Below are 144,179 nucleotides of genomic sequence, written 5' to 3'. Positions count from 1 at the left end.
GGCTGGCTCAGCAGCTGCTCCACAGCCCTTTGCAGCTCACTGGGGGTGCCCCTGTGTGAGGTGACAGGCACACAGTGTTGGACATGCTCTTCCTCCTCCCACTATGCCTTGTCAGGATCTATAAGAGAAATCAGTAGCCTTCCCAAACCCGTTTCATTCAGAGTCCTGAAAGTTACTCTGTGCTGCTTCTATACTGTTTTACTGCTGCTGTTGCTCAAGTGGTCAGGGCATCATCTTGAGCACATCACTGGGTGAGCTGCTTCCTCCTCTGCTCTGGAGACCTCCCAAAATGGGAGGGAGTCCTGCTTGCAGACACTGGGATATAACCCTAGGGAGAATTAACTTGTGTGTACATCTTTTATGTTCATTTGAGACTCTGTGTCAGGATCAGTAACACAATCAAGGTGGAGTGCTCCTTCTCTTAGGCCCTAATGACAGCTGGACAAAGCTCCCTGCTGAACCTCTGATGCTGTTCAACCACAGCTTTTACTGGCTACTGTGAAATCATTTCTCCACAGGTGTGACCAGAGTAGTGGTCTGGAAAGCTCCACTACACTGCCTGATCCATGAGCAGAATTCATCAGCAATTTCTCCAGGTGCCTTTCAGGCCTTTGAAGAACTGCGGCTATCTGTGGGATTTACATTCTCACATGGCATCCCTACAAAGAGCTCAAATATCTCACCCTCCCTTTATATCAAGCAGGAAGTCAAAGACTGCCATGGAAGGTCAGGAGTGGCTGCCCTGGTATTTGATGCTTGGGTGCCTCAAGATACAATTTCCCCCACATTTTGGAAAATCAGAGATCTTGCTGTGACTTTGTACCAACCATTCTAAGCTCTGAGAGGAAAAACCCACAGAGTGGGATAGCCACAGAGGTCTACTTGCACCTCAATGTTTATGAGGCAGGGGCACAGAGAAGATATATCAGAATGTGATATCTTAGTCAGCCTGGAGTGGAGGATGTATCACCAGGGGAAAACAGGGAGAGTGGGAAGGTCATCTGAGGCATGTGAATGTTTCCCTAACAGGATGGTGCTCTGTAAAAGCAGTGAGCACAGTCTTAGACAGTGTAGTCCTTTACTTCAAAACTCAGTGAATGCCTTTTATTTTTTTTTTTTTTTTTTCATTTGAGTAGCTGAGTGTCACTGTGAAAGTTGCACTTGTTCTCTGACCTATGCAGAGGGGATGCCTGGCAGGTTATGTTTTTGCACTGTTTGTAGATGTCTGTTTGTTCTTGATGCTCATAAATGTGTATGGCTGTGGTTTATCCGTCTCACTCTCTGTTCCTGGCCAGAGCTGTGATGCAGCTTTCTGCCATGCAGACCTGTTGTCTGGAGGCAGAGTCAGGTAAGCTGGTGATGGGAGGCTGCCAGGCACAGAAGCTGTTGTTCCCTTGTGTCACCTGTGCCCTGCTTGTTTCACCCTGCTCCCTGTCATACCTTGTCTGCCCCCAAACACAAGCAGTGCCCCCTGCCCCTTCCCTCCTTGCTCTCTGCCCTCAGTCAGACGTAAGGAAGGCTGAGCATTTGCCACAAAACCTTTCTTGTGATGGCCCCCAAGGTCCTGCTCTGGCCATGTATGCCAGGCTGCTCCAGACCTCTGGCTGGCAGTTGTCATTAATGATCTTATCTTCAGGGACTTCAGAGGTTTGAGTTGATGTGGCTGGCAACGTGTTTTCCCAAGATTTGCTTCAAACACCAGCCCAGGAGTAAACTCTAATGAACGAGAGTGTCAGAGAAGTGGGACCAAAGACTAAAATGAGACATTAGCCAAATTGACAGTGTAGACATGGCTGTAATTTAGAGAATTTTGAAACCAATATTTTGTATCTTCTATGAAAAGCACTTGTTGTAATCTTGTGCCTTCTCACACAGTGCATTTCGCATAACAATAATAGAGATAATTATGGTAATTACAATAAAAATTAATAATACTTGCCCTTTTTTCAGTAGATTTTAAAGTGCTTTTCAACACTGACTAATTAAATCTAACAATGTCTTGCGAGGTGGGTAGCAGGTGTCTGCTCATCTCCCTGGATCCTGTCACCCACCCTAGTAGTACAGCTGCTTCTACTTAAGTCTCATTGACTTCTAAATTATCATCATGGTTTTCAGCAGATAATTTTCCCACATCCTCTCCACAGTGTGTTGAGAAGTGGAAGCCCTTTCTTACATGACTTTGGTTTTGAGAACACTGGAAATAGGCATGGAGAGGACTTATGGCTATATCCAATAGAGTAGGAATGGGAGGCTGTGCAACCATGCCAACTCAGGCATGCTTGACATGCAAAAAGGTAGACAGCATTTTGGAAGGGAAGCATGAAAATCCTCTAGATTATGCAAGAAAATAATTTCAGATCACTCATCTGAGTAATGTTTAGTCATATGATCAAGCATATCCAGGCTTGCCCACTAGGGAGAAAAAATTAATGCAGGCTCTGATGATACTAATTGCATACACAGGGAAAAAAGCATAAGGAGTCATAGCAAAAAGGTTTATAAGTTTTTTAATCTCTCCTTTTCACCTACCCCCTTAAACATATACACACACGGTGCATTTATTATATTTTCAGATGTTAGATGAGAGATTATTCATGTTGAGGCAAACAAAACTGAGATACAACCAGTTCCTCCTAATAATCATGGAATAATCTGGACTCTTTGCAGCAACATAGAGGGTTTTGAGAAGGATATGAAATGACAGATGCTTGATTAAATTTTTAAAGGGTAAAGTGGAGGATGTAGGGTAAATTTTCTGAACAGTGTACAGAAGACAACACAAATCCTGTTATTAGTTTACAAGAAATGTGGGTGTTGAATAATAACAGGATTCCTACGCAGACATTTCTGATATAACTGCTGCACAAATTTACACCCATGCATTCAATGAGTTCATGCACTGAAAACTGGAATGGGTCTTTCAGTTCTAATATGTGATCAAAATTATTATTCTTCATTTTCTCAAGTAAGGTTACAAGATTTTTAAGACTAGCACCACATAAAAAGCCTGATTCTAACTCTGGCCCTCAGGAAATTAATAATGACAGACAATCCATCATGAACTTTGGATATGGACATTATATCAGCCCCATATTATGCCAGATCAGGCAAATATCTTTGACCATGAGGGCACTTATGCATCTATCAAGTCAGAAAGCACCAAAATCAGATATTTTATAAAGGAACACAGCTCTGAACAGGGGAATTAGAGCATGCATGTCAAATTTCTTCTGAATTGAGTGTTTATATAGTCATACGAGATTTTTTTTTTTTTTTCCTCAGTAGAACTGCCGGTTGTAGGAAAAGCAAAGCCCAAATCCTCCCATGAGGCCAATCAAAAGAGCAGGGGTGGTACTAAAAACCTGAATAATTTTGAATCACTTCTTCTGGAGATTAGAGAAGACCAGACCTGGCATTTAAAATGGAGAACAAGTATTATATGATAACCAGGATAAAGATGTAAGGGAATATCAATTAATTAATAAGTGAAAAACAAGTGTGTCTGGCTAATATTAACAAAATTGTACAGATTAGGGATGAATAAATGCAATGTAGATGATCTTTGAAAAATCCTTATAGCTTGTATATATTTCCCAAAAACTCAGAAAAGGCTCAGAGTCCCAATGAATCTAATCTTGATAAATATTGAAGAATACAGTTTTCAAGTACCTTTATTGGATTGTAAACACACAATAAATTATTTAGCCTAATTAAGATGTATTATTCCATTAAAAAAAAAAAAATGGACAGACATAATTCTAAAATTGTATATCTTCTAGCTCTATCAACTGTACTTTTAAAGTCCAGTGCTTAATAGAATAACATAGTAAAATTGAAATTCAACCTGTTTTAGTAGTCATTTAATATTTATCAGAAAAAAAAAAGTGACAGGTGTTTATTCTGCTGATTGCAGAATAAAGTACTGATTCTACACTTACATAACTGTAGTGATATTGTGAATTACTTTGTAAAATTTCCACAACTGAAAACCAACTCCTTTCTTTCAGTGTCACCCTAGTGTAGGGTATCCTAAAAGTCTGCTCCCAGGAACTGTGAGCACAGAGAAGTAATATTTTTTATTTGAAAAACAAAATAACCCGCTGAGTAGTAACTTATGCCCTGGGAATCAGGGGAGTGCCTGAACGTAGCCTTAATTAACCTTGTTGAAATTCACTTTGACTTTGGGAAGAAGAGCCAGCCTGAGAACGGCTCTAATAATGTATTTTGTTAGTCCTTTAACTAGAGGAGTTCCACTTGAACTCTAGCTATATAATTCAACTAAAAAAAAATCCTACTTATTCACATTCAAATAAATTATTTGGTAGCATAGGACCTTTCTGATAGCATCAATAAAAACATTTAATTTGATATTCTTTACTTTATATGAGCTCTTTTCCTTTAGGTTGTTGCTTGCAGAGCGCTGGGAGGCTTCTTTCTAGACATACTGTATTTTTGACTTAATGTGACATGTCTAAGATTTTTCCCTGTAAAATAAATGGCATGGGCACTGACACATGAAAACATTCCCAGCTGGAACAACTCTTAAAGCATTTGCTTAATGTTCTGCATAGGAGTGGATTCAAGCATTGGCTTATGAGCTTTCAGAATCCAAGCTTGGTACCGGGCCAAGTACCTGAGAGAATAAAACTCCATGTGTCATTAACCATCCTATCCTGCTCCCATTAAAAAAAAAAAAAAAAAAAAAAAAACCCAAAAAAACCAAAAATAAAACAACAACAACAAAACAAAACAAAACAAAACAAAACAAAAAAACACAAAACAAAACAAAAACCAACCAAAAAAAAAAAAAAAACCAACCAAAAAACCCCAAAAAAACAAAAACAAACCAAACCATCACCTAGCTGATCAATTTAAATTGTGGTGACTGGCAGAAGATATAAAATAAGAAATGAGGCCAACAATAAGTTTAGTGATAGAAATTCCATGCAAATCATGTGAGGTTTTAGCAGAATTATGATACATAATGTTAGAAGAGATTGTAGCAATCATGTTTTTAATAGAGGACTGAAATGTTATTTTTTAATTAGTTGCTATATCCCCTTTATTAAAAGAAGCAATAGTTGCCATCTCTAATTCTTTAAAATGTGTTAGAATGCAGAATGAGAAATATTGATTTAGAAGGTGACAATTTTAACAACATCAGTTATTTTGGCCTGTGAGAAGTATATAGTCTGCCTGAAACAACTACATAGATCTGGATTAGACCTGTTTGAGCAAGCTGCTATAAAATATGATCTCAGATATCATACAGTGCTGGGGAGATAGTAGTTCTAGAGTTTTAATATCTTTTACCTGCAATAGTATGTCCAAATCAAATGAAGATGTATTTAAAGTGGAAATGTAACTTAACAGTTGCACTTACTGTGTCTTATTGTATCCTTTATAGGGAAAGCAATTAGCCAAAGAAAGAATTTTAATGATATTAATTAACCAGATAGCACTGCTTTCTCAGTGTCAATGAAAATATTCCCTCATACAGCATGATTCTTTGATCATTTTGTTCCTTCTGTTTTGAACTCATAAAAAATGAGGGATATATAGATTTACTGGAGGATTAGTGTAACTGTAGGAAAAAACCATCTGCTTTCATGTAATTAACAAAATATTAGGTTCAATAATTTGTACACAGCAAACCCAGGTTTTCTAGAATGACTTCTATACTTTATGAGAAGTCATCACAACAGGGAAAATCCATAATATTGCAGAGCAGCTTGTTCTGATGGATAACTATTTCAACATCAGTTATATGCGCCTAACCCTAATATCCACAGCTTCTTAGCATGACTCTTTGCTGGAGTAAAAAGCTTATGGCTAGACATCATTTTTCCTCAGTAAATATTTATGATCTGCCACAAGTCTTTCAAAGTTTTCATCACATTATTTCACAAAAATATAAAGCTTTGTAGTGTATGCAAGGCATTTTTTTTTTCACTAGTCATTAGTGTGATACACACTGCATGTTTTAAATGTCCATTTTAAAACCTAGGCAGGTGCAGCTGGATGTCATCTTCCAGCTGGATTGTCACCTTCGCCACCATTATTAATGAAGATAAAATTGTTGGATGAAGTCTGCTCATCGTTGTACTGTTTATGCATTTAAAGAGAGTGTCAGACTATAATTTTTGCTAACCATTTTTTTGCTTGAAATTTAAGTTTTAAAACTGTGTTTCTTGGTTTGCAAAGTATAGCTTCCCAGGCTGCAAACTGTATTTCTTTCCTGAATTAAAATCCATACACTTTCTTGACTAGGTTCACCACACAAACTAATTCACAGTCCATAATAAGTTCTGTTAGGTACAATATATCTCCCATAAAATGTTATAGTACACGAGACTTTTGAAATGTATAATGTTCTTTCACACATATCTCGTATGGATGTTCCAGAAAATGATTTCTCCTAACAGTTATTATAAAAAGATAACTGAGGATTAGCTCCATCTCTTTTCCTGTTCTTTTTTGGAGTTTACTTCTAGTCTCAGATGCGTCTGTGTCTTTAGACAGTGTTACAGAAGTAGAAGTGCTTTTTACATTTCAGTGGTTGTACTAAGATTAGGTCTAATCCCTGCTGCTATTTCCATTTACTGTGCGTAATGAACTTCCATGCAATTACATGTGGAAAAAACTATAGCACTATATCCAAGAAGAATCAGGGCATCTGCTCTGGAATCAGCCACAGATGGGTATGTATGAACCTTGAGTGTGTTTTGTACAATGCTGGAGAAGAAAAGTGTCGTATCCAGACTTGTATTTCAGCCTTGTTGTGACAGATAACAGCTCCGCTACCAGAGAGGAAAGTCTCTTTTGAGAATCATCCTTTATGCTACATGGAACATGAAAATCAACAAACTTTGTATCAGTGTTTGACAATATACTGAAAATAACGCTGTGTTGCTCGGGGAGTTTCTGAAAACAAGGGCTAAATGTGTCCTTGGAGGAAATTTCTTGCATGCTACGTCTCTGCCTGGTAGATCTAAAAGTCTGCATGGAATTGGTGGCTGTGGCTGTGCACAGGGGAGCACCACAGCAAGAGCAGCTTCTCTCTTGTGAAGTGCTGGCAGAGCAGGGCTGTTATAGAATTTTCTAATAGTTCTCACAGAGCAGAATCAAACTTCTCTCACAGCTCAAACTTTGTGCTTGTATGAAGCAGTTTCCTCTCATTCCTTATATTCAGTTCATGTATTTAATTCCTGGAATTTCCGTGCTTTCTGTTTTTAAGTCTGCCAGTCCCCCTTCATCATTCTATCCATCATCTTTATGATGGTAACAGCATCCTATAGCCCAAGATATTTGTATGGACCTGACAAACAAGATTTACATTGCAGAACAGGCTCTGAAGTGAACACAGTATAGAATTACCACTTTTTATTATGCACCAATCCAATTTTCATCTATTTTGGATGCTCAGTTACAATCAGAGCTAAGATAACAATGTACAAAAGTTTGCATTTCACAACCTCCAAATCATATTTAATTTTCAAATTACAGATAATCAAAATTGTGTTTTTCCTTTTCAAGTATATTTGTTAATAACAATGTTGCACTGAACAGTGTCTGTAACATCTTGTTTGTTTTGCTGGGCATTGGTTTTTTGATTGGTTTGTTTGTTTGCTTTCTCTTAAAATATTCTTTTTATTTCAACAATTTCAGTCAGCCACAGTGCCTGTACAATAATTGTTTGGAATGGAAGACAACATGTAGATCTGGTGTTTATGGTATAAATTAGAATGGAACATTTGTTAATATATATTTCCTTTTTAATGTATAATTTTCAATATATTATATATATATAAATATCAATATATTTTTTTCCTATTTCCTTTTCTTGTTGTAGTGCAGGACATATTTGTGCTATGTGAGGTTACAAATATACCTAAATCAAGTAAAGAAAATAAATCAAACAGGGACATAGACAGCCTGTTCAAAGAAATTATTTGGAAAAATGTATTAGAGAGTCAGAGGCTCAACTGTGTGTCCTAACTGAATTCTGGTGTAATCAAAGTAAGAACCTGAAGTTCTTTGGCTATAAATGTAGGACTTACTCACTTATATAAGCTGCAGCAATCACTTGTCAGCTCAGTGAATGGAGAAAAATTCAGTTTTAGAGGAAAATGACCATTCTACCAGAAAATATCAACAGAAAACAATTTTTTTAAAGCCTTAACTATTTTTAACACAAACATTGAGCTATTCCTTGCTAACATTTAATTCCTCAACTCCTCTTTTTTTTTTTTTTTTTTTTTTTTTTTTTTTGGCCCACATTTATTTTATTTCTCTGATATGGAATATAACTCTTGGAGGAAATATGAGGCAAAACCAATTCTGCAACAAATGAGGTCACATGCTATGAGGTCAATGCTAATGAAAATGTTAGTGCAATAGTTTTTAATTTCAGCAAGAAAGCAATGTATGTCCCTTTTTCTTCCAAGGCAGCAAATCAAAGCAATGGACATGTCCAGTGCAATGGCTTCAGTCTAAACAATCCTTGCATGGTTGTCAGCCACAATAATTGCAGCAAGGCTGTACTGAAGTCACTATCAAAAGTCAGATAACTGAGAGAGCCCAGAGTCAGATAATCTGACTGAGCCTGAGCCCAGAAAAAAACCTCTCCTAAATATGAGAGTATATTGCAGTAAATATTTAAGAACTGCTCACCCTTTTAGAGGAGAGCTTTATTTTTAAAGTGTTTCACATGAGTGAAAAAAAATAAACAAGAAACTTTGGCGCACTTGAAAGAGTTTGGTGGCATTTTGTAAAGATGAGCTGCAGACATGGATGCAGGATACATTCTGTTCACAAACATTTAATTTAAATTAATTTAGATCTCCACTTCCTTGCACCCTCTATAGGTGCTTATTCCATTTCATAGGGAGTGTAACAGTACAAGTACAATTACATTTGGTAGTATTCAACACCTGTTTTGCATAAAATACAAGGTTTTTCCAGATGGAAGCAATAGAAAATCAATCTAAGAAGCAAAATGATCCCTTATTGGAATTAATTTATGATGCTGTTTGATTTCACTAGCTAAAATGGTGGCTAACAGCTGCTGGAAGGAGGGATTCTGCTCCTCACTCCTCACCCCTGGCCGTGCAATTGTGCCCCTTCCAGTGCTGTGAGAACAGAGCCTGCTGTCAAGACAGTAAACCAAGAGGAAATATTTCATATGTTTGATTTTTAATTTTTTTTTTATTTTCCTGGATATCTTTCTGTAGATTTTTGGGTGACACATTCTTGCAGTGGCAGCTGTTTGTGAAATTGGCAAGCCAAGTGTCCTTGGTCTGGGCCAGGAATTACTTTTCGGACAGTATCCAAGGGAGTAAGGTGTTTTTGGAACAGTTAGACCAAACCTTAAGAGGAGTCAAAGTGCTTGCCTCATGTAAACACAAATGGAGACCGTAAAGCTCTTATTCCATACCATGAAAACTCCTTGTTCCCCTCAGGTGTGTGCATGTTACACATGGCAACAAGCTCACACAGCTAAGTGCTATGCAAGACATGATGTTTTGACCAACTTTTTCATAAGACTTCTCAAAATTTTATATCAGAATAAAAGACTTCCCTTGGATCTAAAGCAATTTGCTATATAATCAATATTTCTAATGAATTGCCATGCTTGGCGCTTGGGTAACTTCAGCCTATTTAGCCCTCAAAGTATAGAATTACTTAGTAGAAAAAGGAAAGTTGGTTTAATTTGATCCAGGGAAATTATATAGGAATGAATCAGTGTTTCTATATAGAAGTGAAGAGGTACCCTCAACATACTAAAATATTGTGATTATATCAACAAAAACATTATTTGGTATATTCAAAGGTATTAATAGTAATCTGCATGGATGAAAGACTCTGGCAAAATCCTCCACAAAAATCCATTATGGAAACTTAACTTCTTATCCTTCAAAGGCTCTTTTTAATGTTCTGTATCGTGAATATATCACTGTGGCATTAATAGGTGATAAATTATGTAGGTGTGAAATTGGGCCTATATTTTTAAAATAAGAGTTAACTGATGTTTCAAGACCAAAGAAACTAAATATGTAAAGTACTGTAAAAATTGAAGTAACAAAAAAATTGATTTTTTTGGGGGGAAGGGTTTGTGTGTATAATTTTGTTTGTTTTTAATACGGCAGGATGATGGAAAATTGCCCAATATTTAAAATTTGATGTAATTTAATATATTTTACAAGATCTATAATATAAGGACTAGAAAATGTGATAAAAATTTCAATAAGTGAAATTAGAAGAAATTTTGTGTACTGTTGGAAGAATCCCAAACATAACAGAAATGTTTAATAGAAATAATTGTCAATTGAATTTGATACAAGCATGAAAATACCCAACCACAGGAATAATTTAATCTATTCATACAAGATTTTGTATTAGAAAAATAGCTTAGGGACACTGAGTAGGAAAAACCACAAACAGCAAACAGATAAGCAAATGATTGCATTTACTTCAGTAAAAACGTCCCCTTGGTATATGGTGATGCTACCACATAAAACAAATACGTGAAAACATCAGAATATTTTTTAAAAGAGCATAGAAAATAACAGTGTTATAGTTCTATCATGCACTCTTTGCATGTAGACATGATGCTGTATCGTTTCCATTTTCTCTACTTCAAAAATAAAGATGGCTTTGGGATAGATTATTAGAAATCTGGGAACACTTCTTTGCAAGCAGAGGGTGAAAAATTTCTTCACAGGGATGATTAATACAAGAACTGATATAAAAGCATGAATGACTACAAAAAGATGCTGGTTTTTTTTTAGATTGTGTTATCAATTCAATGTGCTTTTTATTAAAAAAAAAAACAGCTCAACATGTGTTACTTTAAAAGTAATGCTGATTTTTTCCCATTGTTTGCTATATTTTCTAACAGCTTTTTTTTTCTCAAAAATGTTTCCTAAAGATGACTTATTTTCCTCTTTACCTTTTTCCAATATAATATATTTACTGTTGGTTTTATTTTTGGGTCTTTACTGCAAAACTAATCTGATTCTATTTATTTACCTTAGGGTATTTTTTTTTATTTACCTTATGTGCATTTATTCTTAGCCATTTTCAGTACCAATTTTATTTTGCTTTTGAACTTTTAAATCTTTAAACAGGGTTTTGTGATAATATTTTGCCATTTCCTGCTTGCTTGCAATTTTTTCCTGGCTTCTTTTTAATGTGTCAGTTAGAGCTTTAAAGTGGCATAGAGTGCGTCCTACAATGATAAACTTCATTTTAATATTAAAAGAATGAAATATGTTTTGAAAGTCATTCTGGTTTTTGCACGTAGTAAATTTCTCACGTTTGTGCTGAGTTACAGTGCAGTAAGATAGAGTTTTAAGGTATGATCATCACCACTGGCTGTCACATATTTTTAACTTGTCCTACAGTAGTTATAATAAATGTCTGTGTTCCCTCTTTTGCTTTTTTCCTGATTCAGGAAAAAAATTTGGGGATGTGGCATTTCAAGCATGGAGACAACTTTAAAAATGTGAAAAATGAATTCTCCTACTTTTTAAAGACTAGCTCACCACACCAAATACATGTAAGTATTAAGGAAAAAATTATGATGAAAATTCTTGATTTGAAAACCTTTTTGATTTTAGGTTTTTTTCTCTTGCATATGAATCCTAGAGAACAGTTACGCACAATTATGTGTGGTAAACACAAACATCAGTTAATACCAGGGGTTTTGAATTTTGGAGTTCATTTGTTTTTGCATGAGAGATTTTTCATGGAATAAACACTAAATGTAGTGTGACCTTTGAAAAACAGGTAATTAAACTTATTTTTCAATAAATTTGTGGTATCCCTATCAGTAATTCCTGATGTTTTTCTACAGAGTGGCAAGCAAGTATTGGGAACTGGGTTGTACATATGTGGGGTGGTTTTTTGTTTGGTTGGTTTTTTGTTTGGTTGGGTGAGGTTTTTTTTTTTTTTTTTTTTTTTTGTTTGGTTTTTTTTGTTTGTTTGTTTGTTTGTTTTTGGGTTTTGTTTTTTTTTTTTTGTTTTGTTTTGTTTTTTGGGTGTTTCTTCTGTAGGTTTTGGGGATTTTTTTTTTTTTTGGTAATATATACTTTGCAATATAATGAATACAGTCTGACTTCTAGAAATTTAAAGTGAAGACAAGTTGGATATTGAACTGAACAGCAGAAATATTCTGGATAAGAGCTGCAGGAAGGGGGTGACCCAGACCCAGTGCAAATGACATTTACAAAGTTAATTTTACCATTTTGGAATCAGCAAACCTTGCTCTTTTACACTAATGAAGGAGCTGAAGACCTTATTCTTTTCAAAAGACTAAGTCTTTGAGCCTTGCACAGCATGAGCTATACTGGGACATGATATAATAAGTAAAGTAAAATCCCAGCTGTGCACTTTACTGAGGCATTGAAAGTAAGTTGTACTTAGAAATACTAATCCAGTTCACCACCACAACACCCAGTTTGTTGAGAACAAGAGATTTTACATATTCTCATCAGGAAAAAGTTAGTGAAGGTATGGTGAAAAGATTTTGCTACTAAAAAATAACATTCCTGTGAAAAGATGCCTCCTATGGGACCCTCCTGGGTGAACTATGGCAGAAGAGCACAAAATAACCCTGTTTCTAATGGTGTAGATCTGACTCTTCTTCAATTTAGAAAGAGCTTGTTGAACTCTTCCTTGAATGATGTCTAGAGTTGCTCTTTTCTAACACTAATTCTGTCTCCTGCAAGCAATATTAAATTCCTTGAACCTTTTTGAAGGATTCCTCTTTGAGAACTGAACAAAATATTGGTGTATTTATGTTTTGTCCTGCAGCAGGAAAAAAATAAGAGCACTGAACAGTAAGTTGCAAAGAGGCTATGGATACATGGTCAAATCCATTACAGTAAAGATTTTTTCCCAAAGGATTTGCTCTGACATTACTAATATGCATGGTCCTAAAATATCAGGAAATACACAGGGCAAAGCACAACATAGTGTCCTTGAGTCACACAGAGGATGGGTCTCAGTATTTTATTCACATTAGATTAGTGTTTGCTGTCTTAGAGAACAATCTAATTGAAGACAAGCAAAATAGCTGTAATGACTTCCAATAAAACCAGGAAAAAGGAGAGCAACAGGGAACACAAGGAATAAATGCTGTTTTCTTCACCAAAGTGTGTGTTTCTCTATCAACATGGATATATCATCTTTAGAGGCAAGAATACATTGAGTATCTCCTTTGTAAATAAATGAAATTTAAAGAAAATTTTTCTCTGAAATCAATATATTCTGTCTTCTTATGCCTCAGACAATTTAGTGCAAGCTCTTCACGGACTAAAGAGCTTTGTTTAATGGTTGGAGAATTCTCTTCAATTTATAAAGAATAGCCTAGAAAATGTATAGTGGACTAGTGAGCCATCTTATCAAGTCCATGTAACCAAATAAAGAATTTAGACCAGTTAATTAAAAGAAGTCATTTAAGGTGTATTCTTGCAACAAACAATTACGGAGTAGAAAATAGCCTTGAAATGCAGTTAAATGTTTCTCTCTGTTTACCAAAATTAATTAATGCCTCCTTGTCAGCATAACCTAACTTGAAGATTTGTAATTTGATACTGTTATGTAAGACACAATTATTGTCCTAAATTTATAATCACAACAGAATTTAGATTTTCTATTGAATTCATTATGTTATAAGAACAAAAGACATTCCTTTTCTTTAGCAATGCTTTAGTAATTTTTGTTTCACTAGGTGGGTGCTCTAGTCCAGGTGATCTTGTTACTGGTGAGAAGTGAAACCTGAAACTTATTTCTTCAGAGCTAATGCTGAATATTAGAGGCATTTTAATTTTGTGAATATTGACCTCATGTGACTACTTATGCAAGTGGTGCTTTTTTGCAGTATTTGTAATTTGCAGTTGTGTAACTTTGGTATTATTCTTAATAAAGGTTTGGATCAGATTTGGGGGTTGTTGCCATTGAGTCCTTGAGACTCTCTTACTGTGTGCAATGCTAGTGCTATTAGGTGGAAAGGATATTAATTTTTGCTTAAAATGGCAGTGCTTTAGTCCAGAAAACCAGTAATGCTCCTCTCCCCTCACCAAACTCAAAAAAAATTACCATTTTAGACCAACCAACATGAAATAAATAAAAGCAGAATCATTTGTTTAATGCATATTTTCAAGGGTCAATAAGAAATTGCTTCAGATTTGGTTTGGAAGGAGAAAGCTATTAGGAAAAAAAAGGAAATGGAAAATGCAATAAAGTGACAGTATGGGCTGTGGTATTAGAAGGGTCAGCTCATTAATAGGCAAATTATCAGTATTCTTTTTATGTTTTATTATTTTGATTCTTTTCTTTTTATTCTTTTTATTTTTCCTTTTGGGGATGAAACTGCAGGAACACCTCTAATATTTACAGTTTGTTTCATAACCTTGGTAGGCACATTTAATGAAGAAACCCTTCAGTATTTGTCAGAACTCAAGAAAATTTTATTAATTTGAAAAGTCTACCTAATCTGAAAATAGACTTTTTGAACTTATAAAACAAGTTATAAACTGCACAGAGTCATTCAGGAAGCCCTTCTTTTCCTTAATAATTTTTAGATCATTGTCTTCTGTTCTTTTTGCTTCTGTACTAAGCTACTTACACATTTCTAAATACCTAATTAACTTCATAATTAAGATAAATGCTTTATACTCAAATGGCTTCTTTAAACTCATAACCAGTTTTATGCAGCCACTGTCCTACATACTGGAATATAAAATATTTTACTGTTTGCATAGGACCAATATTAAGATGTTATTACCAGTTATCTGAATTTACATACAAAATGTTTCTAAGTGTAACACTTGAGAGGTTTACGCTTTGAATATTTAAGTATTTGCATTTTTTCACCATTAAGAAAGAATACAGGATTGCAATAACCTAAATATCTTCCAAAGATAAAAGAATCATTTAATATTAAATAAGTGGATGCTTTCAATGCCTTCATATAAGACATTCTCTGAAATATAATGATTCATATAATTGTTTTAAGATTTTTTTTTAGTTGAAATGTAGGGTGAAAACACTCTGCTTTTACAGTAATGTTTATAGCTTTTGCTAGCATATTCCCCAAATTTTATATTTCTGAATTATCCGTGCTAAAATCTGCTTGAATTTGAACAACTACTTTTACTTAAAATAGAACTACTGAATAAATATGATAAGAAAAAGAATTATTAGTTTTGCAAAAGATAATCTAAGTGGTGCTTCTCTTTTTTTCTCCATAAAAGGCTTTTAGGATTGCATGCTATCATTTATACCATTTACCATTTTCATTTGAAGATTCCATGTAAAATATTCATAAAAATTAACATGATCTTTACATGTATTTCAAAATGCAATAAAATATTTTTATAGCACCATACAGGCTATAAAATGTCTTTTATTTCCTTTATGAACACATTTCCATCAAAGTAAACACAGTTTAATGCCCAAAGGGAGTTTATTTCTCTTTAAAATAAGGAAATAATCCAGGATAAAAGAAAGAATACCCCCAAAATTACTGTAATTAGCTCAATGACTCCTGTTAATCAAATAGCCCCCTCAAAAGATAAGACTATTTTATCCTGAGTAGCCATCTCAGATAGAAAATTGACTGCAATCACTTCTTAACACATGGCAATCACAAACAAATTGGTAATATTTAACAAATATGCTAAAATTATATTAGGGCTCTTAGTGTTACTTATTAAAGTAATTTCTGGTAATTTTCAGAGGGTACATGTAAGAAAAATAACATTTAGGTAATTTTAGCTAATATATTGATCATAAGTCTAAGGATATTAATATTAAAATTAATTTAAAATGTTTTGCCTGTTTGGTCATGTTTATAAGTTTTTCCTCATGGGCAAGGTCTGTTTGTTGAGTATACAGACAAAACTTAGGTCATCAATAGAGTAATTTCTTGAATCTTGAAAATATGAAAAAAACCTTCTGTTTTTATAGAAATAATAAAGACTGAAGTATATATATCTGCCTATATAATTCATAATTCATGTTTAATATATAATATATGTATATAATTAATGTGTAATAGATGCCTGTCATGTATAATAATAATACACCTAAATTATGTTTGGATATTTCAGCAAAATTCCTCAACCACAATCTAGGCAGTAAATCTACCACAAAATTGTTTTGAACACACAGGTGGTGATGCATTATTTTATTGTTGCATTTATTGATTTTATTGTGGCACAGTACAAATCTGCCAGCAATGAAATAGAGTATGATGATGCCAAAATGTATGGAGAGATTTCAGTTCCTGCATAGTGAAGAAAGTTGTCGAACTGATATGTTAGCAATGGAAGACATACAAAAAGAGAATGAATTGTTATTTCATCCTTTCCTGGCCTGTGTGGCTTCAGCTTAAGAAAAACCTCAAGTATTTTAAGTACCATCATTCAGGCCAGCTTTAGCAGCAGATACAGCAGGCATTCTTGTATGAAATAATTTTTTGTGGTTAGTGCAGAGAGAGCTTCAGGGTTTTATTCCCTGTGCTGTAAATGTTCCTACTCAAATATTAAACCAAAAACGTACACTCACTGAAACACCTCAAACGATGGTGACATTGCCTGTTTCCAATGCCTGTTCCTCAAAAAACCCATCCAGCCAGTACAAAAGGTGGGACAGGTTCCTGGTGTAGGAGCTGCTAAACCACCAACCTGCTTCTGCAGCTGGCCAAAGGAGTTGGAGATAGAAGAGGTGGAGAATGGTTTCTATTTCTCATTTCAAAGGAGAGAAGCAGGGTGTGGATGTCTGTGACAATGATCAATGCAGTAGAAATATTACCACTAAGATAACTGTGATGAGGGGACTGCTGTCAAGGACATAGATCCTTAAATTTTTTTTTAATACTTGACCACAGAATAAGATTTCTAAAGTTTCCTAGTGCATCCTAATTATAAATTCATGATCTAGGGAGCCCTCAAAATAAAAACAAAATTTTGTCTATGAAATGTTCTCTCTCTCAGTCACACAGTTTTTAGTCTGACAGTCAAATCTCGGTTCCTGACTTTTCACATGGATTGTTAAACACTGACAAATGGCTGAGTATCTGATATAAAAGTTGATTTTTCCTGGAAGATTTGTATTTTAAAAAAGAAGTTGAAAAAAAAAAAAGTAATGAGTCCATTGGAAGAACTCAGCTTTTTGCTCCAAATTCATGAAATCCACAAGCAGTCTGGGATTTCTGTTTGCAGGACAGGTATGTGTTGGGTGAAAAGACTGAAAATAGTTTGCTGTGTGTTTTATCATTGAAACACAGACTACTGAACTCCCTGGAATTTCATAAAGGACCTTTCTCCTTCAGGAAATATTGTTGCATGATGACAGTCATGATACAAAGGTGGCACTGCACAGCTACACTTCCATGAAACAGGAAGCAAAAGAGAAGAAATGGAAACAATAAAAATATAAGTTTCCTTTATACTTTTCCCCATTCCTCCTTATTCTCCCAGAGAGTGTCATCCTGGAGACTACAGTCCCCTGACTTGCTTTATGCTCTCCTCAACCTCTTCCATACTGCCCTGAAGGAATCAGCACAGTGCAGTTCTTTAATCAAACATCCCCTACACAGCTCCACGTCTCTTTTTGCCTTCCAAGCAAGCTGTCATTTACCCTCTGTGACACAGATATTGGTTGCATTCAATGCATGCTCTTTGTTGCTGCAGTTAATTTATCAAGGTCCCCATCTGGTTTGATGTATTCTGAAGTAGAGGTTCAGTGCTTTGGGCTTTAATCTGCATGGCAGAGCAAGCTCATACTCTCCTCTCTTTGCCTGTGTTGTAAAGATAGCATCTCAGAAATATCTGAGCCTAGGGAATCAAAAGCCCAGCTGAGACAGACTGCTGTCTCACACTCAGTCTCAAGACTCAGCAATGTTGCATTTCCTGCGTGAGCTCCCCCTGAGGGATGGAGTCCTGGAGGTGCAGTCAGAGCATGTAGAACATACCACAACAAGGGCACAGCTCTCACAAAACAGCATGGCAGCTGTCATGTTTGCTGCAAAACATGGCCAGAACAGTATGTGATACTTTTTTTCAACCCTTTCCCTTCATCCTTAATACCAGTGGGATCTCTGGATGTTTTTCCACTCTTTTTTTGAATGCTTGCCCACTTAAATCTCTTATTCTAGCCTGTGTTAATGACCAGGTTAAGATAAGTCTTGCATATGGGAAAACAGTTTCACAGCCTTTCCATGAAATGTCTTCATTTCAAAAAAAAAGATTTAAAGATTCAGAAATAAATGACAGAGGGGAGAAGAACTGGGTAAGGAGCACTGAGATGGCAAGATCAAGTGTTGTTCTTGGATCAGGGAGTGATTTTTAGGGCAGGCTCTGAGAGCAGCTGCTGGCTTACCCATTGTGGGTCAGGACAGCAGGAAAGCACATCTTGCTGGAGCTCTGCTCTGTGCCCCAGAGCACAACAGAGCCAAAAGCACCCTTTTTTTTTTTTTTTTTTTTTTTTTTTTAAATTCTTGGACAAATATAAAATTGAAGATATAAGGATCATTGGACATGATGTCTCTTTGGGTATAGGCAGGAGTTAGTGATCTTGGTAACAGAGATAGTAGCTGCAAATTAGCTGCTCCTTACAGCTCTAGTGATTCCTCTAGCATATGAAACACATAATTTGGTTCCATGCATCAAAAGTATTGTGGATTTTATGCAAAGCAAATAGAACAAAAATAACCTTTGTTTCAAAAGTTAGATCAACCATACTTCATATATGTTTAGCCCTTTTATAAATGTTCTGCTATGTTCTAGGTTTTTTTTTTTTTCTTCATATTTTTTTTTATGGGAAGTGTTATTTAATAAATGTAAAGCTGCTTTTGGGAAAACTGTTTATACAGATCAAATGGGAGTAGTGGCAATTTCTCACATTCAAAGTGGAATTTCTGCTCATAATGATAGAGAAGCAGAGACAGAGGTATTGCAGAACTGAGCAAGTTTGGGATGATGACTTAGTCTTTGAAAGTTCAGGTGGACATTACACTGCCCAGGCTAAGAGGTTTCTAGAGCAGAGCTACCTGAATTATTTTTCTGTGGCCTGTACACCTTAGTAGGTAAATATCATTGATCTGAACTAATTCCAAAGAGTAATTAGTATGCACTGTTACAAGATTTGGCAAAAAAAAAGACAATTTCTTCATTCTAATTCAAAATTGGAACTGACACATCAGGTGGTTTTCATAAGTTGTGTAACGTGGTTGAGAAAACTTTCTTCTAATTCACCATTTTGGGTTGCCATTTTTAAGGCAATAGTTTTTCTTTGGTAAATTTAGTGCTAGCATTTCTATGAAGCTTAAGCATTGATTTTGCTCCCATTGAGTCAGGAAGTGGACTGAAGAAAGATTTTCCACCTGGCCAATAAATATTTTATAGTTCTTGGTTATTGCAGAGTGGGAAATACACCTCTCTATCACCTCAAGATTAAAGAAAAAGTGTTAGAAATTTTCAACATTTGTGTCACAGCAAAAAAAAAAAAAAAAACAACAAAAAAAGAAATTTTGAGTAAGTTAATGGAACAGCAGAGCAATTGCCCTCCTGTATCCATTTATTGTCCTTTTTTATACATGCATATTTATTTCAGATGTATTCTGTTTTCAGATATTCCAATTCTAGCAATACTTGCTAAGCTTCAATTAGGGAGTGACAAGCACTGAGTTAACTTTTTTAGCTCAGCATATGTGGTTATGTACAAACTCATGCATAAACATAAACCAAACTACCCAGTGGGGAAAAAAAAAAGCTAATACCTTTTTTTAGAGCAGAAGTGAAAAATAGCAGCCAATGAAAACCACGGCTGCGCCATCCTAATTGCCGAGAGAGCGACGTGTTTGTCCGTGCCACCCAAGGAGGCAGAAATCTGAGGAGTGGGAAGAGATCTGAGTAACAAAAGAGAACTTTGCAGAGCATCAGCTCTGGGAGTTGGATGTGCTGGTATGAAAGCACGAGCGCGTGGAGGCGTGTGCAGTGACAGGCACGAGCTGTGGCTGTTCTGAAAGAGGAGTAGAGCCAAGCACAGAAAATCAGGATTTTTTTTCCGCCCTTGGTTTTAAACCCCCAGTTTACCTGCACTCACAGAAGTGAATTTTCGATGCATTTAACAACTACTGTTTACAAAGTAACAGAAGCATCCTCTAAAGCAATGTAAATGACCTTAGCGATTGCATTATTTTTGACCTTGTAATGGGTGCTTTTGCCTCACTCACATGCATCCTGACTTCCACAGCAAGGATCTCTTTCTTACTTTGTAATTTTGATTGGTTTAGTTGTGAGAACTTTTACATCTCTTCCACTCTGTCTCCCTTTTTAACATGACAAATACTGTGTTTTGATTCTACTTTCAAGACTCCTTAAGACTCTTTCTTCCTATAAACTTTTTTTCCAGTTCTGAGAAATCACTTTTGGTCCCCAGCTGGTAAGTAATACTATTTGCCATCTCTTCCCTGCTGAGGCTCTGGTCAGACACTTTCCTAGCATTTCTCATGTGCCCCACAGCCGTGGCAGACTCTCTGATAACCTCCCCAATAGTCTCCTCTGCCTTGCTAGCTATGAAAAGCTCTCTGTGTGTTTGCTGCCACCACCGTGAGCACCATTTAAATGTGTTCACTCAGCTTCATTTTACTGATGAAAAGGTTTGTTACAGACCTGTGTTGTGGTTGGATTTGGCTTTAATTAGATGTCACCTACCAATTCTGTTCCACTGTAGCTTTGACATATTGTTGCTTTTTTGACTCTTTAGGCTGAGTGAAAAGGCTGTCTTCCCCTTTTTTGTTGCTTATTAGAAAAATAGGATTAAATCAAGCAACCAAACATCAGTTTGTTATACCCATCTTCCAACATGCAGAAGCCTTTTTTTGTCAGAAGAGATGAAAAGTATTCACTACTTCAGGGTCAAATGTTGCAAAAGAAATGTCAAAGTCTTTTGAAAAGATTTGAAAGAGCTGCAATTCATTAAGATTGTCAAAGAAAAGATTACAGAAGGGAGAATAAGCCTGCCTAACTACTAAATGTAAATAGAATTAGGCCAACTGGAACTAGGTGCAACAGGAACATAGTAAAAATGACTATGTCTAATATCTTAGACAGTACTTTATTGTTAAATAGATCAAAACCCAGGCTGAAAACAGCTGTTCAGAGAATGATGTTTTGGGATCTATACTGCTACTGAAGCAGCAATGAAGGAGCAATTAGTCATGCTGTAACGCCTACAGGAACATCTATTTCTCATTTCCTTTCCTCTGCACCCCAATAGTGTCAGCAGCAGGAATAACACCTTCAGGAACTTAACATCTCCTAGTGAAGAAATTATTTCCCTTATGCCCTTTGTGTTTGGGATTTAATTGGTATCATTGATCAAAGAATGAATAATATTGATATTTTCTTCAGAGGTGGTTCAAAACAGGCATTTTAGGTTATTATGGAAGTCTTTCAATCATAAGTTGAGATCATAGCACTAGTTTTACAAGTACAGTACAAGCTACGCAAGAAATCAAAGATAAAAGGAAAATCAACATCTTTGCTAGGAGCATTCTTAAAAGGGGAAAGTAGGAGCAGAAGAAATGAAGGAGTAAGTTTTCACATGAACTTTGTTTTCAATTTTCTTGCAGTGTACATAACTATAGACCTGTTTCAGTCCTGAAAAAAGAACAACTCCAAACAGAATAACCAAAGCAATGGCATATTTTACAGTTCCAGCTTTGAATACAGTTTAGGGATCCTAAGATTGCTAATTTTCTGTTTTTCCCAATGTGATAAAAATCCTTTGAGTAACATAACAAAGGTAAATTTAGAATAAATACTAGAAATTTTTTCATATTTTGAAATTTCTAATTTTTATATTAAACCGGGAAAAGAGTAAAATTTTGCAACTACAAGCTTTGAGGGTTCTTTTTAGTAAATATATTAATTGATCTTTTAAGAAGCACAATGTGACCATATACACCTTCCCTCATGGGTAATAGTAGAACAAAAGAGCTACAAAACTCTGTTGTGTGATAACCTCGTGAATGTTTAAGATGTTGCAAAGGCCTATGTGCCTGTTCTTTTTCACAAACCAACAGGTTTCTCTTTATTATATACTTGATATATTTATGCATAATATACATCTTTTGAATTTTATATTAATACATAATGCATATAAAATATATAAGTGCATATAAATGTGTGCTTTAACTTCATATAAAAAACTTTGGCCTCAGATTTCTCAAGTATTTTTAAAAAGTCTATGACAGTATTCATAAAAGTAATAAGAGGAATTAAAAAAAGCAGTGGGATAGGAAGGAAACTGACATGTGGAATTTTTGTCTTTGGAGTGTGAGGTTCCCTTTGTCCCGACGTTAATTTTTTACACCTGTGTGTGATTGATTCAGCAAATGAAATGCTGCTATTTAGGAAAAGCTCAGAGGTGACAACTTGTAGCTGTTCTTTTTGGTAGGCAGTGATATAAAAAGTGGAGGCCTTGGAAATGTGAAGAACTTGAATGCTTCATGATTTTAAAATGGTTGGGGTTCAGATCTGTTATAATTAATTTAGATGATAATACCTTAGAACATGATCTTGATAAAATAGAAGACATTTTCCTTCCAATCAGAGGTAGATCTGTTTTTATCTGTAGTACTTCAATAGGTTTGTTTTGATGATGATTTCTGTAATTTTTTGTGGAAAGAGTTACAAATTACATTCTGCTTTTCTTTTTACCTTTTACTTTCCAGTTTAAGTAATAACTTTTCACTTTTTCTAAATGTGAAGTTTTCTCAAACTGGTATGTTTATTTTTGTTGCTAAATACTCTTCTCACTTTTTAGGTTTTTATCTCTTCTTAGTTGTCAAAGCCTGTCAGAAAACAGCTTATATGGGGTTTTTCCTCCCTTCTTTTCTTATTTTTTGAGTGATAAAACTGTTTTTCTATTCATAATGAACAAATGTGTTAAATGTCCTGTCAACTTTTCTGACAGATGTGAAAATCCAAATGATTCCTGGCATGGATGTATTTTACCCTACTGAAGAGTTTTAATTTACTCATTTATTCCCCTTTCCTCAGGGAGCAAAATGATATGAGAGACAGGAGGAGTAGAAAACCTACCACAAATTAAGAAATGTGTAAATATACACTATCCTTCACTCAAGTGTTAAAAGAAAAAAAAATTGAAGACAAGAACAGACTACTTGCTGACATTGCAAATCTCAGCTAAGCATTCATAGAAATCACTGATTTTTAGTGTGGTGCAAAAGTAGAGAAAAAGACTTTAATAAAGTTAAGTGGGGGATAACAGGTTCAGCTGATCTCAGTAGAGGCTCTGTACTCAGAAATGTTAAATATTCTAATGATCTGTACCAGAGCTAGTTAAAAAGCTTTATTATGAAACATCTGGCAATATTTTAAACACACTTTAAGAGAAGGTGTAACAAAATCTCTATCAAATAAAGATATTCTTTATCAGTTCATGAAGTAAAGGAAAAGCAATCATGCAGAGTGAACTGATCAAGGGGTTTTCCATGGTCAGGACAGATCCATTAAAGGAAGTGTCCTTTTGAAATTCTTGTGAAATATTTTAAGCCAAAACTGAGATTGCCTACATAATTAAAATTTGCTTTTCTGGTTCATACGAATTTTGGATACAATTTTTCAGTGCTAATCTCTGTCTTCCAGGATCCCCTTCCCTCTGCAAAATTCTCAGTTCACTTACAGAGCTGGCTGGACAATCTTGGCTAAATTTTCTTTTTGTTTATTCTCTGTTTTAGTCTATGGTGCCTATGCAGCTGTCATTGTGCATATAGGATTTTGGCTAAAACCATCTGTTCAAATAAAAATGAAACAAAGCAAACAAAGCTTTACAATTTGGGCTATAGTAACTGTTTCCTTGCCTCATGACTGGTTGCATTCTGTCATTTTCAGAAATGAGTAGCTTTTTGGAGAGACAGCAAACTTCCTGCAGGATGCAAAAACCTTCCTTTTTTTTGCTATGGTGGGGCCTGACTAAAGTTAGGATGTTTCTTTCTTACCTTTTGAGCATCATTGTCACATCATGGGGAACAGGAAAAGGGTACCTCTCTCCTTTCTTTGGGAAGTTATGTATTTTAGCTTGCTGAAGCTCTAAGGGGAAGAAAACCCATTATGATATTTATTTTCTTCTCTGCAGGTCTCTTACTAGCTCCTGTTACCTTCAGATTTTGTTCTTAGCCAGCTCATGTTGAAAAAAGTCAGCTCATGACTTAGAAAAAGGTCTGTGAATGCTAAAAGCAAACACTTGATTCCGAGTCACTCAGAGCAGGATGGCAGATTTTTTTGGGGAGCTGCACTTAATGACAATTCCATAGATATTTCAGGAATTTTACTTCAAACTAGCTATAGTCAGGATTGTAGATCGAAGGACTATTAGCATTTGGAGCATATCTGATGTATTCCTGGAACACATCTTCAAATTTATTTTTGTCTGTAAGGAATCCAGTTTGTTTACTCCTAGGCCTCTCCACAGAGTGACACGAGGCACAGTACGTGGGTGATAGGGAGAGATGCTTCAGAAACTCGCTCTTGTTCTGGTAAAATATTTTAGTGGATGGATGAAGTGCAAACCACAGTCTTCCGTTCTGGTGCTTTAAACTGTAAAGTCTATTTCTCCAGCATGGAAACACTTCCCACTGAATTTAAGGGGAAAATGAGCAGACAGTGAATTTTTTAACACATGCAGCAGGACTTGGTTTCTTCTTTTGAGGATCTGCCTTACTGGTTTGAGTTATGTTTCCTACAAATCCACAGTCTGAAGCTGTCACTGGCAAAATCAGTTTCAATCCATAGAGTTGAGTTTGGTAAAATTAATGGCAGATGAACTGGTGAAATACTGGAATGCCAAGTGTCTTACAGACACTTTTCAGTTTATCTGCTGGCCAAAATTCCAAGGAAAGGTTGTTTTTTGGAGCTGCATGGTCTTTAACCAGTATGCATATGCAGAATCTGTTTAAGGTGGTGAGTACTGCGGTTGATACAGGTATGATTGACCACAAAATGCAAAGTAACAACTAGTAGAAATAAAAAGTTTATTAGAATCACACAATCATTAAAGTTGGAAAAGACCACTCAGATCTTCAAGTCCACCCCATGTATCCAAGTGCTGTGTTCAGATTTTGAACAGTTATTGTTCATACTTGACAATAAAATAGGTTTAGTTCTAGGCAATGTCAGTGCATAAATTTTTCAACAGCACGAGGGGCACTGTACAGCACCAGAGATGGAAACATCAGGCAAAACAACTGAACAGATTTTGGAGATAAAACTAATTCCTCAGGCCACCTGGACTGATGTGTAATAACAGATCAGGAGAGAGAGTACTGCCATGATTGAAACTTTATGTTTCCATAAATAAAATGGATCTCGTCCATCAGACCAACACCATTCACAGATACTACATGCATAAAACATTTAGGAAAAAAGGTTCTAAAAAGGAAAAAAATGTAGTGACGCTGCAGTGATTTGCCTCCCAGCAGTGTGAATTTATTTGTGCTTCAGTACAATAGAAAAGGGACTGGCTGGCTATCAAGAATATGAAGCGTTTAGAACTTGCCCTGGAATACCCAGAGGATACCTCTGTGTGGGAAAAAAACCTTAAAAGTAAAGATATTTTTCAGTTTAGCCTATGCCCATTTTGTAACATTGATTAGTACAATTAATCTATCTTTGTGTTTGGAGGCTATGGGGAATTGTTTCGATGGCCAAAGGACTGACAACAACCACAAAAAAGCACCAAAAGCCTTGTAGAACAGATATTTGTGGGAAGTGAAAATGTTTGGATTAACAGTGAAATGTATTGTCTTTGAAATATATGCATCTATTAATTATTTATATAAATATATAAAGGCAGATACACTTATTTGCATTTTTGGAGAACGTTCTGTGTGGGTATTTCAGTTCTTCACTATAGTAAATAACAGTCATGTAAGTACCAGCATATTTTTAATGTGTTTATTTTCACAATGCCTAGAGATATCTTGCTATCAACTGAGACACACCCTTGTTCCTTCAAAGGAGGCAAACCTACAGTTCAGCTCTCTGTAAACCCATAACACCATTTGCTTAAGTTCTGTCAAATGCTTGATCAAACTTGCCACCTGTGTAACAGCACTTGAGGTGCTTCACAAAAAATCTCTTGGGGAGAAAGCAGGAGAACTCTTGTTGCAGAAAAAGAATGTTTTCTTCACCTTTTTCTTCTAAAACTCAAATATTCACAAAATATTTTTCCAATAAATAAAATGGACCTTGAAGCATGGAAACTGAACCACAAGCTGCTAATATCTATGGTATTTAATATTTTTCGAAAAGGAATTTTCACTTCACATGGATGTTATGGCACTGTTTTTTCTTCAAGGTATCATTTTCAGGTAACCCTGTCAACAGTGCTCTAGAAAGCCTAAAGTTAGGCCAGTTTAAAGATGCAAAGGGAGAATCCTTCCTAAACAAAGTGTCTAATCTCTTCAGTTTGACTTCTTTCAGCAGTGTATCCAATGGATTTTTTCTGCATTTAATTTTTGCCTGAGTGTACATTTACTCTTCAGAAGCATGGCAAGACAAAGAAATGTAAATGTGTTATGTTTTTATTTGTAATGTCAAGAAAGGATAACAGGCACATGAAGGCCATCTCTAATGCTCACATTTTGTGTTCAAGGTTATTGTTTCTTTAGTGAAACTCTGAAACAGGGGGAACAGACTGTGCTTTTTGAACAAAATTAATTTACATTTAAACATTCTGTTTATCAAAATATTTTTGCTTGTAAAAATTCACATTTTGTATTAAGTGTTGTAAATCTGGTTAACTGTAGATCTCAGACAATAGGTGATTATTTATTACAGAAGATACTACAGTTTGAGATTTGAAAATCTATTGCAGTTACTCCTTTTTGCAAGAAGAAGAAAAATCCTTCTGTGTTAATGTTACTGCACGTCCTGCATATGTCCATAAAATTGACAGAAAAGTGAGGACCTTTGGCTACAAATAAACACTTTGCAATTTCTCACAGTTGTCTATGTTAGTCACGTAAAATGTTATCAAATCAGAGCCTCAATACCATATAGCTGTAGGCCTTTATTGGAAGTCTGACTGTCCTGCTTAATGTATTTCAGCAAAATTTTGATTTCTAATTTTCAGTCTTTATTTTTCATTCATAACCCTGCAAAGAACTTGAAAAAAATGGCAGTTCTGAAAAGGTGGGGTTTGGCACAGACTCCTCGTGACTTTTTTGTTGATTTTAATGAAGCTCATTTTGAGGGGGTGGGTGTCTAACCTGAGGTGCAGCAGTGTTGGTCTCTAATCATTCACACATACTTGGGGCCCACAGTAAACCAGTGCCACAGAAGAGGTGAGACATTTTAAGTAGAGTGATTTTTGGAATTAGATCTTTTAAAATACTTAAAAATAAAAAACCTCTGCATATTGCAAGACATGCAACTCCTCAGACTTTGCTTATTTGCTTTTATCTTCACTGGCTTTGGCTTAAGACAAACTGAGGAAGTACCAGTGCTTGAAATAGAAGACATGGCCTATGCTCACATAATTTAAGAGTTTTGTTTGACTAGTTCATACAAGTTTGTTCAGCATATTGATACTGTGGAAAAACTCAAAGGAATTAGTGACCTAAAGCCCATTTCGCCTTACAATTGGAGTTAGGCACTTTCTCTGTTTTCAGTTAGAACATGGAAGAACAGTAGATGGATTTCCAGTAGGATTTAAACATGACAAACATAATGACTTCAAGGAAACTAAGAATTTTTACAGCCTAAGACTCTGCACTGGTGGGGTGAAACACTGAGCTGTTATCTAACTCTTAAATCAGTCCAGCGTATATGGAGAGGCACACAATGGGTTCTGCAGAGAATCAATGGATCTCTAACTGATTTATGGCTTTTAAACATTAGAGCTTCCTTAGAATTTATTCTGCTTCTTTCTTTTTTCTTTCTTTTCTTCTAACTTTCTTTTATTTTGTCAACTGTATAACATATCAGTATCATTCATACAATGTGAAGACAGAAGATGAATTGCTTCCCCAACTTTTTGAATTTTTTTCTTTTGTGTGAAAGCTAGACTTCTAATTTTCTATTTTTTTCATCTAAGTTTATCTACTAAAGTGTTCAGTAATGGGTGAACTTGTGTAAAGATCTGGAGAAATTTCACTTTGGCAAAAACTGCCTAGTGCCATTTATCCTTACCTGGGATATTTAATTTTTAAATGCATCTTCAGATTCAGTGGGAAATTACTGGTATCCAGAGGGTGAAACAATGTGAAGGCTTACATTTTCAATATTTTTCCTTAAATTACATGTCCCCCTTGCCTCAACCCTTTTTGGTTTTTGTTATTCCTCCCCCCACCCCGCCAAACTATGTTTTGTTGGCTTACAGGGACAAAAGGTTCAGAAATGTAACTTTAAAAAAAAACAAAGTTAAAGTAAGAGTTTCAAGACTTATGCTGGTGGTAATATCAAATGAATTTATAACTGTGGTGATTTCTCTTTCACAGTTCCTATATTTATTGAAATCTTGGAATACATATCACAGGTATGTGATAAGTTGCAAGCATTATTTCTTTTCTTCATTAAGGGAAAGTTTTAGACTGCTTTGCCTTAAAATTCTGTTTATAATAATAGAGATTACTTCTCTTTTACCTCTTCAGTAAGGGGTAGAATCTGAAATGTGTGAAAGTTGAGACAAGTGAACAAATGTGTGCATCATGAGCTAAGTTATTTTCTAGTTAGCACTTCTACAGAGGGTTTTAACACACCAAAGTTATGCATTTTATTTTAACACATTTGATGGATTTGTCCCAACTTTTTTAAACACAGAAAAATCCCCTGATTACAAATGTCCCAGAACAGCTGATTAATAGTCATTAAAATGTCCTGGAGATTTGTTTGAATCAACTCTGGACAAGGAACTCCTAGATGTAAATGTTGTCCCAAAGCAATAAGGAAAGTTTTATCCAGGTTTGTGCCAAATACATTCAAAGCTGTCTTGGACTGATAACTTGGTAAATAATATTAGTTTTGGGTTTATTTCTGAGTTCATGATTTAATAGAGCATTTTATATATGGTTTATACTATAGATGTCTTCTCAATAATTTTTGTTTCTCTTTGTCTTAATACTTATTATTCAGTTTCTTTTGAGCCAGAAGTGTTTACATATTTATAAATGAGAAGGGGGAAAAAAAAAAATCACCATTATTTATGTATGGTATTCATGCCCCCAGTGTCCAGTTTTGGAGATTATATACAATGGTAAGGATAAGGCATGTATTCTGCACAGGAAATTCACTCTGTCTGCCATGTCCCAGTCCTAATTTTCATAAACCTTCATGTGTCACTGAGCTCTGCAAGTCCTTTACTTATTGAAAACCAAGTTAATAGTTGAATGCCCTTTTTTCTGATCAGAACTCTTTTACTAGGTCTAAACTTTGATCTGGCACATGAAATAAAGGCTGGCTGAGGATTGGTGGTTTCCTTGCAGCAGCTGATTCTTGTTCTCCTGATTACTCCTTTTTGACATGCATTTGGGTAGCCACCCCACCTTGTAGATCGGCTATATCAGTTTATAGGCTCTCCCAGTTCTACCTGGACATTGAAAAGTCCATTGTCACCAGCTCAGCCTCTTTGAGAAGTATACTTTGCCATTGCAGATCAGATTTCTTCAAAGTGAAACAAAATAGTTAGAATAAATATTATTAAAAAGTAATCAAGCTGTCATACCCTAACAGTTATCAGACAGCTTGTGCAAGGCAGCATATCCTATGCATTATTTAAAATAGGGAGTCTACTTGGCATGTCATCAGTCTTCTGTGCCATTTGTAGGATTTTGTTGTCATTTTTAAGAGCGTTATCATTTTAAGAGCATGTAATATTCTAGGCCTGGCTGTAAATACAGATTTTTGGAATCCAGTGTGTAGGTGTGGATTTTCTCTTAAAGTATAATATTCCAAATACTTAATGTGGCCATTTTTTCAAATGACTTATTTTGCAGTTGCCTTATTGTACTTGTTTTTAATCTTCCCTTACTTTGTGATCCTGCAAATAATGTATATTATTTCAGGTATAAAATAAAGACCAAATTGTGTAACATTGCTCTAGCAGATGTCAAAGGTTCTAAAGGCTCAAGTAAAGTAATGGATTGGAGATGGTATTATAATATCATTATTTAAATATTGATTAGTTATATGTTATAAAAAGAAACAAAGTTGGAACTTTTGTCCTTGTGGTACAGGGCAAATGTAGCTCCCTTAATTTCTTCATATCTGTGCTTCTAAGATTTCTCTCTTTCTATAATTTTTGTAGACATCCTTGTAAATCTAGAAGTGTCAAACCCATCAGAGGGTTTTTAAGTGTCTACATAATTTAAGAATTCAAACTTCATTCTGAACTTCCTGAAGTGTGTACAAGCATACACAAAATATGTGACAATTATAAATAAATATGCAAGAGTTTTCTTGGATTCTGAAAGAATTTAATAAATATGTGCCTACCAGATTTGCTGAATTAGGGCTGTTTGTTATTTTTATCATCTCTCAACCAAAATATCACCCATGCCTATTGTACTTATCCTCTCTTCACCTTGATTATGAATAATTTAAGTGTTAAAATATCATTCTTTAATTCAGGGTTTTGTATTTGAACGAAAAAGAGGCAGCAGAAGATGTAAACTGATAGTACAAAATGTCCTCAAGAAATGAGAGGAGACCTTGCTGTTTTTTTCTTTTCACTTCTTTTTTTTTCCTTTCTCATCAAGGACTTCCATACCCTCTTTATCACCTCTTCCTGCATGTTGTTTACTTATTGTGAATAAAACCTCTTGAGCTTGCTTTCAACAAAATAATTATGTCTATTCACTTTTGTCTTTTCTATAAACACTTTTCTACAACACTTATTTCCCTTTGTCCTTGCCCATAAATAAACTTCCTTTATTTTTTTTCTCCTCTCAGTATAGCATCTATTGATATATATATTGATTTATATTGATAAAATTCAAAGTTTACTCTCTATCTTTCCTGTGTTAGTTTAGATTCTGTTCTGTAACCAATTTTTTTTATTGACCAGTAGGATACTGCACATTTTTCCAATAGGACTCAGCCACCACAAAATTCCAGTTGGAGTTTTCTGAAAACACTGAAAAAAATTATTTAATCAACTCTAGAGACTCCTCTTATTTTATATGAGGAAGGGATAAATAGTTTCCAGCACACCTGAACAGCTGAACATTGGGTCCTTTTTTCTTTAAAAGAGTTTGTGAATTAATGGTTCCTGTGGTAAATATTATTGCTTCAGTAAATACTGGATGTGTTGAAGGTGGAGAGTCTTGAGGTAACAATGAAAGTGATCAGTTTCTTTTAAATCAGTATTCAGCAAACTTTTGCTTTCATGCCTTTGTTTCCCACTTTTATTTGCATCCCCACAAAACCTTTTGTCTCTCATAGCACCAGTCCAGCTGCCAGTTTTTTCATTATTACAGAAAGCCTCAGCCCTCAGAAGACAGGTTTTGCTTTACTCTCTGTTCATGACTATGACCTTCTCTAAGATTTTTTCATCTATTTCATGTCCTTACCACAGATATGGATGAAAATCTAGTCTGTTTCTATTAGCAGGATGAATGGAATTGTTCTTCTGTTGTACCCAAGAACTTCTATATTAGATCAAATTGCTTGATGGTTAAACAGAATGTCTTTCAATTTTTTCCCCCCTCTATCTCTAGGATGGCAGAAAACTCAGATACTGACAGAAGTTCTACTGAGGCTCCTACATTTTTTTCTAAAATTATTGCTTGTTAACACCTAGGCTAATGAATAACACATTAATTTTTTAGGCGAATTTGTGGCATTCAATTTTAAATATGTCTGCATGGATTTAGATGGGAATTTATCATAGGAGCTATCCTTCAGCAGTTTGATAATGTTCTGACTTAAAAACAGGTCTTCATGTTTTAGGCTTTTTTGCATGATAGTTTTCCTGGGAAGGGGTATTTTTTGAGTGCTTCCTAATGGAACTACAATGTTGATATAAAATCTACATTAAGTACATTATTTCATTAATAATATTAAGTTTTATAATTGTTTACAAGAGGTTGAGCATTAACAGGACTGGTAATCTGAAGTCAGGCAACTTTCTCAGCTCCAATATTATAGCAAGACTATAGTAAAAATGAATAACCCATGTAGGAAGCTCATTTTTTTAATAAGTATTTTATTAATTTAATTTCCAAAGTCAGAGCATAGCTATAATAACATCTTTTAATAAAGGAAATTTGCTAATTTGGCCTACATGACAAGAGACAGCAAAGAGCTTCAGTACTCTAGCATTTTAAAAGATTTAGTGCAGAGAGCCCAACAAAAAAAAAAAAATTCACTGTGTTTACTGTTGTTTGCCTTTCCACTCGGTGGAAAGAAGAGGGAGAAGAGAGGCATGAAAGTACTTCTTGCTTTGAGGTGTGGGATTAATGAAGAGTTAATGCCTAGTCTGTTCCTGTGCAGTCAGTTCTTTACAGCAGCTAAAGTGAGTACATAAGAACAGGGTAGCAGCTGCTGTGAATGGATCACGGTCCTTGTTGAGACTGAATGTTCTTACAAACATGTTTTAAGAGTAGTGCATGTAAACCCAAGACTTCTGCATTCATATTAACTAAAAAGTCCATATGTGTTATTTATATAAAGTGGGTTTTTCCATTGTGTGTTAAATTAATTCTGTCTCTGGGTTGGTTTTTTTTTTCCCTCTGTGGAGATTCCCTCAGTTTTCACTCTGTTAGAACTTGTTATAACTTATATATTTATCTATATGATTATAGAGTCCAGGAGCTCATGGAAATTCCTACAGGCTTGTTGCTTCTAAGATATTTGTTCCACTTGCTCCATGGCAATCATTCAAAAAAATAAATATTTCAAAGTTTTCCAATGTTTAATACTGATAGAAAAACTCTTGCAATAATTTTAAATATCATGAAGCTTCTCTTATTTTGGTCTTTGTGGCAAAAAAAAAAAAAAGGGGAGGAAAACTGTGTTTTTTGAGACTTTTAGTATTGTATTTTTTTTTAATTGTATAATGAAATTTATACTTTCAATTATGGGGAATTCTGAATATACTGGGAATTTTACCTATTTTTTTTTTTTTTTTACTAGTTGACTGACGCACTCCAGCTTTCTGTTTCTTAAAATTCTAGTTGAATTTACCTCCTCTAACCTTAATACAAAGGCTAAAATGAGCCATAGATCGTTTGAACCATGATTTACTCACAGAAAGTTCTTGTTGCTTTATACACCTGAAGTATCTTGGGCATTTACTGCCTGCATTAGCCAGGGAATATCACTCAATGTGTTCCTCCAGAGCTAGCAATAAGTGACTCCCTCACTCATGAAACTATAAAGCCATAATGGCTTGGATAATGAATGGGAAAGCAGCCTTAGCAAGGCGTACATCTCTATATCAAATTTTTCTAGGTTGCATAATATGTGATTAGCTATGCTATCAGGCTTTCTTCCCTTTATTTAATGGAAGAATAAATAAATAATAATAATAAATAATAAATTCTTTACTTCCAAGAAGGTGAATATCCTGAATTCCAGGTGTATCTTTAACATCCAATTCTCCTTTCCCCAGAGCAGTGCAAGAATATTTAAGTATGGATGTCATTGGAAAGAGTTTCAGTCATAAAAAATAGATGTGGTCATGCTGTTGTGGATTTTTTGGGGTGAAGTACAGCAAAATAATATTTCTGTATTTAGTGCCCACTCTTTTCAGTGATCTTGAATTCAGAGAATTAGAACCTCTTGTCTACACCAACCTTGCCTTCTTTGAAAATGAGCTTAAATCTTCAAAGAGAAATGTTTTGCTTAAAATAAAAACCAAAACAAAATCCGCTTGAAATCAGAATGTATTTTGATGATTTTGACTGTAAAAAGTGGACACCTTTTGAGATTTACATATTTTTTTGAAAAATTGGTAGGTGTGGAAGACTTTGCTATTGCTGTTTAGTTTTCTCATAACTATTTCGCTCTTTTTATCTCAAGATATCTTGGAAACAAGTTATAAAATCCAGCTAGAGAATAATAGGATTATGAATTCTTTCATAAAAAATGATACTACGAAACTCAGATTAACATAAAAAGTTGTTTGTTGGTGTTTTTTTTTTTTAATAGTAAATCAGTAGAGGAAATATAAATTTATCTTTTTAATTAAGAAAACCTGACAAGCAGCGTTACTTATGGGAAATCACATCTGCCCTAGCATGGGATAGTAAAATATGTGTCCATTTATATTTTTTTGTGGAAAAATATGCAGTTTAACATTAAACAGCTTAAGATTTCTGTTGCCCTTTCATTTCTTTTCTATTACTTATAACTGATTGGGGGACATAAATGATATCGCATAGAACTGCATTGTTTTAGCATAGCATTTTTAGTGGATTTTTCAAATTACTTTTGTGGGGCTTTGCACAATGGTGCGTGGATATGTGACAGGTATTTGGGGTGGAGATTTGTCTTTTAAGATGAAGGAAATTAAATCCTCAAAATTAGCAGTATTTTTGTTATTGTCCTTGTAGGATTCGCCTTTCATGGCATGTGTGAAAACACCCCTTAGGCTAATCACATAGAAGTGCTAAAAAAAAAAAAAAAAAGCATACTTGGAATAAAATTACAGTATCATGATTTCTTTCATATTATCCCTTTTGGGGAAGGACAGAGAGGGGAAGGTAGGAAAATTGGCCCACAGAGGAAAAAAGATCACTGTTATGAAAAAGGCTGACATGGTCCTTGTTTTTGTTTGCCTTTTTTTATTTTAATGTACTACAGGCCAGTAATAAGGTTATGGAATAATACCAAGGACAGATTATCATCCATCTTCTACTTTTTATTTAACTAAACACATGTTCAAAGGCAAATAATATGTGCTAGCTAAAAGTCTTGTTCACAGAAGTGCTATCCCTTCACATTTATTCCAGGCCAAGTAAATATGCCCTACAATTTTGTTAACGGTCACCTTTTTAAAAACAAATAATAACTACCCCCCAAAAAATTGTCACCACCACTCCCTCCCCTTCCCAAACCTTATTGATAGTCAATCAACCATGCAGAGAAAACTTCCAATTTCAGTGTCTCCTGATATGTTCTGTATTAGAAGCCTTAGGTGCTGAGCCTCAAAGTTGCTTTAAGGGAGACTGGACAAGAGAAAACATTTTTTTAGAGAGAAAATGGTCAAACACTGGAACAGGCTCTCAGGAGAGAGAGAGAGGTGGCCAATGCCTCGAACCTGTCTGTTTTTTAATAACCTGTGGTTATTTTTTCCAGTTATGACAATTATACCAGTGAATCTGTTAAGCTGAAAAGCTAAGTATTTTAAAATGAAAAACAAGCTGTGTCTAAATCTTCTCTTACTCAGTATTTCTTGTATATGAGATATTTTCTGGTCACACTAAAAAGTTGTCTCTACTGACATGGAGGAAGAAATGGTCAACGAAGAACAAATAATAAGCCTTAGTTAAAAGGGTTATAGCTATAATAAAAAACTATAAAGGCTGTGCCAGTTTAGTGCTAATGCTTACTTGGAAGAAAAGTGGTTTATTGATTGGAAATTTGTTGTAGGATTATTATTGTAGCATTACTTTTATTGTTTTCTTGAAACATGGCTTTGCACATCCATGGTCATTTCATTGTCAATTAATTTAGGAAAAAGAAAAATGTTTGAAACAATGCTAAAGAATTTCTATAGTGGTTGAAGCATCCAGAAAATGTTATAAATATGAGATAAGCTGGATAGATATCTGAAAACTAAAACTAAACTGGAATGCAGGGATGGTCTCAAGAAATGGGCAAATTTAATTCCCCAGACCTGTATATAATATCAGTCTATGATTATAATTTCAAAGATTTCAAAGCAATGAATGAAAACTCCATTTTCTGGCTAACATGACAAGTCTTGGCTTATTAATGGAAAAATGGAGAGTGAGAATTGAAGATGTGTATAAAAATGAGGATCCAGTAGCACAGTCCATACTTACAGGGAGAATTATTGATTCCTCTGGCTTATCTGAGAGGTACAGAAACAATGTTTTCAGATATATTATTTTTTATGACATATAAAGCCAGGTTTACAGTAATTAAAATTTGAGGGATGTCTCTGAAATTCATGATGAGGAAAAAATGTCAATAAGGAATCTTGAGAAGTGAAACTTATGGAATAACTAAAATGTGTTAATTTGAGTTTCTTTTTTAATCAGAGGAGAAAGGTATTTCTTCAGTTCTGAAGGATGGGGAGAATTGTGCAAATACAGTCTTTCTGCTGAAAACCTGAATTTTGGCCAAGTAGCTTAAACTGTATGTTTTATATTGATTGTTAGAGTAAGGAAAAATGAACACCACTGTTTCAGTACACGCGGTTTTGGTGATATGCTAAATTTGAAATTAATTTAGGATGGGATTTTCTGCAAATTTTCTTTGTGAAAATGTCTTGACTTTAGCCTGGTAAGGAATAAGATTTGTTTTTTTTTAAACTGTGAAAATATATGAAGAACAAGTAAAACAATTAAACCAATTTATAACAAATTGGAACATTATACATTTACACACATTTTGTGTATATAGCTAGATTACATGCCATTTACACGTAAAATTATATTTTATCGGTCATATTCTTTGTTTTGCAACAGCAGATTGCCAGTCACATTCATTTTCTGTTTATTCTCTTCATTTAGTGCAATTTTGTTGTTTCCCATTTAGAATAATTCATTAGACAAATTGCTTTTAAGTTGGAAAGTCAAAGGCACTCTCTCCTTGTTCACGGCAGTGTAGCCGGTTGTCCTTCCTGTAAGTGGCCCTTCTGGAAACCACAGTGCTTGAGCAGTTGCTGATAGCACTGCAAAAGCACCTCATGTAAAATGAAACTCACTGTGTTCTTATTGATTTTACTACAAATGCCACTTATCCACAGGAGAGTCAAGCTCCACTTTGTTATGATGATGGTCTGTTCAGAGTAATTCACGCGTCAGTACTCCGAAAGTTCAATTGTGATCTAGTGGTACCCGATGCCTCACAGCTTCATTCACACCTGGCAGTAAAACTCTGCTGATTTTGCAAATTCTGCCTCGTGCCTTCCCAATAGAGTCCATCTTTGTTTCACTTCAACACTCAGAAGCTGAATCACAGAATAGTTGGGGTTGGAAGGGACCTCTGGAGATCATCCAGCCCAACCCTGTTGCCAAGAGGGTCACCTCAAGCAGGAATGTGAGAGAACCCATGACTTCCCTGGGCAGCGTTCCAGAGCTCTGTAACTCTCATGATAAAGAAGTTCTTCCTCATGTTGACATGAAACATCTTGAGTTCTGTTTTATGGCTGTTGCCCCCTGTCTTGTCACTGGGCATCACTGAGAAATCTTGCTCCATTCTCTTGCTCCATCCTCTTGGCTCCTGCCATTGAGATATTTATGTGCATGGATGAGATCTTCTCTCAGCCTTCTCTTCTCCAGACTGAACAGACCCAGCTTCCAGAGTCTCTCCGCATTAGAGAGGTGCCCCAGTCCTTTAATCATTTTGTGGCCTCTGCTGGACCCACGCCAGGAGCTTCTTGTCTTTCTTGAACTGTGGAGACCAGAATTGGACACAATATTTGAGGTGTGACCTCACTAGGACTAAGTAGAGCGGGAGAATCAGCTCCCTGAATCTCCCCTTCAGTAACACAATAAACCTTTCTGCTTGCTTTGTGCATATCATTAAGAGATTTAATTGAAAAATAACCTGGCTATTCAGGATTCTCTAATTATATTATAGTAGAGAGTACATAACCTCTATACCATAAAATAAATACAATTGTATAGAAGAAGACTGTGTTTGTACAAATATACATATACTTATGCATGAAAGTGCAAATGAGTGTGATATTTTCATCTACTTGCATTTTCTTGTTTGGACTATTGCATATGTATAAATTAGATATTGATAGATTTTTTAAAATGTTTGTAATGCTATTTAAGGGACATCAGACATACATCTTGATGGAAGGGAAATAAATGTGACTAAATCTCCTCAGCAGATATGAAAATCTTAATCGTGACTGATAAATTCTGCAATATCTAATTCCTGAATCAGCAAAAGTATATGAGAAGCTAAACTGCAGGGTGCCAATATATTTCAATAGAAGTAAATACTATTCTGTATTAATCTAATTGCCAAACTAAGATTTTTTTTTTGTACTTCTATGAAATTACATAACTCTAGTTGGTTTAACTTGTAAGGATAAAGAAAAAAACTTAGTTTGAAAATGTAATCTGTCATTACAGCACTACCTAGAGTGTCTGACACATTTGAGGGTTTACATTTTCAGCCTGTGATCCTTTATGAATTTCAGCAAGACAATTTTCAAGTGAGACTATAAACACAGAACAGCTGAAGTCTTCAGAGGTGCATCCACGTTCCCTCTTTGTTAATTTTCTGCTATTGAATGACTGAAACTCTTTGCAAATAAATTTAAACTTTGCTTTGAAATAAAATATTCCCATTTGTGGCTACTTTAACAGACAATGAATTGTTGCTTAATTAATTTTAATTTTCTTCCTTTCTTTTTACCTTGGCATTGTCTAATTTCATCTGTCTCCTGTAGTACTTTGAACAAGTGAAAATGTTTAACTAGAAAGGAAAGTAGTGGAAGGACTAGCATGTGCACCTAAAATTCAGGTTTCAAGTTTTATATCAACTATTTCTAAAGCCATAACCAACAAAAGAAATAAAGTTTATATATACTTTCAATAAAATGCCTCTACTGCATAGATAAAATACAATGTACTACTAAAATACATTTATATTTTGTAACACAAGATACAGGGAATAAACATTACGCTAACAAAACAATATAAAACAAGCTATATTTTTGTGTATTGATACTTAGAAATAATAAATAATAAAAATGTTTTAATGAAGGGCTATAATGGCTGTTTATTGTGCTTACAGTTATAGGAAAGATAAGTCTACTTGCTTCAAACAATTCAGTTTCTACTTTTCACCTTCTTGTTCATAGAAATAGAGTACACCAAACTGTGCTTTGAGGGTCATTAAGTAAAGAATTTTAAACTAAATTTATTGTGACTGATGCCTAAATGTAGGGATAGGAAGCACATCCATAACTTTTCTCATTAAGTTTTACTTATTACTAGCAGTCTTTCTCCAAGATCTACCCCTTATTAACTGTTAGTGATATCATTCACTCACAAGAGATTTAAATGTCATTGGTTACAAACTTATTCTTCATAAATTCTAGCTTGCAATGTTTTTCCTTTGCTGTTACTGAAAGCAAAACTGTCTTAGCCATTAAAGCATATTTGATTCTAATGATTTTTTAGACCTTTAAACACCCAACCAGCAACTGCAAAAAAACCCTTAAAACTGAAAATTGCATTTTTAGCTCCTTTCAGTAAAATATGATCTCCTTTAACTGTTTGATTTGAACCAGAGTCCCAGTTCAGTAAGATATGATGCAGATCCCATACCACAAATCTTCAATTGAATAGGAAATAGTACTCCACTGGAAGAGGCAATGAGCTCTGAAGTACAAAATTCTGAACTAGAATGATTATATTTAGTTGCTTCTCCTCCCAAGCTATGGGAGATGTTTTGTATATCCTTCCTATGCCATCCCACATTTTTCTCACTTCTAGAAAGGCAATGATGTTTTGAACTCCATGAGTGAAACCCAGGGCATATTAATTAGGTATTTCAGAATAATTTTTTAAAACATCCAAATGTTGAACTGCTTTACAAATTTGATTTCAAGAAATGCAAACATATGCTATTTGATGTTTCCTCAAAATTATTGCATCTGCTTTAGAACTTGTAATTGGGTCCTTTGCAAGCAATTATTTCACTGTGATAGTCTTGCAAAGGTGTGGAAAAGAAGCAAACCACAATATTATCAATATTTGATACTTATTAATGATAATTATTAAAAATATTTGTTCATTAATCAGATACTAATTTAACAGCAATTAATGATTAATAAAAGAATTATAATGCTAATATTTATAACTTACACTTTAGAAATGCAAGAGCTCTTAATGTTGTAGAGATTGAATTTTTCCCAAGTTCTTTTCTCAGATGTTTTCAATACGTATATGTATATGTTTCTCATATACAAATGTTTACACATTTGTTTAACAGTTAAAAAAAAGAAAAAGAAAAGAAAAGTGTAGCTGTTTCATAATTATATGTCCCTCTAAAATTAATAGTTCTGTATCCTGGTTACATAAGCAGTGGCACGAGGCTGTGTCTGGGGAGGATTAGGTTGGATATTGGGAAAAGGTTCTTCACCCAGTGGGTGGCTGGGCACTGGAACAGCTCCCCAGGGCAGTGGTCACAGCACCAGGCCTGACAGAGTTCAAGAAGTGTCTGGACAAGTCTCTCAGGCACGTGGTGTCACTCCTGGGGTGTCCTGTGCAGAGCCAGCACCTGGACTCAATGATCCTGATCGGTTCCTTCCAACTCAGGATAATCTAGAAGTCAAATGTGTTGGTCAATCAAAGGCCACTGAAAAGGCAGCTTATATGTAACAGGCTGTTAATTGTACTGTTTGATTCTACTGGTTTAAATACAAGGACCCTCTGTAGAAAATTTGACTTGTGCAAAGTTGTTAAATGTAGTTTATTGCCTAAATTTTATTTAAAAGAAATAGCTTTCCTGTTTTTTTTCCTAGACAGCCTTGCACATGATCTGGTCCTGTTCTTCAGTCTTCTCAAAAGCATCTTATGAGAGGATGACTTCTCTTAGCTTTAATTCTCCTAGCCTAAGTATTGTTTACAGAAATAGCATAAATTAATATCTTATGACCTCAAATGACATGGTGGAGAAAGTGTGTTGTAGTCAGAATATGTTTGAACCCTTTAATGAGAGTAAGCAATGGTTTAACAATGATTCAGCAAGGATAGTTATAAAAAACTTAAGTTACTAAATTTCTTGTAGTTTTAGAGCAGACTCTGTAAGGAGGATGATGTGGCTACATATTTTTATTGTTGCATAGAGGTCAAATTATTTAATTTCATGTCTATGTTCTCATGAGAAATGAATCTGTGATTAATATATGTCTTACAAAAATATCTGTCAAGTTGTGATGGACTCCAAATTATCTACTACTATTTTTCCCATGATTATATTTTGTAAAATTGTTGCTAAATATAAGCCCGTGTTGATGATTCAGAAGATAATTATGATCAAAGGATATTTTTTATGGGCAGAAAACTTGTGATACCATTTCTTCACTGACTTCTTCAGTTTTGCAACCCTGTAGTGACTTTTGTATTATTTTTAACATTTGTGCTGTTTTTCAAGGGGGCCAGAAATGTTTTGTTTTGACAAAATTTATAAATACAGATTACCAGAGAGTGGTTAGCAGGTGTCTTTGGGATATTCTCACTACAGAAGAGTTAAGTCACCCAGATTTCCTCCTCATCTTGGATTATTTGACCCGTGTCTACTTTCCCCACACCCCAGTATATTTCTTCCTAGGCAATCTCTTTTTCTGGAGATCTGGCACATTGCCCCTAAAGGGCTGAAGAGCTTTTAGATGTAGAACTGTTTGCCCCCAGTGCTGTGGAACAAGCTGTGCTGCAAGCACACAGCACAAGCTGTACTGCTCTGAAATACTATTGTCTGTCTTTTCCCATCTGCTGCTAAAAGCATCATCACTTCCCTTCAGTCAGATTAGAAAGACCTACTATTAAAAATAAAAAAGGAACAATGTCCACCAGTATTCTTATAACAACTTCATTTTTTCATAGCTCCTTCCATTTGAAAATTTCAGTGTCATAAACATGAGTTAATTCTAGTTTTCCCATTTATGAGTAATTTTATTTTTTTCCCACTGATAAGAAGTACAAAGGGCTGGTCCCTAAAACCTAGACAGCTATCAGTGACAAAATGAAGGATTCTTACTCAGAAAATCTTACTCTGTTGTGAGCACAAGCATCTTTTATAGTCTAATTACAGGTTACACATGAATTAACTTTTGGACACTCTTAATGAAAGGAGATGTCTATTTCAGTAACTGCCTTCCAGTCAAACCAAGCTGATAGAATGAAGTGTTTAAGTTTAACAGATCTTTTTTTGGTTTATTAGTTATGTCATTGTTTAAAATCAAAAAATAATACCCTTCAAATGCCCAAAACCCAAAAGTTTTACTTTTTACATTTCTTTAGTGTATTATGTGTACATATAATGCTGGTACTGACATAAGATAATTCACAGTGTAGGTTAAATAAAGTAAGAAAATTAATTAATGGTATTGAATATATCTCACTTGGAGAGTTATAAAATTGAATATTTCTGTTTCTGAATGCTACAAATAATTATGAATTAAATATTAATAATGAAGTCTTTTTACACCATATGCAAACCATTTAAACTTATTAGATTTGAGAGTCAAATAGTAGCAAGCTGAGAAGAAGAGAAAATCTGCAAGGAGAACCGTACTCAAAGAGGTTTAGCATTTAAAGGAAAAATATATGTAACTCAAGTGGAAGTTCACAGGTGTAACTATCTTACTACAGAGTATTTTCCAGTCAAACTAGAAATCAAGTATCTGGACTAGAATTCTACCAGGAGAAAAATGTATTTTCCGTGTGATGCTAAGTAGATAATATGAGAATAAAAAGAGTAAAAACCCCACTTTTTATTTTTTAGAATTATCTTTTAAAATTCTGAACATTCTGATTTGCTATTTTAATTTAAATAACATAATTCTTAGGTCAATGCCATAATATTTCTTGCACATAGTAATTTTGTGCTTTGCAAATATATTTTGTGCAAAATGAAAAGTTTCTGCATTTGAAATCATAACACTTTTGGTTGCAGACTTGTATTAAAAAAAAAAAAAAAAACCACAACAAAACAAACCCTCATAGTCCAATTTTGAGTGTTGCTTTGTCTTATTGTTGGATAGTGCTGTGACTGATGTTATTTATTCCAGAATTATGTCTGAATAAGTGTGTGTTTTCAGAACATGTTTTTGAGAATTATGAAAGATATTCTAGAAGATTTATGTCTATATAGTCATCTAAAACAGTCACTGAATACTTCAATGAAAAGTAAAGACTGCAGAGAACAGTAAAACTGAATGCAGGATCCTAAAACTAAAAGGAATTGTGAGAACAAGCGGGACAAAGAGTGTTTTCAGTTTCCTCTACATGTATGAAAAAAACCTCTTTGTTAAGTACAGTGAGTACAGCATAGAAATATTTAGCTTATTTTTTCTGACTTGAATAGGAAGGTTGACTGTCTGTGCAAAGAAAACCTTAAAGAAGGAAACCTCTTCTACTTGAGCTTAGTGTCACCCTTCTCTGACTGCAGCTTGTTTGGCACAAGACACATTCTGGGACAAAACACATCATGGATGAGCTGCAACCACTCCATCAGTCTTTAATTCCAAAATGTTAAAATTCTCTGCAAGCCTTAGGCAATATTTAGGAATTAATCCCTTGTCAGCCTCATGGTTTAACAGCTTGGGTTTTTGTAATGATATTCTCTATCCCCATGATTCGTAGTAGGCAGATTGTTTACTAAACAGATTAAAAACCAAGACAGAAAAAATTGTGCCAAACCTCTAGTCTTTGTGATTGCACATAATTTTCTAAAAGGTAATGCTAAATGTTTTCATGGATTCAAAATGAACTTGGACAAATCTGGGTGAAAAAAAAAAAATCAAATTAAGCATGCTAAGTACAAAGGGACCACCTTAGCGTTGGAAATCCTTTGTGGTGAGGAGGTTGTAAGAGTATCCTAGAAAATTATCACTCTGGTTTTGGCCTTTTATTCTGGAGGAATACACTGCTGTGAAGAGAAATCTGGGCAGGATTGTCTATTTTCTTTTTATTCCTACAATTTCTCTTATATATGTTCTCACACAAATTCTAACATGATTCTAACATGATTCAAAGTAATCTTTCCAATTCCACTCCACTGTTGGGTCAGAAACTTTAAGTCAATACATAGATTTTTAGTTGCTTTAATGTTGTGAGAATTCTGAACGTTCTGATTTCCAGTACTAGTGTTGCTCTTAAAAGAAAATTACATTAATGCTGAATTGAAAGATCCTGTTCTTTAAATAATCCCAATGTTTAAACTCATTAGTAGGCTTAGATTTTCAAATAATTTGAACCACAGAAAAAAAAATATATACATACTGTAAGTTGTTGTGAAGAGAAGGACATCTCCTGTATTAATAACATTAAAAGTGTTTGATTAGTCTATGTTGATGATACCAGACAATGTTAATGTGAGAAAAATGAAGAATATATTAATTTGTTAAGATGTTCCATGTTTTAGCATGTTTTAGAGAGCATTTCAGACATAGGGGAAGAGTTATTGCCCATCTAAATGTGAATTCTATTTCATGGCTGAAGACAGACTGGATCATTAAATACATTCTCAAAAATCACTGTGATGAACTTTCAAATCCAATGTTGAGTATTTGTATTTTTTAAAGATGACTTCACAAAAGAATGTGATACTAAGAATATCTTTGGTAAAGAGTAGCTTTGAGATTTGAAAACTCTAAAATTTGTATGGCTCTAAAAGCCACCTGAACAATCTGGAAAAGTAAACAAAATCTTTAAAAGACACTTTGCACACAGTACTGTGAAGAGTGGCACTCATATATTGAGTCAAACAAATAATCTTTTTAAAGTTCTTTTTTAACATAATCTGAAGAGAACACCTGTAAATGACATTATGTCTAGTTCTGGTTTTGCCCTTACATTGAAATTAAGCAGTTTTATGTTACCAAGCATGTTGTAAAACTGTATCAAAGTCAATAATGTGAACAGGTATATCTGGGCACTTTTCTTTAAATGTCTTGGATCTAGAATTACCATTTGTACTTCACTGCCTCCTATACTTAGCCATTAGACCACCAAATTGCAGATGTTGAGTGTTGAGTGTTGAGCATTGGTGTACATCTGAAAAAAAAAAAATTGGGTAACTCAGTACAAGGTTGCTCAGCACAGGTGTTTATGTAATTATGATGTATTAGAAAACCCCTTTGTTCAATAGCCTTCCAGCTGCCTAGAGAGTAAATTCCAGAAGTTTTTAGCAGAGTTGAATGCCTGTCAATAAGGCTGCAGCAATCACCTTTTAGAGGGAACATGGACATCTTACTTTCACAGGTCAAGGCACTACTCCCTTGAAAATGGTGCTCGCATGCCAAGTAATAGACACAATAGCTTCTTTCTCCACCTCCTTCATTAGCAGGCAAGTTAGAAAAGAACTCACCAGGCAGATATTTGAGCAATTGCTGTAAAAAAGAAGAAAAAATGCTTCAGCTGAGAGAGTGTTTTTAGGATCTACCACCTCTGTGCCAAGGACAGGGGAAACAAGAGTCTGAAAAAAGCTTGAGTTAAAGTGTCCTGGGAATAGCAGAATGCTTGCCAGTTATTTATACCAAAATGCAGTCTAATTGTGATTTTATAGATTTCTGCATATGTAGGCAGAGGCTGGCCCAAAGAGAACATTAACAGCCCTCACCTCAATAAACACAAATGATGGAGTGTAGAATGAGCATGCCAATACAATTTCTACTCAAAGTCATTTCTCCTTAGAAGTCACTATAACTAGATGAAGCTGTCTCCGAGCTATTTAGAAGACGTTTAAAATAATTTAATCGCAAGCAAATGTCAGAGTATTTTTGCAATCAAACAAAATCTACCACTTCTGTACCTTATGCACCTTTAAGGACATCACAGAAAATCTCAAATCTTAACACGCTTCCAAAATAAGAGTAGTAAGTACTTTTAGCCCCATTTCACAGACAGGAAGCAGACATGCTGTAATTAGAAAGAAACCACCCAAGATAATAAAACCACTTTGACTGAAATTTTCATCTGGCCAATCTTCTTGCTTCTGATGCATGAGGAAGGACATAGTGGGACCTCTCCAGATCTTTCCTATGCCTTTCCTCACCCTGCATTTGAGCTGGAGGCTGTAATTGTAAGAGTAGCCTGCCAGGGCCCCTTTTCCATGATGCAGATTTTAAGCCCATTGCAGATCCCAAGCATTGCAAAGAATGGCTACAAACTCCACAATTATGCTGAAAAAGTATTTTGATATTAATGCTTCTGTCTACTAACTTTGGGTTTCTTAATTTTGACATGAAAAAATATAAATATTCATTCTTTATTCATTATTTTAAACATCTAAGAGCTCACTTTGCCAAACTGGTATGCCAGGGTTTATGTAGTACTGAGAGCAATCCATACTTTTGGGGTTTTTTTAGCCCTGCCTTGATATACATATATATATATATATATATATATATATATATATATACAGGCAAATAGTTTATCGTATTCAAACTACATATTTTTGCAGGAAAGTGCATTGAAAAAATAAGACAATTGAAATATTTAGCTTCTACTTAATTGACAGTCCTGGCTTTTAGCTGAGGAGACTGAAATGAATCTGTAATTCAGGATATGACTGTGCCATGACTGTACATGATGCCATAATGGTGGTCTCTTTTACTCTTTTCTCTTTCCCTTAGCTGATTTTTTTTCTTATTCTTCTTAGCCTTTGCCTGTCACTGAGTGTCAGGCTATTAATGTTTTCCTAGGATTATGCACAATGACAATTAAATATCTCTTCAGAATGATAACAGCTTGGCTAGTGACCATCACTCTTATTTATAATAAAGAGATTTGCCCTCTTTCATGTACATTATCTTACTTCTATCCACAGTGATGTTCATTTGCTCTTTGTCCCATAGTTGATCTTTGTCCCTTGAAATCCACTGCAACTCCTGGCAGTCAGTTTTCATCACTATTATCTTAAAGAATTTTATATCACCAGAACACTTAGTCACCTCATTATTCCTGTTTTTTTCTAGATCATTTATGCTGAGCAGTAGATAGCCCAGCAGAGCTCCCTGAGGGACTCTGCTGTTAAACCTCTACTTTTGTTGAAGCTGATCACTTAATCCTACTATTTAAGCTATTTATTAATTCATGAGAAGACCTCCCCTCTTGTCCCACGACAGCTGAATTTCCCATGAGTTGAGATATTATCCTAGTGTTTTTAAATTCTTTACAGCAACTCTAACAAAACAATTTAGTACTTAATATCAAAATTCTCAGTCTATATATTACAATATTAATGTAACAATAAAAGGCGACCACCTCCCTCCCCAAAACTCCAGCTGATAACACCAGAAAAACATTTATAATGTAAACCTTGAAAGAGTTAGCATTTTAAATTATGTGGCAAAGGTTCAAAATGGAATTTAAGTTAGTTACCTATATCATGAAGGGTGGTCTTGCATGTACTCCTTGGTTATTTTTGGTTTACCAATGGGATATTTTTCTGTAAATTAGAGATGAATTAAAGTAAGACAGGAAGTTACCAGGCTGCAATATTAATGGTTGGTTCTGTGGAACTTAGTTCATTTTGGAAAACAAAATTTACAGTTCCTAAAAGCTAGTAATAAGATAATTGATGCAAAGCTGTAATATCATTTGGTCTCACTGGAGAGAGAAAACTCAATATTAAAATATTTTTGACTGACAACATTGCCATTTATCTTCCTAGCCAGAGTCAAGTGAGAACAATAAAGTGAGAAAAGCTCTCTGTGCTCCATCCGTATCCACTGCCATCATACTTAAAACAAATGATATGAACAACCCCAATAAGATTCTGTTTCTCAGATTTTTTTGGATTTCTATACCTGTAGTGGAACTTCAATACATTGATAGGATTTGAGAAGTTCTCTGGGTATGACACTTTGTGGACTTTTAGAAAGAAAAAACCCAAAAGCTTAGCAATCCCAGGTGTCATCAATTCAATCGCCAAAATTAGATGGCTGTTATGTAAATTATGCAAATATGAGACTCAACCTCTTCTTTCATATTTGAGAAACGAAATATTTAATGATGTTGACATTTTTAATTATCGTCAGGCCTCTGAGTTAACTCCTAAGTGGGGTTAATGTTATTACAGGATCTCTGCAGACTCTGGTGGACATTTCTTCATCACATCAGACTTTATTGAACAGGTATGTGCTATCTGTGTTTGAAAGTCTGAAACAATGGACAATAAAGAAATAGATTTTCAGAGTCACCAAACAGATAAATTAATAAGGAACTTTTAAAAAGGTCTGTTCTTTCGTAGTAGTCAGAATCTGACCATATTATGATGAACATTTTTCCTATATCCTTTCCCATACCCCAACATTACTTCTGATATAAGTTTCAAAAAAATATCACAAAAGTGCACTATTGGGATGAAAATTTTATAAGAAAAGAGATATCATAACTCTAAACTTTTTAATTTAAATTTATTTATCTGTCTCACATCGCTAAACTATATTGTTCCTTACATTTACTTAGCAGGCAGAAAATAAGAGTCAACTGATAGGCCATTCCAAAAATTTAATTTCAGCTCTCTCATTGGCATGCCTCACAGAAATTTTCTGATAGCTAAACCTCAGCTTTTCCATCAGCAAAAGAGGGATAACAGTGCTTAACTGAATCACAAAGCCAGTGATATTATTGCTGTTGTTTGTCCTATTTTGTAAGTAGATGTAATCATCTGTGTTACACAGAACTTTCTGAGAGGAATCTACCTATCTAAATAGAGATCTTAAAATCCTGAGGATTAATTAATTTATGTTTGCATAGTTCTTTGAAGCTGTGTAACACTATATAAATGTTAAATATTGTCTATTCCTAGCCATCGACTATGACTTTTGATAGGTACTGCATATCTCAGTGCACACTATCACTGCAGCCCAAGTCCTCTAAAACTCATAAAATTATTAGTTTTCCTGTTAATATTCTTTCTGTCCTCTAACCTTCATACTCTTTGCCTAGCCTGCTAAAAGAACTAAGTAACTACTCATAAAACCATTTCAGCCATTTTACTCTGTTACTTTTACTGCATAAAAATGCTCCATCTTACATCAAAGTTCAACAAACCCCAAATCAGCACAGAATGACCTGCCTCTGACTTGCTGGGGAAAGGACACAGTGTGTGGCAGTGAGCTCCTGTGGGGAACAAATAATGATTCATATGGGACATATTTTAGGGAGAATCAACAGGGTGACATTGGATTCTTGGTACTGAGAAGGCTAATATTGTGATTTTAATAAATACACTCTGACTAGGTGTCAACTCTCTGTCCTACATTTCCTCATCAACAAAGAGAAGAAATAGCTACCTTTGGTACATATTTGTGTGTGTGTGTACACACACACACAAACACACAGACACACAGAGACACACACACACACAAATATTCAGTTTATCTTATTCAAACTACATATTTTTGTAGGAAAGTGCATAGCAAAATAAGACAATTGAAATCTTTAGCTTCTATTTCATTAGTAGCAATAATTGATTTCACAAACTCTCCAATATATTTTTAAAAAATTGTAATTTCTGGTTGTACTGAGCATGGAGAATGGACAGAAAGGGCATTTATGATCCATTAATATATGACTATGAAAATATCACATTTTTATCCTATTTTTAAGGATTAAGTGGTTTACAATGCTCAGGTCACTATCCTACAGACTGTGGGACTATATCTTAGCTGTCCACCTCTGTGTTTCTGAGCCTTCAGGTCCAAACTCATGCCCTAACTACATCCTGACTCCTTCTTGAACTGGATCTGAGAATGCTTCAACCCTTTCCTCTCCTAATCAGCAGCTGGAAGCTGAATTCTGGAAGGAATTTTGGGCACAGCTGGGACTTGAGAGCACATTTTCAACAGCACAGTCTGGCTGATTAGGAACGAGGGGCTTTCTGTGACACACACCTAACACTGGGGATGGCTTTGGCCTTCCATGGTGTTACCTGCTTAAAAACAAGGAGTAAGAAAGAAGCCAAGTCATCACCTAGTGGCCTTGAAACAAGGACTATCTGAAAATAATTCTGTTACCCACAGAAAGCTCAGGCTGGGATTGAAAAATTTGCAAGATTTCCAAGGAAAGTAAAATCCAAGAGTCCTTTTTATTTTCAGTGGAAAGAATGTGCATCCAAACGTGGTTCCCTTTGCTGCAACTTGAGCAATTCACAGAAACTCTGCTGCTAATTGTGACATGAGTTTTTGACTCAGGTTTCTTCACAGGAGTATGAAATTGTCCTCTAGCAATGCTACTTGTATATATCTATGAAACTAAGGCAGAGTTTTTTCTTGTAATACTTTTCCCCCTTGGGATCACCCTCTGACACATTGCAAAGACAGATTTCTTGGTTCATCATTTTCTTCCTCTGACAGGGAGAAAATGTCTGTTTAAAGCTTTACTCTATATAAGCCTAAAATACCAGTGCCTCATACCCTGGCTGTACAGTGTGTTTCTATCACATCCTTTCAGAAATATCCTAAAGTGTGGTTTAATCTCATGAAAACAGTTAATTTGGCCATTGGTGATACAGTGTGAAGGGTATCCTGAAAATTTTGATTGCTCCCCTTTTTATTTATCTTGGTGGGGCAGATTAGAGGTTTCACAGATGGCAATCATTCCTCACATTAGTTGTCTAGCAAGGAAGGAATGAAATCTGCTCTATAAATTTGAAGGCCTCCTTATCTGTTGCTGTAACTCAACTTTCTTTTCCCTCTACAAAGTTAAGTGGAACCTAGTGAAATTGCTGAAAGCCAAGTAAAAGATGAAAGACCTTGTTGTGTTCTGTAATAATTCTCAGGGAGATACTTATCACAGTATTATGCAACTCCACTAATGTTTTCAGCACTAGGGTTTAGTTTAACAACATAAAACTCTTGAATGATCCTGTTTAAGTAACTACTAATAAACAGACTCAGACAGAAAAAAAGTAAGCATTTTCTAAAATATATTGCCCTTATTTAAAAGCAGGATCTTTCTTTTAATTAGGGATTTCATTACTTGTTAAATTTAGTAATTTAGTTAACGAATACATAAAGGAATAGTAATGATCAATAACTAGGAAAAAAATATTAATTTTTTTTCTAGTAAACTGGAGGGAGAGTGTGACAAATCAGTAAAAGGCAAGTAGATGTCTGTTCCTTCATTGATATTTGTCCTCATATAGCCATAACTAGATAAACTATCCATTTATTTATTGAAATTAATGACAGATTTTATAGAATTGGGATTTTTATCTTGGTTGTGGTTTTTTTTCCCCCTAGATATCCTATTAGTATACCTTTCTCAAAATAATCTACACCCACATTTACCAAATCTACTGTCACTTTACATAAATCTAGCTAGTAAATCCTAGTGTAATAAACACCAATGTAATAAAACATGTGGTCCATAGATCTCTTCTCTATTTAAATCCCTTTGACACTTTCTTAGTTATCTGGTTTTGCAAGTGAACACCTTATCTACCTTTCTTGTTTTCCTAATATCTGTTGTTGTGAAAGCGAACACTTGCAAATTCCAATTTTGAACAGCAATTTTAACACAGCTTTTATCTGTCCTTCTGGAATTTTTCCTTTCATTTCTTTTTGAATCTGTATTGCACTGTTAAAAAAAATCATCTTTTTCAGAAAGAACAGTACTGAGTTGATATATCTGCATTCTTGTAACATTCATAGCTTGTAAAATACTGGCCTTGTGATTACTAACTCCTTGAATAACCACATTCAAGTCCAAGGCATTGGAAAGAAACACGAATCATATATATCTGACTGCAGCATTTCAGTGAAAGGCTGACTGGTTTATGCCCTGAAGCCCATGGATTCAATAGATGTCTTTCATTTAAATGAGTTTTAGGTCAGATCTACTATGGCTGCACAAACACTGAAAAATCAACAACATTTTTTTTTTCTGGAGTGAGTAGCCTGCTTAACATGATGAATATCATATACTATGTAACTAAATCTGTAAGAAATGCCTGAGTTCTGTTGCCCGTTTAAACAAAATCAAAGGTACTTTGAAAGAACTCAAGTGGACAGAAAGATGCCTCAAACAGGAAAACTGAAAACATCAGTGTCGCTTTTATCACTGAAGCAGAAATTACAGGGTTTGGGAAGAGATTTTGAACACTTTATCTATATCTCAAGAACATAAACATTATTGAAAGACTTTTCTGCTTGGTCACAGATATTCTTTATGAAAGATTCATGTATATTTTGTTACCACATTCTATTTTGTAGCATTAAGGAAAAGCATGGGTGGGAGGTGCAGGGATAAAATCTTTCCAAAAATATCCCTTCTTTTACTTCACCTGCTTTATCTGCAGGCCTTGACTGTTTTGGACATAATTTTTTTTCCCAGCAATTCCTTTCTCCTTGTTCCTTAGCAATGCCTCTGTCCTTGACTGCATTTCTGTCTTGGGATCTGTACTTTTTTTATTTTTTTGTGGTCTAAATGTCTGCTTTGTTCATATTACTTGCAGGTTTAGAATTTTTCTGGGTCAGCAAACCTAGAAGAAATGATAAAACTTTGTCTTTGGGGAAAGCTCTGAGTTCTTAGATCTGACCCTACAATGAGAATATCAAAGTCAGTGACAGACCAAAGGAGTAAAGAAGATATTGTGAAATTGACTTGCTTTGATGGTATAATATAAAAAAGAAAATAGACATTGAACCAACCACAAAACTTGCCAAAAACTTAGAAAAATCCAGAACTCAATTCTCTGGAACATTACTGAACTCATCTTTCATATTACTTTATACTTTTGTAAACTTTCCAATTTTTGCTGCTAATTTTCAAGAATGAGGTGGTCTGGAATATTCCTCTTTGCTACCTAACGGAATTAGGTATGGCCCCATGGGAAATCAGTTGAATTTTATGACTGCTGGTGTTATTTTCTACACTTAAAATTTCTAAGTCTGTGGACAACACTGAAAAAATCTGGAGTTGAAAAGGACTCTAAAACTTTTTGAGGGTTCTACAAAGATGGTGTCAGAGACAACAGAATAGCCCAAAGAGCAATACCTCACAATTCTTTGCAACAATTCCCATGAAAAGCCCATCTCTGCAAGGTGAGAAAGATGGGATAAACGCACCCAAGATAAAAAGGAGCACTAAAGAATAATCTGTCAGGAAGAGAAACCTGTTTTCCTAACAGAGTGGCCATCCTTACCCAATTCCTTCCAGAAGCAGCAGGGCCCTCTCTCTCTCCTCAGGCAGCAGCAGTGAGGCTCCAGGTCAGCTTGCAGAGGCAGAAATGAAGGAGAACAATGGTCAGATCATTAAAGAAATTAATTAAATGCCAGAAAGCTGGCAGCATGGAAGTGAGACAATGGGGCTGCCTTTTCTGCAGGAGTGGATTCCAGCTCCCCAGACTGAATTACAGCCTGAGATCCCAACATGACCTGTGGAAACAGTAGCTGGGAAAAGCTCACTGAAGAAGCAAAGCACTTACAGCAAAAGGGAAGGATCAAGAGAAAAGATGTTCAGATCAAATCCACACTTTTGCTGGAGCAAAGGCAACCAGGACTGACATGATTTCCCCACCAGTGATGGGGAAAAAAAAAAAACTTGCTGGGAAAAGAAGCACCTCTGAGCCCTGCTGTAAGAGAAAAGGCAGCCGGAACTGCCAGCCAGATCAGGTGTGTTGCTCATAAATTGTTGAGTTATATTTTTGAGGGAATTGTTGAGGGAATAACAGATTGAGGAATTGTCTAAACATTGTAATTGCTAATGGGTAAACAGCACAGCTCAGTGTTTCAGCTCGTGGCGTGAGAAGTAGGAAAACTTCTCCAGGTTGACTTCAGCCTCTTCCATGAATTTCTTATATGCCCTATTTTAATCCTCCTTGCTATCTAGGAAATGGGGACAGGTAATAGCTTGCCACATGTCCTTTAGGTATAATAAACTCTGTAAACTCTATAAATAAACTTTAGGTATAATAAACTCTATAAACTCTATAAATAAAAAATATGTCCTTTAGGTATAATAAACTCTTCAGAAAATAGGGCAGTGATAAAAGTCATGAACTGCATGTCATGAGAATTTTTTTGTAATATGGTGTAAGGAACATTCATATCCAAATTCTAAAGAGTGAACATTATGGTTTTTTCCTGGAAAAAAAAAAGCAGATTTTCTTGACATCAGAATTTAAAATTTTCCCTCTAGCATATACAGATCCCCTAGATTCCCTCTAGATCATACACAGAAACTTTTAGGGAATGAACATCCAATAATGGGCATAAAAAGACCCAAAAACATTATTCTGAGTCATCTGTCTATTTTTTTCTTCTCTTAAAGCTGTGAAAGGGAGATATACTTAGGACTGTGTGCCTTTTACATCCCATCTATATTTTTCCAATTAAAGGAAAGCAAATCTGCTTTTAAGCTATCACAGGGAAAATAATTTCCCTCCACAAGATGGCTCCCACAGTGAGAAACTCCAGGCTCTGAAGATTTCTTTTCTTAGTTCTTCAGAAACTAATCCTAAATCATATGGTTTAATCTGTCTACTTCTAGCTCCTGAGGATTGATGTTTATTAAATATTAAAAAAAAAAAAAAAAGAAAAAGGAAAAAAAAAATTGTTTTCTTTTATGCTGTAATTATTCCATGGTGCAGGATAGATAACTTTGTTATTGTTATTGTGAGCGATTGCTCACAATATGGGACAAATTTTTTAATGCCTGTTTTGATTATTTTTGCCAACTGTGTAATTTTTTTCTAAAAAATCTAATACAAGTGGCCATTTCATGCCAGGGATGCCTAATAAGAGCTCCCCACTGATATCAGTGAGAAACTGTGACTAAAAATCAATGGTTACATATGATCCAAGTTGTTTTATTCTAGAATATTCTATGACAGTCTTTGGGGATACAGTAGCAAAAAACGATTCTGGATATTAGCTTCACAGACACACTGTTTTTATGATTTTTCAGTGACAGAGTTTCATGGAGTTTAGCAGATTAAAGGGAAAAGAGACATCTAAGAAAATATATAAAACCAAATCTGTGGAATGAAAGAGTTTTATGACTGTAAGACTGTTTACAATCACCCTACCTGGAAAGTTAATACCCCTTGCTCTTGATGCTCCAAAATAGTTATGTACATACTCAAATTAAAACATCTCTACAAGCTTGAAACTGTGAGAGAAGACTGAGCCACGTGGTTTTGTCTTGTTTTGCTGTTGGTAAAGAGCACACACAAAGGAAACAGAAATGTACCTTGATGTAAGTGAGCCCTGACATTCTGGTTTTGAGCCTTGAGCAGCACAAACAGATACAACCAAGTTTTGTGTACTTGTAGCTAATTAGTTTTTTTGCATGCCAGCAGTACCTGGGGCTTTCCATCACTGTACACAGAAATTGCACTTGCAATTGTGTCAACATCTGTCTCCAAAGGAGCTGAGAGGCTGAGGATGAAATGTTTGCTTTGTTTACCTGCATCTCACCTAGGCTAAAAGTACATTGAAGTACCCAGTGCTGGTGCATTTGCACATCAGCCAATGGACTACGTGGTAAGCAGATATTTTGTTTTTAATCTGAGGAGAGTGTTTTATTTTTCCTTCTCATACTTCATGAATGGTCACTGTGCCAAATACTTTCTTCCTTTGAGCTTATTGACAGTCGCTACACAGGATTCTGGAAAAGTCCCATGTAAAACAAAAAGAAAAAGATTTCTTTTTTTGCTTTGGTTTTGAAAAAAAATGAATATGCAGGTATCTGTACCTTTCAAGAGGCAGATATTGAAAGTGGTTGAAGGTAATTTATAAGTTCAGAAGGATTTATGATAAAATGTGTGCTGATGTTTCCTCTGACTCAAGTTACCTTCTATTTAAGTGGCATATAAATGAGCTTTAATTAACCTGTTTGAAAATGATAGAGAAATAGAGAAAGACCCAGTGCCAAGTTAATAACTAATGTTCCTATTATACATGCCTGCAGGAAAGCCTGTGGGAGAAAGAAAAAATCACTGGGCATTTTGTAATGTTCACCTTGCAAAGCTGTGTTCCTCCAAGCCTTATGTATTCAAAAATCTGTCATGCAAAAATGATGCAAATCTGTAGTTTACATAGGATGTATAACCATGGTGTTTGGTAAAGCTTGGGGAACTTCCAGCAAAACACAGTTTAATTGGAAAATGCCATTTCATTGAACCTACAATCTTTTGCTCCAGATTTCTACAGCTGAGCAAATATCCAGTGCTCTAAACAATGAATCTGACAAGGACATCAGTTTTACTGAAAACTGGAAGGCTTGGGAAGGTTTGTGAAAAATCATCAACTTTTTATGTTATTTTATTTTGTATTTTTATTTTTCTGTGAGTAGGAATTGTGCATTTTCTCAATTTGGACATTGGCAGAGGTATCATCTATCACATGCCTAGCATGGGCCCACATTTGTAAGTATCTGTTTCCCACACAGTAGGGAAAAGTCACAAAAACCCAAATAACTGGAGTGATATATAATTAATGGGGGGCTGGATGGAGTGGAGGAAAAGACATATTCTGTTCTTCCACTTTTGTACGTGTCAGAGACATATCAGCTTTTTTAGTATCCCAAAAGCTGAGGATGTACAGGGCAACAAAGAAGTGGGCCCAATGTCCTGAATCAGACTCTGATTATCAGAAATATTGATTAGATGGAGCAAGTAAGGAAATAAACTTTTAGTATGATTTTTTTTCAAGGAGTGTCACTGAAGAAATCCTTTCATAATTTTTTCCCTAGTATCTAATGATGCTGTCAATTAGAAGCCTTTACAAAGCTAAATCTGACAGGTGTGGAAATTTGCTTTCTGTAATGGATCTGTCCAGCCATTGGATTCAAATCTAGAGGGAAATTATATGAGGGTTACACTCTGAGGTGAAAGTGCTATGGGGGAATGAGAGGAAAAAGCTATGGCAAGGGAAAAGAAAATAAGAGGCAGTTGAAAGAGTTAAAGTATATGACTATTATGTCATAAGGCACTGGCTTATGTTAAGCAGTTTATATTTTTTCCCTGAATCTGTGATACTATTTCAAACTATAAAAAACCTCAGAAAATTAATTCCTGTAAAAAGAAAGCTTTTTTTTTTTAGTTATAAAACAGTTTCATATTAAAAAAAAAAAATCCAAACTAATGGAAATTGTAATTCATACACAAATGAAGAAAACAGAACATGACAGTTGAGAGAGCTACACTAAAAAAATTAATTGTAGTTTATGTTTTTTACCAACACCTCCTTGGACACCTCAGGCTTCATTACACTCAGACTCCAGGGAAAAGAAGTTCCTCGGTATTCTAGAAAGCACTTAATGAAAAATAGAGGTCTATTCCAAGTGTAAAGGCAGGGTTTGTTTTTTTTTAAATCAGTATCTCAGTGATCTGTGTTTTGCTCGGGAATATGTATCTGAGGTCTTCCAGCTCCTTTTGAAGCACTGTCATCTCAAATACCTAACCCTCCCAAAAAGGAAATCTACTAATATGTAGGAAGAGCTTACTGAACTGTAGTTGCATATATTTCTAAATAAAAGAGTAGATCTCCTAAAGCCATGCAGCAACTCTATCCTTATACGTGTTAATGACAGTTTTATTCACTCACTTGGGATTACAGTTCTTCTACTAAAATTTTTAGAGATGGATTAAACACTTATCTGAGATATTGTGCTGGTTTTGAGTGGGGTAGGGCTAATTTTCTTCACAGTAGCTGATAACTGGATGTATTTTGGATTTCTGCTGGAAACAATGTTGGTAATTCAGGGATGTTTTCATTGCTGCTGAGCAGCAATTACACATTGCCAAGGCCTTTGCTGCTTCCCACCTCATCAGCAAGTGGGCTCAGGGAGGGGCACAAGGAGATGGGAGAGAGCACAGCCAGGACAGGCGACCTCAGGGGATATCACAGACCACGTAGCACCACGCTCAGCACACAAAGCTGGGGGAAGAAGAAGGAGCAGAGTGATCTTCAGAGTGATTTGGGACTCTAAGTCACCACTAGACACAAAGGAACCCTGCTCTCCTTGGGAGGGCTGAACACCTGCCTGCCTGTGGGAAGTGGGGAGTGAATTCCTTGCCTTGCTTTGCTTGTATGCAGAACTTTTTTGCTTTCCCTATTAAACTGTCTTTATCCCAACCCATGAGTTTTCCAGCTCTTTCACTTCTGATTCTCTCCTCACCCTGCTGATGTGGTGAGGCTGAACTGCTGACTGGGATTAAACCATGAGAGCACTTTTGAGCACCCAGTGTGGGACAAAGGGCTCAAGGCAATGACAGATCCGATTGGGATGTGCTGGATAGAATCCGTAGCTGTTTTTGCTGTTCAGCTGTTAATGGACAGCTCCTGTGCTTGCCATGGGGCTCCCTTGCCTGACTGTGAGAGTCTGGTGCTCCTTAGGGACTGATTTTTCCTTTCACTGCTTGCTGCAGTGCTGTGCTGCTGATCACCCCACTCTGCTGGGACCGGGAATGTTTTGGTGACAGCAATGGGGGCACATGGCCAGTCTTTGCTGTACTGGGCAGGCAGGAACTCCAGTGTGAGCTCCAAATGTGTGTCCTTTAATAGGACTTTTATGGAGTAGTGTTGAGTTAGTGACCTACACAGAGTACAGGAGATGCCAGCAGTATCTGTTGCAGATTGAGTTCATCAGTTAATTGAGACGTCTACGTCTGCACAAACAGGTTCTGATGATGCCCTGAGAAGAGTGAGCTCTTGGAGAGATTCAGAGGTCCTTTATCTGTGGTGGTGGCCCTTTGAGACAAGGAACCGAGTGTGAGAGAGGAAAAGTGTTTTCTCTCAATTTGTGCTCAATTAGAATAAGTTGAAATATATGGGAAGGATAAAACAATTTACTCTGTATTCTCCTGAGATCAATTAACTAGAAATCTTGAAAACTTTTATTAAAAAGAAGTATAACAAAGATATCCTCTCACATCACTCTTTCCTTTTCTTGTGAATCCTCTGTACCAAAGACTTAACATGTCCATAATTCCTTTATGAATTTTATGATCTTTTTCATCACACAGAATGTTACCGCATCATACTTTGTTGTTATTGGCCCACTGTGTGCATCTTTATTTATACAGCTGTACACAGATATGCATGTCTATTACATTTATATATTTATATATTACACACAAATGTCCTCTTTCCTCAGAATACCTCCCACAGTGCATTTGTTATAGCTGAATTTATGTGGAGGGAAAAAGAATCACCACCAAATTAAAATACCTTCATTTTGACCTTTAAGTCTCAGCTAGATCTACAGAAAGACTTCTATTTACCTGAAAATATTCTGCTTACCATGTGTTTAATGTTGTCATTCTTCTTATGGAATGCATGAAAGAATTTGAGAGATATTAAGGTTAAAAATTTTACAAAACTCTTATTAGTTGGTTGCTTCCATTTAAGAATAATTATTCAAAATATATCCAGCTTTGCAGACAAATAATTCAACACCCAAAATTAGAAAATAAGTTAGAAGATTCATCAATGGATCTGTGCAAAAATATGCAATTATTTTGTTGTTTGTTGAAAGCTAGCACCCTTTTAGTCCAATGTAATAAACATTCATAGTTAACAGCTGACTAAGATAATGCTAACAATATACTGTTCCAGTTTATCAATTTTTCTATTTCTTTATCTTTTATTCCATATTTTTTTCAGGAATGAAGTTTCAAAAATGGAAAACATTTCAAAAATCATTTTAGAAAAAACCTGCAATTTCCCCTTAGCCATCTTCTTTATTTCCAATTTTGATGTATGCAGAAAAGCTAATAGAAGACAATTGCTGGCAAAGAAAGGACTAGGTAAATAGAGTTCAGAGTTGTAATAATTTGCCAAAGCCACCCCATACTGTATTGTCAACAAAGAAAAAAAATTGTATCTGAAGACAACTGGGGAAAAAATTAAAAAACTTTAGAAATGGCTCTTGCTCCATTTATTTGTTTATTTACATATTAATTTACATCAACCTAAGACATAAACACATACATTCATAGAATAAAAGGACCTCAGGAAGTTTTTGTCCAACCTTGTGCTTATGCCTGAGCAGCTTTGTGGTCAGTTTATGCTGCTCAGGGTTTGACTCAGACATTTTCAGATTTTGAAAACCTCCAGAGAAGCTGCCTGCAGCATCTCAGGGCAGTTGCTCCAACATCTTATTGTCCTTAGAAGGAGGAAGAAAAAAATTCTCCTTATATCCGGTTGGAAAAAAAATCTTTTTGAATTTTATATAGTTTTCCATGTTTCAGAACACGTTATTATTTTTCACTGACCACTGACTGACCACAAAAGCAATGAACATGCAAGCTGATTCTGTATCAGAACAGTTATTTTGCCTAGATAAATTTTTAATTGTTTGTTTGTGATTGTACCTGTGTATCCAGCATTCTATGCTTCATGTCTTAATTTTTGAGAAAGCACATCTAGAGATGGCCATAAAATTGTATTTTTCTTACTCCACATCAATGAAAACTGAAGTACAGAAGGAAGTAGATAACTCCTGAGGACACCTTTTCTTGGAGTTACAGCTTAAGACCATACAGTATCAGGAGTACAAAGATATTGTTATTTTTTTATTCATCATGAGAAAATGGATTGCAGCAATTAAAAGCTACTCCAGTGTTGGAACTCCTAATTAAAGACAGCAACCTGGGCAACGTCAAGCAGTTTTTCTCTCAAAGAATTTGCTGTTAATAGGAAGAAAAATATTCAGAAGGCTGTTATTTATTACATTGTCTGTTTTTGAAGAATTTGAATTTTTCATGAATTTGAAGAATTTTTCAGGGAAGCCAGGCAGAGATGATTGCTGATGAAATAGTTGCAAAGGAGCACTGGGAATGCTGAGTTGTGCTAGATTCCACATGAGGATGGAACCTATGAGAAATTTGGCATTAATTGTAAATGTTACATGTGGAAACTGAAAAACTTTCAATCCATCACAGGAAGCAAAGCCAGAGTTTAACATTTGTTGTGGAGAAGAGGACTCGAGCAGCAACTCTGTTGGGTTATTGCAGACTAAGAGTTCATATGACTTTGTCCAAGACCAAATGCCAAGGGCAGTCTGTGAGAGCAAGACACCCCTATAGCATTAAACCTAAGAACTTTTTCTCAGCCTCCAAAAATTTTTGACTCTGGGACTTTCTCAGCCAGTATTCTGATTGGACTTTTTTGTCTTTTTGTTCTAACACCCTATGTTGAATCCTCAGCATTCAAAACATCAAATTCCAAAGGACATTTATTGACATACCATGTGAAAACCTGACATCTAGTTTGACTTTTAGTGGTCTGTAGAAGGATTACTGTGGTTTTCCAAAGGCAACCTTTAGAACTGGGCCTTGGGTTTGAGAAAATCTCTGTCCAAAAGCCAAATGGGATTGCTATACTTGAAGCAAACAACACTACATTTTTTTTTTTGTTACATTTTAATGATGCTTTTTTAGGTTGGGGTGTAGAATGTGTATTTATCTTGCTCAAAAGTGCCATGTAACTGATTACTATGCTGTCACGTTTTTGGCTTTAAGGATCAATTTGCTCTACCATCATATTAGAAATTGGCCAAAAGACTTTCAATAGGATTTGTATGTGTCTTATTTCTATCTGTATCTGATCTTAACAAATTACAAATAAATCCTCTACTTGGAATATATTGTTGTAAAGAGGAGCTGAGATTACCCTGACATGTTTTCTGTTCAGAAGTGTAAATCAAATCAACTACTCAGCACTAGGAATTTCAGAAATTGACACACTGTCATCTCCGGGGAAATACATTTTATGGCAGGTTCTCTGACACATGTAAACGTTTTGGCTTAATGCCATTATCTAAATAAAGGCATCTTCTGCTGTATTAGATCCCCTGTGATATCTAAGAAATCCACAGGCGGCTGGCAAATATCCACATTGGAACTGTGGAGACCCTTTAGGAGAGGAAAATCTTGAGTCCAGAGGCCACACCAGAGGGCATCCCGAAGACACTAGGTTCTTATGCTTTGGCAAGTAGGGATATTCAGCAGGAGATCACAATAAACCACATTTTTGAGTATCTGTCCTTTAAGCAATGACATTGGGATTCCTGTCCTAGGAGGCTGTGGAGGTGGACAGCATCATTAAGTCAAAAAATTAATAATAGAAATTTGAAGGATTACACTGAACATTCTTTTACCTCTAGAAACTTTGATTTACACATTTTTTAAGAGCCAGATTTCCCCTTCTGTTTTTTTTCCCCCATGACACAACTTTTCATCTGTGGGCTCTCTGAGCTGTTCCATACAATCCTTCATTTTAAAACAGATTACCTGCAGTCTTACAGCAAAAAAAAAAAAATTTCTCCTGTTACTAAAGCTCCTCCCTGTTCAGTTAGCTCACATGGGATGTGGACATATTATTGGCATGTAAGTGAAAAATCTGTTTAATAAAAGTATATTCATTCCATGATATTCAGTGGCTAAGTTAGCCAAATGATTCCAATTAATTTGCCCCTTAATTTGCAATGAAATTCTATAAATAAAGAGCTATGCACATAGACAGAAGAAATATTTCCCACTTTCATTCAATATGAAGAAGAAAAGTATTAAAAATATATGACCAAATTGATGTTAACTTAAGCATGGTTAAACAATTTGTGCTGGCCAAACCACAGCTTTAAAAGAAAGGAATTGCTGAGAACCACTAGGCAACAGCATAATTGACTTTTGGTGGCTTCAAAAGACCATGAACACCCCTAATAGTTTTTGGCAGTTCCAAAGGCATTTATCATGATCAATGTGCAATATTAAATAAGTCTCCTTCAAAATGAATATAAATTCAAACTGTATTTCCATCTCAGCCTTCTGGTGACATGAGGAAACCACTTGAGTTTCACTCTCATGGTTTATGACATCCCTGGAAGGTTTCGATGGAATTATAGCCTTATTAAGTACAGTTGGGGTACATTATTCCTTAAATTATTGCAACTACAAGTCATTATTCCCCCTAGAAATTAGAACTTGCTGTACTTTCATCAACCATGTAATCTTGAAGTAAGTTGGGGGGAATTTCAACGTGGGAGGACATCTGCTTTATAATTTCTGTCACTACTATACGTTCACAGCTTGGAAGAGTTGTTAGCATCTAATATTAACAGCCCTCAAACTTCTTTGTTTTGCTGTAAAGAACACTATTCACAACAATTTATTTGAGTAATCACTGATGTTTATACAGATTTTAATGGAAATTGCAAATCAATTTTTAACCTTTTTTTTTTAAAAAATATATTTATATCAGTTTCAGGACTAGTGCATGTAGTGCAAGTTGAATATTTCTGTCATGAGCAAGTCTGACTAGGAGGAAGAGCAAGGAGCAAGGTATGTACTATTTTCTGGTTAAAAGGAATGAACTCATCTGGAAAAGAATGCATGGTGTTTATAAAGCATGCTGCTTTTCCTCTCTATTGATACTTTCAGTCATCACAGCCTTATCAGCTTAGTTAGCTTTGTGTATTTTCTTCTTTCAACAGTTTTCACACTGCTTAGTCTTTTAAATAGTGGAAAGTATTATTCAGTGCTGCATACTGAAAAGAAAATATGTTAAAGAAAACATATTAAAGAAAAGTCCTTAGTGTAGCACATATATCATTAAGCCTGACAGAGTTGAAGGCTTTTATTCTCTCTCTCTTATTGTTCTTTTTTTTTTTTTCTTATTTTATATGCAACTTTGAGAACTATATCAGGTAGGAAAATTTCTGCACCCTGTTCTCCCATAACTTTTCATACTGTAAAATATATCTAGTTAAAACAAAGAAAAAAAAAATTTGTCACCACATTGAATGACTAATACAAAATTTTGTGGGATTATGGAGAAGATAGAGTCCCTCTTTTAAGTGAGTCTTAGAGAAAGAAGAATCCTTGGTTACTCAGAGAAATTACAAAACATTCATTTGCATCTCCAGCAATGGGTTAGAGAGGGTACTAAAGACACACCTTGAAGGACATATTTAAATTCTAAGGTGTTATAAGTATTTTGGGAGAGGGTATATTTTTATGAGTATAGCAATCTTGTTACATCCATGTGAATAGTTCTGTCTTAAAAGCATATTTGCTATCTTTTATTAATCAATGCTACTATTTATAATGATTTTGATAATATATTTTAAATTTAAAATTTTAAGAGACGGGCACAAATCTCTGAAGGATTACAGTAAAAATGATAATATTTATCAAAGATGAGATCTTAAAAATGCAACATATTGGTTTAGCTTAGCTAGATTAAATATTTAATATTCAAGTGCTTACAAATAATGCAAACAGTATCAGTGGAGAGGGGGGTTGAGTTTGAATTCTTTTTTAAATGAAATACTATTTTAATTCACCTTGAGGGCTTGTCCTTAAATAAATGGTGGCACGAAATGTTATGAAGCAATACACACAAATGGGCTGCTGTTTAAAATCCATGAATGGTTTGCAGATGTTTCCACACTGGAGATGGTTGGCTCAATAAAAATGATGTGTTGTGCCTGATATTAGAATGATATTGAAAGACAAATAAGTACAGTAGAGAAATGAATGCATTGCTATGGTGATGTAAAACTTTGTCTTCTTCTATTAAGGTAAGACAAATGTGATGAAAAGAATTTTTCTAATATGTACAACTCAAAAATATTTTACATCAAGAAGTACTGGGGTAATGCCATAACCACAGCTAATGTATAAAATCCAGAGAAAGTAATGATCCATATTAAATTCCATGTGCCAGCTATAAATATCAACAACACAGAAAGTAGACATGTTTTATCAGTTGCATTCTTTAAATCTAATTATTCACTGCTTAGTATTATGAATGCACATAAATTTGCCTTTCAAGACTTACACGTTTTAGATCTAAAGCCCACTACAAAAGCATGCTGAGAGTCATGGGGAAAGATGAGAGATAACAGGAAGTATTTAAAATAAACTTTTCTGGTTATGGTAGACTTTTTATTTTTTAATTCAATTAATATGTCAGAAAAATTAGACATATAAATGCTGCCAGATGCTCATAATATTTCTTCAATAACAACACATAAATGAATTATATGTGGCCAGGCAGAAAACATCCTGAAGGCAATACTCACAGGACTGTCATGGTGAGAGCTGTAATGGATAACATTTTCAGAATAGATTACTATGATTTTATGTTTTCCACAGCTCTATTTGTCAGTTTAAGTTTAGCCTCTCTGAAATTCCATTGAACTAACTGGTAAGGATGGGTAACATGTATTTGTAATTAAAAAAAAAAATCAAAAAAACAAAAAACCCATCTAATAGAGATTTCACTTTCTGAAGCTAATTCTAGTAAGTCAGCAAAAGAGGGAGACAAAGGTCACCATGACATAAATATTATGAGAGGTGTCAAGGACCCAAGTCCAATACCTTTTTTCCATAACTCAACACAAGAAATGAAACTTGGTCTTGATCTTAAATATGTGGCCAAGCTATGATGTTATTTGCTTTTCAAACTCTTTCTCTTATTCTCCCACGGTACTTTGAGAGTATTTAATTAAAGGAATCTTCATTAATAAGTTTTCTGTGCATGCCAGCCTCTAAACATGGAATTTTTTGTAAGGTACAGTCTCAGAGAAGTATTTCCTTTGCTTGTTGGGGAGCTGTAGTAAGACATCAATTTACTTTTACTGAAGTCTGGGAGAATTTGTGAGATTATTGCTAAGTAACTTGCTTAGGGAGGGGATTTAAAGGATGGATGGATGGGTGGATGGATGGGTGGATGGATGGATGGATAGGTTTGAGTAACAGCAATTCTCAAGGGCTGCCTTGCCAACTTTCCCTGTTATCTAAATGTTCAGCTTTCACTAAAACCTATCTCACTTTGTGATTCTGAAATACAGGCAACTTCTATCATTGGCAATCTCCTTCTGCCAGGCACCAACGTGAAAGCTCATGCAGGCTTTTTAGTTCCTGCCCATGCTCTTGCAGGCTTTTTACTTCCTTTTGTGCCATTAACAATAAAGAGATTTGCTGGTTTTTAATTACCGAGAATTGCATATTTTGGCAATGCAGAGGAAGAGGTCCCTTAGTTTTATGTTCCTGGAGTGTTATAGGGTTCCTAAAGAGCTGCAACTTTCCAGGAGTACTTATAGTAGGATTCATACATTTACAGGGAGAAATTACAGCTTTTCAATTTCTAAGTGTCCCTTTCATCATTAAAGTTTCATCACAGGCCTGTATTCTCCAACTGAACTCATTTTGCAAAGCAAACACACAAAAAAAACTCCCACTTTTGATTCCAAGCTGTGGTTTGCTTGCATATGTGGGTAATGCATTGCAGAATTTCTCCTATTGCTTTGTTCTAAGGTATAAATATGAAAATAATGTATTTAAACATTTCAGTGCTAATGTACAGGGTATGAGTTTAACATCCTGCACATTAAAAAAGTGAATTTGAAACATTTGGTGAATCTCAGACATAGTGATGCAATTATACATTTTATTTCTTTTTTAGTTTAGCATATGGTTCCGTTATGAACACTGTTAGTAGTTTTCAGCTTTCTTCACTAAATTAAAATAAAATAAACCCCCTAGAAACTGCATACATAGAGTTGAAATTGCCTTTTGATCCAGGAAAAAGCTATATTTTACAATAGTAGGATTCTAAAAGCTTCTCTGGTGGTCTCCTGTTTCTGCCCTTGGCTGTGTGAGGGGTCCTCAGCAGAGAAGCTGAACAGAAACCCAACTCTTGTCCACTGTGACCAGGAATGAGCTCAGCCTGTTTGAAGCAAGTACTGAAAGAATCTGATTTCTCTGGAAATTGATTTCAAGTATTTTCTGTCTAAGTACATATTGATATTCTTAAAAATGTGTACTAATGGTCAGTTTAGGCTACTGTATCATTAAGATATATAGCTTCAGTGGGCCTGCTGTAAGATTTTATATATGTAATACACATATATGTGGGTAAATACAGAATATCACTTCACTATTTAGAATTTAGTCTTCAGCTGCCAATTTTGAGCCATGTCTGTATCTATTCAGCAGGTTGTGACAATGCTAAAGAAAACTGTAGACTAGAAATTGAAAATATTTGTAGAAACTTACAACTTTTTAGAGTTTAGGGATTTTTCAAGGTGATGAACTAATGTCAATATTGATATGATGTTAACATTTTCATTTAATTATATTATTATTATATTTATGTTATTATTTATTATTATATTATTATTTATTTAATTTTGTAACTCAGTTCTGTTTAGCATTTTCCTGTATTAGACACATCATTGAAATAGGATTCACAAAAATAACTCAACATTGGTGCATCACCATTTGCTTTAAGATGCATTTAGGCACTTAGACTATGTACATTTAAGCCATAGAATCCTCTGGATTTGTAAGCCAAAGTGTAATTATGAGCATATAGTGAATACAGGTTCACTTTATATGGCTTTTTTGTTCTGTGAATATCTACCTCTTATCAACTTTACAGAAAACTGAGGGTAAAAACCAGGCAGAGAAGTCTGGTAGGTTGAATGTAAGCAAAATTAAATACTTAAACAGTGGCTATCTACAAAACTCCTGACAGTTTTTATTTTTAAGTTACCTGTTATGTTTGTAAAACCTTATGATTCTGAAAATAAAGAACAAAAGTGCTAAATCCAAGTAACTAGGGAAAATACAAAAGATGCTACTGATACCATAGCTAAAGAGGGAATAAAATCTGTGTAAAAATATCCATATTAATGAATTAATGTGAAGAAGTAGCAGAATAGGAGAAATCTTTATGTGGTTCTACACCACAAAAAGATGTGGTTCCTTCCAAATCTGTAGATCTTGGCAAATTTTCATTGAAGTGAAACTACTGTAGATGGGCTGATCCATCTCCTGAAAATCTCTCCACAGTATCTTTTTGATTTAAAAAACATTACAAGGACTGTTCTACTAATGGCATCACTTTGGTAGCTGTCATAGTTAAATTAGGTTTGCGGGGGGGGGGGGGGGGGCATTGCTCGTTGGTTGGTTGTTTTTTTTTTTTTGGTTTTTTAATGTGAGTTCTAATTCTGACCTACTTCCCACAGGTGTCTGGAATCTGTCATCAAGTTTTGTGCTGAGTTAGCATTGTTAACTTCAGTGAAAATGTAGCTCCTAAAAGATCGAGAAATCACAGCTGTGCAGTGCTTTGGAAGGGCATCACGGGCCTCCTTGTACATGAATAATGCAAAGTCTAGTCCTGGAAGTAGGATTGTTTTCCAAATGCCATAATAATATATTAATGTCTTCCTTTATTTATGTAAAGTAGGGGAGGGGGAGAAATAGAGTTAAAAAAATAGAACAATTGGTAATGGGTTAGAAGACTGCACTTTTCAGTAGTCTGTTTATCCCCCCAGTTGGAAATTTTCCTGTGCCAAATTAATGCTGAGCTCTTTCTTCTCTTATTAGGCTGAAATTCCTACATTACAAAGAGAGAAATTAAGCTGAGAATTCCACTCAGTATATTTGAGAAAAGATATATGTGTGATTGTTTTTGAGATTAAAACAGGAAAAAGTATGTATTTTACATAATGGGAATGATTAGGACAGTTCCAAAAGAGCATGGCTATTGCCTGGCATAACATCATGTTACATATCTCATGTTTTGAACATCTAGAGTTCTATTTTATGGATCCTGTCAGCAGGGAATACAATGTTAAGCAATATGTTTTAATGGAGTTGCTGTTGTGCTTCTCTAATGGGGAGATTATGAAATTATAATTAGTGTAATCCTGCTTGTGTTACATAAAATGACAAAACTGCCATTTACTTCAGGAGGAACTATATTAATTATGCTGTTGTAATTAACCTTCTCTATCCCTCTTTTAAACTTGCTATTCTCAAATAACCGTGGAACACTTTACAGCTGGCAACAGAGGCTGGGGACAGATTAAACCAAGTACAAGAAGCAGACAAAGCTGATATCAGTTAAGAGAGCAACTCTGACAGAGGATCCTTAGAAAGAGAAGTTAGAAAACAGGCTAAAATGAAGAGAACATGAAGGGGGCGTATCCCCTTTCTCACAGCCTTTGCAACATCTCCTAGGGATTGTACTGATGAATTGTGCACAAATGTGTGTCTTGCTAGAGTCAGCAAACAATATTTGTGAAAAATGTAATGGATGGGGAGTGACGCTGCTGAATGATAATAAAAAAAAAAAGGAATAAAAAGAAGCGAGACACCATAATTGATCAATATGGCAATGTTACTGACCCTGCTGCTAAAGTTAACTTGCTATTCAGAAATCTCTATTCTGAAGAGAATAAAAGCAAAGTTGTAACTTGCTTTCTCAGTACTTGTATAGGGGAAAATGGTTTATAAATTAAAAAAAAAGTCAGGAATTTTTACTTTAATTTTGCTTCAAGTATAACCAGATTTTTTTTTTCTTGCAATTTGCAAAATGAACTCTGTACTATGGAAAATAGATGAAATGCAACATATACTTGGTGACTGTGAACACTCTGATTTGGTCTTCATCTCACTCACAGGAATATGCTTTCTCTGATGTGCCTTCTTTTTCTTTATTTGGATCTCTCTTAAAATTTGATCCATACCTTTAAATACCCAGTGTACTGTAGGATCAATAGAGTATTGGAAATACAATATCCCTCTAGGATGGAATAGCTAAAGACATATTAAGGAAGAGGGTACATGTAAATCTGTGTTCATTTTCTCTTTTGACAAAGCCCAATTTAAATGAGCAGTGAACTGAAGAGTTGCCAAAGCACTGACCTCTCCCACCTCATCACCAGAGAAACCATGAGGTCAAATCACACACTGACAAGAAAATCGAGCATGGCTTTCACCTGAGCATGAGAACACTCATCTGCAAGGAGAGAGAGTCTCAACCCTATGAATATTTATGCATTTTGTACAATTATTGTTGAATATAGAACACGAACATTCATTAGTGCAGGAACTGAAACCCCACTTTTCCTCATCCTGGGTAACTGCACAAGTCATTAGACTCCAAGGTTACATCCAGCCCTCAGTGAAATATTTGTTTCACTATACCATCCTCATTTTGGATGGTATAGTGAAATGAATATTTTACTATACCATCTAAAATGTAACAACATCTGCAACAGCAAAAAGGAGCCTGCACTATTTTGAATCTAAAATCCTTGAAATTCATGTATTTATTGGGTATTTTTCAGGTTATTTTTTTAACAAAAACGTTTGACCATATCTATTTTATGCTCCTAAATTGATTATTGTAAAATGTATGTGCTTCAATTACCCGTAGCTTTTATATTTTCTTTAATTATCAGTGTCATTATTTAAATCTGAAAGTGTATCACCCATCAATATCAAACATTTATATATAGCATCTGATTATATATATATATATATATGAACAATATATAATCTTGGCAACACAGCTCCATTAGGACTGTAAATTCATAAAAAAGTAAATTATTTGCCTCAGAAGCTGCATTCTTTCTGAATAAAAAGTGCAGGGCCAAACAAACTTGATTATGGGACCATTTTAGTTGCACACTGAATCTTGTCTTTATTCACAAAAATTAGCTGTGACCTTATGCATATCACCACTACTTTTCATTAACCTTGGCTTCCTTTGAAATATTTTATTACTGTATTTTAAGATCTGAACTTGAGGTTACTTCAGGTACAATGTTCCATACTTTGGGGGATTTGATTAACATTTCAGCTTTAGTATATTTAAAAGAAGCAATAATCATGCAATACGTCCCTTCCATTTAATAACCATGTGTTAACAGTGGATTAAATATGGAAATGCAGACTAAATTTCTCTTATAACTTTGTCTCTTCCTTTTACAAACAGGTTAGGAATCCCTGTTTTTTATTGCTTCATTCGAAAATCAATTGTCCACATTACTTTTAGACATTGTAATTATCCTTGAGAAAAAGTTACCACCAAAAGTACATTTAAGAAAATATATACACACAGCTTCATTCATGTATGTTTGTATCAATGCTTCTATTTAGAAATTAACTTAAAGTAGAATAAAATTAGTGAATATATTTCAGTTTCCCATCTGCACTCCTAAAACTTCATATTAATACTTCTTCTGAGTCAGAGTTTGATAAAGGTTACATAGGGATGAAACCTTTTTGAGACAAGAATAATTTGAGAAACTTCTAACCATGGTTCCTTCTCTCATTTGAAAGTAGCTTAGATAATTTAAAATGCCAAGTGTACATGCACCTTCTCTTTCACTACTATCTGAAATACAGCAAAAAGTTTTTGTTTCATTATTTCTAACCTAGGAGAACTGGAAATTTTTGTCTTTCATTAAATTAATCTCCCTTTTCTATTATAACCCAAAGGTTTGCTTTTCAGATCTGGCACCTAATATCATTTATTCCAAAACTGATGAGTGTTGTCCAATTACCTATTCTTCCACTTGAACAGTAATTGAGTTCTGCTTAAGAACTCTTATGCATTGTTTGAATAAGCCTGATGAAGCTCTAAAACATTCCTCAAGGACAGTAAGGAGGCCTTGTGTTTGTGAGACTGACTCACAGGTAAAAAGAGAATTATGAGCTACATTTTATCCAAGTGCCAGGGACAGCTGGAAAGTAAGGAATTGATTCTCCTTAAACCTATTTTGCATCAGTGGAGTTACTTGCAACTTATATATCTAAAGAGAATCAGGGCCTTTGTGTTTGGGAGAGCAAAGTCTTCAGAAATTTACAGGTGAAATCAAATCCCTTCACTCCAAACCCATAGAAAGTGAAATAAAGAAGGACAGGGTGTGGTTCATTACAGTACTATGTGTTGCTCACATTTATTCCTTTCCCTTCCAGATGGCCAATGTAAACTACTCTGACAGCCACAGATTTTCTTCTTGCCTGTCAATAGCTACACTGAAAGCTTCAGGACTAAACTGGGTACAGAAAGCAACCCTGTCCATTTTCTTTGAGAGGGTTATTGGCACAGTTAATTACAAGGGGCTTATAAATAGGGGCTATAAATATGTGATTAAATGTTTCAGGTACCATTTTTCATGCAAGTTGGACATGACTTGACTTTGCTCTTGGCTCTAAAATCTAAAATAAAGCTAAAACTGCTTTACTGTCAACTGGTCTTCTGACACCAGACACGATGTCCAACAGCATGTGTGCTGTCAGTCAGTCTTACACAGAAATTGTCATCTTTCTTCCACAGTGGATCACTGACCTTTCACTGCACGAAGGGGACTGACATGACAACATACCTTCTATAATTTCTCACAATATATACTTTCTTGCTGCTACAGACATATTGACCTTCTAATCACACAGGCTTGACACTTCTGGCAGTGTATCATGGTCACTACTTTTGTTTCCTATTGCTCCTTTTAAAAACATATTCCTTTCAGGCTTCACATATATATATATTTACTCATCCAATTGTTTGATAGGTGGCTGTACATTTATTTCTTAAAATAACATATATAATCATGTAAACATTAATATTAATAACATTAATATTTATTAATTAATAAAATTGTGATTCTTCCCACCCTCCCCAGACTAGGGAGGGGTCTCTGCAGCTGCCCACTGTTTTATGCTGAATACTGGTGCTGGTGTTGAGATGATCTGTTTTCAGGAAGGGTTCTTCAGCCTGGCAAAAGGGCAATCTTAACGGCAAGGTGCATGGAAGAAAAAGCAGTGCTCTTTGCACAAATCTCTCTCCTGCAAATTTTTAATCTGTATCCCACAAAACACAACAGAGGAAAAAATGTATCTTCTGTAACACATAACAGGATGATTAAAAAGGAAAACTACAGAAAAGCTTTCTATCACTTTGAAATGGTATGGATTTTCAGAGTTCCTATTTTGTTCCTTTTTAAAATCTGCAGACTCTTACCAGAAGACATTCTGAGAAAGGGAAAGAGATTGAGCTATTTGGCAAAGACGTACTATTAAATTATTATGCTCTAGCCATTTACATTATCTCATCTAATGTTTGTTGATTTCTTTCTAATCCTATTTATTATCTTTATTGAGACCCTGACTCAGGAGTTTTCATAAATGAATATAAAACTGCCAGCTGGGCAGCTCATGTTCATGACAACCACTGAGGTGCCCCAAAACTTTAACTGGATAATCCTGATACCTGTTTTTCACTTGCCTGAGGATTTTTTTTTTTCATCTGAAGCCTTTGAAGCCATTCATATTTATGCCAAGTTTTGCTAGAGCCAGCAAAGTTTCCGAATGCTATTGTTTCCATCCGAGCTGTCGCATTTCGAGATAAACAGGAAATGCACGTATGTGTTCTCAAGGATCTGTCATATGTGAGATGTAAACTATGTCCTCTTTTCTGGTGTGTAAACATCCCTTATGAAATAAAACACTTTATCAGGTTTTATTTTGTTTGAATGGGTTTTCAGAGAAGTTGGATGGGCAAGCATCTTCCCTGCATTTTCTCAGTCATCAGCTATTTCTTAAAAAGCTTTATCCTTATTAGAACTAAAGCTTCTTTATTCCTTCACAGCTCTACAGAGGTTTCTTAGCATAAGAGACAGTCCTATTTTCAATTTATTATTGTTCCTCTACTATCTGGGATTGATTTTTCTCTTTTTTTTAAGTTTTTTTTTTTCCCCCATGCAAAGTAATTTTGCAGCATCAGGGGAGCAGTAGCAGTATAGCCAAACATTTTGATGGTGGGTAATTCCAAGCATAGCATAAGGCCTTTTTGATGAACTTGTACATACCATATTTTTTAAATTTGCCTTTATTTCTTCCACAATCTTCTTACTTTATTATTTCAGTACACCTTGTGCTTCCTTTTAAGAATACTTATTTGGCTAATCATGATTTCTTTCTAGTCCTATTTATTATCCTTAATGAGACCCTGATTCAGGAGTTTTCATAAATGAATATCAAACTCAAACTAAACTATACTGCTAAATTATTTTGATTTTACAGACTAGATATTTATGAATCAAGTCTGCAGTTTTAAAATTTCTCATTTAGAAGCTGCCTTTCATAATTTCATTTTTCACAATCTTCTATCCAACGGCTAATGTGGATATCAAATTTTGTTGCCTTTTCTTTCCTCTGTGCTTCTTTCTTTTGTGCTTTCTTTTACTCCTTCTTCCAACTTAAAAAAAAAAAAAATCTTGGATACATTTAAAAAATGTTTTGGATTATTATATTAGCACTGTACCTAGGATTATGAAGGTTCCAGTGTCCATGATTGAATAATAGCTAATACTTGCCTTTGCTCAATTTCCTTCAGCTGTGGATATTTGCACAATAAGATTATTCTGTATCTAACATACTCTGATCTTATTGTATTCTTTTTTTTTTCTCTCCTTGTTTTAAAAGATGGAATCTTTGAGGCATACATGATCTATCCACTGCTAGTTGTCTTTAATAGCATAATTATAGACCTATGATTCATCTAGTTTTGGCACATTAATGAAGTGAACTGCCGCATTAAGAGTAGATATTGTTGGGTTATGTTCATTGTAGGTATCCTCCTACTAGAAATAATCTCTATGAGTTTTGATTAGTAATTAAAAGATGGTTCAATTCAGCATTATTCATACTTTTTTTGTAACGGTAGAAAAACTATAGCATTAATTCCAATAAATGTATGGAATATTCATAAATATTGATAGTATCTCAAAATCTCTAAAAATATATATGCATGTGTGTGCATAGAACATTTGAAATAAAAAATACTGAGTTTTGAATTGCTTGGTTGTTTAACTCCAACATATTCTTTATGGATACAATATAAAATTTTCTAAATTTAAAAGTAAGCCTAACAAAGCTCCTCCTTCACATGTAAAATGCTCTATCATTTGGCTCAAAACCAGTAAAATGTTTTTTTCAGTGCTGGAGTTTCAGCACTACCTTCATTACAGACTTCTGAGAGGCAATCCTACATAATTGTCTATGAGGAGACTAAGTAGAAGCAATTAATTCACTAATAATGTCAGCAGTCAGGGTCTTTTAAGATAGATCCCAAACCACCAGAGGAATAAATGCCAATATCTAATACCCCTTCATCCTACACTCATGAATTTTCTGTAACAAAAAGTGGAGGACTATTGAATTACTCTGTGGGTCAAATCCAGACCAGCAATCTAATGCAAATCTGTCATTAAGCACATGACTACCAGCTCTCAGGACTGGGACATTGTAATAATTTCATTTGGGGTGGTAGGTTCAAATAACTTTTTTCAGTTACAAGATTTTTGTCTTCCAATTCTGTGAATAATCTACTTTCTTCTGTAATAGGGGCTTGGTGATTTTCCTGCTAAATGGATGTAAAAACCCAAAAGTAAAAAGATTCATTTTTTGAATACTTCTTCTAAGCTCCACAGTGAAAGTAACACTATTTATAAGTTTAAATTATTATCCAGTGACTAAAAAAACAGGGCTTTACTATCACCTGTATATTGCTTGGAAAGGTTAAAACCTCTCAGGTATTAAACTTAGGCAGAGTTGTGCTACAGTGTAAAAATCTCTGTTACTACAAAAATTATATACACTGTTTGTACATGAGTTTACAATAGAAATTAATTTCACAAAACAGATTTTTTTTAAAAGAGAAAAGAGCAAAGAAATCTTTTTTTTTATAGGACTTAAATGATGAATAAATTATTTTATTGGTATATTCAAAATCCTTAGATTGGTTTAAGATTCTGCTAATTTATGGACCAATAACTATTTGAGAGAAAAGGAAAGGGAAAGGGAAAGGGAAAGGGAAAGGGAAAGGGAAAGGGAAAGGGAAAGGGAAAGGGAAAGGGAAAGGGAAAGGGAAAGGGAAAGGGAAAGGGAAAGGGAAAGGGAAAGGGAAAGGGAAAGGGAAAGGGAAGGAAAGGAAAGGAAAGGAAAGGAAAGGAAAGGAAAGGAAAGGAAAGGAAAGGAAAGGAAAGGAAAGGAAAGGAAAGGAAAGGAAAGGAAAGGAAAGGAAAGGAAAGGAAAGGAAAGGAAAGGAGTCCCATGAGATAAAGACCAAAGTGAGAAATGAAACCATGGGGGTTTAGGGGTAAATATCATTATCTCAAAGACAAAGGGAGTGCTAATGATTATTCAGGTAAAGAAGATTTCAAAATTAACAAAATCCTCTGGATGGGATGATAAGGAACCATATGATGGATTATTTAGTATCTAGGGAGACAATTAATCACTCTATCCTCCCTAAATGCACATATGAGGGATTGAGGCATAAAGGGTAAAAGGGCCTATTACCCTTCCTCACACGTCAGCTGTCATTTTGGGCTGCCATTGCATCCATTTACCATATTTCACTTTAATGAGTGCACAAAGATGAGTGACACTAACAACTGAACTGAAGCAACAGTGTTCTTGATAAACAACAAGTGTACTGGAACTGGGCAATATTTATTTCTGCTTCTAAATAAATAAATAGTAGTAGCTCTGAGTGTGTTGGTTTTGGTCTGGTTTTTTTTTCCCCTTTTCAGCTCAGTCACCATTTCCTCTGTAAAACAGGTGAAGAAACTCTACTTAATAGGTGGGGAAAGTGATTGACACTGGTAAGTGACTAAACCAGTGCAATATGAGGCGAGCTGTGCTGTAGCAAGAGACAACCTCAAATGCAATGCATCAGAAAGTTTCTTTGTTGGGTTTAGATGCTAAAAGGAATTTAAAAACTGCTAGGAAAAAGCAGCCTAGGGTGCTTCTATGGCTCTTTTCTACTTCTTTTCCTGTTCATGTCTTTGAAGAGAATTTCACCACCACACACCTGGAGCCATTTTCAGTCTTGCTTCTCTGCTCCCAGAGCTGCGTGTGAAATAGCTGGGCAGGCAGGGAAAGGGAGGAGCACTTATCCCACCTGCAGCTCCCTGTCAGCTGGGGGCTTGCTTACACATCCCTTTTGTGCATCTCAGGAGCTGGATTATGGAAAGGTAAGAGTGATAAAGGGTTGCTTGCTTTTGCAAAATATTGGCCATGAGGGTTTATAAAGACTCATTTCTACATTCCAAGGCATTTGAATTCTGAAATTATTGTATTTTTAGTGTGTCCCTCTATTGCTTCAGACCCAGAGCAGATTTATTATTCAAAGTTAAAGTAGCTTAGAAGCAGATAGGATTTGCAAAATGCCATTGGAACAGATTCCTTGGACATTCAGTATTGAGAGGCTGAAGCACTGATGCTCCTACCTGTTTTCTGAGCTATGAGCTCTTCTTTCTATCCAATGTCTGTTAGAGCTTTTGTACCACCTCCTGCTATAGTTTGGAATACAATAGCTTCAGCTGAAACAAAATAAAAAAGGGAGCACCAGAGTTGAAATAAAACAGGACAGAAGATTTTTATTCTGCTGTAGGTGGCATCAAATGTTTAAGCTTGTACAATGTACTTAAAGAAGGGTTCATAGAGACTCATTACTTTCCTAGATATTATAAAATAAATACATCTTAGAAATACTCAGATACTGAACAAGGACAACCACCAGCTACCTTGAATGGACTGGAAATACCTGCCTAAATAATTCTTCAAATCCAGCTAGTATAAAAACACCCATTTGTTAGCAGGAGAAAATGCTTACACCTGCTTATTCGACATCTACAAGTGTTTGAGAATTTCATTTCTAGTTCCTGGTCTCTGTGGCTGCAAGTTAAAAACAGCCCAGCAAACAAGGACATGACAAAATAGGAGCATTCAGGCTGTGTGGTGTAGAATAATGAAAGCAATTTAGATACATCTGAGATAAGACCACATTAACTGCATTAGTGAAGCATTTTCTCCCATAACATAATCTGCTAATGGTGCTCTGTAACTGACAGAATAAAACTTCTTGTCAATTTTATTTTTGCATATACATATTTTCTCTAACAATATGTTCTTTTCTTTGTAAATTTATGTATTACATCACAGCCTGCACTCTTAATGCTCCCATTCACATGCATTTAATCTGTGCTCTTTCACCATGCATATTCAGAGAGCTCTTCCATACATAGTTCTACAACCTGCTTTGAGACAATCAGTGCTCCTCTGGCAGGAGAAAACCTGAGATTTGTAGATGTACATATATGAGGATATCTGACCACTGGAAGGAGGTGAAACCATGCCATAGCTTTGCCTGCCTTGTACCCAGGTTGTCTGAAAGGCCAGAAACCTATATCATGGTTTACCTGGTTTACATGTTAAACCTCTGGCTAGACTCTAAAGCAATGGCTGAAAAGAGTTAACATAAATCTGCTTGGAATCAGGGAGTCAAGATCTCCTGACTTGAAGCAAGGAACTGTCTTTGCAGAAAAAAAAGACTGGGAGAAGAGTCAATCTGGGACCAGGCTGAGGGGTGCTGCTTCTTTACAATCACTGAAGATCTGCCCTCAAGCTCCTCAAATACTATGAATTCTTTGACAGAAATCACCGAAGACCAGATTCTCACATTCCCCCCTCTGCTTCATCTTAGGGCTTTGGAAAAGACCGGCAGATTACTATAAAAATAGCAGGCTGGATAATTCTTAAAAGTTCTTCTGCCCCTATCAATGATGCTTCACTGTAAAGGCAGCATTGGCAATTCCAGTAAATCACTTAGACAGGAATTATCTGTAATACCCTTCTCATACCTCTTCTTGACCCTTAGGACATGTATGCCCATTGTAATAAATAAAAAAGAGTGATGCAACTGGTAAAGTCTTATAGAAATATTAGCCAAAATTGGGATGTGCCAATTAGTTAATCCTATAACATGTTTGCAATACAACTGGTGTGAGGCATGCCCTGAAAAAGAGCCTAAGATGCTGTGCATCAAGGAAATGCCATTGGGAAAGATCTGCAGCTGTGAGCAGTAATTGGTAAAGTGCTATCATCAAAGCCCACATGGTCACATATGCAGAGGGAGATTCATAGCACATCAAGTGTAAAATGAGAGCTGTGATATAGCAAACATGAAGCCAAAGAAATATTGGTCAATATGCTGAGGCTGCTGGCTGAAGCAGTCCCCAAACTGTGTGTAACTCTGAAAATAACAGGAGAAAACTGGAAACACAACCCCCAAACAGTTGTTCTAGTTAGTGGAAAAAGCTGATGTAGAGAAATATTCCACAGAAATGAGGTGCAGATGCTGGATCATTATCAATGAGTAATATCACAGTGTCAGTGCTCTCACAGGCATGAAAGTGATATACATCATCTCTAATCCCTATGGATTTATTATGTCACATGGTCAGTCTACATTCCTCCATCTCCATCAGGCAAAAGCTGTGGATGCTAAACAATAAAACTGATGTCCTTCAGTCACAGTGAATGCATGAATGAGGAACACAGATCAGTAGCATCACAGAGTATAATAGTGGATTAGTAGGCTAAGACACATGAAATATGTCCTGGTATAAAATATTAAACTAATTATGAAGAGTGGTTCTGCACAGCCAACACCAGATGCTTTGATTCTGGCTACTAATCTGTTTGAAACACAAGGCTATGTCACATATAAGTGTGGTCCTGCACACTGGCAAGGTGCCCAGAGACTGTGAACCTGTGATAGAGTGGCGAGAGTGAGAATTTCTCACTCTTTTTTTTATCTTGCTTTAAATGGTAGCCAGATAGTTCCCTCCCTCTTAATTTATTCTGCTACATGTTGAACAAAATTAAGGGTGTGTCCCTAAAAGAAAAGAGTTCTTCAGATTTTTGGAAAGAAAGAAAAATATCATCGATATCAACCTGTCTACTGGCATTTCAAGCACCTTTCTCCCCATCAGCAGAGAGGGAGCTAAGATTTGGAGCATGTGTGGAGATCCCTAAGAGGCTACAGGTAGGACCCCTTTTTCCTTTGTAGTTCCTTTGATAAGTTAAGGAATGAGGAATAACTGTCCTGAAAATTTCTGCTTCAGTTGGACCGAGTGGAGTTTTCCTGCCTGTGTATTCTTTTGGTCAGGGAATTAATACTTGGTAATTTTTGTATTTAGGAATAAATCAGCATGATGTGACTTTTGGAAACAACACAGAGAGAACAAAAGAATCCAGTTACTTCAAAGTTCAGAAGCTTTGATTCATAATGGTTACTCCTTGGTGATATATCATACCATACATATTTAAGGTTGCCTAGTCAAACTCAGTGAAATTTGCACGGTTTTGTAGGCAAAAGCTGGAATATCATTATTAATATCACGTAAATGATTTTAGATGCTCAGCTGTAGTGATAAGAGGTGAAGACTTCTCAAGTGATTTATTCTTTTCACCTCTTGTTCCAAGACTACACTCTGCAGGAAATCACCCACCACTGCCCAGAAATAAAGCAATAGTTTTATCTTCATAGACTCAAGTGAAACACAGTGAGAGCAATACTGGATCATATTCCAGGAAGGCTCATGCTTTGATAAGATCTAGCTTCCAGGATGATTAAAAAAATATTGCATTGGTATTGGAATGCATCATCTTTTTTCTTTCTTCTTTATCCCCTTTCTTTGGCTACTTCTCCAATTTTTATATCTTAGTTTTCTTACCTCCTGGATTATATACAGATATAACTAAGAAGACTGATTTTCTGCCTGTGATATTTTATCAGATGAAGTGGTGCATTTTAGTGCATTTAATGTCTTGGAATGCCTGGGGTTCACCCTTTTGCAGGTGACAGAACGGGGATTATACATTATGTTTTGATGATTTACTTAAAAAGCAGCTTGGCTTTGTATTTGGGTGAATGTCAACCTTTCCATCTCACCTTGATAGTTCTTTATGCTTGTGTGGCATGCAACCAGAGGAACAAAAAAATTGGAGAGATTTGACCTATATCTCTGAAAAGTGTCTGAACCTACAAAGAAGAACCTTATGACTCTGTCCTAGAGGATTTCTTCCACTAGCTCACTTCAATCCAATTAAAAAAAAAAAAAAATGAGTACTCTACAATTTGTTTGAATTAAGCTCATTGTCTGATCAGAAGCTCTGACTAAGCAGTTGTAGGAATACAGTGTGTATTTAAGTAAAAAAGCTTTCTCTGGTTGATTAATCAAGGGAAAGTTTCATGGTTCAACTACTCTGCACCGGTTTTGCTGTGATTTGCAAAGAGAGGAGATTACAGAACAGTTGGTTTTTTCATAATGTTTTTGTTTTTTTTTTCCCTCTAAAGAACATGCCCACTACATTGTATTGCAATTTTATTTGACCACCATTCATCACCATTTATTCTCAGGTCACACCATGACAAGAGTTGTAATTCAAACAGCACATTTCCTGTTAAGTTTGCTATGATGCATTGATGAGGTCTATCTTTCTTTTGGAGAAGTTCAACTGTATGGGATCTTTTCTATGTTATCTATCAGCACTTTGGTTTCATTTTAAGGTGAGAGGGTTATTAATGCTTTCAGAGTAAATTTTGATATAGGCTTCTAGTCTCCATTTTTCATTCCCTCATTTTAATTTCATTACCCTCCAAATTTTTCTCCAGTGCTCTTAATATAACTGTGTGATAGCCTCAACCATTTCTCTTGATATTCTCCAAACTACAAGGAAGGCTTCCCTACATTTGCTTCACTTCCATGCATTTTATTTTTCTTCTCTTTGAATGCTGTTACTTATTGCCAGCCACAACATTTAAAATGTGTAATCCCTTTAAAACTACTTTATTTTATACAACATCTCTGGTGATTTGAGTGGCCTGGTACTTGCCAGTTTTTTCAGGTTTAGGTTGCACCTTGTACTGCAGGAGGGGAGGGACTGCAGGGTTTGCTGGAAGAGTGGGAAGTCTGTGTAAGTCTGAGGTGAAAGGGCAAGGCAAGTGAGTTGTTTTAGAGGAACAGATTCTTGACTTATTTCTCGTGCCTAGCTATGATGACCCTGACAAAAGTCAATGATCACATCCAGCTTTTTTCCTCAGGATCTCATCCCAGCCAGTGCTCAGGGCAGAACTGCTCTATGGGTTAATCAGGGTGAGAAGGCCATTATGCATCTTGGGACCTGTGTTGAATTGTTACTGGGGAATTTGAGGCAAGCGATTGAAGTGAAGGAAGGTCTGACAATGAAAGCAGCTGGATCTTTTTGAGAAACTGGAGTTTATTCCTATCTAGGACATGGAATGTTATTTTGCGTTATCAAATAACTTTGACCTGACTTTTCCCACTTGTTTACAAGATTCTCTATTTCCCTGGTGTCTTATTTGCAAAAGTGTTGTCATATTTTAGGAACTGTATTCTCCAATTAAGTATTCCCACTAAAACCATGAGCCACTCACCCCTCCTGGACTGAGATGAGAACAGCTTGCTGGAAACAGCAGTGAGATAAGAAAACAAACATGAACAGCAAGCAAACTTAGTGACAAAAGTGTACAAAATGGTGCACATACCAAAATGTTCACCATGGAGCCCATGACCCGACTGCAGCCTCTCCAACAGCAAGAGAGACCTTCCTCTGGAAAGACTCCCTTCCCCACGCCCCTGGCAATGGTATGAGCTGGTACAGAACAACCTCCAGGTCCTTCCTGGCCTGGGACAAGTGTTTATAAATCAGAACTAAAACTGTAGTCAATAAATCCATACACATAAAAAGTGCTGTCTAACATTAAGAATGTTGAAAAATCAGTTTCTAACCACTTCTCAGACTTCACATGCAAAATTACTTGATGCTTTTGACCTTAAACTCCCTGGGATGTAGAAACCCTCTTTAAAATGTATATAATAATGAATACATCCCCATCATTTTAGAGGGGTGAGGGGTTGGGGAAATAAATTGGTATTTGGGAAGCCATCACATAATAGAAACGTGTGAATTAAGTTTCTGTTTTTAGAACAGTGTTTTAAGAGTGTTCCACTAATAATAGCTGGAACTGCACATAAAAAATGAAGAGAAATAAAAAATAGAGAAGCTTTTAATAAATGAGTTCCATCCAAGCTGTGCATTGCATGAGGAGTTAGGGGATTCATCAGCTTTTCATGCTTGTGATCTTATGTCTAAAGAGTACCACATGCAGGAGGACTAAATTTCAATGGCTCACATGTTGTCAAATAATTTGCAGTGTAATCCGATAATACTTTTAACATTGTTTTATGGGTATGTACATATGCATTCATGCCTATGCATATATACTGACAGATGCAGTTACAAATCATATTCATTGATCAGTTAATACTTTTTTTGGACTCTAAGACAGTGTTACATGTTTCAGAGATATCTTGATGTTTTCAGGCTTTGGCTTTTACTGCATTTGGATCTTTCTTCCTCTTCATTTTTGGCTTTAATCACATAGTTGATAGTACAGTTTCATCTGTAATGTAATTTACATCAATTGTGCAAAATTGTTGTCAAATGACCTTGCTAATATGGCAAATCACATATAAGAGAGGGTATTTAAATGAGATCTAAATGTTTAAATAGCTTAAAATCTTAGGATTAATAACATTCAAAATGTTGACTGTGCTACTTGAGCCTTATAACCTTTCTCAAATGGATCCTTAGTTAATTATCTCTAAACCCAGCCTTTTAAAACATTATTCTGTGTCTAGAGATTGATATTTAACTTTTTTCTATTAATCATATTTAGTTTTAAGATTTGGAAAGGTAGTCCTCTAAGGTTCAGCTGACATGTAGACAATTATGTTGAGACTTAGCATTGATATATTTTGGTTGCTTAACCCTTCATGTCAGCAGTTTTGTATTTTATGCAGACCTTGCTGGTGTGACACTGGCATTTGTAGAAGAGTGAATTAATTTTAATAAAACAATTCCTGTCCGTATAGTTATTGCATTTATGACTATTATCCGAAAACAAAGCAGTATGAAGCTGTAATCAATCTATAAGAAACAGTTTCACATGAAGATAAATTCATATCCCTGGTGAAAACTGATGCTGATGCTTTTTAATCTGTAGGCCTTTTATTGCAGACCTTTTATTCTTTTATTTTAACCATTATATGTGCTTCCCAATATATATATTTAAAAAAAAAAAAAAAAGTGAAAAAATCCAACACCACCAAAAGAAAACCGGAAAAACCAACCCAACCCTAAAGTCAAAACCTTATTTTTCAGTGGTTAAACTTGATAGGTTTATGAAAACTGTATAGGTTACTCCATGACTCTGTCTGTTGAAGGCTATAGGGAAAAAAATCTTCATGCTATGGATTAAGGAAACTAAGGGTGTTTCAGCTGTAGCAAGGTCTCTGTCATTCTGTTGTTTATTACTTCCAGAATTGAAGAGCTCTTATTCTGGCTGCATCCTAACTCACTGTTTCTTAAAGGAATACTTTTTAGGGGTTGTGGGAAGATAATGTCAAATGATATGACCAGAAATATGGTACCTGGATTTCAGTATCTCTAAACAAGCTGGTATTTGATTGTAAGGCTGGAGTGTTGAGTGCTGTCAATGTGTCACTGCCATTTAGGCAGCAATCCATGTCCCTTCTCTATTTCTAGGCAGTAGAAAAAGTATTTCATGGATGTGTCATGCACTGGAACTAAACTGCATAATATAAAGTAGAAATAGTAAAATTAAAGTTGTCAATAAATTGGTGATGGACAGAGGGAGAGTGAATTACTTGCTTGGTATAAACACTAATTTCAATTCATCAATTCTACTTTTTTTTTTTTTTTTTTTAAAGAGGTCAGAAATGGACTGAAAAATGATTGTTTATATTTAAAACTATCCTGAGATTAATGAACATTTTAATGCCCCTGAAGTTTTGAAAATAATAATCAGTAGATAACATATAGAACAAGTTAATTATCTTCCTAAGATTACTTACTTTTCCATAGTCCTCTGAATTTTTGAATTATGGCATCTGAAGGTCATTTATGAACAATTAATATGACAATTCAGAGCTAATAAACAGCCTAGTGTACTATGAATTACCACCTGCTCCCTTTTTGCAAAAAAGGATCTTTCAATATCCATCTCACACTACTGTTTATCACATTTCAGATTGATGTCTACTTTCTGCAGGAGAACCTTAAAAACAGGGTTTGAGAATTAGTATCTTGTTTGTGTTCTGCTGTCAGAAGCTTTTCCCTCAGTGCTCCTGATGTCTAATCTGTTTTTTCATAAACATTTCTGTAAGTACCATCACCAGATACTGTTCTTGTCTAGGGCACAGGGCAGAACAATCTGTTTCAGTCATAGTGTCCTGGTTTTGATGGAATAGAGTTAATTTTCTCCAGGGTAGCTGGTGCAGTGCTGAGTTTTGGATTTAATATCAGAACAGCGTTGGAAACACATGGATCTTTTGGTGGTGAACAGTATAGTGCTGAATAGTATTACTATTATTTTGTTTCAATTTTTATACAGTTCTTATCTCAATGCAAAAGGTTTGCTTTTTTCCTTCAGTTCTCCTCCCAGCTGGCGGAGTAAGGGGTTGTTTGAACAAGTGGCCATGTGGGGCTGAGCTGATGGCTGGGGTTAAACCGTGACAGGTAGGAAGAACCAAATGAAATCCTGTTGTCCTAGAGGACTTGTGTGAGAGCACAGATTGATATAAAGCTCAGTAGGCCCAGAGGGAAACCCTACAATGCATCCAACAGAGTGAAATGTGTGTATAAAGAGTGGCTGCACAGGCACAGGTGGGGTTTGTTTGCTGTGGCTGCCACTGCTGGTGGGAAGCCCGAGCTGGGCAGAGCAGTACATGCTCAGCTCAGTGATAGCCTTGTCTTCCACTCAGCCTAGAATCTTCCACTCCAAACAGAAGAACATTCCTTATACTGCCAATTCTTTTCCCTGCTGGTGCCCAGCACAGCAGCCAGAGTGAGCTGTGCCTGTCCTCTCCTGCTTCACCTCTTCTCCAGGAGGGCAGCACTCCAGAGACAGGATAGAGTTAGGGGGTGGGTGGGTGTGTGAAGGGAGGCTGCTCCACGGGTGGGACTGCTGCCCACATGGAGAGAACACGTGTGTGTGCAGGCTGCAGCCTCCCACAAGGACGGGAGAGGGGATGCTGAAATCTGTATTCAGTTCCTACAGGCACTGCTCCCAGGCTGCCTTTTTTAAGGGAAATATTTAGAATAGCTGATGCTTCTGTGCCTTGAAGTCTGATGTGAGGTGGGATTCAGAGTTGTGACAGCACACCAGGTTGTGTTCAGGGCACCAGAGAAGAACCTGGCCTTTTGTTTATGTTGCTCACACAATTCAGTAGTTAGTATGTACTGCACTATATATATATCTTGTTGATATATACTTTTGAAAATAGTAAATTCCTGAATTTATGCAACAGCTAGTCAAACAATAAAGGATGTAGAGAGCTGAAATATAGAATAGGTGCCAGGATTACTCATCCTCCTCCCACTCTCTGTTGGTAATACTTTCCCTTAAAAGTAGAAGGCAATGGTAAATTTTAATGACTTTTTCCTTCCAAGTTTCTATTTTTAGATTTATAGGTAGAAGAGGCTAGCAAATATTTTTAAGTTTTAGTGCTCACAGAAAGTTCCAAATGAACAGTCCTTGAGAATAAAACCTCTAGCTCTGGCAGAACACAGGAAAGGCAGAATGTGTATAAGCTTCAGGCCTCTCTGTGACGTGCTTCAGCGCTGGAAGTGTTCCCATTGTGTGACCTTTCAGCTGAGACTACACGTAAAAGTATCAATTAATGTTAGCAGTTTTATGGTGTGGGTTCTGGCACTTTGAGAACTATGCTAAGACCATTTATTAACCTTATCTGATGTTCAGAATAGTCAAATGAACTGGTTTTTGTTGCTTTTAGCACTCACTAATCCCCTCAATCACTCAGTCCTTCAGCATCAAAAATGACCTTTATTCCTACAGTCTGAGAACTAATTCTTGTGATATATTAATGCATTTTTATTCACCATATTCAAATAATATGTACAAGATTGATAGATGGTCATGTTTGTGAGATTCTACATTTCCAAATTTCCGGATTGTTCGATTCTCCCTTTCTGTACCACTCTGAACTGCATGAGATACGTACTTTGTTTGTACATGGTGAAATGCAAAGCAAGTTGGCTGCAGCTACTCAAACAATTCCATCTGAGCTTGTTTTAAGTCAGTGATTGCTATTTTAATGGAAATTTGGTGAGGAAAAAAAATCTTCTACTTTCACCTGAGTTGAGCGAATATTTTGTGAGTAAAGGTTTCTATCAAAATCTGATTTTATTTTTTTTTAAGTTTTACTTTGAATTTTTTGTATGAGTTTTCAGATGACCTTTACTGAGAATGGTTGTTGCTTTCATTTTCATTTCCTCAACCTTTTGTGCTATGCAAACCGAATTTATAGGTAGTGACCCACCTGCCCAGTCAGCATTAGAAATTTCTCATGGGACATGCTGTACAATCATGTAGGGAAAACCTATTACTGCTAGCAAGGACTGGTACTGAAAGATAAAACAAGTCTACAAGTGTGACAAACTATGAGAGGGAAAGCATGGATAGCCATAGTGAAAACGTAGTGTTACAAGCTCAGATTAATAGCTTTGAATAATTTAAATGTATAGGGTTTGTTCATGTGTCTGACCTTGTTGTGATTAATGCTCAGGTCTAGAGCTACAAATAATATTCCCCTCTGCTCCACAGGAGGCTTCTTCAGCTTCAGTTTTGGAGGGCATGTGCTAACCACTGCATAATTTCTGAGGGGGTGTTGCTTGATCAAGTGACTTGGCCACACTTGTGGCGTTGAGGTCCATCTGCTATTCAGGGAGCATAGGAAACGAGGCAGGAGGCCAGATGTCACAGATGTCACGTACTAAAGACCTTGTCTCACTGTGGATGGCAGCTCTGGAACGCAGCGCTCAGCACACTCCTTGCATCACTAAAAGGGTAAGAGGAGAACAGTGTGATCTTCCTGTAGTTCCTATTGCATATTGCATTTTGGGAGGATGCTGAGCAGGTCAAGGTGTTAACAACTTTCCTTTTTTTTTTTTTTTTTTTTTTTTTTTTTTTTTTTTTTTTTTTTTTTTTTTGTTTTTTTTTGTTTTTTTTGGTCAAGTGGTTTATTTTGAAGTCATAAGGGAAACAGTGAATGTTACTAATTATGCTTATTGTTCAACAAGTACCTGAATCAGTTTCTAAGTCCTTGGAGATGATATATACTTTTGTAAGTACATAATTTAAATACAGGTAAGAATTGCTTCTAGATTTGCTAGAAATAAAACTAATTTCCTCTAGATTTCAGATTCTGAGTTCCATATAATTTGTAATAATTAACCTTACAACCATAACACGTTAAGTAAGGGTACATTCATAACTGAGTAACCTTTCTTCATAGTGCCCAAGTTCTTTGCACAATCTAGGCTGAATTTGTGACATGCTCAGATGAACATACAAAAAACCCCACCACCCCCAAACAAAAACAACCCTCTCTTATCCTGGATCAACAGCTCACAAGAACAGATGTCTTTCCAGTTACATTTTTCATACTGTTTTACCATACCCAGAAACAGTGTCTCTGCTTTCTTTAGAGGTTTATTTTTCTCCTGAGTCTGAGTTTCTCCATCAGAAAGGTGAATATCCATTTTCTAAATCCTCTGAGCCAAAAACATGCTGTGCACCTTTATGCTTTGTGCTCTAGCCATAAGAATTTCCCAAAGGCAAGTCAAATGGTGGGAAAAATTAGAGAAGAGAATGGACAGCAGTTTTCTTCCCTAAGCTACAGCCTGTTGGATGTCTCACAGCCAGAAGCTTGGCACTACTGCAATGTATTGTAAACAGCTGAATTTTAAATTTTTATTTTGGAAATTACCTTCATAATTAATTTTCTGTCCTAAACACGTTTTGTTTAATCATTATGGGACAGATTCATCGTTCAATTATCCAGATTGCTACAGCAAAAAGATAAAAAGATGAGGCAACTATCCAAAGCTTTAGGTAGTAATATAGTATTTTTAAGTAGCATAAATCTTTGGAAATACTGTTCATGGTAGACAAAACTATTAAAGCCTAAAAGACAACTCCTCCTATAAATAGTTAAAATTAAAAAAAAAAAAAATCTATATCCAAAATTCCAGCAGTCATATGTGATTAATTTTATAGCACTTTTTCAAATTAGGTCTCCTAGCTATCCAAGCATTTTAGTATAAGAGCTGAGGCTTTAATAAAAGAATATAATTTATCTGACTTGCATTTTCCAATTTTTAAACTCTATGTCAAAGTACAACTAACTGTGCCTGTCCTTTAGTAACTGCCCATATATTGTTGGTACCATGACACCTAAAAAGTTTTTTGAATAACTGACATTGTGTCTCCATTCTTTGAATATTTTTTGTCAAATAATTATTCTATTTACTTTAGGGATGAGGGAAGGAGTAGAGAAAATAGGTTCAAGTTGCCAACTCTTTAGCTACTTTTGCTGCCACTCATATATTTTATATATATTTAACATAATGTAATACTTTTTGTTTGTTTGTTTGTTTGTTTTGTTTTTTTGTTTTGTTTTGTTTTGTTTTGTTTTGTTTTTGGTTTTGTTTAATACTGCTGAGATATACTGAGGTTTTTACTGTTTTATGCCAGCATGGTCCTTTCTTAAAATGATATCAGGTTGATAAGAGATTTTGATAATTTTGCCTATTTATAAATAGCTATTTCCCCCTCTTTTAGAATTGCAAATACTTTATTTGGATTCCATGCTTTTGGGAAAGTTTCAAATTAGAAATAAATGGCAAAAATGCTCTCTGTGTAATTACCCAACCTTATTATAATTGCAAAACACAAAATAAGTGCAAGTTATTTAAAACCCTTGCTAGTTATAGACTGTAAAATGTGAAGTTAGTCTGAAATTAAATGGAAAACTATGTAAGCTCTAGTAAAATGCTGTTCTGTGTGTTTTATGTGATATGCATTTCTATTAGGAAAACCAGACTGCCCTTTACTCCTCTAGTGCTTATAGGACATGTGATTCCACTCTATGGTGGGGTTATCTCTCCCTCTGCTTTGCTTGTTCTCATAGCAGTAATATCACATGGTATTGGCATTAGAATAAAATTCCTTATTACAAAAAAGAAAAATCCTGAAGTTCTACATGCCTGAACTCTGTTGAAATTGGTGGAAATACCAAGGTATAAATTTAGCTTGGGTGATATGTAGAAGAAACATTAATTATCAGGAAACGATGAGAAAAATGTTTTTATCGCTGTTATTTTTTTCTAACATGTTTAACAAATTAACACAGGCTGGCTTTTGCAACCATTATTGCAGAGTACCAGATTTATGTCTATTATGGATGAGTCAACAATGGAAATAAATTGGTAATGGATTATGCTTTAGTTCTGTTTGTCATAATCTTTTAACCTTACTCAAGAATACTTGCACTCAGAATGGCTGTTCTTCATTTTAACATGATTCAATCAAAGAAGTAAATTGTAGTGAAATGCTGAGAGTGAGAGAGTCATATTTGGGTGATCACACATAGCTCATTTGCATTTTGTAGTTATGCTACTTCAGTGCTACTCTTAGAATATTTTGTGTGTGTGATTATGGAAATTTTAAAGAACAGTCATTTATTCTTTGAACATTTCCATTGCTGTTAACACTAATTAATCCTTTAGTGTCTTTGGAGGTCACTAAACATCTGTATTTGGCAAGTCTTCTGTTTAACTAGAACCACTGTCTAAAACATATAATCCATCCACTATTTCAGCTACTGTTGACTTCTTAATCAAACCACTCAAAATAATTATTTTCACTTGTCTCTTTCTCTAAAATTCTGCTGTTTGACTTCTTGGTCAAAACAAAGGTTTAGCCTTGAAAATAGAAAAGGCTACACTGCTTTATATAGTTTTTTCTTGAATCCATTCCCTAGGAACACTCACCTTCAAATAAAGGTAGATGTTCATATTTCTTAATATCACACCAGATGTGTTTCATCCAAGTTTGTTCATTAAAATCTTCCCCAAAACAGACCTTACGGAAAATGATGATTTGGCAAAAGTAAAAAATTTCAAAGAAATATACACATTTTGGAAGAGTTTTTATTCATATATTTTTTAACATCCCTAAGGCAAAAACACTCAATTTGAACTTTTCAGAATGGATTTTTTTTCCTGGAAGAACAACTTGTTTGTAATTATTTTCATTCTACAATAGCTTTAAAATGCTCTACTAATATCTGTGAAATCTGTATCACAAAAAAAAAAATTGCTGTTTATTTGTTTTCTGAGAAGTATAATATCAGAATTAAGCACTGAAGTAATCTTATTCTTACTTTTTGAATAAGATAGTTTTAATTTTTATGAGTGGTAGTAAACATCCTAAAGTCCAATATTTGTCAAACAGATAATTGGATTCCAAGACAGCATGGTAAAATTTACTTTTATGAAGATAGCTGACTTAGAACAATTCCAAATTGGAAGATTCTGCCTGCAAAATTGATGGTATCTGTGAAGGGCAAGCATTTTGCCATTTGTGGAAAGCAGTTGTCCAGGTCACTTCATGGTTCAACAGGGCAAAGCAAAAGTGCAAGCCAGTGGGAGTAAAAGGATATTGAAGATCAGGAAACATACTGTCCCAAACATATTGAGTAATTTTCTAACAAGAATCTCCTCACAGGTAAACATTTCAGTGAGGGACATGGCTTGTTTTATGTAGAGCTGAGCACTTGTTTGCTAAATGCCACTTGATTGCTAAATGCTGTGGACAAATTAGTAGCATGCTTGAGAGAAGAAAATAATTAGGATTCCCATTGCTGTGTTCATGGAGGTCTTAAAGTGAAGCATCCGAGTCCTTATAATCATAGCACACTTTCCTGCACTCATTTTCTGCTTTGGCATTTTCTTGTATCCCAGTGTTCTATGCAATCATCTACACTTTCAGCTCATTCTTTTGAGGGATACAGCTTCCTCTTTTACATCTCTAATTTCCATATAAGTTAAGAGAACTTAGCATCTGTCAGGATGAAGACATGATAGTTTTCCTGCTTTTTATGCAGATGACAAACGCTGATATCCAGTGGGGTAATTCTGTGTGGTTCTTTCACTGGATGCTGGGATGGAGCCCTGTGGGATCCCCTTAATTTGGAGGTGAGATACTGACTAAGAAAGATTACATCTTCTGGAAGATTTTGGTTGCTAAGTTATTTTAAGCATAAAAGCTCCTTCTCCTTTTCCAGTAGGAAAAGCGCATAATGGCTAATTAGGCCCTCAGGGATCAATTTTCAAAACAGTGTGCAGGAAGTGTGAGCACAAATCTTATTTGTTAATGGGCTTTGTGAACATACCTCCTGTGATTTTTCAAAATTTAGAACGACAAAACAGCAACCTCATTGGAGAAGCAGGTTTAAATATATAGCATATGATGTCTTTTTCTTGGAGGCATTAGGCAGATGACATACATTACGGCCACAGAGTGTTTTTGTGGTCATTATGCTTTATTTCCTCAAAACTTCAAACAGAACAAAATAATAAAATAATCTCTGCAGGTCCATTGATGTAATCAATCCCACAGTTCTTACCTACCTCCTCTTTACTTAAAGGAGGAAAAGCAACAAAAGACTAATTTTCGTAAGGAAAAACAATATTAAAAAGTAAACATTATCAAACACTTAATTGTATAGATTATTCAAGAATGAAATAACAAGACAGCATATGGAAAGACTCCATAGTAATATTGCATCTAATTCTCTCTTTAAGCTGCAGGGAAAAGGTTCCTTTCTGTTGCACAGAAAATGCAATAAATGCATGTTATTTTTTTAATAATGTCAAACAGAAGGGGAAAAATGTGATTCATGAAGTATGTGAATATTATAGCATGCTAATGGAATTGATTATTATAATTTATAGTAATACTGCATGTTATGACTACAAGAAATAATTTAGAGGTAGGTGGATGTGTTTGGAGACAGGGTGAAGCTGACTCATGGGACATGCAGCTGTAAACTGAACACATTTGTGCAGTTTGGATAATTTGTTCGGGTGTGCTCAGGCAGTTTTCTGCTATGGACCTCATTTCTGGCCTGGTCTGTAGGCAGATCACCCCACATTTTAGTAGGTTTTAAAAGTTAAAGTGAGGATCTGGATCCATGTGACTGGATACTGATAACACAACTGTGCATCGATGAGTAGACACATCAAAACCTGCAAATGTTGCATATGCAGCCTATATCTTTATTAACTAAACACTATATACATATATCTGTTCTAACAAGTGTACAAATCAGAAAGGTAAAAGGACTAAAGTAAAAAAATTACATTTAAAATCCTTAAGATTGCACTGTGTCCAAAAGACAGTCCATGCATAAAGGTTCTTACAATTTAAATAGGGAATAGAAAGGGTGTGACATCCTCTTCTGATTTTGATAACAAAAATCAAACAGCAAATGTAAATGGAGCTTGGACTTCAGTAGGTCAATGAGGGTTTGTCATTGATTTCAGTGGAGTCAGGATTCTGCCCTAATTTATTTTTTCATGAATGCAAAAGAAAATTGTAGTAGAAAATACAAGTTTACCAAACACCAAGCTGGTGTCTTATCAGCATAAGTTCTTCATTCAGTTTTAGGCAGTTTTTACTGATTATAAGATGATCTAAAGAAATCAATTCCTTCTGTATTTTTCCAACTCCAAATGTATAATTGTGTTCACAAATAATGAACAAGCACAAAATTCCAACTCACACTTGTTAATAAAAGCTTTTGATTTCAAGTACTTGAAGCTTCTCTAAATGACAACAATTTCTGTCCTGAGCAGAAAAGGATTTGCTGTCTTAAATATTTCATTGCTCAAGTGGCATATTATCTAGAAAACATTAGATTTCCCAGAGAAAATAAAAGATATTTTAAAATATGTGAGCACAGATAATCACTATAAATTGGTGATTTTATTTCTTAATGTTACTGGACAGTAGCCTAAAGTGGCAAGTTTTATTCCACTAGATACTGTTTTGACCTAAGTGTAATTTTTTCTTTCAGTGCACATTTCATGGAATAGTACAATAGTGTGAGAATATTTGTTGTGGTACATGATTTAAAAGCTCAGAATGTGTATTTGTTGCAGTTCCATTGTTTTACTACTGAATATCTAAATTCTGCCTTTCAGAACGAAATTTTTAGTGTTTTGTTATATATGTTTACATTTAGTATAACAGATTACAAAAGTGAAAGGATCATTAGAATGCTAACTAGAAATTATGTGGTTAAGTGTTTAATTTTAAACACTTTGCTTTCAAAGGCAAATTTGTACCTCACAGATCTCCTATATTTCTAATAAAGGCTAGCTAGAATGTTAGTTATGATACTGACACACTAAAATCATCCTGTAAGTCAGTACTCCAGTTTGAGGGAGATTCTAATAGAACTAATGATTACTGAAACTTTTAAATCACCTGGCATGTGAGTGAATACATTTAATTTTTAGCTACATGTTTGTATACTTCAATAAATTTAATATATAATTTTTAAATTAATCTTTTTTTAGCTCTTTTCTGCTTTGACATCTTGACTGCCAGGACTGAAAAACAATCCCCTCTCTTAGGTACTGCATGCACAGACTATAATTGTTGATCTATGTATGATTATGGAAACGGTCTACATGGAATAATTATTCAATAATATGTCTTTCATCTGGATATTCCTATTCCAGAATGGGAATATTTTTTTTTCCTAATATAACTACCAGATTTATAAGTATGTTAAGTCTAGCTAGTCTCCTTCATAAAAATTCTTATGGGGTCATTGTTGCAGCAAAGATATTTCAATTTATGTGTTTTTCATATCTTTTTTGGGAAGAGTTGCCCCACAGATAACCTCTGAAAAGAGAGTCCTTCCCCCTCCTACCTGGGCTTCTGTTAGATAGAGGTGCACACCAAGTTTCTGCTTTTTACACACAAATCATTATAGCTTGCAAATGCATACTTAAATTTAATAGAAACAAAAATATCTCAAGGTTTGAAGCACTTTGCCAGTAGATTATATGGTCTTAGTTTCCATCACTGCAAAATTGAGGTGACTGTTTCTTCTGCATGTCACCCATACTCTATGCACATTTTTTGCTCTCTCTCTCTTACCAACTGTTTACAGGGCCCAGAAATATCAACCCTTCATGTTCCTAGTAACTTGAAATAATCCTTTTCTGTAGTCTATAGATTTTTAAAATTTAATTTAGTCAAGGGTTGAATGGATAAAATATCTCAACTTTCCAAAATATCCCAACTTGTTCCCTTATGAGTTCTTAAGACATTTTAAGCATCCTGTCATAGATACACAAAGTTGTTGAGGTTGGAAAAGGCCTCTAAGATCCTGCAATCCAACCATTAACCCAGCACTGCCAAGTCCACTACCCTAAGCACCACATCTACATGTATTTTGAATACCTCTAGGGTTGGTGATTCAACCATTTGCTTAGGCACTCTGTTCCACTGTTTGACCACTCTTCCCATGGAGAATTTTTTCCTAATATTGAATCTGAACCTTCTCTGGCACAACTTGGGGCCATTTCTTCTCATCCTATCACTTGCTACCTGGGAGAAAAAGCTGACCTCCAGCTTGTTACAACCTACTTTCAGAGAGTTATTGAGAAGAATAAGGTCTCTCCTGAGTCTCATTTTCTCCAGACTCCAGCTCCCTCAGCAATTTGTGCTCCAAACCCTTCCCCAGCTCCATTGCCCTCCTCTGGACATGCTCCAGCACCTCAATGTCTGTGTTGGAGTGTTGTACCAGTGCTGAGTACAGGGGGACAATCTCTGCCCTGCTCTTGCTGGCCATACCATTGCTGATCCAGGCCGGGTGCCACTGGTCTTCTTGGCCACCTGGGCACACTCTGGCTCTTGTTCAGCTACTGTCCACCAGCACCCCCAGCTTTTTTCCACTGAGCAGCTTTCCAGCCAGTCTGCAGCACTGCATGGGTTTGTTGTCACTCAGGTGCACGACCTGGCACTTCACCTTGTTGAACCTCATACAGTTGACCTTGACCCACCAATCCAGCCTGTCCACATCCCTCTGAAGAGCCTTCCTACCCTCCAGCGGATCAGCACTCCCACCCAACTTGGTGTTATCTCCAAACTGGCTGAGGGCACGCTTGCTCCCCTAGTTCAGACCGTTGGTAAAGCTATTGAACATGACTGACCCCTGAACTGAGCCCTGGGAGCATCACTTATATCCAGCAGCCAGCTGGATGTAAGTTCATTTTCCACAACTCTGCCCTGGCCACCCACACAGTGTTTTAGACGGGGAGCAGCGCACTTATCCAAGTCATAAAAAGCCAATTTCTCCAGAGAATGTTGTGGAAAATGGTGTCAAAGGCTTTACTAAAGTCCAGAGAGGTGACATCCACAGCCATTCTGCCATCTACTGAGTGGGTCACTGTCGCAATACAACACGAAATAACTCACGCATTCACTCAAGATGTAAAAGAAGGAAAAGAGGAAGTTTTATTTCTGACCTCACAATATATAGAATTCCAAAAGTGACAGTGGCTTGGAGGGTGAAATTGCCACCTCTCCAACCACACTGGTCAAACCACCAGTCCATCAATTCTCTCCTCCTACAAAGAAGAATGCAAAACAATTATTTACGTGAATAGTGCGTGAGAAACTCCAGTAGAAATATGTAAACATCAGAAGGTATAGAAAATGTTTAAAAGAACTTTAAAACTTTTAAAAGAACAGGGAGGCAGGTCACCTTGTTGGTCTTACTGTGCATGGGAGACATTATCTGTATTCTTTGGTCCGTATCTGACAACCCCACAAAACATCTTTCCAAGATAATGATTATTTTCTTTTCTAACAATTAAAAACACAATTTATGTTCTTCCCCCTTGAGTCAGTACTACTTTACTTCTAAACTTCTGAAAGTTAGCTGCCAAATCTACTACTTTACTGAGACCTTCCACCACTGAGAGTTTTTTGCCCTCCTGCTGTTCCCGTGAGCACATTCTAGTTTTCTAACACTTATCTCTGACAGTTTATCTGCTTTCTATCTTGCCTAAGGTGCCCAAATCTCCTCTACTACCTTTCCCAAAAGTTTTTTCTCCCTCACCCTGTATGCCAGAAGAGCCCTTCAGCAAAAGTCTTTTCCGACCACCTTGCCATCTGCCAGAGCTGAGCTGGGTTTTGTACTGTGCTTGTTAAGAACTAACTGATTAGTATTAATGCAGTATAACCAGGTTTTTAAAGACTTTTGCTAGCACTGAAGAATTTATTACTGTGTATTCTAAAGATATCTTAATTTCCTAAAGTGACAATTGAGCTTCCTGTACCTCTTTGAAGCACCCTTTACAGTGATTCTTCAAGTTCCTACTTTGTCTTAAAAACATAAGTGCCTTAGGAAATGCTGATAAGTGCACTCAGGTACTTGCCTAAAGGCACCAGCCTGTAAATGCTGGGACCCTGTGTGACAAGAGCAGCTGCAGGGAGTGGCTTCCTGAGCTGCTGCTATCACTGGAACCTCACTATCTGTCAAGGGAATAAATGCAATAAAATGAACATTAGGACATAACAAATGCTAGTTGGGGCCATGAATTTTGACAGGATGAACAGCTGAAAGTCAGATTCGAATTTATCTTCTTAAATAAGGTTTGTTTATTATAGGCACATTGTAAGATTTGACCTAATGTTTATGCATTGCTGAAGTCTGGGACAAACAGGACCCAGAAGCATTAATTTGTAATGTATTGTAGTGAATGCAACACCTTGGTGCTGAAGTGTATTGATTATTTTGCCTTTCCAGGAAAACATCTTTGATCAATTAATTACCTTGCTTAGATATTATTCCATAAATTACAATTACGTTTGAATGAAACCTGGTACTTACCATAGATGAAAACTGATCTTTTTCTCATGACCTTAGATATCCAATTTCTAGGAATAGTACTAGTGCATTTCTCCCACTAGAGGCTTCTACAATATATAAAACCAACAATAAATTCAAGCAAATATGAATAAAAATAAGTGAAAATTAGATTAAAAACTTTCCTATGTCAATCCCTCAGGTTTCTCAGACAACAGATTGTGGATTCTGAATCTCAATCTTCTGTCTCCAATTACATTTACCAGAAATAAAATTATTACTTAGTTGATAAACTGGAGAGTGTACTTGGAAACAAATCTTAGATTTTATATCTTTGGAAGTAGGGGCAATTTTGGGACTTGAATGTTAAAGTTTCTGGATCTTTCAGAATTTTTTAAACTATTCTTATGCAACCAATGTATTTTTCTTTCAGTATATCTGTTAATAGCTATATTTGACACTGAAATACTGTGTGGTTCTTAAAGAACCACTTACTTTTAGAGATCAGTATATATAGAGAAAAAAAAGAGTGGAGTAGAGATTACTATCTGTTCTTTCAGGGAAATAAACTTCTAAAAATATTCCCCTCTAATTTTCTTTTAAAGCAGCCTCAAGGAAGAAAATGTATATTGCGTTTGTCATATCACAAGATGTCTAAGGCATAGTTTGCACCCAAGCTATGCAAAATGTGAGGTGGATCACCTGAGTCACTGATCTTCTAAAGTTTAAGCTCTGTCTCTTAAGATAACATCAGGATCTTTTAAATTAGAAAACATAATCAATGCACAAACTTTTTTAGCATTTCTCTGTGTAAAATCTTGTAAATATGTCATTATGTACATGGTAAGATAGCTTTTACTGGCTGTTTCTAATATAGTGGCTAAAACCTTACCATCCTGAAGTGGTTTTTTTTTTTGTTTTTTTTTTTTTTTTTTTTTTTTTTGTTTGTTTGTTTGTTTGTTTTTTTATTTTTTTATTTTAAATAAGTAGTGAGTGCAACTGAAATTTGGGCCATTGGGTTTGTTGATTCAGCTCTTTCATATGTCAGCTTCTGTTAGCATATCCCAAGGCATAGAGCTCTGGTATCATCAACATCAAAGGCTTGAAGAAAGTTGTCTTCACAAAATATGCTGTCTCATTCTCCACTTATTTGATTTTGAGCAGGAATGTCTGCTTCTCAGATTATTTTTGCCTCCTGGAGGCCACCTTGAGGGAAATACAGCAAAAGCACAAAGGTGTTTTTCAGAGGAAGACATTCCATCTTCATTTGTGTAGTCTTTAAATAAAAGTGAAAGTGATATGGGGCTGCATGACTTCGACAAATGTGCACAGATCAAAACTTAGGTCATTCTGGTTCATATCTAAAACAAGTCATGGTATAAAAGGATTAGTCCATTTTCTAAAAGTTCATCTCCAAGAGGGCAAATTTTTCTTGATGCAGTAGAGCAGCTGCCATATTGGTTGCCAGAGGGGTGGGAAGTTTAATAGACATTTAAAATTTTAGATTGCTCTGGTTCCATGTAGAAGTTTGAGCTGTAAAATAGTGAAATGACAAAAATTGCATAAAGTCCTGATGTCGCCACCTGGAAGGATGCAGATAATTGAGTTGGACTGAGTTGCTGGAAGCTTATCATCTCAGTGCACTTTACAGCAAAATTAATATGCAGCCAGAAATCCTTGCATCCTAACAAAACTGTGCACTTTTATAATACAATGAATCTCAGCATTTCCAAGGAAGCTTTCAAGCAGGATGTAACTTTTATGTAAGAAAGATGTTCTGTGGGCTGGAACATCATACAACAGGTACACACACAAACACACATACACACATATATATACATACACCTGTTCAAAGATAAAAAAGTGTTTTATTAAGCAAATTATTATAAATTTTAAGCTGGTGTAAAATATTTCAGAAAGTCTGTGACTGAATAAAAGCTCTTGGTGTGGGAGCAGGAGTCACCTTTAAACCCTGTTCACCTTTAGAGGAAACAGTTTAGGACAGAGCAGCAAAAGGAAATTTTGCATTAAGCGCTTTGTCCTGATTTTTAAGGTAGAGACACATCCTTCCTACTCCATAGACAACAACAATATTTTAATAATTATATCAAATTATATAATCTAATTCAGATGTCTTTCATTACACCAGGCATAACTAAGTGACATGCATTTTTTAAAAAATAAACCCTCACCAGAAATAAGGACATTCCCACCAGCACCTAAGGAAGGGTTTGAAAGAAACAGATTGACTTCCAGACACATGATGAAAAGCTCAATTGATTTTAGTAGGGTTGCTCTAAAAACTTCTATCTTAAACCAGGTCAGAATCCAGCCCTTTTTTCAGCTATACATTCAACAGAAAAATAGAGGCAAAAATTTCACAGCAGTGATTGAAGGTGGGATGTTGGTTACTGAGGAAAAAAACATATCTGGGAAAGCTACAAAAAGGGAAACTATTTTCATACTGGCTGCATTTGAAAAATCATTCCTAAAAATTTAATATCTTGCAGTATTTTTACTAAGATTTGCCACGTAGGAAAAATCCTCTGAGGAATTCCTTATGACTTTGCAATCCACATCAGCATATAATTTCCTTTTCAATCTATTTAGGGATGCATTCATCAAAGATTTAGGTGTTGAGATTTTGTGCAGCCTGGAGAACTCAGTGAAAAAACTGTTGAGGTATATATGTAGCATAATGCATGTGGAGGAAAAGGTATGGGGAAAAAGCATGAACCCCTGTGTTTCAGCAACAACAAAATTCTACTTAAGTAGTTATGAAAATCTTGTGGTTCGAAACAATATAGTAGAGAGAAAGAAATGTCACATGATGGATTTGCATTTGATATTTGCAGATTACAATGCCAGATCATCCTTTGATTTTTACAGAAAAGAAAAATGTAGACACAATTAAGTATATGCATGGTACCAGCATTAATTTAAGAACAAGTTAAGTGGTTCTGGATCAGGAAATTAGATTATAATGAACTCAATGTGATTTCATTGAGGTAAGAGAAATTTAAACTTGATAACTATTTGAAAGAAGAATAGGCAATAAGTTAGCATTCTGTTTCCCTGGAGGCAAAAGAGCCTTGACAGGACTGTTTCTCTCATTAAAAGCTGACATGTCTTTGTCCTAGATTATTTGCTGGCTTCACTAGAGAATTTGCAGTTATCTGACACACACGTTCTTCATATTCCTAATGGATGAAAAGTCTAATTAAGTATGTATGTATACAATTCAACCTCTCCATGGCTCTGTTGGAGTGGAAGTTTACTAAACCGTTTTTAAACCAGATTTAATTCAGAACTAATAGTTGGACATAGGACCTTATAATTCAAGCCACCTATTTGTAAAGGAAAGTGTCAAAATACCCCATCAGTTTGGAAAAAGGAGCAGCCATACAATAATCACATGTATTGGGCCAGATCTGAATGCAATATAATCCTACCAAGTCCCTTTTTTATATTTCAAGTTCTAAATTTTTTGACAAAGTTGTTGCAAATTGGAAGCTAGACTTGAAAGTTAAATACATTTCTAATTATATAATTCATTTTTACTCATCTTTTCAAGACCTATATTGACCTTAAAAACGGAGGTAGTAAAATATGGATTGGATTTGCACTTAGACCTGTGGACAACTATTACTGTATCTACAATTAATTAATTTGGAGTGCTGATCAGTAAAATGAATGTGGAGTTTAAAATTAACTATCAGAACGTTTGATTTTAGTTTGTCTCTATGCACAAAATTCTTTCAACCTTAAAGTATATGTTAAAAGTCAATATTAGAGTTAATATAAAGTCCAGTAATTTCCTTACTAATTTATATTTCTGTACTCCCATAGATGACATTTCCATGACTCAAAGCAATTTCTTGAGAGGATGTTGTCTGAAATTCACAACATAAAAATGCTTTCTAGATGATTACCTATTCTAAACAAACAAGCAAGGAAAAAAAAGATGCAAGCATTTTGACAGAAGATTTGAGGAACATTTGGAGACAAGATATAATTAGAAGGATCTGACCTTCCACAAACTGTGAACACTTTCCAAGTATGTAACTCTTATGAAGTCTTATATAGTCGGATTTATTTAGAATTTTCCACTATTATTAATCATCTATCAAATCCCCAAGGGCATGATAGAAGAGTTGCTGAGTTTTGGGCTTTCAGGCTTTTCCAGGGCCTCTTCTTTGCACCCTTTTCCCTGTGTTCCCACACTCATTGCTCTTGCTGTCTTTCTGGCATGGGATTCCCAAGGAAATGCAGCAAGCTGGCAGCAGGGGAAAGAGATACAGGCATTTGTAAGGCACTGCCAAATCTGACTGGTTCCATGAGCTGTCTTAAAATATAGATACAGCACAGGGTGAATTTTGTCTCTAGAGCCTTACACTGAAAGCCTGAACTGAACATAGACTTATATTTTGATTCCACAAATGCACAGTACAAGGAGCACTGCATATTTGCAGTTTATATAATTATATAACCAAGTCTCTGAGAGAGAGCTATAATCTTCCTAAACATTAATACTTATACAGAGCTCTAAGTTACCATAGAATTTGGATGAGGCAAACAATCCCAGAAGCTGTAGGGAAGAAAAACACCTATTTTCTAAATGTTGTTTAAGAATTGAATCAATTTTTGATTTCTCCTCTCCATTTGCCTGCCTCTTCTCTTCTTAATGTTAATGTTATTTAGCACTTCTGTGGAAAACTGACTTCAAAGCACTAACTCCTGACCTTCTCACAGTTTCCTTTTCTTCATCTCTTCTGTTTTTATTGTTTTTCTTCAATTCTGCCTTAATTAGAAAGACATTTTACTATCTGGGTGTACTTGCGTTAGCAGTGCCTATGACAATGTGTTCTTTTGGACATCGTTAAGGAATAGCTCAAATGCTTTTCTCTGGTGATGGCTAAAGGTTCAGTCCAGTTCATGGAAGTAATTGGTTCTTTTTCTCATTAGTATCAGTCCACTTAAGTCATTTGCCTCCCAGCAGATGACGTAGAACATCAATTCAGGGAGAAAAGAACACAGGAAGGAAAATGGATTTGCTGTTTATGATTTTTGAATTCTTTTCTGTTGTAGATGTCGGCGAACCCAATGGAAAGAATGATGATGTCTAACTCCATTTCAGAAGGCTGAATGATTGCTTTATTATAATTATGCTATAATACATTAATATGCTATATAAAAGAGGATACTAAATACTACATGCTACTTTCTCTAACTATCATATCTAACTAACTCACAACTCATGACCCTGTTCGCCAGAGCCCAGCCACAGGTGGATCCGATTGGCCGTCAGGCCCAAACAATCCACCATGATCCAACCAAGCACTCACTCTGGGTAAACAATTCTCCAAACACATTCCACAAGAGAAAAACAAGGAGCAGAAATAGAAATTGGTTTCTCTTTCATTTCTCTCTGTGCACCTCAATAAAAAATCCTGAGAGAGAGAGAGAGAGAAATGTGCTTGCCACACTTTTCAGTGCTTCCCTGAATGTGGCAGAAAGCTGAATCAGATCTTGTGTTTCCTCTGAGGAATCTTGAGGAACCACAAGATCACACTGCATTTTATAATATGAAAATTCTCCTGTTAGTGGAGATGCACTCTGTCCTTTAAGGAAGGCAGAAGACAATTACATTATCCAGAAATGTACATTTTAGGTCATGCTTAGACCTAATCCATAACAGAACTAACAATTTTATGTTCTTTGCTTAGAATTAATTGATTATGTGGGTGTCATTTGTTGGTTGACTTTTGCTTTTGTTTGGTTGGGTTTTTTTTGTTTTGTTTTTTAGTCCAAGGGGCACTGGTATATAAATTCTCTCTAAAAAGTTATTCAGAAATTTCTAAGTCATTTATTAATTGACAGCTAGGTACTGTGTGAACATTGCTCTAAACTTATGTAAGACATAAAACCTATTTTATTGTAGGTTGAAAGAAACTAACTTTTCTGTTTAAGATTAATATTTTCAGAAATATCATTTTGGGTATGCTTTCCAAACTGTCTTGACAAACACATGAAAGATTCTAACAAAAGACAAGTTAAGTTTGCAATTAATGCTGAATATAATATTTGCAAGACCACTGTACTTTGAAAGTTTATTTGTAGTCCTTTGACATTGTTGAGCATGTTTCCTCCTAAGGGCAGCAAGAAAGCCAACTCCACTCCACCACATTTATCTGGGCAAATCCTTCCTGCCAAGAGAAACACCAGTCTATATGCACTCATGCACTTCAAATTATAGTTTAAATTGTTCATTAATGAATTAGCTTTTCTCATGGCACCTAATACATTTTTTTCCTTTATTATCAGAATTTTAGGCCTTACACATGTACTTCAAGATAAGTGAAGATTTTGTGCAGTAGCACATAGGTCAAACTGGTGCTTAATCCATGACTATGTTTCCACTGGGGCTCTCATGTCAAACTTCAAACAAGTCTGAAGAAGAGAATCAATTAAAGGAAGGTAGAACACAATAATTTAGAAGCTAACCTCTCATTTTTTAATATTTCGTAAAGTAAAACTTACCCTTTTGATGTCTTTCCAAACTAGATCTCAGAGGCCTCTAAGAAAAGAAGAAACATGTTCTCCTCATTAACATTCATTAAGCATGAGTTATTAAAAAAAAAACAAGCATTAGTTATTAAAAAAAAATAGCTTGATAATAATTCCTGGCAATTGACAGTACTGCTGCAAAATCTTTCATTTATGGAGTTTCACTATAGCAGACTCAGATTCTGTGGCCAGTATATTCTCTCAGTATCCTTATAGAGATTTCTAGAGGAATAGCATAAATTATTTCCTTACAGTCATTTTATATCTCAATTTTTTTTCAGTAAGAAATGACACAGCTATATCCTAAAGGATGCTTAAGTCCCTACTGGTTTCATTAGATACTCAGGGAGCTACAGTGCTTGCACGATGGAATACGTATGTACCCTACCTTCAAACCATGGGGCTCATATCTTCCAGGATGATGAATGTAACCCATAAAGTTAAAAAACAAAACAAAACAAAACAAAACAAAAAAAAAAAAAAAAAAAAAAAAAACAAAAAAAAAAAAGAATGGGATCACAAAGTAGAATTTGCAGCAGATTCCTTGGCAGTGGCATGGAACAAAATGAATTATCAAGGAGTTTCTACTAAATATGTGACTTCTTAGATGGCTAAGGACAAGGAACATGGTGAACTGTAACAGTATCAATGTCACTGTACCCTGGCACAGCTCCTGACTTCTTTTTTTTTTTTTTTTTTCCTGGTGACATATCCGTCATTGATAGAATGGTCAGTCCAGCTTCACACTGTGTCTGACAGCCTTGATGCTGCTGCATCTTTTTCGTGTGCCTGCTCTGATCTCCAAGCTTCTGCCTTGTCATGTCTCATGATAGGCCTGAGCCCTTGCATAAGGAAAGGGATTTTCTAGAGAAAAATGTGTTTAAAGCTGTCCTTCCTTATAAAACTGTGCATGTCTTTACAGCCTGGAGGTAACTGCAGACCTGATTCAGCTCTCAAAGCCAGGGAAGTCCTTGCTGTGACTTTAGCAGGAGTTGAGGAAGTATCTACAGATGATGATAAATGTATATTGCATAATAACAGTGTCAGCTACTCTACTTTGACTTCCTTTGTACACAAACTGGTGGTGCACAGGTTGTGCCCTTCACAGCAGGAAAATGGGCAGTGGGATGCACCCAGGAGCTGGGCTTTGGGAGCGTAGCAAAAAAAGATATTGGGAACAAGCTGTTAGAGTACTTGCCACTAATAGGTTTCTCTGGCTGTCAAGTGGCAATTTTAATCATTTTGAAATTTGCACATAAATACACTTGTCTGTTAGAGGCAATATTTGAAAAGTGGAAAAGAAATATCATTTCTAAAAATGCAGAAATGTAGTGGGGGGGTGGGGGGGGGGAAAGATCTATTTCCAGAAATGTTTTCAGCATAATGGGCCTGTTGGAATCTTTCAGCCATAACGTGTTATCCATTTAATAATCATGTCTGGTTATACCAACTTCCTCTATAATAGTGACTATGATTTTCAAACTATTAAAATTATGCATTTTATAGGTTTTTAGCTCACTGATTTTAAATTAAGTATATTCATATTGAGGAGTTTTTGAATATCTGTCACTAAGGAAGTCATCAAAATAGATTGTCAGGTAAATTAAAGCAGCAGTAAAGCATCTCACCAAGGAGATATTTCTCTTTTATGAGTGGCTGCTTTTGAAGTATGTTGAGGAGGGGAGAGTTCTGAGAGTGTCTTGTCTTATGTGTTCTTTAAATTAGAATATATCTGGAGTCAACTGTCCTGGTGTTCTACTAAGGCAGAGATGATGGCCATGTACAAAGACTTCAGGGCAGTCTGTGGCTGAGAGAGATGAGGAACTTCACCTCCTTCACTTTGTTCAGTCAATAAAAAACACATATCACATTTTACATGTGTTGTTTGCTCTCATACACAAAGAAGGGATGCATACTTGCAAAAAAAAAAATATATATATATATATGCACACATATGTGCATTCATATATAAACAAGATGTGTGGGTGCCTATAGAAAGGGAGACCCCATGTGTGTACATATGCTTTCTGTACATTTTGAGTACTATTTCCTTTAAGTGCAGGTCATGCATAGTTAAACATATGACAAGTCTGAACATAAGAAACACCCTACATATATTATTTGCAATTTGTGATATGAAAAATGATGTTTTTCTATATTGCTGAGAGACAAATATTTTTGACATTAACAACTGAAACAGAAAAAAAAATTTTAAGTTTAGATTCTGCATATCTGTACGATTTTTTTAGGGGATGAGAGATCAGAAGATTTTTATGGAATTTTGTGGTTTTGCTGAAGAGTGGAAATATTTTAAATTAGAACCAATCTTTCAATAATGGTAAGTTGTTTGATTGTTATGCTGTGCTTCTTAACACAGAACTTTTCTGCAGCAAAAGGTTAATTAGCTGGGAAATGAAATACAGAAAACTATCATGAATGAGACAGTGTAAAGTCTTCCTTTTTCTGCCTGTCTCCCAGTCTTTTTTCTAGAATAGACACTCAAAGAGGGTAAAGTTTCCTGTGTAATTGGACATTCCTTAGTGAACTGTACTGTCTTGATTCATATGCACAGAGGGAAATAAATGAATTTCATTTTCCTATAGAATATTACTGGCTTCAATAGTCTTTAGTTTGGGTTTTGTTGTTTTGGGTTTTTTTAAGAGAAAAGTCCAATCCTCTCTTGGTAAATTTTCCTAAAGTTATTTGGTAGGAAGGCATGCCAACATATCATGAACTTTTCTATGAAGTGTATATATATATTTTCAAGAGGTATTTATATATATTTTCAGGAGGTATTTATATATATTCTCAAGTGGTATTACTGAGCAGGTACTTTCTTACTGAACAAACTCCATCACAGAAACTGGGGAAAGAGAAGCAGGTAATCCATGTGCCACTAACCTGGGACACATCTGTGTCAAACAAAATGGAAATGATGAAAATATGAAAGTGTTTAGGGCCTCAAAGCACTTATAAAACAGTAAAAAAAAAAAAAAAATAAAGACTACAGAGCTAATACTTGATCAAATTTACGTCTTCAGCTATGTGTTTCATGTAAAGATGTATAGAAAGACAAATATATAAAGCAGACAATTTGCACACACACACTTCTCCATGTATTTGATTTTTGGTCTTTAAATCTCTCACCTCCACCTGCACTCCTTATACAACTCTTTTCAGTTCTTTCCAAATTTCTTAAGGTTTTGCCCTCTGCCAGCAGTATTTCTTAGCTGTAAGATGTTAAACAAGAAGAAACTGAACTTTAGGTAAATATTAGGCATTTTCACACTTTTTAAGTGTTAGACGTGTATTTTTAATACTCTGAAATCGCTTATTCCAAGTGTTATTTTCATCCAGCAGAGAAGCAGAAATAGGACTACATTTAATCACAATTCAGCTTGAATTTTGAATATTAAATGTTCATAATTAAAGCTTCTAAACAATTTACAGAGCTAGTAATGATTACAGGAATTAATTTGTAAATTAATTAAAAATAATTTTGGCAAATTATAACTTGCTCCTGAGAAGTTTAAGAATAGAATTTGAAGCAAGGTTTTATACAACTTTGTTAAATGCCTCAAACCCTCCAGTTTCTTTGGGGTATACATGACAGCTAAATTTTAATTGTAGTAAGATAATTTTTAGTTTAACACATGTCTGTCCTGTACCGTCATATATATTTAAATTTAGGGGGAAATGGGCAGGTCTACTAAGACATGTCTTATCATCATCTCTTTGTGATGTGTTTGAAGCAAAGCAGTCTAATAGCAGCTTTGGAAAAGGGTTTTTAACCTTTTGCATGTTTGCTGGGCAGAAATATATACTGAAGGAAACGTTCAAAGCATGGCATTCATGTGGTACATCTTGGACTAGCCAAGGCACATGGCATTCCTGTTAGGAAGGAAATATAACCCCTAATTTGACATTATTTCCTTCTATTTTGCAAGAAAAGACCTTTAAGTCTGGAACATAATGAATTTGAAAAATTAGCCCAAACCCATTCAAACTCTCTGCAGTGTAATTCTGATATGTGTGTGTACAGGAAAGCAGGAAATGTTCTTGAGCTTCTTATCAAGTGAGACAAGGTTAATTAGTGACTAGAATAGCTTTAGCATTTATTTTGCTCCATTATATTTTACCACCTGTCCTTCTTACTTCCAGTGTAAAATTTCCCAGTTTTCATATGAGAAAGGAGTCACTGTTGCTTTTCACATTTGAAGTAACTAATGAATGTATATTTAATATGCAGAGTGGTTGTTCTGTGGGTTTTGGTGTTTGTTTTTTTTTTTTTTTTTTTTATTAAGTGTTTAGATTATTTAGATTTATATTTTTGGAAAGGAACATTGACTGATTTTTCAGAGGTTCAGTACCCAAAATTACAGCTGGATTTTCCAGGGTTCTGTGTTTGTGCTGAGCAGCCTTCAGTATGGCCAGGATTTTCAAGGTCTCAAAATACAATGTGTCAATACTTTGAAAATAAACTTGTTTCTTTGATGAGAAGTATACAGTGCTGCTTGAACAAGTACTTGCTTGAAGGTGATGTGTATAGAAACACTACTATCCATACAGAACAAAAGAAAAAGCATAATTGCTAATTAATATCCAGCTGAGAGTTAAATTTGAACATATTTATAACTCTTCAGGTATACACAAGACTATGTGAGTTTCATGTTCTTCATTATTGCTTTGTAGTCCAGAATAATGTGATGTCATTTAATTTTTTATTTTTTTTCACCTAACTGTATATGTAGGGAACTGAGCTCCACTTGCCACTGGGGTTCCCACACAAATTCAGATTCTCTCTTTGACTTCTGTCACTATTATGTATTCAGGAAATACTCTCCTCATAGACTTCAAAGGACTATTTATCACTAAATCTTAAAGACTAAAGTCTTTAAAATTCAAGCTAAATTGAAGATTTCAGCTAAAAGCAGGAGTGCAAAATGCTTAAAGTGAGTCAATATTTCAATATTCCTTTCTATGTTTTCTACTTGGTATTTATATATAATACTATGTTACTTCATGCTCTTCAAAATTATAAATGAACAAATTTTTTTCAAAATTAAAATACAGTACAGCTTGAATTACTTGTCAATGGTCAATATTTGAAAACATTCAGATAAATACAGATCAAAATGCTACCATATGACAAAAAAAGTGTAAGAGACAAGCTTGTGAAATATAGTGTGTGTTTTCCTTTTGCTTTTCTTCACTCTCCTTCTGCTCTGAAGAAAAGGGATTTCATATTGCTTTTGCAAGAAAGTTTCTTTTGGTTTTGAACACTGAACCCTATGGATTGGTGTACACTGTAAACCATTAGAGTAGACTGTCCTGTCCAAACTGAACAGAAAATTCCCAGTTAGAGAGGGAAGGGGAGCTCAGCAGCAGAACAGAGAGAATGTTTGGCAGTCCAGTGAACAGTGTTGTATTTTCAATTGTCATGTCAACATAAAGAAACAACCTTAGCTGTCTAATGAACTGCATTACATCTTTGTTCATGTTCTATTGTCCTGAGGAAGATCTATTCATCTAAACTTCTGCAGTCACCTGCTGTCAATTAGTAAAATCCAACCTTTAAGGAGAAGTTTAGGGTGTTTCATTTTTTGGTGACTCATTGGATTAGATAATCATGGACATCCTGTCTATTGGAGCAGAGCCAGGCTGATATTCCCAGCAGTGCTGTTGCACACACTCTGTTCCTTCAAGGTTCTTGGCTAATGAACACTTCTAAGCAAGGGAACACTCTTGCTCCGTTGGTCAATTAAGAGACTTGTAATGATTAAGAGATGGCTCCCTACCATCTTCTTTAGTTCAGTGAAAAATCAGTGAGATTTCCAGACTTCAACTTTTATTTTACTTTATTTGGTTTAAGGGAAGAAGGAAGACTCTGAATCTCATATGACAAATGTATGGGATAAGTAAATGTAAACTGTTCTCTTGAAGTCTTTTATCTTTGTCACAGTGGTCTGATATGAACTTACAGAGCTTTCTGTCTTTATTTTGCATAGGAAAGGAAGACTTAATCCCTCACATATAATATTTGAGTAAATCCAGTTTTCTATACAAAATTTGGTGCAAATTTGGACTCCCAAATGAAGAATTTATTTTGAAATTAAAAATCACCCTCTGTATTGTAATTTGAATTTCCAATATTTCAAAATGTAAAGCAAATAACTGTATAATATTGTGTCTACATCTATGAGTACACTTTCCCAGACTAGCTAGTGTTAAATGTCTTATTTAATGCCTGCAGTATGTCTTATTTAATAATAATAATAATTTGGGTTGAAGGGGGTCTCAAGGTCATGTAATTGTCCAACTTCCAGCATTACATGAATCCAGCTTCTTGTTTTGACTCCGAAGAATTCTTAGATTAATGCTTGAGTTTATGGTTTGCTGCAGCAATTGAACAGTTGTCCTCCATCCATGCTGGAACAGATGTTCTAACCAAAATCCAGAAAAGGAGTACTTTCTCTGAATTTGGAACTTGTCCTATTCTACAATCTGTTTAAAAAAAATGAAATCTAAACCAAGATGTTTATGTAGAAACCTCATTTAGATATTTTCAAATAAAAGCGATTTACTTGAGACTCCTGAGGTCATTAACTAACTTACATTGGATTTTGCAGCTCAACTTCTCTGTTTTTTTCCAGTCTGATTTCCTTCTTCTGGTACATTCTTAGTAAATATTACATATACTATTCAACAATTCAGGTAAGTGGCTTTCCTTGTAAAGAAAATAAATAAATAAAAATAAAACTGAAGTATTCAATCTTTCATAGGATGTCCTTTGCAAGTTGGGAGCAGCAACAGTTCTGTCTACACTTTCCTCACAGCCTGATCCACTAAGAACTGTTAGCATAACATTCCTCAAAATTCAATCCAAAGTAGAATACTGCAGTCAAACTCCATTATGAAGATTTCCATACATTAAGTTACCACAGAAAGGTCAGAGTATGCAACAGTTTATGTCACTCATTTCCTGTCTGTTGACAGTCATGAAGTGTAACCAATAGAGAGATGCTGAACTGAGCCTCCAGAGTTGAGGCAGTAGATACTGAGGTAGTGTTGATGCTTTGTTTATGCCTGGCATTTAAGCAGCTCTGTTACTCCTCATCAGTGAAAGGAGAGATCAGCTGCAGCCCTGGCACTGTCAGCTCATCTCATTGCTATGGATGACAACTGCAAATTACTAATATTTTTTTCTCCATTTCATCTCCTACACAGTTCTGTCTTCCAACTAGTCTTTTCTTCTTCAGTCAATCAAAAGCTAAACCCTTTTTGCAGCTTGGGGTCCCCTATGAGGTCTCACATGAGTTCTCACAAGGACAAGAAATACCCTGAGAGCATTCCCATTCATGTTTTGCATGCTGCAGAGTGTGTGACAGTAACTAGAAACTGTCTGAAGCAGTTCATGCTGCAACAGCTTCACATAATAATATTACCTATTCCCATAATTGTTTTAACCTCCTCCCCATATTTCAGTACCTGGTCAGGAATATCTATGGCAAATTATTAGTTCATTAAGTTAAAAACACTGCCAGTTACAGGAATATGCTCAAAAGAACTGTTGGTAAGTTTTGGAATATTTACCTCATACTGAAAGACTTCAGTAGTTTCTGCTTTGTGCAGAGAAGGTTAAGTCAGGATTTGATTGTGTATTGCAGATATCCACCATGGAATAAGATATTGACCAGTGGAAGCTACATAAACTGACATAGTAAAAACACAGACACATAGTTGAAAAACTTAAGTTTGAAAACAATCAAATTTGAGATAATATTCAGGTATATAAAACAAGAGTTATATTCCACTGAAGCAACTAACTAAGGGAGCAATTAATCTGTTGGCTTACAATTAAAATCACATATGCATATGAAAAGACACACTTTATTTTACCTGCAAATTATTGAACTTTGTGCCATCATTACATGGAGAGAAGAACCATTAATTCTCAGTAATATCTTTTGAAAAATCTGTGGCCTGCTTTATGGTCAGTCCTGACTTTAAAATCATTGTGGTGCCAAGTAGCCAAGAGTAACTAAATATATATTAAAAACATTACAAAATGCATAAGCCACATTCATTTTGCCTGAACAATGCTTTCATTTGTCATAGAATCATGGAAGAGTTTGGGTCAGATGAGTCTAACTCAGAATGTTCTGTGCATGAGTTCTTAAATATCAGCTAATTCCAACCTCTCTGCCATGGGCAGGGTCAATTTTCCACCTTCCACTAAACCAAGTTGCTCAGAGCCCCGTCCAGTCTGGCCTTGAACACCTCCATATGTCATATGGCAGTGTCAGAATAATCTTTGTTCAAAAGAATTTTGACCCACAGGCTTAGAGAGGGAGATGAAACCTAACATGAGAATAAAATCTATCCACCAGCTCATTGCTTCTTTGTTATTTGGTAATATCTTTATACATGGCATTATTTAATTTGCTTTCCTAAAATATATAGATTACAATGAAATATTTGAATGCTACCCACAACTTTAAAATGAGGTTCCAATTCTTACATTTTGTGTTGATTCTGTATTTCACTATTACAGGGTACTCATTTCATTACATTGAATTATCTTTGTGATATAATGAAAACCATTAATTTTTTAAAATCAGTATGAGTATAAACAAAAAGAAAAAAAAAACATGTCATGCCATTCAAATTTGATTGCTTCTTTGATAGACTTACAAAATTAGTAAGGATAGTACAAAATTAGATGAAGGATATGAAGCAGATATATTTGCATTTTAGTAAAATGTGATCATGCCTTTGAAAATCTTACAAAAAAAAAATCCACATTCACTTGAATATGATTGCTATTACATGGAGGAAAATCTAGATGAAAGACAATGAACAAAGTGAACTTTAATGTGAGGTGAAGTGTAGATGGATACTCAAACCATAGACATTAAAATTCAATTTATTCAATGCATTCCAGCCTGATCTGGAAGATGGAGTAAATAGCATTAAAAAAATTTTATAAATCATGGTGTGCTGGAAAGCCAATTTTAATGAGCATTGGGTGGATCAATAGGGAAGTCTGCCTCTTGCCCCAGTGTGTCTTCCCTTTACTGTGACATCCTAAACAAAATCCAGTAAATATACTTTGGCTGAACAAGTATTAGAAAATTTGCTTACTCGATTTTTCTTTTTTAAAGGTCTAAATGATTCCATGTTTTCTCTTGCTTGAAATAAGTAGGTCTAATGTGTATTTTCCTTCCCTTTTGGAGAAACTGCCAGTATGGACATGGTAATCCTTCTAGTAAGGACCTCTGGATGCTGCTGGTACACGTTGTATCTGTATGCTGTTCTGTGTGCCTGCCTTTCCCAGTGTCATTGAGCAAGACTGAAGCTTTTCCAAAGAAAAACAGGTTTACCACCAAAAAAAAAAGGGTAAATATGAGGAACTTTCACATGCCAGTTTTATTACCAAAGAGGGTTTTTTTTTAAATATTAGTTAATTATTTGGACCATTAGACTGTTGAAATGTTAATTGGAATAACAATAAATCATTATTGCCACATATGTGTTATGTTTTGTCCAAAAAAGATTTTGAGTAGAACTCTTTTTGCAATGTTTGGCAGTTATGAAAGGGAGTTTATTCATGCATAAAAAAGAAAAAAGTAATGTAATATGTTTTACTTAACATTAGATTTGTATGATATCACTTATGAAAGAATATTTAAAGCTTTATATAACTGATTCTTAGGCAAACTCATAAAGTTAGAAATAACAGATATAGAACTCTTTATTTTATGTCTAAATCCTTTCAGGAACACTTTTTTTGTCAGTTTTAGCCTGGCATGATTTTAAAAGTATTACCTCAATTTCTTGGAAAAGTCTTATCACAAAAAAAGAAAAAAAAAAAAAAAAGCCAACCAAAACCCCCAAAACAAATAAAACAAATAATCTAACAATAAGAAATTGTTGTTTGTTTTTTTTTTTCCCTCCAGTTTTTGGGGATTTATGCTTTTAATCCTTTGAACTGTGAAGCTCTACATGCGACAGTCTCTTAAGAAATACAAAGATACTGAAAATAGGTAATACAGATATAGGTGTGCAGATTGATAGTGGGATCTTACCCCATCCTTTCAATATATCAGTGAAAAAATAAATCCAAATAAACCATATTTTTTATTATTTTCATCATCACTATCATTAGTAACCCATTGAAGACTCTAGAACTTTTCTCAAAGATACTTCTCTGATTAGAAATGTTTGATAAACATATCTGATATTTTGATTTTCCTTCTGGTAGATTTAAGAGATGTATTCAGTTTCAGGATTGTCTTAAGGTCAGATTCACTGCTCTGATTCCCACTGAGTGTCTTATTCCCTAGGTTATTCACAGGTAATTGTATTTCTCAGTATGATTACACGACACGGGATCTACCTTCCTTTACTTTTTCTTTATCCAGAAATTCCTGAGGAAAGGCTGTGCTGGTGCTTCTACAGGGCTGAAGCGTGTGTGGAAATGAATCACTCAGTCTGAATGACTCAGCTTCAAATGCTATCTCTTTCCCAAACTCCAGTTTTGCCTCTTGCTTGCTATTGCCTACATGCTCCAAGTCCTCCAAGGCATTCAGTTTTGTTTGTATGGTGCTTACCAGATGGTTTTCTCCAGCTAAGAACTTCCAGCCTAGACTCACTAATGGCTGTCAGGCAGCAGGCTCACTCAGCTATCTCAAAGTTAAGTGGAACCTATTAATTTTGCCATCTTGCAGTGACGTGCATTTTCCATCTAAAGATAGTTAAAAATTTACTTCCCATCTTTCTTTTTCCCTGCTACTCCCTAATGCGTATTGCTATTTTTATTGCAACCTGCAATTGTTTTAGAAACACGAATTTCCTAAGTGATTTACATTGTCACAGGAAAAGTCACAAAGTACTGAACTTTATGGCAAAATAAAAACGAAAACCTACTGACAAGTACTCCTTTCATTTCCACCTTATTTCTAAATTGTAGGGCTAATGGACCAAAAACATTTTTCATGTTTTTTTCTGCCCACAAGTTTTGTCTGCATAGGAAAAGGGAAATATATGCGAACTTTTTGTGACTTACAGAATCTTTCTGACTGCAGTGACCTGGTGGGGCCACCTCCTACTACTCTGATAACGAGACCTACTGATTCCAAATATCTCAAAGTCTTCACAAATAATTTCTGCCTGTGAAATGTAAGACAAAAGTTCACCAGCCGTATTACTGCAACCCTGACAGAGCTTTCACTCAGTTAATGCTATGATAAAATTAAAAAGACAGGAGGGGTGGTGGTGGGGGAAGACCTGCCATACAGAGAGAGAAAGTAATTGCAGCACTGTTCACTAAGGAATAATAGATCACCTTTTTACACTACTAATTTGCCTTGCTGCCTCTACTAAGAGCCTCTGGATCCCACCTAATTGTACCCCTCTGCTCCTCTGCCAGAGCACATTGTCACGTCTGCTGCTTTGGCTGTCTCTTGCTCTCTCCTTATTGTGTTCACTGACAAATGATGAGACACTGAAGTATGAAGAAATGCAAACTGCATTATAGGAACTCTTCAGATCACATGAGTTAGGCAATTGGCTGTGGAAACCTTTCATTCTAAGTGTTTATTTCATCACTGAGAAAAAAAAGGGCTTGTACAGAGCAGGTCAAACTTCATATTTATGACCAACAGTTTTTGCATCCATTAGTTTTTACACAAGGAAACACTGATTTTTTTTTTTTTTTCTAATTCTGTTATTTAAAAATCTCTTTTTCAGGTAAGAAAATATTAATTATAGGTATGAAATTTTTCGGGTACATAATTTTTGATACATAATTCCCTTTCCAGATTTTAATTTACCAAGCACTCGGTACTTTCGTTGCTTGGACCCTAAGATACGAACTTTGGGAAGGTACAATTCTCTCTCTAGATGAAGTTCTCAGTTCTCAAGATCCAGTCAATTATATTATTTTGTACATTAACTTGTCGTCTGCAGCCTGGATATCTGGGTATGAGCAAAACCTAGGGGTAGCATTTACTCTGGTGTTTTCAGCAGATCATTAATGGAGTTATTTCCCATTGTCTTTCTTACTCTATGAAAAAAAAAATATCCAAATAATAGAAAATTTTAATACAGACAGAACAGGAAAATTATTTTTCTTTCCACCTCTACCTTTTGGGAACTTTGTGCATATCCTATGCATGATGCTTTTTAGTATTAATAACTGATCTGCTGATCATGCTATCAGCATGTTCAACAAACAATTCTTTATTTGCTTATTGTCTTCCAACACGGTCTGTATTTCAGCTTATCAGCAGATCCAAGCCATAAGAGATAACAAACATTCACATAGGATTTTCTCAGATCTATATTTTGCGCTAACTACTTATCAGGTATCTGAATCAAGGTTATCACACATTTTTATACAACTTGACCCACATAGTAGGAATAAAATAAATATTCTCTGCACAAATTATTCTGTACTCTGAAACAAGAATCTGCATATAATTCAGTAAACCTAGAATGTAGCTTATTTTTCATTTGTATGTACATAAATATTTATGTTGATCCTCTGCCCAAAAGTTTTCAGTTTGCTTGTTGTGAATTGCCTATCATTTATTTGTCATCAATATAATGTTTTAGGAATTGATTTCCAATTCCTTAGCTGAAGCTGGATGGTAATTTGGAGTCAAAGTGTTGCACAAAGGAAGTACTTTTATGCTGAAATGAGCATGGACGAAAACCAATATGATAAAAATAGAGTGGCAAAATTATTTTATAATTTTTCATGCAGGAAACTGTCTAATTTGATGACATTCAACTACTCTATTAGAAGCCTGAAAGTTAAGGCTCAGAGTGCTGTGTATTCAAGGATTGCAGACTGAAATGCTTTCTGTGCCCCAAACACACAGTGCTCCAGAGCCACTCCAGGGCACAGCTGAGTCCTGCAGCCACAACAGTGGGGCAAAGTCACACAGGGCAAATTGTGAGGAAGGACAAAGTGCTGCCCATCAGTGAGAACTGAGGGGAAAGTGTGAGAAACAGCTCTCTGAGCTCTGTGGTGAGAGAATGAGCAGGGCCAGGAGGTGCTGCAGGTGCCCATGCAGCCTTTCAGAACCTTCTGACAGAGCAGTTACTCCCTGCAGCCAGTGGACAGTAGATGAGAGCTCACGGAGGACCAGTAAGTTCCTGGCAGAAGAGGAGCCCCCACAGGACCTGGTTTTCTGGCAGAAACTGCAGCCTGTGGAGGAACCATGCTGAAAGTGTCTCTGCCTGATGGACTTTACCCCTTGGAGAGGATCCATGCTGAAGCAGCTCTTGAAGGACTCACCTTGGAGCAATTTGTGAAGGTCTGGTTCCAGTGGGAAGGACCCCATGCTGGAGCATGAGAACTGTATGAGGAAAAAGGAGCAGTAAAGTCAAATTGTTATGAACTAACCACAGCTCCCCTTGTCCCATCTCCCTGCACCACTCAGGGAGAGGAGGAGGAGATAGAAGATTCCACAAAGGAATGACGCTGAGCCAAGGAAGAAGGAAGGGAGATCGGTAAGGTGATGTGGTTTTGAGTTTATTTCTGCTACTTCATTTGTAATCCCATAAGTGATACATTAAATTAATTTCCTCCAAATGAAGTCTGTTTTGCTCATGGTGATAACTCATAAGCAATCTCCCTATTTGAATTTTTCTGTATTTTCTCCTCCTGTGCTGTTGAGGAATGGGAGTGAGAGAGTGGCTGGATGGGCATTTGCCAACCAGACAAGGTCAGCTCACCACGCACTCTCAAAGAAAGTTAAAATTGACTGTTACTGAGAATCTGCTCTCTCCTTCTGAGGCCATAAACTCAATGCTGTTGTCATGAAATTAATACAAAGTACACCTTCACTTTCCAAAACTGTGGCAATGTTACTGAAGCTGGATTCGAGTCTTCTCTGTGCATACTCCAGCTAAATGTTTATATGAATGACAACATTGGATTTTGAGGAGTGTTTACAATACTTGGATATCAGAATATTCATGACTGATTTATGTAGAAGCTTTTTTTCAAGTATAAGAATAAGATTACAATATTTTACTAAATTTTTCCAACAATGGAGCTAGAAGAGTAATTAAAATTAATTTTGTAAAAAGTTGATTTTTAAATTTATTTGTTCTTTAAGGGAAGATGTTCATGAGCTAGCCTGCTCATTTTAATTCAGTGATCTTTTAGTATATTTTTTGTAGTTAGGAAAAACTTTCTAATATACAAGTTCCTAAGTTTTCAGATATATTATTAAGTTGGTGAGGTAGAAATAAGTTTTAAAGAAGTTCTATTTTTTATAAAATATATTAGTTAAAATTTTTAAAAGTAACTTCAGGTTATGCTCAAATTAGTAGTGCTATAAACTTCAAGGTTTTTCACATTATTATTAAAAGAACTGACAACAATGACTCAGTATTTTTGTATTTCGTTTATTACATACTACAACACTTTGTGATTAAAGTTAAAATGAAAATGTTTTTGATTGATTTACAGTAAATTTAATATTTGATTAACATTTCAGAAGGGGGAAAAACAAATGAACATGCTATAAAATATGCTAATGATGATCATGATAATTGAGAATGTTCTTAGAATAGATAATGCCTTAATGAAGACATCAAAATTTCATGTAAATATTTCCCCCTGCAGGTTTTATAACAGGCAGAAGAATCTTTGAAAGAATCAACAATTTTTGAAAAACTGTACTGGATTTAAACCCTTCCTGCCATTAAAAAGAAAAAAAAAGTATTTCCTTGCCATGTTTTAATTATTATGCTCACCTCTTTCTATATGTATTCTTCCATTTCCTGTCCACTAGGTTTTGCATTTACTAATATTAAATCTCCCCTGTTAGCTGAAAATGTTGCAGGCCAAACCACTCTTTTTCATTTCACTTTAGCCTCTGTTATTTTATTTCTTACTTCTTTGTAAGTTGTGGTCAAAGCTGAATAATCACTCTAAAGTTACCAGCAACAGATGTGGAGCTGCTATTCCAAGCACAGGAAAAAAGAAACTGTACAGGGATTTGAGATTAATTGGTCATGAAATCACCTAAAAACTTCTAAAAGTCATTATGAAGTATGACTCCTAAAAAACCTCACTATGTACAGAACAATGATTTCCTTGAAAAAACAAAGAACTACTCTCTGTGCCTCCAATGAGCTGCAAATGAAAGCTTGAGAACTACATCCTAAAGGAAATGGACAGGATGTAGATAAACCTTTCTTTTCTAGATCATTGATAGGAATATGAGAATATAAAATGGTGAGTAATGGTTCATTATGAGATGAATATCAGACATAATAAAGTAATTCCAATTCAGATTGTTCATCTGGGCCCAATCACAATTTGGCCAGAAGATCTGTTCTGAGGTAGGAAAGGGAAAAAAAAAGGACATAAGGGAGTTAGGCACTTAACATCAGGATTTTAAGAGTATTTAGCTTCTGTCTGTCATGACAGTTTATATGACTGAGCCATCTAGCAGCCCATGAAAAATGTTCACTGCATTTCACAGAGCTATCACTCCTTTCTCCAAAAGCTGAAACCTACTCTCATTTTTTCTCTTGGATCACCTGCCACATACCAAAGTCTATTCGCTACAGCTATTCTTTATCAGCACCCACTGTTCCTGTTCTGAAACTTCAAATGTAACAACCCCCCCATAATTCATCCTTGAGCACCTACAGTTTTGTTAAATGTTCAGGTCTATGTATCCTAGAGGCCTTACCAGGTTTCCACATGTAAAGCCTTTTTTTTTTTTTTTAACTTATCACGTCCTCTCTTTTCTTAACATCCCTGCATGAGCCTTCCCCGCTTGCAGTTTGAGTTTCTTATGTTCAATTAATTTTAACTCATTTAACCTTGAAAGGGCAGCTGCTCCCCACTAGGCCATGTAGTCCTCAGCTTCTGGTACAGCTGTATTAATCAGAGAGTGTGAATTAAAACTCAGGGGAAGGGTGGAGTACTTTCACAGGCAGCCTTCTCCAGAAAAGTCTTTGACTCCATCTCGCTGGGATTGGTTAATGGGCAAGTGCTATAGAGCAAAGACTGGAGGTTGAGCTTTAGCTCTCTTTACTTGGTGCTCTTGCTGGGATTAAAGCATGTGGAGTTCTGCTACTAGTGGCTTGCAGCACTGCTTCATCTTGATGTGTTTATGTCCTTTCTAAGTGCATGGAATCTCTGGCTTGTTGATAGAGTAGGATTCTCCTTTTGCTTTCAAAACAATTTTAAAAGGAGTGTTGCTGTGGGTTCTTTTTATCTGCAGGTTTCTTATGTGAAACACTTCATCCGGGAGATGGGATAACTAGCCTAAAGCTTGGAGTGTGAATTAGGGTTTATGGCTCTCATTGTGTAGGTGACTACATTAAGCATAAAACTGTACGCTTACTTGAGGGAAAAGAGAACCTTTTATATGTTTTCTTTCTCTTATCCTCTTCCAATGCCTTAAGAAGTTCTATGAGGTTTGGATCTGCAGGTGGGTGAGCATGGAATGTATGTCCTTTGAAGAGAGGAAAGGAATGAGTTTTAACCTTTCATTTTGGGAGTATTTGTGCTTTTGACTAATGACTGAGGACTGGCCTTTAGGGGTAGTCACAACAGTTAAGGTGAGGCAGTGACTTCACTCCTAGGAAGTGTTTAATATTTACCACCTCCCTGTCCTAGCTGAATTGCACTTTCTGTCCTTGCAGTTTTTGTCCATCTCTGTACCTTTTATACTTGATATAAAGTGACAACTGATACCAAATGATATTGACAGGCCTTTATTGAACTTAATTACTCTTCAGAGACTGGCATGAATCAATCCTCATAAAAGTCATCTGTCACTTTGTGATGTGCCAGCTTTACCATGGAGGAGATGAAGGGAAAACTCTCTGAGAAAGGAGCCTATGTTAACAGCAAGTTATTTCTTCTTTAATTATTGATGGACTCTGTTCAAGTGAAAATTGTCATAAACATTTATCACTCAACATAGTGAAAATAAAGATGAGAAAATTCAGTGGTGCCATTCAGTTTGGTTGTTTTCTGCAGTGTAGTAAATACATGAACCTCCAATAAAATTAATAAATTCCCTGAAAATGCACTCACTACTATAGCAGACAAAATTTTTCTACCAGTATGATGTTCAGCACTTAGTGATGTATCAAATATCTTAAACAATTTTGTGTGGCTTTTCTTGTTGCTTTGTGTGTTTTGTTTTGTTGTGGTTGTTTGTTTATTACAAAGCTATGGTTACACAAAGCTGTGGAATTATACTTTTATAACAGAAATATCATGGTTGAATCTGAAAATGATAAGTTATGACCTTCACTGGAAAAAAAGTTAACATGTTCTATGCTAATGAAGAGGTGTCTGGTTTTTCAAGAGGTGTCTGGTTTGTAGTGTTTCTTATGAACTCAACCAAAAATTTTCCAGTAGCTTAGGGAAAATAGTATGGATATAAGCCATTGGTAACTTTAGCCATAATTAGAATCTATTCAGATTGCTTAGTGTTTCTCAAGCTGAGGATGTTAATTGGAGGCAGATTCTTATTTTTCTTCTTAGTTTAATGTAGTGTTCTCTCCATCTGAAGTGGTGATATTTGTCTAAACTTTCTTTTCTCATCTTTATCACCACATCTTTCTGTGATGGAGGAGTTAAACCACTGGTTCTCAATGTGAAGGGAGGTAGGAGTAAGACTGGAATTAAAAGTAATTTGTTTATTTTTCTGATACTAAAATAATGGAAGTTTTATACAGGCTGAGCACTTAGGAAGTGTGGCCACTACAATTTCAATTACCCTGTAGGCCTTTCAGCCTGTTTTGTATGAAGTAGGTAGAGGGTAGCTCAAAACTGCATCTAAGAATTCAAAGAAAATTTAAGAAAAAAGAAGCATTTTTGGGACTCATTGCTGCTTGGCCTAGCCAAGTAAAGGTGTCAGCTGGCATGTAGTCAGCATTAAAGCTACTAATTTGGAGTAGTCTTCTAAAATGGCTAATATTTTTATCTGCTCCCCTCCATTCTTACCGAAAGGCTGTTCTAATTCTCATTCCAGTCTTCTAAATACAGTTAAACTTGTGACCTTTTCACAGGCAATATGCTCCCAGTTTTTTCTTTTGTCTGTCCTCTTCTTTTGTCCCCTGTTGGTTGTGTTGGGTGTTTTTTTGAGTTTTTTTTGTAATTAGTCCTCCTACAATTTCCATGCTAAAGGGAAGTATCCTTTCTTGTTTCCTGTTGCTAGGCTACACGACTCATGTTCATTTAAGACACATTTCTATGGCATAAAATTGTACCATGTAGAAATGCCCAGGTTTGATTGCTGTGAGGTATTTTGGGGTATTGGAAGCACTGTTTGCCACAGCACTGTAATGTTCTATCCATGCTGAATTACCCCACTGAGTAACAATTTCTTTTAGCTAATGTAACTACCTTTATGAGTCTTAACAGTTCATATCTAAAGATAACCTTGTTGGTCTGTATCTGTAGATACTCTGCACATCTTTGAGTAGACCTTCTTGCAACTTGTTCTAATTTGATAACTTTTTTTTGTCTTGAACTTAATTAACAACTTTCAGTATACTGGGAGCTACTCCTTAGTCTATTATCCTGCTAGAGATTAAAGCTCCAGACAGACATTCTTTCAACCAGAGGTTAAAGCACTTAAACTTTTCATGTGTTTGGCTTCCTTGAGGTGAGGTCCCTTTTCAGAGTTAGTCCTTTTTATGAAAATAAGAGTATAATTTCCTCCAATGTGGCAGCAGCTCTCTGGCCACAGAGAGCAACGCACAACTTTCCCAGGCATTGTCCTGGGGAAGGCTGTGAGAAGATCAGAGAAAAGAACAATTCTTATCTTCACTTGCTGCACCTGTTGCTGTGAACACATGGAATGTGTTATGGAGATTTGTTTACCAAAGGGTGGTTTCTTGATTGTCCAGTGGCGATGGTGTTTGGATTGAAGGACCAATTGGGTCCAGCTGTATCATGACTGTCGGTAAGGGCGATGGGTTTCTTAATAAGTATAATATAATAAAGTGTTTGATCAGCCTTCTGAGAATCATGGAGTCAGTGCTAATTATTACCCGGCTGGGGGCCTGTGGAGACACTCCAAGATTTTTTTTTTTTTCCAGGAATTTTGAGTATACGTGGATGGATTAATCCCTTTTGAGTCTTTTCAATAATGCATCCAATAGAAAAATCGTGGCCAGGATTTTAAAAAATTGTTTACGTTCCCCAGCTTGATTAGCTACTATCTATTACTGCTTTTTCAAGCAATGCATAAGCAGCACAAGTATTTGGAATTGTGTAATTTGGCCATTCTCTTCACAGCTGGAAAAGATGAAAAGTGTCTCTTCAGTAATATTTTAGGTTATTACTTTTTAAAATGTATTAATACTGATTTATGTACTTAATTACAAAGTGAGGAGATGAAGTTTGCACTTGAAGAACAGTGGGATTTGTGATGTTCTGTTTTCTCAAGGAAGGTTTATATTGCTTTTTCAAATTTGCTCCTGAGAAAACTGTCTACTAGTTCAGGCAATGAAGAACTATGAAAATAAAAACAGGTTTTGAAATAATTCTAGATTTTCTGTGCAGAATACCTATGAGAAGATAATAAAAGTAGTAAGGAATGTTAGGCAAGCCCTAATTGAGTTCTGTTTGTGATCCAGTGTGGCACAATGTTACTTTCATATGTGATGCAATTACTTCTATCTATATGATTACAAACAAACTCAACAAAATCCCATCCAGCTGAGTACATGGAACATATATTAGTTGATTTGAATTAAATTGCTGTATAAGTGAGGATTAGTGGCCTGAAATGGGCCTTATGTGCTTTGACAAAAAACACGTTCAAGTGCTGTAAACACAGCAAGTCCACATCTACAGCTGGACAATGCTGTCCATAAATTCAAGCTTTTAAATCTTGTACTACTGCAGAACTCTCAAAGGATTTTTCCACTAATAGTGCTGACTTGCCAGCAAACTTCTGGAATCTCAGCATGGCAGGACCTGAGTCAATTGCTAGTTTCTCATCTGGATAACAGCAAAAACCTGTCGTGCATTCAAGCAGGCAGCTTGCTGGGGTCTGAGAAGGCCAGATAGGAAAGGATCTTAGCAGAAATCCTGTAAAATAAGCTTGGAAGAAATTTTGAAGAGGTCATTTTTCACTTTCAGCCCCAAGGTAGAATTGGATCTTCCTATGTTATTCCTGATGCATATTTATCTACTTTGTTCTAAATATAATAATGGAAATTTGGCTGCCTCCCTAGGCACTTTCTTCCAGTACTTAGCCATCTGTAGTGCTATGCACTTCACCTGAAAGTCTCTTGCTGCTGTTAAACCCACTACTGCTTTCCTTATATTCATCAGATGTGAAGAAATGTTTATTCTCCAGTAATTAATAATTTAAAGTGTAAAAGATAAAAAAGTTGTTACACACATCTTCCTTCAATCTTTGTTAGACCAAATTATATAATTTCTTTTCAACCTTGATCATGCTTGTTACTTCTCTTAAAATTCTTTCCCCCTCCGATCCCAACTGGTTTGTATTTTCCTTGAATAATGGTGCCCAAAAACAGAATAGTGATTGCTTTGGAGCTTTACCAATAAGTAATGCCACTAAAAAATTTCTTCATGTATCTTACAGCCTATAACTGTACTTTATATTTTGCAGCATAGCAATTGAAAAGAGGAGAGAGATTTGATTACCTTGGACTACTAAGTAGTAAAGTTTCCTCTGTTTTCTGGGACATCATTCAGACAATATTAAAGGGAAGATTTTACTTCCAATTAACTTGAGGCAATGCTTTCTGAATAATAGGCTATTCCAGATTGTTGCTAAATTTAGACTAAACTTTTGGACACTTGTGATGGACAGAATGTATCTGTTTAATTTATGACGCTGCTGATATGCTGCTTGATTCATCTTGAGCAAAAGTACTTTAGAAGAGATCACAGACCACAACCTTACAATTTTTTTTCTTGAAGGGGTTTTCTGGTTAGTTTAAATTGCCATATCTCTGAAAGGCATATATGATGTTTGGAAAATGGGCTCCCCTATAACTACATAGGGAGCACAGATGCCCTATAAAAATTCCCAAAGCAGTGTCATGTGGCATGATTAGCTTCACCACATGATAAGCTATACTGTGCATTATCATCACGAAATAGCTAAATTCCACAGAACCTGCAGTATTCCAGGTTGAAAAACTGGGGTACTTCACAAATTGACATCTTGACTGAGCCCTTCATGTGCCTTCTTTCTTGCTGCACTGGTCTTTTGAGTTGGTGATTAACAAGATGTAGGGAGGAAAAAACCCAATAGGATGGAGGTAGCAAAAACTCCATGGTAATTCACTTGCAAGATGCTTTGTGCTGGAAATAAAATTCTGCTTCTGTAAACAGTATCTCAGAGTAAAAGCCTACATTACTCTCCTCTTCCCTTTAGCCCTCCTCACCCCTTCTAGTGGAATGACAGAAATAATGACTTGATGTTTGGCTTTGGTGAATCATGGCCTTGGTAGCAGAAGTGCTATAATTATCTCATTGCTGCTATCACAGCATTGTAAATATTAAATGCAAAAAACAATGTTTCAATAGCTTTGAGGTTTTGACACTTATTGAGAAAAGCCATGGAGTTCACAGCTAATATTGCCTCTCTTTCAGTTAATCTCTTGAGTATTTTTAGTACAGTCCTGCTTTACAAGCCACAGATTGTCATTATTAGCAGAACAAGTTTCTGGATGCCCATCTCTATGCTGCTGATTTCACTCTATTGTCAAGCCAGGATTCACTTAGCAGAAAGGATCCTCTGATTAGCTTTCCCTGCATGCCACCTATGTAATCAGGCTTCCAAGAACTGGAATAAGCCTCTCCATCTGCTTGGGTAATGAGATAAGGCACACACACCCCTCAGCTTCAGCAGCAATGGGAGGAGAGATGGCATTTTGGTTGAGCCCCTATTATCTGTTTCTTGGAAAGGTGGATCTCCATGGCTGTATTAATACAAGGAAATTGGAAAATGAAATGAGAAGTCAAGAAAAGAGGAAACTTTCAGACATATCTGAATTTATTCTGTGGATGTTTGGAAAGAAAGGTTATATTCATAATTGTCTTAGAATACCTTTGTGGTACCACTATTTGATGCTTGGCTTTTGTTTTGTGCTTACTTAAGAAACCTTGTTTCTGGCCCACTCTGAAAAAAACCCCTACCTAATCTGTGCCACTTTAATCACTTCTTCCTCCCAATTTAAGTGGCTTCAGAACCTGTTCCCTCTAAACATGATTATTTCCATTCAGAAATATTCATTGTGATTACTAAAGTCAGGCACGGAGACATCTGTGGTGGTATATTAGGAACAACTTTTGGCACCTAGGGTTTTTAGGGCACACATCTCTGCTTCCTATGTTTTTAAGCTGAAGAATGGGGGCTACTCCCTGGTATGTTTTTAGAAGAAGAGCTTGGAATAGGATGCGTCTTGGAGTCTAAAGTAAATTTTAAAAAATCTGCTAAATAATACCCTAAGGCAAGGAAAATGAGCTGAGAAAGAGCTACTCCTTTTTTACTGAGTACTTGTATTTGATCTGAAGGTTAATTCTGAAGGATTATGTTGTCTTTGTGTGTTTATTTAGAATAAGATTAGGACAAATGTTTAGTTTATTATTAAAATGTTCTACACAGAATTTTCCAAAGAACACTTCATACTTGACCTCCTAAATATTTGTAAAGCAAGTGCTGCTTCTGACTGAGGCAAAATTGCTAAAATTAACAACAGCATAAGGTTCTAAATGTGTTTATTGGTCTATCAAAATGTTTTCATCTGTGGTGTTCTGACATTTGCTGTTAGTCTTAGTCCTAAACTACATTTTCTATTCAAGACTAACCAGATGATTCATATTTTGCAGTTCAGCATAGTGCAAGTAAGCTTAGGTTTTTTTATGGATGTTCCTCCTTCCTTTTATGTTGTGCATATTTATTTACTTTTTGCTATTACTCTGGTCTTTAAAATCCAGCAGGAGCATACTCAGACATTCCCCCTTTGCAACATGCAACAACATACAGAATGGGAGTTTGATTGAAGAATCTAGCTGACAAAATGACAATGATGTGTCATGTTGCCTGCCCATACCTGCAGGACACCTTTTAAAACATTAGATTAATTAAAAAGATGTATATTTGTGAATGCTCTTTACAAACATCCCCCCCAAAAATATTTAGTAATGACTTTATAGAATCCAAAAAATTCACAGGTCTCAGAAGAAAAACATCTTTATTCCTCTTTTCAGGGCCTGTTCTGTAATCTGTATGAGAAATTTTTTTTCCCACCCCTATATTTTCTTAGTTGAAGCTTAATAGATTTGCTTTCATTCTGCAGCCTAAGAAAAGGACAAATATCAGAGCATGGGCAGAGGGAGTGGAGGGAAACACCAAACCAAACTCATCAAACTTACTTAGCACTTAATGACAGAACTGTGGTTTCAGAGGGGCTCAGGCTATTAAGCAGCTGAAAGCAGTGGGCAGGTAAGAATATCAAAGTTTTAACAATATTTGAAATGTATGAAACTTCTGTTTAGAGCTAAGTTAAAGATGGTTGTTCATGAAAAAGCTAGGTAATCTGCTAGGCATGTAGAATCAAGAGGTAGCATACTTTGAAAATAAATGTTCATAACATACTGATTAATTTCTTAGTTCTTTCAGAATAATTCTGCAGAAAAACAGAGTAATAAACCATTAAATATAAAGAAGAGGACAAATGTGAAAGCCATTTCAGGTTGCTGGGTTTGGGAATGTCTAATTTGAAGTGGGGCTTCCATACATCTTGAAACATAAAGGAGTACCGTATTGTTCCTTTTGGTTGTGAATCTGTATGGCTATATTATTTATTGAAAAAAAAAAATGGAATTGACATTCCAAATTAATGCATAATATTTAATAGAAAGAAAAAAATCTCTAACCGAGTCTGCTAAAGAATATCAGAACTGGTCAGGTCACTGTGGGTTTTAAGGGAATCTGCCTTCCAATGCCTTTAGTGTGGCAGGAGCAGGTAGTGGAGGAAAACTCCCTGCCAGGCTGAGAACTGCATGGATGAGGCTGAAGCATGGAGCTCTAGCAGCTGCCAGGGTTGGATCTCCTTGGTGATAGTCACATAAGAACTTGAGAGAATTGTAAATGTTGTGCTCAGACACAGTTTAGTGGTGGGCATGGCACTGTTAGGTTAATGGCTGGTCTCAATGACTGTATAGGTCTTTTCCAACATTAATGATTCTTTGATTCCTGACCTAGAGGTGTGAATGTGGGTGTGTTACTTCTCTGCAGTTAATAGGTAAATCAAGTGGGAGCTCATAATTTAGAGAGTGGGCCTGCAAGACTCCTGTACCTCAATGGCCAAAAAGGTCCTGCCTAAATTTCCCTGCCCTACTGCTCCCTGTTCCCCCATTCTCCTCCAGCTGCTTCTTCAAAGTACTTGGCTAGAATTGCTGATGTGCAAACTTCATTTTTTCTGGCCTTGGATACAACCTATTTTGGTAATGACTGGGGCCTTGCCCAGTTATATAACATGATGTTTGAAGGGGAAAGAACAGAAAAATTATGGGAGATGCCGGAGAAGGAATGCTTGTTCCTCTTTATTCTCCACAGGTTTAGTGTAAGAGAAATCTTTATCTAACCTGCATTTTCAGTTTAGTTACTCTAAAAATGGAATTTTGTTTCATATTTGGTCTGTATTTTTCCTTTGGCAAGTCAATATGCTTAAGTCCATTTGTGTTTTCCTCCCACTTACTTCCTTTGCATACACACTACAAAAATAGCATGCAGAAATCATCCTTCTGTTGCTTCACTAGCCCATGAAGATTGTAATTCTGTTTTAGAAGACCCTCCATGGCCAGAACTGCTACACTACTGACTTAAAAAGGCTTGTGAGGGCTTCTCTTGTACATGCAATTTATAAAAATCATGCCTAGTTTGATATTAATTTTCTACTTAGGTTAGATATGACACTACAAAGGTACATCATAGATTTCATGGGAATTTGCAAGAAAAAGATCATTTGGATAAAGCCCTCCTAGCTCCTCTTAGCCTTACACAGTTTTAATTCCTAGTTACTGCTATTTAAATTTATACAAATTATCCTTTGCTTTGTAGCATAGGATATTCTAGTCTCAGATTCTTTACTGGAATAAAGACTCTACCTCTAGAATCTAATCCTCTAGAATTTTATTTATATGAGTGCTTATTTAGTGAGTCGAAAAATATCAGAATACACGAAAATTCTATTTAAGCTAAAGTCCTCTAGAACTGAATGCGAGAATATTTTTTTGCAATACCCTTATAGCTACTTTGTAGAGTTCTTAGCTTAATTTTAGTATTCTAAAATAAGTATTAGCAACCCATCTGATTAAAAATAATTCTTATTTATTCTTTCCTATTTTTATCTGCTCTGATGAAGCTCAGTACTTTACCTCATTTCCAAGAGAAAAATTGGATCATTTTAGGGCTAGGTTTTTTTAACTCTATTGCTATAAAACAGATAATTCTCTACAAGATGATAGCAGTCTGTCCTGCATTCCCTATGTCTCACTCAGATTTACTGCAGGTAGTAAAGGGGGAAATTTAGGGATACACCAAGAGCCTGGACAGGTGGTGTGGTTTAACCCCAGGCAGCAGCCAAGCCCCAGGCAGCAGCTCACTCGCTCCCACACCAATAGGAACAGGGAGAAAATTGAAAGGCTAAAAACTGCAAAACTGGTGATTTGGGGTAGCTTAATAGGGAAAGCAAAAGTCATGCACACAAGCACAGCAGGGAATGAATTCTCTGCTTCCCATGGGCATCTCCATCCCCAGGAGAGCAGGGCCCTATCACATGTAATGGTTACTTGGGAAAGCAAATGCCATTGCTCAAACCTCCCCCTATTCCCCCCCCACCACTTTATATACTGAGCATGATATCACATGGTCTGGAATATCCCTTTGGTTAGTTTGGGTCACCTGTCCTGGCTTTGTCTCCTCCCAAGCACCCCAAGGCCCCTTCCAAGGTGTCGGTGTGAAAAACAGAAAAGGACTTGGCACTGTGCAAGCCCTGCTCAGAAATAACACAAACATCTCTATATTATCAAACCTGTGTTCAGCACAAATCCAAAACACAGCCCAATGGCAAACACCCTGAAGAAAACTAACTCAACCTCAGCCCAAACCAGCAAAACAGGTGTCAAGTCAATAACAGAGGAAGTCAGATTATTATATGGGATGCTGAAAACAGCTTCCAAAATCAAGGCAAATAGGTATTACTTATGCCACAGTGATTTCCTAATTTTCACACTGATATCGTTGGCTTAATTCTATCAGTAAGTGGCCTATTTATAGCTAGTTTTATTTTTCCATTTGCAAGTTTGACTTTGCCAGCCCTACCATGGTTTGGGGGTTGTTTCTTTGCTCAGTGTTTTTATTCTCTGTCCCTAAGATGGTGGCACCCTTCTGGCATGTGCTGGTAGAGTGCTTGAGGCAGGATCTGGTGTGCTCTGGTCCTTCAAATTCGCTTTCACACAATGGAGCCACTGAGATCAGAGAGAGCCAGGAGCTACAACAAGCTATAGGCTCTAAATGAGGCACTTATCAACTCAGCCAGAGTTAATCAAACCATCATTTTCTGCAGTAAAAGGTCAATTTTAGGTGAATTGGATGCTTCTCTCTGCTTGCAGGAAAATATGAGATGACTGTAGTAAATTGAAGCTTGTGGTTAAATGTGCAAAACTTTTGGCTTTGGTGTTTCACTCTGTAAATACTTTTTTTTTTTTTTTTTTTTTTTTTTTTTTTTTTTTTTTTTCACTTCTGTTTTTATTGCTTTATGGAAACTTGTCCCTGAGTCATGTTTTCTCTGTTATTCAGCATTGGCTTATTTATGCCTCTTATCCTTTCTATTGGAGAAGATTTCTTGCAAGTTATAAAAAAATGAAAAAATGGGGCAGGGAAAAGTCTCTGAAGAAATGTAACATATTACTTTCCATTCTCTCTCTAGTTCCTTTGCAGTAGTGCACAATAAAACTCATACCTGAAGTATGTTTTTGTAAGCTGAGGGTGATTTGATCTTCATGTTCAAAAAATAAAAAAACCAATAAATCTCCTTGGTAGGAGAGCAAGAAAATGAACAGAGAAGCAAGAATTATCTGCTCAAAGAACATGGGACAACTGATGGTTTTCAAGCAAAGGCAGATGACAAAGACCCTATAGGACTAAAATAAGGTTCTGATCACTCACCCATCTAATATTTAAAAATTCATCTGAAGAGTTTAGATTGGACATAAAACAACGCTAAAAATACTCCATTCACTGACTAACAAGCAGAGAGCCTTGACATTTAGATTAATTTGAAAATTAGAGCTCAGGATTTATCTTGTGTATGCTTAAAACATTAGCAAACCAAATTTATCCAGACCTGGTAAAGAAATTGGGAAACTGGGGAAAGGGTTTTCACATTTTATATTTGATTAACTGTGCATCTGACAATGTAAGGCAAATCCATCTTTAAGAACAAAATTAAATACGTACCAGAAGTCACTTTCTGACAATCAGAAAATCAGATTTTATGTCATCACCACTAATATTAGCAAAATGTCCTTTAATATGAGAGTATTCAGAGAATAAGTTTCACCTCTTACATTTCATACAATCTAAAATCATCCCCTCACCCATTGCACCTTTTAATCTTTTTTCCTTTATTTTACCTACAAAAGCATCTTTATTAATAGTGCTATAGAAGTTGAGCCAGCAGGATTTCTTAGATCTTTTAATAACCCTCTGAATTTAAGCTTTCCTTACCTTCCTTTTATGATGTACCAAGTCTAAAAACTTTAAGGTTGGTCTAACTTTACTAAAGGCCTTCCTTTTTTACTTTGGCCACCATATAGGAATGAATATTTCATAAAAGGAAAAGGTGTTTCTTTCCTGCCTGATGAAGCTGTGCTCAAAATCTGTATTTGTCACTAGCAATAGTGTCCAAATGAGACAGTGTTGCTGACCAGCAGGCTTGTTCCTCTTTTGCTCTCAGAAGTTTGCTGGAAAACAAAATTAGGATCCTATTTTTAGCTGACAAATCTAGCACCTGCTCCAATGTGATATTTCTCTAAAAGTAGACTGAACAGTCAAAGAAAAGTAAAAATCATCAACAAATATTGGAAGGAAGCAAATATATTTTCAAATAAAAAGTATGTCTTAATTTCAGAAAGCACAAAGAAACATTGAAGTCAAATATTTTGTAGTCATGTTTAATTTGGTTTAACAACAGAAAACGAATTGTACACCTTGTCTATAACATTCCCTATAAATTACTTGTCTAATCAAGTGGATGCAGGGGCAATAATAACCTTGGAGAAGAAAAATTAATCACTGAATGGGATGATTGAATTCATGCCATTTTATGAATCAATAAAAGATATAAGTCTATTCTGCTCTATTGCCTGCCTCACTTGGCTCATACAATAACCCCTGCTGCCTTACCCATGGCATCAGTGTCTCAGGGGCATTTTGGGATTGTTGGTTCTGGCCTGTGAGTTTCAGCTAAATCAAGAGGCTAGCAGGGCTGAAGGGAAAGCCTTGACCCTGATTTTATTACTGATCTGCCCTCTCATGTAGTCAAAGGATTTCTTTGATTTCTGGAGATGCAGCAGTGCCCCTGGATGCCCTGCTGGGTATGGGGCTCTCCCCTGCCTTGGTACAGCTCATCTGTTTTTTCCCAAAGCCCTACCATTCAGCAACTCTGCCTCTCTGCTGGCAGCACACCCTGTTTGCTGTCTTGCACCTCCTCACCTGCACCAGGTTCAGGAGGTAGTGCCAGGACAGTGCTTCATCTGTCACATTCACAGGTGGCTCCACAGGCCCACAAGTCTGCCCTGGCTTTTGCTGTGAAAGCTCCAGAGCGACTCTGGGTCAGGCAGAAATTTGTTCCATTATGCTGTAATGTCACTTTTGGGGTCCTAGGGCTATGTCTGACCTTTTCCTCGTTCTAAAGGCAGCATGTTTTCACATGGGGCTGTGATTGCCCTCACTGGTCTCTATTGTTCAGTCACACTTCTACATATGAAGCACCAGCGTGGGAAGTGAAGGTTTAAGGTGAGGTCAAAATTGTCTACAGCTATATTGGAAAAAAGCTGGAGATGGAAGAGATGAGGCTGCAGCTGAACTGAGAGTAGTATTTATCAAGTTGTTCTATTATCTTGAATGAGTCTTGAAATCTGTTAAAGTGGCCATTAAGGACCCATGGCAGGAACAGTGGGATAATAATCCTCTTTACAGATTGCAATTTAACTTAAATCATGGTGTGCTAAGTAGTATTGTAGGTCTTAACAACAGCAGATCAGAAATTCTTTCTCAAACTCCATACTGAGTATGTTACGCTGATTTTTGTTTTTCTTTTCTTGTTATTGAGAAATACGATTTGGACGCTTTGAATGCTTGGAGTTATACAAAGAGATGAACTGGTTTCTTGAAATTGATAAATTTAATACCTTGACTTGATAATGTTGTTCGTGATAACATTAGCTTATTTCTTATATGTTATTTCTCTTAAGAACAAGTTACATTAATATTTATTTTTAACTTTTTACTTCTACCTGCATAGCTAAATTTTCACCAAACTGATATAAATCCATAGGAATATGTGCATATTTTTATATATCCTATTATCTCATAAAAAATATAGCTTTTCCTTTAAATACTGAAATCACTAGAACTGTTTCAAGTATGCCAGAAAAAGAGATCATCTACTGGTATGTCTGCAGTAAAATGGCTATGGATAATGGTTTCTAAAAATTGTCTCAATATGTGCAGATATTTTGCAGGCTTCCTGGTACACAGCAATTTACAAAAGGAAATACTATCATATACACTGTATTTGCTGGGTATGACATAACAACAATAAGAAAATAAGCAAGGTTTGGATCCAAACTAGCAAGGTTTGAGATATTTCGACTGCTAGGAGCTATGGGATGACTAACAAAATACCAAGCAGGCTTTTCCTTTCAGTTATAAAATATTTATACTGTGGCTGCAGTCAAAAAAGCTGCTGTGCATAGTCTCTCCCAACATTTCATTCAGCTCACAGAAGTTAAAACTATTTTTCTTTGTTAGTGAAAGATACTTTTTTTTTTTTCTCCTCAGACTTAAGTAAGGGAAGTGACCAAGTTTTGCTTGGGGTGTTTGTGCCAAGCATCGTGGTTGGAGAGGCTTCAGGGAGGTGGGGTGGGCAAATTAAATAATGTAAAAATTCCCAAGTTGAGACAACTTTGCCCACAATACATACTAATGGTTAAACATTTTGACTTCTTGGACTTTCTCTTTGATTCCCTTATGCATTCAACAGAATTGGAAATTTGGTCAGTAGATTAAATGTTTTGTCTTGCAGTTTGACTCTTACCTCGGGTCACTTAAGAAACAAAAATGTGTTATACTTACAGAAGTATTCAGAAGTGTGGATGTTAAATTGAAGAACTGCAATTAATAGCTTCTTGTTTCATTTTGAAAATGGATAGGCTACTTCTACCTATTATTTATTGTAACTAAAAAATTATGTCAGTACTGATGGAGGAAGTTCATTTTCCATGAACAGATAAAATCTTCATGAGTTCTGTCATATTTCTGTCTGCTTTTGTGATTTTTATGTTAAGCTACATAGAAAAGTTAAGAGAAAATGTTTCCTTTTTAACATGCTTGAGACAGGCTTGCTTCTTTGCAAATTTTGGTGTAAAATTCTTTGTGAGGATCAAAACTAAATTGTCAAAACTTTAATAAAGGAAGGGAAAAAACGGAGGGGATTATACCACCATACATCATAAGCTTAAAAGCAAATTTCTGGTATCTTTAAGCTTATGACATGGACCTGCTGCTTCTCAGCAAACATAGGCAAGTTTAGTCTACCACTTCTATTTTTGTTTCTTGCCTCCCCTTAGGTGCACTCAACACTACACACACACCTTTAATATCCAGCAGACCTTTATTCCCAGATTCCAGCTGGGAATGAAGGAGAGAAGTGCACTCGGTTGTTGTTGGGCAATGCTGAGCTGCTTTCAGCTTAGACAGGAAGTGAAGTGAAATTAAAATATCCTGTGACTGACTGGAGAATCCACTCTGAAGTCCTAACACATGGCTTCAAAACTACAGAAAGTTGATTGTAGGGATGGGAATACTAAATGCTATCTACCAATGCTGTTTACTATGAAATACCATTTTTCCTGAAATATTACCTAGAGATTGTGGTCCAGTTTTCAAACCTCCACTGTAAAATGCCCAGAAGAAAACTCTTCTCAAGTTTATCTGTCTTCCCCTGTTTTAATGTGATTGTGTTGCTCTTCATGGAATCATAAATAGTAATAGACTACAGAAATAACATTTCTTCACTTGTATCATTAAGAAAGAAAAGTAGTCAAATGAGACAGTAACCTTGGGTTGCGTTACTTGGGACACAAATTTTGCACAATTTCTATACCAACTCGAGACAGAGACTTTATTTGCCTGCATATCTGTGATGATTTCAGCTGTACAAAGTGGTCTAACCTGAAGCTTCATTTCTATTAGGGAATGGGTGTTTTAGACAACCTAACCTTGCTCCTTAAGTAAATTTCAGTTTAATAATGAACCTAAAGAAACAATTATTTTTCGTCTTGTCTGCTTTGCCTCCTGATTTTGTCTTTTAAAAGACTGGGGGCTATATTATAGTGGAAAATATTTCTGTGATGTATTTACAGTAAAAGGTAAATAACTTCACTTTCTGAAATATTGAAGTCAAGTGAGATACTTTTTAGTTTCTCATCTTTCTTCTCCTTTAGATGAGTGCATGTCTGTTTTATTTGCATAAATTATGCAAGCTTGTGGCTGTTTTGGGTTGACTTTGTACATCTTTACTTTCTGTTGGAACTCAGGGACAAGTAAGTTAATCAAGCTACATGCTGGGATAAATGGGAGTATCAGAAAAGTGTGATATGGCAGCAGTGACTAAGCAGCCTGCATTATTTTGCTTATGGGATAGTTATAGAGGTAATTCAAAGGAAAAAATAGCTAGACCTAAAAAATTGTTATGATTAGGTATAAAGCTCTCTAACCGAAAATTTTTGACCCAAAAAATAACTTTTTGATATGCTCTTCAAAGCTCCAAAGTCAGTACAAAGCTCGTGCTGGAAAGTTACTACGAGTGAAAAAAATAAATCAGGTTTAAAACAGGCCTTAGAAACTGAAGTATCTGTCTTGAAAAAGGCAAGGCAATAATCCAAAAGGCTTTGTCTGATAGTAGAAAGCTCAAAGGCTAAATGACATGAAAACATTAGTGGTGTTTTTTGAGAAGTAATTGTTTAGTACAGTGGGTGATCCTAAAAAGTTACAGTAAGAAGCAGCAGTAGTGTTTTAGAAAATGTATTATGTGTTTCTGAGTAGAATTCTGAGACATCTGAGATTATTGCAAGGGTGGTGGTTTTTTTTTTTTTTCCCTTCCTCACTTGACAGTCCCCTTACAATTACCATATTTTAAAGAGGATTGTCAAAATTCCTCTCATCCTCTATTCTAATGCAATACTTATATGAGCTCAGGTACCAAATAAACCATTAAAGAGAACTTAAACATTCACTTGGGTGAAAGAAGATATAAACCAAGCTTTATCATAGCCTCAGTAAAAGACCACAAAATAAATATGCATAATGAGCATCCTTCATAATAATAACTAACTATGAGAATTAGTAAAACGTAACGGAGCAAGACAGATTTTTTTTTTTTTTTTTTTTTTTTTTTTTTCCACTACTTTCCAGGAATTGGGAGAAATTTTTGAAGTGGAAGAAATTTTATGTAACTGTTGGGATCTGTTTTTAAGGCCTGTGAGAGTACAGGGTGTAGTAGGGAAAGGTGAGAGACAGAGCAGATAAATTAAGAGTAGTAGGTAGTAATTTGTATGGTCCCTTGATTTAAGGTCTTACTAAATCTACTACAAGCACATTCATAATCTAAACTTTTTTTCATTCATAATAATAAAAGAAATAAAATGTATTTAAATTTTCTTACTAAAAGAGAGAACAAATTTAGTCTAGCATTTGGTTTTGATGCTTTAATTAATGGAGCTGGGGCTTCTGGTACTACAAATGAGATGGTCTGAAACCCTAAAACGTTTCTTTGCTGAAATTTTGAGGAAGTTATAGTGCACACATGCTGCTACCCACACACAGACAGAGTGAAAATGCTTTGCCAGTGCTGGCAGCATATTTTTGAATTTGAGGAGGCACTTGCAAAGGTGGGTTTCTTTGTCTCCTCTTGCCAACCAAATTGCAAGTCTTTAATAACTCTTTTGAGGGGGATCATCTTTTACGTATAAAGTAGCAAGGAAATGTATTGTTCTAGAGGCATTGCATAAACTACTGTTACACCACCAGCCCTCCCCGTCCCCCATGTACTGAATTGTTCCTTTTTGATGATAAAAAGCATTCTCCATTGAGCAGTTTATTAAGTTTGATCCTTTATAACACTAGCAGGTGAAATAGAACTCTGCTTCCAAGCCAGCAGGTGGAGGTCAGTGTGGTTCTTGGGGGTTTTGTGCTGGATGCTGAAGTGGAGGCAGGGTGCTTTGTTATGTATTGATGGCTCTATTAGGCTAAAATGTGCTTCTCACTGCGGGGAATTTTGTGGTTTGAGGAGAGGATCATGTGTTTCAATTATGAATAGTTTCTAATACCTTACTTAGGTATACTTACTTCCATAATTTAGTGTGTGCCTTTTGCATCTTTTATAAAAAGATGGAAAGCACTTAGCAGCAGGAATTCCTTGTGGGATGCTGTCCAGTGTATTACGCAGGGATGACCTGGTCCATAAGTAAAGCTTTCAGTGGTTGCTACAGTATAAATAATATTGTGGTGATGTGGAAAACCCCCATGTATTGGACAAGTCTGGCTTGTCAGATAGGGTAGGTTCTGTATGTAACTTCAAACTTTTCCCCATTTTCCTTGAACTGTTTAAGATACCACTCTTCCCTAATTTTCTTTAGTAACGGAGGTAGTAAAAAACTAAAAGGAATTTCCTCAAAAGTTGAAATGTGTTTTAATTAAATCAAGTCCCTGTAAAAGGCAGGGCCAGCCTCTATGGCTAAAATACTCTCTATGTGTCAGGCAAGAAGTCTTTTGAGTTGTGTGTTCTGGCCTGATGAAATGAACTGGTCTGTGTGCCTTCCATCCCATCCTTTTCTATGAACAGTGTATCCCTGTTGCCTGAAGTACAACGAGATGCTCAAAGGAGCTCTTAATCTACGAAAGAAGGACTTGTATTTGCCCCTGTATTCTGTTTGTACTTCAGTAATCTGCCATTTAGCATCTTCAAGCATTTGTGATGCTGGTGGAAACTACTAATTTTCCCACTCTGGCTAGAAGAATGCACTCCCTTATCCAATGTTCATTACTGGGTTACAGCATCCTTGCTATCTTGTGACTCGCCCTTCTCCCTCCTGCTCCCCTATTCAGGATAGTAGTTAATGTTCATTAATCAGAAAAGAAAGAGCCTGCATTTTCAGTGCAATGTACAGTTGTCTGAAAACCAAAGAAGAAAAATAAGCCTCTTTTCAACAGCCAAAAATATAATGGGAAGCAACAAACAAATCCATACAAAACTGCTCTGCAATGTAGCAATATAGTATCTGAATTTAAGAATATTTGAATTGTTTCCAACAAGCAATGACATAACAAACCTAACTTATCCTATTATTACTTAATCAAGTTTAGTCCATGCTATTTTATTTTTTGCCCCTGCAGTTTTCCAGTGGTTTTGTTGGCTTTAAACTCAGAAAGCTGCTGGAAAGAGCCAAAAGAGTATACTTCTTTCTGTGCTTGTTTGTATCTACAATCAGTAAGACATCTGGAGACTATTAGATGTGTTGAAATCAAAATGGCAACAAAAATTTTTTATAAACCACTAAAAGGGCTTTGTACCAACCAAGGTCCAAATGTCACAACGATTAAGTGGTAAATGAACTTTGTCAGAGATGTGAGGAAGAGGAGGGAAGGTTTTCTTGTGTCATTACTCATATTGGATCAGCCAATTAATGCAGCTCAAAAGAGAAAAAGGATGCATTTTGGCCATGGTGACTGACAAAGTATTAAGTGGAGGATAGAGAGGCTACATTTGTTTGGGTCTGCAGCTCTTCCTGCCAGAATTGTATTCCAGTGTGTATGTTAATTGAATTTTGCATTCCCTTAAGACCTCTATTATCCTATTAAAGTGAAAAATGTTATCAAAATTTCCAGACCATTATTCTAATATGTAACCTTCAAAAAATTTTATTTTCACTTCTGCTGCGCCTCAGCTAAAAGTGACAGGATTTTCTTATGCAGACCCCTATCTTCTTGGTGTGTTACTCTCAGGAAAATAGAGTATTAATGTCAGTACTTACCTGTATTTGCAAGGGTGCTTCTCTCTTAAACAGCAGCAACCACAAAATCTAATTCTTTTTTACATTGTGTGAATTTGCACATTTAGTTTATTAAATGCACATTAAGAAAGAAAAAAAAATCTAGGAGAAAGCTTAACACCAAAATATTTAATATAAACAGATTTTTTTTTTCCTGACAGTTTAAATACCATGTTAGTGTAACATAATTTTCACTTTAAACGTATTAAGTGTTGTTTTTTGGTGGTTTTTTTTTTTAATCCTACTGCCTGTGATACCAGAATATTACTGTTTGGTTCAATTTGAAGGAATGGTTGTGCACTGTTTTCAGGTACATAGTGGAATTCATGTGAAGGTTACACTGGGATGCCAATGTGGAGCCTTTTCAGGATTGGATGTCAGGTTTTCCACGGGCATGCAGTTGGGCTGCTGGCCCCTTTCACATAAATAAACCCAGGTGAACTCTTCCATACAAGTTCCTTGCCACAGCAAGGTGTGACTAGGCCTTAGGATAAAAAAAAAAATATAATGAGGAAACCTCCTCCTGTCTTTAGTTTGGGTATAAATATGTAGGAAGCACATCTATGCAGGTAAAGCTGATTCTGGCTGTAAGAATGTCATTCAGGTGTCTTTAATGGGGGATGTTTATATGCAAAAGTTATTGACTTCAAGAACAAAAAATTGTACTTTAAGAATAGCCTACTTTGAGGATAAATATGTGGAATTGCACAGGAATACTTAGCTGAAATGATTGTATTAATCAATCTTTTTTGTAAGTGTTTTAGTGCTTCTTTGGCTTCAAAATATATGCTTGCAGACTGATTTATAACCTGAAATGGGAGGTAAAAATAAAAGGGCAGCACAACAGATTGATGGTGAAAGTCGGAAAAGCTTGACTGTGATCTTCTTTCCACCTTTCTAACAGAAATTGAAGGGATTGATGTAATGAACTTGTAATTGTTCTATTTGATCTTTCACTGATAGTTTCAAACTCTTATCTGCTTTGTTCTGAAGAATGGCTTCTCCTCCCTGAACAGTTTTCCTACTGTTCAGTCAACAGAAAACTGAAAACCAAACCATGTTTAGCTGAGAAGATCTAGGTACATCACACAAGCATCCTGAAAATACTGCAGAGCTTCTTTCTGGGCCTGCTCTTAGGAATATTCATTTAGAGAAACTCTGGAGCATCTGACAGATGCTACACATTCTCATCACACACACATTCTGTGAAGGTTGCCTGCTATCATGGGCACAAATGTGGGAGTAGAGATGCAGAGACATATGCATCATATTTAGATTTCTACATGTGCAAATCTAATTATAATCAGAGAGGCACAGTACATTTTAAACTGGTTTTTTTTTCCCTTTGCTATTGCATTCCCATCAGATACATCTGTTAGAAGGAAATGTCTGTGGGCAGTGACATAACCACAGCACAGCAAGCAAGAGAATTGGAAGTCAAGCAAAACTTCTGACTGTATAAATATGGCAAGTTCCTAAATGTTGGTCTACTACATGGTGTCTCAGCAGGCTGTTTCTCACAAGATGACTAAACAGGCCAGAGGATTAGATGGCTAAACAGGTATTTTAATGGCCTTTAAAATCTGAGGCAAGTATAAGTGGGGAAAAAAAATATTTTGTTATCTAAAAAATAAAAAATTATTCACTTGTAGCTTAGCACTACAACAGTTAGAAAGAAGGAAGAGGAGACAAGTTTCAATGTTTATTTAAAAGAATAACAATGATGAGCAAAAGGTGATTATTTAAGAAACAATATCCTATATATATTTTACTTTAATATCATGATACCTTATTTTCCTGCTTTTACTTTTTTGGCTTGCTCTGTGCAATGTATTTCTATTTTGTTCATGTTCATTTCTGTATTATTTACTGCCAAACTTAAAATATTTTTCTTCCTTCTCCTCCTCCTGCCATCACTATGGCTGAATGGTCTCAGTTTCTTGTTTCTACTTTGATTTTTTTCCTTATTTCTTCAAACAGTGGTTTGCTGTAGATGTCAGGACTACATTAATTTTGGTGATGAGGTTATATCATGTAACTTAAGTACTTTGTCCACTTTTTCTACTAACTTTGAAACTTCAAATTTGACTCCTTATTCTGTTAATAGTGTTAAAAAAAAAAAAAAAACAACACAACAAAAATCCCTAGAAAACAACAATTTAACCCCCCCCATGATTGGTTAGCCTCCTACTTCATATTTGGTAAATATATTCAGATTAAAGTTTCATATATTTGTGTTTGTATTCCTGATATTCATTAGAATTCTCACATTTTATTCCAGTTTCTTAAGCAGAGTTTATTCTGTAAATGGCTAGATATTTTAATCAATCTCTCAGAATCTTTTAAAGCTCTTTAGTTCAGAGTTTCATATGACTTTATCCCCTGTAGGACTCACCTCATCTCTTTCAAAAAGGCATTTCTGTATTTAAACCGTGACAAATTGGCTATGCTTGCATTTCTAGAGCACCTGAAGTCATGGAAATATCTTTCTTAGTTCTTTTTTTTTTTTTTTTTCTTTTTTTCTTCACCCTCTATTTTAAAAAGGAAAGGACAGAAGGGGAATGACCTTGTAGCGTAACAAGTGGCTGTCCTGAAGTAGCACTGTGTCCTTAGCCTGGCTTTGCTGTGTGCTTTGCAGTATTTGCTCTGAAGCCTGCAGACAAAAAAGTAGCAGCTGCCTGGTGCTCTGCTCTGCTCCCAGTGAATGGGCTCCCTTGATAGCCTGCAGTACATCACGTACCCCTGGGCTTCTTCAGGCCCACTGTTCTCCAGGACACTCTGTACAAAATCCATAGTGTCTCTGTGCTGGAGGTGACAGCATCTGGGTGTGGGAAAATCTTTCAGCAAAGCTGAGTGTGTTCCTGCCCCTGCAGGAAAGTTCTGGAATGATGAAAGCTTAATAAATTCAGTTTTGTATTGCAGAACACTGTGAAACAAAATTGGAATTTGATCAGATATATTCTGAGTGTAGTAAGATAGTAATTGGCTTGAAACTTATCCACCAAAGCTGTTAATGTAATTAATCAAGTAATTGAACAGTTTAAGATGAAATAAATAATTCTTTTTGTGCTGTCTATTATTATCACACTGAAAAAAAGTGTTACTCTTCACCTTTCTCAACAAAAGAATGTTCTGTGATGGGTAGACTGAATTTGTTTTCATGATGCAATGACAAAACATTGCATGTATGGTTAAACAGAGAGAAAAGCCTTCCATCAATGTTTATTCCTCTGTTTGTTCAGTACTCCTAGTAACACTTTCAGATGCAGTATGAAAGGGAAGTGTGGCATCTCTTATTACCAACTCATTGATGAAGAAGACAATACGAGAAGTGGGTTTCAAAGAGGGTGTTCAGCATACCTGAGCTGATAGACAAAATTCAAAAGCCTCTTCAGAAACATACCACAGATATTTGCCCTCCCCAGAAGCTAAACTTCAATCTGAGTACCCCAGCTGGAAAAAATAACAAATGTATTCATATGGGAAATGAAAAAAAAAAAAAACAAAACAAAACAAAACATTGCTTGTTGCTTACAAAGTTCATTTTAATACACCATTGAATGTTTAGTGGCCAACTCTTAGCTAGACTAATAAGAACTGGGTCGGCATACTGGGTTCTTATGTGTACCACTTGCAAATTGCTAAAGTTGTCACCAAACTGGTTAATAGGTCTGACCCATATCACAGCATGAATGAGAAATGCCTGCCCTGCCTTAAGAAACTGTAGTCTTTTCTCTGCAAACCTGTTTTAGCTGCTATGTTTCATTAGATAAGCTGAATATTAATGAACATTGTGACAAACCAGCTAGGCTTCCGTATTTTTTGTGTTTTGGGGTTTGGTTTTCTTTCAGTTTAAGTCTTGACTCATGTAGTGTTGAGCCTTTTAACCTTATTACTCAGATCAGGACAAGATTTTGGCCTGTCTCTCTGCTAGTGTCTCTGAGTCAATACAGGCACCCAGAACACCCACAACCCCATAGCAAGAACACAAACAGTAAATTTATTTCTGTTACCTTGCTAGCAGGGGCATCCCTGAGGCGACACCTGGGCAGAGGCACATCAGCAGAGACACAGGCACTGTTGCACTCGGTCCATACTAGAAGTCACTGTCCTGCTGTTCTCACAGGTTTATCAACAGTTATTCCCAGCTGCAAGGTCACTTAAGCCATTTACAATCCTTCTGACCAGACTTCTGCTTTTTAATCCTTTCCTCCCAACAAGGTCTAATAGCACAGCCAGTGGTGTTGCACAAAGAAAGGATGAATACAGAATGAAGGGGGAAACTTTTTCCACCACAGCTTTAAATATGACTGCAGAGATGGAGCAGCCCATAAAAAGTACCAGCAGAACTGGAGAAGCCTGATCAATTTTACCATGAAATAAAATGTAACATTGATATGTTCAATGTGTTTAGAACAATGTAGCACCGAGATAAAGTAGCAGCACGTTTCTGAGGTCCCACTTACAAGCTTCCATTAATGCTTTAGCATTTGGGCCAGCAGCTCCTTCTAGTTTGAGCTTCATGTCTATTACTACTGGAACAAGATAGCTCCCTTGGAGAATGAACAGGCACCCTGGGCTTCCTTTTCACAGCACAGTGCTGGCTTTTGGAAAGGGCAGAAGGGCGTTTTCCTCTGTCATCCCAAGCAGGGCGGCCTGGTCACACCCTTGCACTGCTGTGAAACTTCACTTATTTTTTCAATGATAATGTATCATACAATCTAATGCGATATTTTGTCTGAGCTTAGTGATGTTTTCTGTATTTTTGGATGCATACACCTGGTTTTTACTTTTTTTTCCCTTTTTCAGCCTTTTTTA

This window comes from Vidua macroura, chromosome 2 (assembly GCF_024509145.1).
Source record: "Vidua macroura isolate BioBank_ID:100142 chromosome 2, ASM2450914v1, whole genome shotgun sequence".
NCBI classification, from domain to species: Eukaryota; Metazoa; Chordata; class Aves; order Passeriformes; family Viduidae; genus Vidua; species Vidua macroura.
This window is presented reverse-complemented; position numbering follows the sequence as displayed.